Here is a 144,179-nt window from a genome sequence, read left to right as displayed (position 1 = left end):
GTAAGTCTAGAGAAAAGACCAAAAAGATTTTTTTATTATAGGTAGTGTAGTAACTCCCCCTTAGTTTTTCTTTGGGCCACGGTTCTTTTCCAAGGGTTTAGCTTGAACCAGATGTAGGTAGTTTTTTTGTTTATTTTGTTTTTAGTTTTTAGTTAGTATTGATGGGCTACAAGCTGAAATAGAAGGAGAAACCCTTGGCATTAATACACCTGAACACAGTCGACACTAGAGTGTAAAGCTTAGTCTCAGTGGTTGATTCTTGCTAAAGTGCCTTAAATTGTATGTTTGTCACTGACTTGAATACTCAAACAAGAGTGTTTTGATAATCCAATCTGGAGTGAGTCATGTGTCATGTGTGTGTGAGTTGTACTATATTCTATGCTTTACATTTGATAACTAGAACTTGCCCCGTGTGTTTGTAAAGTGAAATAGTAGCTTCATTCAGTCTTAGAAGTGATATAGGCATTTCTTTGTTAAGCCAGATATATAAAGTAGACCCACCTAATTGTAATACATCGCAGTCAATCCGGTTGAGCCTATAAGCCTGTTTCTTTGGCAACCACGTTGCGAACCTTACCCAATTGTTTGAATGGCCTATCTGTTTGAACCCCTGTACCTCCCATGAACACTTGAATGGTTTTGAATTATACAAAAGTTAAAGTGTGGGGTGGTGGTTTGGTTTTGAGTGGAACCAATGAAATAGAGGAAAGGTGCAGTTTTTTTTCTGGAAAAGTAAAAGAAGAAGCACCACATAAAAGAAAAAAAAAGAATGAATAAATGTAGTAGTTGATAAAGTGGTAGCTTGATACAACTACACCTAAAGGAATGGGATGTTATAAATAAAAATGTGGTGGAATATTTGGTTGACATAAGTGTGATCTTGAAAGTTAATGTGATTGTATCAAAAGTGCTTAGGGAGATTAGTCACTATACCCAAATATATCCTACCCGTCCCTGAAGCTACATTACAACCAAGTGAAGTACTAATTGATCTTAGACTGAATAGGCTTGATTAGTAGAGTAGTACACTACGAGCAAGCCTATGGTGCATCTCTGTGGCATGTGAATGTTCTTTTCGAGAGTGAGCGAATTTTGTCTATCTGAGTTCCTAATAGTTCTTAATATTAGTATTTGTGGAACTACTCTCTTGTGTGATGTGAGGGCATGTGATTCACGAAGGAAAGGTAAGTCTTGACCTCTGTATAGAGTGGTTTGAGTAAGTGTGAATATTGCACGGCACGTGAGATTCAACTTTTGAGGCAAAGATTGTTCATTACTAGGTGCAACTTTGGTGAATTATTCTTGGTGTGATTCGTTACGGGAAAAGCTTAGGGAAGGAACTTTGATAGAGTGTGGTGGATTGCTTGAGGACTAGCAATGATTTAAGTGTGGGGTGTTGATATTAGGCTATATAGACGATATTTACATCCTACATGTACCATGCTTTATTGTTGTTTTGAATGCTAAATGATAACAAAATGCTCTAATTGGTGTTCTTTTGCTTTGCAGGGACTAATCCAAGTTAGGAAGAACTATGGAGTATTTTGGAGTCAATAATGTGAAGAAAACGTCCAATCAAGAAGCACCCGAGAAGAACGAAGCAAAAAGTGGACTGGGTTGGAATCCACCGCGAACACGGTGGACCGCGGTGGCCAAAGACGCGAGGTAGAATGTTTGTCTCTCACCGCAGTCGCGGCCGCGGTAAACTGTGTAGTTTCCCAAAACTTTTGGGACCAAAGTGTACTTCGGGGAAAACTTATTCTGACCCCTTATAAACTCAAGAAGCTCGCCCAAGAAAGTATCAAGCTTGTTTTTAGACTACTTTGGAGGCAAGAACAAATGTGAGAAGAGCAACCAAACATTAGAGTTTTTTCTATCTTCTCTTTATTATTGCAATTACACATTATGAACAAGTTAGTAGTTTTATCTTACTTTGTTATGAGTAGCTAAACATTTGACATAGGGTTGATGGAACCAGTTGTTGGATGAGGTTTTGACTCAACTTTGTTATAACCGAGCCGGATTTATTATATGATTGTTCAAGTACATTTCGTATGGTGATTAATTGAATGGCCCCTTGATTAATTGTGTCTAATTGCCTTGTGATGCTTGAGAAAAAATACTAGGTTAGACTGTTGTTGAACAACTCACTTTTGGGTAATTAAAGAGATTCATTACTTGAACTTAAAAGTGGGGTTAGAGATAACGAAACTTTTGTGGGATAATTCAGAGCTGCACACATTATCAGCTAGAGTAGTTCGAGAGAATGCTCTAGTAAATTATCGTAGTTGATCGAGAGATAATTACGATAACCCATAGCTCATAATCCTCATAGAGTATTATGGCGATATTATAGCAAAAGAGTTAAGACTTAAACTAGCAATTGGGGAAATCAATGCCCTAGACCTTTTTACCATTGAATTATATTTGATTTAGCATATTGTTATTTTAATATAAATTGAAGTAGTTAAACAAAAACCCAATCTTTATTGATAAAAATTTTGCACCTGGAAATTGTTTGAGTTGATAATAGCATTGCCAAGAGTTGTAATAGATAGGTTAGTTCCCTGAGGATTCGACTCCGGACTTAAAATCAGATTATATTTACAACGACCGCTTTGTCTTTTAGAAGGCATAGTTGGGCGTGATCAGTTATACATTTCAGCCAAAACCCTTCCATTTTAACATTAACTCTAAACTCTTAAGAAGAGTTTCAGCAAGCTTCCATACATAACGTTAAGCTAATTCTCTTGAGAAAGAGTTTGAACAAAGATGATTTTCCAATAGCAACGTGTTTTGTCGCAATTAACGTGTGTTAGTGGGATTTTCAAGAGAATCGACTCAGGTATGTTAAGGTTATCCCTTATTTCTTTTGGCATGATCTAGACGATACAAACGAAACGAGCAAACATATAATTTTCATAAATGACTCTATTCATAAAAATACTAGAGATGCTTATGTTCTTGATTCCCCATGTGTCATATTATTCTATCATATGTTCATGGTTCTTAGAAAATACGTAAATTGATTTCATTATATTATTCAAAGGCATAATGGTCTTATGATACTCCAAGAGATTTTATTAACGTACTTTTCATGCATTGCAACCACCACCTGATCAGCTGGTATATGATGATGATGTTGCCCACAGCGGCTGAAATTTGATTTAAACGACATTATATATGCGTATATATGTAGGTATATATATGTATATGGAATATGGGAAAGGTTATGGCATTATATACGCACCACCACCTGATCAGCTGGTATACGATGATGATTTTGCCCACAGTGGCCAATATGATATGATAGGATACCCTCAGAGGCTGATAATGTTATGAAATATGTACCTATGCACGACATGACATTCATACGCATATGCATGATATTTTAATTGTTTCACGATTTACAAAGTTATTCAAACTTACAAGTGGAGTCATTTAGTCTATATTTCCTCTATGTCTGTTATGTACTTATTTATGTGCCTTACATACTCAGTACATTATTCGTACTAACATCTCTTTTGCCTGAGGACACTGTGTTTCATGCTCGCAGGTCCCGATAGATAGGTCGAGAGCCCTCCAAGTACGCTATCAACTCAGCGGAAGATGTTGGTGCGCTCCATTTGCTTTAGAGTTGCTTGTTTGGTTAGTATGAGTTAGATGTGTATTGTTGGTATGGCGGGACTCTGTCCCGACCTTTATGAAAATTATTTATTCTTAGAGGCTTGTAGACAGATGTCATGTACCTAAAAGATTGTATGGCCTTGTCGGCCTATGTTCAGTGTTCAAGTGGTTATTTTGATCTTAGAGGCCCATATGTCTTATTTATAAGTTGGCATTACCTATTGAATGCTAGCTATTTCACGGCAACCTCTTCGACTCGGTTATTTATGATAGTACGATATTCAAAGATACGTTATGTTGGTGCTCAGTTGAGTAAGGTACCGGGGGCCCGTCTCGACCCATCGGTTTGGGTCGTGACATGCTAGATCCCTCCTGCTGTTGTTTCTTTGGTCTTTCCTAGACTCCATCTGGACCAAGGTCAGACGTTGGGTAGGTCCGTTGAGATCATCCTCGTCGGCTCTTACCTCGGCACAGTAGGCATTGTGTATCTCGTCCCAAGTGGTTGGAGGGTATTTCATGAGTCGACTCAGCAATTTTTTGGTCGCCCGCGACCCACTTCTACTTAGCCTATTCTGGAAAGCGGCTACCGCCATTCCTTCAGATACATTTGGAAGGGTCATTCTTATGCGGTTGAACCAGGCAAGGAAGTCTCTGAGCCTTTCGCTAGGCGATTGCTTAATGGTGAATATGTCATTCACCCTCGCCTCTACTTTTTTGGCCCCGGCATGGGAGGTGAAGAACTTGTTAGTCATTTCCTCGAACATTTCTATAGAGCGCGCAGGTAATATGAGTACCAAGTCAGGGCTCCGCAGGTTAGGGTCTCTCCAAACTTCTTCAGCAATATGGATGATACTTGTTCTTTTGCGAGATCGTTGTCTTTCACTGCAGTGACATAGTGGGTCACATGATCCTCCAGGTCCGTCGTGGCATCGTATATTTTTAAGTACGGCGGCATTTTGAAGGTCTCTGGTATGGCGTGCAGTGCAGCCTCGTCGCTATATGGTTGCTCAACAAACCAACCGACGTCTCTTTTTGGCAATAGTTTTGGGAGAACCTGGTATTTTGTCTACCCTTTATTGGTGCTCTTTCATTTGGCTACGGAGCATTTTGTTCTCGTTCTCCATCTCCTCCATTTTCCTCAAAATACATGTGAAGGTGTTATTACCTGCATTACTAACATTGTGAGTAATACCTAGAGCTTTCAAAATGGGCTAGCCCAACCCATCTCAAGCCTCGTGGGCTTTTAAATTTTGTGGGCTAGGGCGTGCCGGCCCTCCATCTATATGGGCCTTAAAATAGCCAGCCCAGACCTAAGAGGGACGCAGGCTAGGGCGGGCCAGCCCTTCAATATTTCTCCAAATCTTTAGAAACTTTTTCGTGACATAATCTCTTAATCGTATGAATGACTTCTGTTTATTTAGAGTGTACAAGAATCTTGATAATTAACAAAGAATCTCGTAATTGAAATATAAATTCTCTAAAACTCTATCTCTTCTTTTTTTAACGTTACATAAATATTTTTTTAGTACTTTCCTTTCACTTTCCTTAGGTTCAGGAATTGCTTCAATAAGTTTATACGTTAAGGTTTTTTAATTTAGGTTTAACATTATTTGTTGATTTCATCATTATAGTCCATAAAAATTTTAAAATTCATGAAATTTACTAGTGTTGTCAATTTTCTTTAGTATTAAAACTTGATATTTTCTATCTGAAAAGCAATTTAATACTAATAATATATTAAAGTAACCAAACTGATCATTGGCCAGCTAAAGTAATATTTTCTTTTGAAAAAGAATTATTGGCCACTTAAAACTTTTCTAGTTCATTTTTAATTAAGCAAAAGAAAAACTAATCTTGTCATACTACATGCATATAAAAAGTATAAATTCTAATTGATATGGAAGGGTAAATGAGCAATCTAAGATTGGAAAATGGGGATTATAGTTAATATCTTTTAAGTTTTTACTTTTTTAAATATTTAAATTTGAATTTAATTAATTTTTGGCACACGGGCCGGCCCAGGCCCAGCCTCAAGGGCCAGCGGGCTGACTTGGGTCAGGCTTATAAGCCTCAGTTTTAAATGGGCTAAAAATTCCCAACCCAACCCTACCCAAGTAGTGGGCTTGCCTCACGAGCCAAGCCCATTTTGACAGCTCTAGTAATACTTGATGCGGGGGGAGCGTGTTGTTCGTCAGCTGTTGATGTGATACCATCTCTTGTTTCTTCCTTATTCGACCTCCGAGCGGGCTTGTTGAGGAAGCCGGTTAGTGTACTTGTCAACCACACCTCAAGTAGTTTTTTCACTACCGGTGGTGTTTCTTCTGTTGTGGGCGTAGAGGCACCCTTTCCATGCGAGGTCGTGACACTGTCGGGAGGTGGAGGCAAGCTATTTCGCCTGGGAGAGGTGTTTGGTGTTATGTCTTCACCCTCCACTTCATTTACTTCGTTAATGGTGTTGAGAAGATTGGCGGTGAGATCGGCTATTGCCTTTCTCTTTTCCTCTCCATTGCCTTGCATGTTAGATTTGTGCAAACAAGGAAATACGAGATTTTGCAATGTTTTGTGCGCCCTTTTTGTTTATAGATCTAGAAGAAACTAAAATTTTAACTATAAAATCACACAGATGGTACCAAATTATTTGACCAAAAAGTATTAAACTTTTTTGTTAAATTAAATAAATAAATAATAATGGGTAAATTCTAGTTAAGTATAATAAATTCTAGATCCAAGATTAATGGATATCAACAATATAAAAACTGCATTCAAGGCTATTAAATACCAAGGGGGTGTTTAATGATATTGTTATGAATGAATGAGGGGATAATGACAAGCAATAAGTATAATGAATGACATTAAATATAAATAGAAAAAATGATTCACCCAAATATTCAATGAGGTAGATGATTCTCTCTCTGACAATGATGTAAGGCAATTAAACGTGAGAACATAGAAAACTTTCTCGAATCTGATGTGAGAACGTTTTAGACAAACAACAAATCGAATCTTTTGTTAAGATAATGTTTGTAGTTTTTTGAGAGTCAACTTTTCTAGAGAGAGCTTATCATATAGAATATTACATACCCCTTTCCTTCTCTCTTTATTCCTATTTATATGTGACATATCCCTTACCTACTGAAAGTACAAGTGCAGAGAATATTTTGTAGAATATTCCTTCAGAATATCTTTTTGCTAAACTAGTTGTTTGCTCGACCTCGACCTTAGCTGCTCGGCTCGCCAATGTTACTTTTTAAGCATGACCTCGCCTAATTGACTCTTGATTGCCCTCTCTCAGGCGAGGTCCCCTTGATCAGATTTTGACCCATACAAATCTTTTCAGATATCCCAAACCATGAGATATTCTTGTTTATCCTACAATTGAATCAAATGACCCCTATAGGATATAACAATATATGTAGGAGTAGTGTGATTTTCCAGGCATGATTTCCTCTCACTGCATGTTAAGCGAGTCTTGATAATGTGCACGAGTAGTGTGAAAATGCCGGCCACTAGTACCTTACTATTACCGCTGAATTTGGTTATAGCAACACCGACGAATGCAATACAATCACAAGTAAGACCACTCACTTTTCATAGTTTCCTACCGCTATAATTTCAAACCATATGTGAGGAACAGAAGATGAAGAGAAGAGTGAGAATCAACTCAATCTAGTTGGGAAGCGGGCTGCGAGAAGAACGGGGTTAGAGGTTCCCCGCCGACTTTAATTTTCTAACCTAGCTAAGTCCACAACACAAATTTCTGATGCTACAAAAAGCCCTGTGATATAGGATCAGAAACACCTACATACGGAGGAGAAACCCTACCAGAGGAATCGAAGCTCACAAGTGGGTAAGGCCCTTACCTACATTCCTCCAGATATGCATGGTGATAAATTCGTAGTTACGATTGTTGAGGAGGACATTAAGGAATAACAGGAATATTGGGGTACTTCTCTTATAGGGTATGTTCTGGGTGATACTCCATATTTCAAATCCATGGAGAATAATATCGAAAATGTGTGGAATTTTATTGACGAACCCAAAATCCTATATTATGACGATGCCTATTACATATTCATGTTTGACTCTGTGAGTAATAGGGATCGAGTCCTGCAATCTGGTCCTTATAAATTCCATAAAAAGCCTTTTATCTTGAAGAATTGGTCGATTGATTTTGTGTTTGATCCTGAATGTCTAACTGTAATTCCATTATGGGTGAGATTTCCTAATTTACATGTTGGCTACTAGTCTACAGAAGCTTTGAGTAAGTTGGCTAGTGTGGTGGGTAGACCTATGTACATTAACCTGTTTACAACAGAGATGGATCGTATATCATATGCTAGAGTACTAGTAGAGACAGATATTTCTCACCCCCTGCTAAATGCTCATGTAATCCATACTCCAGCAGGGGTTATCCACTAGAGTATAGAGTATGATTATAAGCCAAAGTATTGTACTGATTGGGCTAAAGTTGGGCACACTACTGAGGAATGTAGATAGAGGAAGACCCAAGAGGAAATGATGGTTTTGTAGAGCAAACAAGGAAGAATAGAATAGGTAGGAAGAGGAGGAAGGTGGTGACTAAATGGATGGCAAAAGACCAGAGTAGCACTACCACTGATCCAACTACTTCTACAACAAAAGAAACTGTCACTGAAACACAGGGGACTAATGCTACTTTGGACGAGGAGGAATTCCCAGCTTTAGTAGCACCAATAAGGAAAGAAGGGTCAAAAAACCAAGGTAAAAGAATTGCTGACGGTGGGATGAATGATCAGACACAATAAGTTACAGCTAGCTGCTCCACTGGCCAGTTGGGAATTACCAATAGATTTGAGGTACTAACTCAAGGATATACATCAGCTTATATAGGGGAGGGTGGTACTATCCACCTCAAACCTCCATGATTAGAAGTACTTGGAACATAAGAGGGCTTAACATGCCCTTTAAACAGAAGGAGATGACTCTCTTTCTGAAGAAGTACAGAGTAGAAGTTACGGGAATAGCTGAGACAAGAGTAAAAGTAAATAAAGCTAGGAGGATCACACAAAAGATAGCAAAGGACTGGCAAGTCAAATACAACTATGATCATGCCTATAATGGTCGTATTTGGCTACTGTGGAAACCTCATATAAAGCTTCAAATATTAGAGGTTAATGCTCAGTTCATCCATTGCGAAGTGGAGGGCCCAAATTGTCAAAAAGGGTTGTTTCTCACTGTGATTTATGCAAGTAATGACTTTGGAACTATTGAATCGACTGCAATTTACTCCCTTAAAGAGCACAGGATGGTACTACATATGGTGTAACAAAAGAGATGATAATGCAAGAGTATATAGCAAGATTGACTTGGCATTTGGAAATTATAATTGGCTGATGAACTATGGCCATATTGAAGCAGAGTATCTGAATCCTGGAGTTTCAGACCATTCACCAAACTTGCTCAAATGCAACTGTATAGTACAACAACAGAACTTGCATCCTAGACCCTTCAAGCTATATCAAGCAGTATTACACCATCCAGATTTTGCAGGGATATTGAAAAAAGTGTGGGCACAGGATTATAAAGATATAGGGATGTCCAGAACATGGCAGAAACTTAAGAGGCTAAAAGAGGCACTAAGGGAGTTAAATACTTACATGACCTCTTATCAACAAAAGCTTAATCAAGCCAAGCAGGAATTGGAATTAGCACAATATAATATCTCCCTACAACCATTATGCCAGATCTATATAGAACAGGAGAAAGAAGCTTTAATAGAAGTGGAAAAGTGGAGCAATGTGGAGGAACAGGTTCTAAGGCAGAAATCACGAGCCACATGGATACAATATAGAGATGTTAATACAAAATACTTCCATGCTCAGTGGAAGATGCGCATTAGTGCTAATACAATTAATTCTATACACAATGATGCGGGAATCAAGATCATAGAACCAAAGTAGGTAGAAGACCAATTTCTCTCTTTCTTCAAGAAGCTGATGGGAGAGTCATCACACATTCTCCCCTGTCCAAATTCTGAGGTGATTAAGAAAGGGTCCTGCCTGACAAGACAACAACAACTGGAGATGATCAAGGAAGTCACAACAGAGGAAATATTTGATACTGTTAAAAGCATTCCAACTGACAAAGCACCGAGTGTTGATGGATTTCTAATTGAATTCTTCACACAACACTAGGAGGAGGTAAAAAGTAATGTGCTTGCTGATGTCTTCCAAACGGGAAATATGTACAAGGCCATCAATTGTACTACTATCACTCTGATTCCAAAGTCTCCAACCCCACCCAGATTAAGGACTATAGGCCTATAACATGCTACACAATCATGTACAAGATCATTACTAAAGTGCTCACTGGGAGACTTAAGAAAGTGATATGTCATCTGGTTGGAGGATCTCAATCAGCTTTCATTGAAGGTAGGGGTATCACTGGTAATATATTGTTCACTCATGAACTATTCAAAGGCTATAACAGGAAGGAGATTTCAGCAAGGTGTGTACTTAAGGTTGACCTTAGGAAGGCTTATAACACATTAGATTGGTATTTTGTGAAAAGACTTCTGATTGAACGGGGATTCCTACATAAGTTTATTGAGTGGATAATGGAATGTATAACAACTGTCACTTATTTTTTAACACTGATAGGAATAAGGCAAGGTGACCCTATGTCACCTTACTTGTTTGTGCTTGCTATGGAATATCTACAGAGGGAATTTGATCAGTTGTCTTTGAACAAGGAGTTTCACTTCCACCCTAGATGCAAAAGGTTGGGAGTAATCCATGTGTGTTTTGCTGATGATCTATTGATATTTTGTAGGGCAGACCTCCCTTCTGTTAGGTTGCTTCAATAGGCTATTATGAAATTTCAAAGGCCTCAAGATTACAGGCAAATGCAGACAAGAGCTCCATTTACCTTGCTGGCACTTCTGCAAATCTGAAGGAGGGCATCTTGCAAGAGTTGGGATATAATGAGGTCACATCGCCAATCAAATATCTGGGTGTGCCACTAGCATCAAGGAAGCTATCAATTAACCAATGCTAGATACTGGTAGAAAAGACCACTAAAGGATAAGTTGTTGGACATCAAAGCTACTATCATACTCAGGAAGATTGCAGCTCATAAAATCAGTGATCTTTGGTGTATAATCATACAGGGCACAAATATTTCTATTGCCAAAGAAGGTGTTGAAAATGATTGAAGCCACATACAAAATATTCCTATGGATAGGAAAAGAAAATAACTCTAGGAAAGCAATGGTGTCTTGGGAGAAGATATGCTTGTCACAAACAGCTGGAAGACTGAATGTTATAAACCTGTACAACTGGAATAAAGCAGTAGTGTTTGGGCTGTCACCAAGAAGAAGGATTGCCTTTGGATCAGGTGGATCCATGCTAATTACGTCAAGAACCAAACTATCGATACTATGTCTATACCCAAGAATGCAGCCTGGTAGTGAGGAAAATTCTTGAACTTAGGAAGCTTATCTTTGATCTACCTACCATGCAAGGAGACCTAACTTCAAGACTGATGAAATTGCAAAGTACAGATGGAAGATTCAGCACCAAGAAGCTATATAAGTTGTAGACCTCTCAGGTCCAAAAGGTGCACTGGAAGAGCCTAATCTTACAACCACATATACATCCCAGACACAAATTAAACTTATGGCTAGCTACACAGGGAATACTGCCTAGTGTTGAGAGGCTACAAAAAATTGGTATTCAAGTTCCTCAAGCTTGTGTATTCTGTGGCCTGGATGATGAACACTTTGAACACTTATTCTTTGGTTGTGACTACACGAAGAATATCTGGCAACGACTACTGAATTGGTTTGGTTGTCCAAGGCAAATAAGTACATGGCAGGAAGGCGTGAAATGGGTGACAACATGTGCTAGGAAAAAGCAATGATTTGGGACAATTGTCTCAGCTATCTTTGGGATGATGATATACCTTATATGGCGAGATAGGAACAAGATCAGATTTCAGAGTGGCAACTCGTCCCCTGATAGAATGTGTAGAGAAATTGCAAGTCATATACACATCAGAGGCAACACATATCTTAGCTGACAGAAGCATTTGGAGGCATTGAACTGGTTTCCTTAGACAAGTTTAGCTTCTTTATTCTGTCAAATGTAATATCTATTTGTCTATAATACAGATGGTATAGGCATTAGGATGTGTATAGGTTATAGTTGAAATCAAAATCTTGTATAGGTTATAGTTGAGCAATTAGTTGTCAAGCAGAGTAAAGGAACTGGTATTGAACTTTTTGGTTAAATAGAATGAAATTTTACCAACACATATATATACATGAATTACTTACTTTAGAAGGTTATTGTATATAAATAGTTTTAATACCCATTGCTAATGCATATATTTTTATTTTACATTCCCACATAACTTAATACAGGTATTATTTAAAACCTCCAACCAAATATTACATAGTTATACGTCAATTTTTTTTTGATGCGGACATTCAAATGTTAGCATTATTTTATGTGGATTTTATACTAGAGTTAATTTCTCCAATACAACAACCAAATGAGTACCTCATTTTATCACTTTAGGTACAGGATCAATTTAGGTAATAAATAAATAAGCAAGGACACAATGGAAAAGAAAAATAACATGACAATCCCACCACATCAAATTGATTATTATATGAACTGTTTTTTTCATTATTACATACCAATTCAATTAATAATACAATAACTTTAGCATTATTGGTACTTGAAGTTGAAGGTTTTGATGCTACAGAAGCTTTGGATTTTCTTTTTTTTACAGATAAAGATTATGTTTGAAACCGTTCATAAGATGCTTAATATCACCATTTTCTTCTGCCTCTCCCGCCAAAGTTTGCTGCAGAAATTTTAACAAAACAAGGTAATGAATAAATATTGAATTCAGAGGAAATCAGTAGCTAATGTGGATGCTTGAACTCTTTAACTTTTTACCTGAAGGCAAGAGACAGTATAGTGCACATCACTTTCTGAAATCTGGTGGTGTATAACAAACCTGATTCTGCAATAGGAAATGCTAACCATCAGCATGATCAAAAGGGAAAAGAAATGTCAACACTATTTACACAAAATCCTAAGTAGACACGTGCACATGTGTACGTCAATGTGCATACACACGTGCCACTATTACTTAAATATGCTTATATTTAATTTTTTAGGGGTGGCAACTTGAGTCCAAATCTATTTGACCCGCACATTTCAGCCCATTTAAAGTGGGGCTGGATTTTAACCTAAATTAATTCATGAGTAACTTTGCTAAAATAACTTTAATTTTTTTTTTTGCTTGATATGTTATATGACCATATTTGATAATTAAACAACTCATAAGAAAACAATACACAATAATTAAAGCTCGGTAAGAGTTGGTCGAGTTGGGCCATGACCCAGATTTTAGTTCAATTTGACCCAATCCATCCCAGCCCAAATTATATTTTGACCCGCCCAAATCAACTCGATCCGCCTATTTGGCACCCCTAAAAATTTCTCACTAGATGGTGAACTCGAAAATAGCTTAGCATGCATAAACAATCAAGGAAAAGAGTAGACATGTTTGGAGAGAGATATAAAGAATGAAATGGCAAGCACACCTCATTGGCCCTTCTGGTAGTACAAGTATACCATGTTGTTCCAAAATCTTACACAAATGTGTTCTACTGACCTTTGACCCTTTCAGTATATGACAATATACCTGATCACAAAAAAAGAATCTCATTATAATATTTCTGAAGGAGCTGAATTTATTTTGCATTGGCATTAATTGCATCAGGAGTTGATAAATCAACTTACAATGTTGGTCTCTACAGCAGCACTATCAACTTTAAGCCCTTTGATTTTGTTAAGTTCCTCTGAGAAGTAAATGGAATCATTAGACAGATGAATAAAAGTTTTTAAGTAAATATACCCTTACCAAATGGGAAGGGGATCGCCTTGATGTAACTGGTAAAGTTGTTGTCATGTGACCAGGAGTTCACACGTTTAAGCGTGGAAACAGTCTCTTGCAGAAATGAAGGGTAAGGCTGCGTACAATGAACCCTTGGGGTCCGACCCTTCCCCTTGCACATAGTGGGAGCGTAGTGCACCGGATTACCCTTTATACCTTACCAAATGGAGAAAACAATTACCTGCTAAAAGTTTAGCCTTTCTGTGGTCTCCTTCCAACTTAACAAGATTTTCTTGTAAAGCGACAGAAGCAGCAGCACAGAGTACACCAATCTGTCGCATTCCTCCACCTAGAGTCTTCCTCAGAATTTTTGCCTACAAAATGGAGGAAATATTGAGTTAGGTGACAAATCCTGCAGCAAAGAAAACTAACTTCTTCAATGATATACATAAGTATAAGCTACCCTGGCAATGAAGCTCTTTGAACCAACAATCACAGATCCCGCTGGAGCACCAAGACCTTTCGATAAGCATGCCTGCACATATTCTTGAATGAGCGAAAACGATATACACTAAAGGGCATAGAGCCCGGTGCACTAAGCTCCCGCTATGCGTGGGGTTCGGGGAAGGACCGGACCACAAGGGTCTATTGTACGCAGTCTTATCCTGCATTTCTGCAAGAGGCTGTTTCCACGGCTTGCACCTAAAATAACCATATACTATAATAACCAAAAATAACTATGTACAAGAGAGGGAATTTAGATCTTTGGACATCGTTTAACTTACCGAAACTGAATCAGCCGCTTGTACAAGCCTGTGAACGGGCACACCAAGTGCCTAAAAGACAGATACGTCCAGTCAATACCTCAATGAATATTACAACAAAAGCATAATACAGAAGTAAAGTGGTGATGCCTTTAAAGTAATATGGAAACTATACAGTTTAAATCATGTACAGATCCATTTGACTCAAGGTAGCAGTACTGACCAACTGCATACAAAAGGGTGTTACTTAACAAACAAGAAAAGATATACTTACAACTGATGCATTGAATATACGAGCGCCATCAATATGCAGCTTCAGACCATATTTCTTTGCTAGCTCTCCAACTTTGTCTGTATACTCTACAGTAAGGCATCTACCTCCCGATCTGCATTCATAGAATATAATTATCAGTTAAGAACATAGCACTATACGGGGAGCCTTGGCGTAATTGGTAAAGTTGCTTCAATATGATCAGAAGGTCACGGGTTCGAGCTGTGGAAACAGCCTCTTGCAGCAATGCAGGGTAAGGCTTCATTACAATAAACCCGTGTGGTCCATCACTTTCCTGGACCACATGCATAGCGGGAGCTTAGTGTACCGGACTGCCTTTTTTTTTGTAAGAACATGCACTATTAAAAGAGTCAATACTGAATAAAGCTATAGAAAAACATTAATGATTGTTGAGCAATTAGACGATATTGTAAGAACTATGAAGCAGAACCTAGTACTTTTGGGTCGAACCTTGTATATACGTGTGACAACTAAATATATATAAAGTTAGACATACATTTTAAAACTCATTTTCTCAACAAAGAAGCTACAAAGTTTAAATTTTGGATCTGTCATTGACTGTATATGGTCCAATAGTACAATAACATACCAAAGATACACTTCTAAGAAAAATCAGATCGCATAACCAAATAATGCACCAATTTAAAAGTTGTCACTGTGACAATTCTACTATGCATTTGCGAAACTAGAAATTTTGGAAAGGGTGTTCAAGGTTTAATACATATATTTATAAAAAGTAACTTTTGACCTACATATATTTATAATTTTCCGATGAAGGATGTTCAGTTGAACACCCTTAACTGTATATGGCTACGCCACTGTTACTACGAGAGTATATTATATACTTACCGTGCATGTGAATTCTCTAAGCAGATAAGCCTAGTGGTTGGATAAAGTATTTCAAAACTAGAATCTCGAATTGCAGCTTCAATCAGATGAAGATCCATTGTTCCATCTTCATTGTTCTTCACTGTCCTAGGATGAACACCTCCAATTGTAGAAATCCCTCCATTTTCATATACATGAATATGTGAATTATCACCAAGAATTACTTCACTCCCCCTAATTTGGCAATGAGTAAGCAAGCAAATAAGATTGCCCATTGTGCCTGAAGGAACAAATAGCCCTGCTTCTTTGCCCATGATTCTTGCCATCTCTGCTTCGAGGCGTTGGGCCGTTGGATCATAACCTAAGACATCATCATCTACTTCTGCATTGGCCATTGCGTTACGCATGGATTCAGTTGGTTTAGTAACTGTGTCTGATCGAAAATCCACAGTTCTTACCGCCATTTTCCCTGTACTGAAAAAAGGAAATACATCCGTATTAGAGCCAGGATTTTCACTAAGGAAAACTAAAATATAAGAAAATAACACAGTGTAAAAAGAACGTAGTCACAACACTGTACTTTAGACACTATTGCAAAAATAACCAGAATCCAGTAATCACCAATGCTATGCCATGCAAGTTTCTTCTCTATATATTGATAACATGGCATGCTAAGCTAATTGTGCCATGATGAAACAATTGTGTATTATATATATATATATATATATATATATATATATATATATATAACGTGTAATAATGTAAGTAATTATTTTTAAGTTAATTTCAATCACCCCTATGTGCATGCCTTAATTTAAAAGGGTGTTTTTATATGATAGTAGTGGCGAAATCATAAATTTCTCTAAGGGTTTTCAGACTTTAAAGAAGTAAATGTGTGACAAAGGGTGTTTAATATATGTTATATACATGTAAAATCTAATATTTTACTTATATACACAGTATAATTTTTCATAACTTTTCAACAAAAGGGTGGTCAATCCTATACTATAATTTTTTTTTTTTTCCTCTTTTCTGCTTCGAAGGAGAAGCTACTAATTTTTCGCAGAAAAATAGCTTCTGGACGCTACTATTCAAAATCACTTATTATTTTCAAAAACTTGATCAAAGATCTTAAAATCTCCAAAATAAGTACCTATTAAAACTTTTTAAAAAAATCACTTCCAGTTTTGCAAAAGTAATCATGAATTCAATCATATATTAGAACTTCCATCCCACCAATTAGAAATGGAGACATTTTATCTATTGCGTTTACACCTTTTTTCAGAACAATGACATTTTTTTAATCTGTATGTAAAGTGGGGGTTTAATTAGTACAAGTTACAATTATTTATAATTTTAAGTACAAAAAAATCTCAGATCACATGTTACAAACCGAATCTTAGTCATAACATATAGCATCTCCCTGTGCGATCTTTTCCTATATATAGAAATGGTTATATATAAAAATAGGCGAAAAGTATCGTATAAACTGGGACTCAGATACAAAACTGGGTGAAAATCATTTACATCCCCCAAGTTTACTCTAAAAATCAAACTCATCCTTCAATTTTGAACAATTGTCATTTTCATCCTTTCGTGTTACACAATATCTTTTTTACCCTTGACATTTTCAACTCTCCATATATGTAATACCTTTTTTTATATTATTTAGATATTTTTTAATGCAGGTATTTATTCATAAGTTAAAAATACTCTATCTTATTTATATAATTTAATCTAAGTTCACTAACATTATAAATAAAATAATTATATTATATATATATATATATATATATATATATATATATATATATGAATTTGTTACAAAATGTATTGCTACTTTATTATTATTATTATTATTATTATTATTATTATTTTAATATTATGTATATTAAAATGCATATAATGTATGTCAGTGTATGTGAGATTTTAAATTTCACTATTTTTATTATTATCTATGTGTATATAACTTTTTGAGTTTTAATTGTAATTACTAGTTTTTTTTCTAAATTATAATTAAAGTTCATGTAAAGTGTAAATAGATAATTTTAGCAAATTTATTAGAACATTTACCTCTATTTTACGCCCATTTTTTAGTAGATGCATCGTATAATTTATAAAATTTTCACTCTCTTTTATTCTCAATCATTTAAATAAATTGAGTTTTGATGTTATTAATAAAATTACTGGTACGAGTAAATAATTTTTTATTTTCTCATTTATTTCATTATTGAACATCATTAACTTATATGCTTGAATATTACTTCTCACTTTTTTTTATTTCAATTTTTTTTAATTTATCTATAGGTAAGTTGATAACATAAATTAAAATAAAAAAAATATTATTATATTAAAGAATAAAAACAAGAGATAAAAATTGTAGAGGGTAAAATAGACATGTTAAGAAGTCACCTTTGGTATGAGAATAGAATGATAAATTGTTCAAAGTTGAAGAATGAGCTTGATTTTTAAAGCAAACTTGGGGGATGTAAATGATTTTCACCCAATAATTAAATCCAAATTGAGTCTTGTCGCTCTTCTTTCTTTGTTCACGAGCAGGAAGCACACTAGTAGCATGCATTGCGTGATTTTAATTTTTTTTCTTTTTTTTTTTTTTTGCACTTGAGTGGGTGAATAGTTCACCAGAAAATAACTTCGATTTAGTTTTCTTGTGAAGAAAAAATTCTCAAGATATGTTGTACTTTTTCTACCCATTTTCAAATATTAGTTTTTACAAAATCTGAATTTATTTAATGGCACAGCTAGTCGTTCAAAAATCTAATTCATAAGGTAAGAAAGTCATTCATTTATTCCACCAAGAAATAATGTCCAGAAGTTTCACAGAAATTAAATTTTAAAAATAACTTCAACGGCTACAAATGCTCCAAGTTATGAACTTTGTTAGAAACCTATCAAAAGAATATTTTTGAGAAAACAATTGTCAAACCTAGTTAGTAATAGTTATTTTAATTAAATAATTAATTATGGAATAATTTTCTTTCTTAAAAGAAGAAAGAAATTAGGTGTAATCCAATAATTTGGGTAACATGGTGATTCCAAAAACATGTATAACGGTGAAGTCAAATAATTAGAATTGTGAAATGATTCTATTTTATCATGTATCGTACGACGGTGTTTTAATATAACACTTCTATTTCGCTCTTTTTCTTTGACTAAACACGGTGCAAATTTTTATTTTTAAAATTTTCTTTAAGATGGTGCAAAAGTTTGTCTAATTTTCATCTCTCTTTTTTTGTTTCCACTTCGTGTCAAGCATTCGCATTGGATTTTGATTAATTTGTATTTGTACCGTGTAAAATCCCGCTAAATTGGAAATTATTCTATATCAAGAATTTTTTAGTTTCTAACACTCAGACTTGAAACCTCTAACGGATGAATCTTATATATCCATCTCAACCCAACCATTGGTGAGATCTATTTATTTATTTATTTATTTATTTATTTATTTATTTATTTATTTTGTAAACTAGGGAACCCGCAGTCACTACCTTCAATTGTGCTCTGTGTAAACCTTCTCCGATGCAATAGCTCGCAAGCTACATCAGAGAGGTAAATCGCACTAAACAAGCCCCCTAGGACGAGCTCGACCAAGAAAGCATATAGGGGGTTTCAAAACCTGCAACCTCTCATTTGGGGGATCTCCTGCTCAAGGGGCATTTGCATCTATACCCGCTTTTTGGGTCTTGTTTTAATTTGTGCCCGCTTTACAAAAAATATTGCAAGCGTACCCACTTTTTCGCGTAACTTCAGCATACGGGGCTGAAGTAGCAAAGGCAATCACGCAAAACTTCAGCATTCTAGTAGACGGGCATGAAGTAGCAAGTGCGCTGAAGTTTTTGTTTGTAATTGCTGAACTTAAGCATAGTAGCTGAAGTTTTGTTCTCTATTTGCTGAAGTTTTTCTTTGTAATTGCTGAACTTAAGCATAGTAGCTGAAGTTTTGTTCTCTATTTGCTGAAGTTTTTGTTTGTAATTGCACTAAATAAGCTAAAGTTTTTTTGTCCTGGATTCATTAGTTTAGTCATTAAGCTTTTTCAAAAATTTCAGCAGAAGATGCTGAAGTTATTTAGTTCATTTATAAAAACTTCAACACTAAATAAACTGAAGTTGTTTTGTCTTCAGCAGAAGATGCTGAAGTTATTTAGTTCAGTAGTAAAAACTTCAGCACTAAAAGCTAAAGTTTTTTTGTTCTGGATTCATTAGTTTTGTCATAAAGCTTTCTCAAAAACTTCAGCAGAAGATGTTGAAGTTATTTGTTTATTTGTAAGAACTTCAGCACATACTTCAGCACTATATAAGCTGAAGTTTTTGAAAAAGCTTTCTAACATACTAGATAAATAATCAGATTGCCAACAGTATCTAAATCATAAATTTTGGAAACAATAAACGTGAAAAGAACAGAATTATCATTGTCTACTAACTTACGTATGTGGAAATATTTACAAATTATTGTCTACTAACTTACGTAATTATTTATAATTTATTTTTAAATAATCTGATAAACATATTTATGGCAATCATCCTGTGAACTGAAGTTTCATAACAGCACCAAGAAGAAAAAGAGGACTGAAGTTGTTTAAAAAGTGGGTACAAGTTAAAACTTTTTAAAAAAAAAAAGTAATTATAGGTTAAATGGGGACGATCTATTGCAATTTTTACCCTGCTCAACCAACTCGGCCGCCCTTGCCGATATTGGCAATATGTTATCTATTTGTTATTTATGAAGAGTTGGATTTGCTGGGTACATAGATCAAATTTTCAACAATGGTGTCCTAAATATGATTCCCCGTTCTTGTTAGAGGTTATTGTATATATATCCATGTGTAGTAGTGTTATTTTTCTTTTATCTTTAAAGTTGTCATGAGAAGGTGACTACTTAGGTGGATGTTATTATCTGAATTATTATTTGGGTGAGAACCTAATTGGTCATACTCAAGAATTCTGCTTATTATAAAAAGTGTTTTTAGTTAAAAGTATTTTCCAAAAGAGTATTTCGGAGTGTAGCAGTTTATGTTCCTCAAATTATTTGAAAATGCTTTTGTTAATATTAGAAACGTAATTTCTATTTGGCCAATCGTTCAGAAAAATGCTTTTAAGAATCAAAATAAGAAAAGAACATGATGTACAAAATAATTTTATAATAACTATTAACTAAAAAAATGGGTTTAATTACTATATTTTATTAGAGATTTTAGTTAAGCTTATTTAATAAATATATGTTTTGGTAAAGAAGGAGAAGCAAGAAACTTTTAATGGTTGATATCTCTTTTGAAATTAATAGAGGTAGTTTAATAAATAAAATTAGAGAGATAGTTTTGTCTTGAATAAACTAACTTTCTAGTACTACTTAAAACGAATTATTTTCTTTTGACTAAATACCTAAGTTTTTAAGATAAAACATTTTTGCCTCCCTAAAAGTTTAACTAAGTTTATAAGCTGGCCAAACTACCTTATAAGTGTTAGGACCGAAAAAAATCAGGTGTCATGCGGAAGCTAGTAACGCAAATCTTGAACGACGATAAATCAGATAACAAAAGAGAAATCTACCAAAAGAGACGCAAACATATAGCGTGGTTCAGTCAACTGACCTACATCCACGGGTGGAGATGAGCAATCCATATATAAAAAGAGAGTACAAAATATCGAGAGAACAACCTCACGAAAAGGTAAACACAAGTGACACACTAACATTTGTCCCGAAAAGTTCTCCCCCTAAACATGACTCTCAAACCCCATATGGCTACATTGTGAATGCTACTGAATGAGAAGGACGGATTTTCAATTTATAAAACTCCAAACTTTTTCCTACAAGAAAAGGGACTAGCTAAATCTGGAAGAATTATAATTTCCTTCTAGGAAAAGAAAAACTCAATTATGGTAAATATGTTGTCATTTCCTTCATGAGATAGGAAAACCAATTATGGTAAGAAAATCTGGACAAACACCTAACAATAAGTATTTTTTAAGCTTATTCGCATTTGAACCTGTTTAACCCAAAAAATAGTTTTTAAGGTCAAAGCAATAATTTTATATGACGGGCCACAAGCAACCGATTCAATCCGAAAGATATAAAATTTCGTTAATACAACATGATAGAGAAGTGGGAAATAAATTCAATGACAAATAATATAATAAAAATAAAGCAGAGAAGAAAGAATTCTTATTGAATGATCCTTGATAGGATAATGAGCCGAACAGAGCTTGAAGGGCCGAATTATGGCTAACTTGAGAGCAATATGCTATAAATTACAATGTATAGAATTGTAGAGAAGAAAATTAGATTCCCTTGATGGTGGTAAAAGTATGTCTATTTATGGGCTAAATCTAAGTAACTAGTCTCCTTGAATTATGGGTTCATTATGATCATTTACTCAATCCATCCATTACTTTTGGAAGACTTGTAACAGCTGTGTAAATACTGGAATTCCGTAACTGATGAGTTAATTCCGTAATTGATGAGTTAATTTCATAACTGATGAGTTAATTTCGTAATTGATGAGTCAATCCCGTGCCTGTTGAGTCAATCTCGTGCCTGTTGAGTCAATCTCGTGCTTGTTGAGTCAATCTCGTGCCTGTTGATTGCCTTGTTCTGATCGTTACAATCATTTATTGCATTTATTAATAATTGATTTGTAACTGATGGTGTAATAATGGTGAATCCCATATAATACGAGATTAATTGATTTCTTCCTCATTTGTAATTATGTGATATTCTCCCGCACCAGATCCGGGCTATTTCATGATGATCAATTCCGAGGCTAACAGGCACGGTACGAGTATGTTTGGTCTCGGGGGTGTTTCACATATTATCTTTACATGTCATTCTTCACTTTTCTTCAATTTTACTGACACGTGTCGCCATTTAATAGACCCACATGGCGAGTTTAATTTTTACTAATACAGATAGTCCCCCCACTTTCCGGTTACTCACTATGATGTGACCGGAAAATGGAAAATTTTATCCTTTTCATCCTTGCCTCTGCCTCATTAAAAACCTTACCAGAAAAACCCAATAGGGACAAAAACCGGACGAAATAAAAAGAGTGCAGAACTTAGATATTCAGATTATAAATCCGTCGCTTATCTTCCTTTCGTCGGTAATCGGTTGGTTTACCCCTGTTTTGTTTCGGGGTTTGAAGACAAATCTTTGCAAAGTTTGATATATATATATTTCGGCTTTATTTTCTGCCTATTTTAATGTTTGGGTTTTTGTTTCACCCTTTAACTTTGCATTAAAAATGCTTCAATGTTCCGTGACTTTTTTGAATAAGCACGAATTATAAAAGAGGGCCCTTTTATGAACGACACTTAATGAAGAAGACATCTCAACTTCATAATGGTGTAAATATACAAAAGAGAGATAGGAATTTTCACATGTTTTTCTTTAACAATGTTTTGAAGAAAGTTTTTACATTTAACTTTCATAACATTTCACATGTGTTTGTGTATCGTCTATAACTCATTTTGCAACTGTTTTTTCTTTTAACAGATTCAATATAAGCTTGCACTCATAACTGTTTTTCTTTTGCAACAGTTTTAAATATAAGGGTATGAATTTTTACCCATGACTATTTTTATTGATAACAGTTTTCAAATGAATACAAGGGTAATGTTTTTTCATCCGTAACTATTTTCAGTTACAACAGTTTTTGAGTAAGTACAAAGATGTGCATTTTTACCCGTAACTAATATTCTGCCTTTAATCTTTTTTGAAACATTCGTTTATATTTACGAATATGTTTTCAAAGGTTTTCGAGTCAGGCTTGTGTTTTTGGCTCGTGACTTTGCTTTTAACTTTCGATTTGTTGGGTAGACCTCAGGCTTGACTTGAATTTTGATTTTTCTAGTCTTCTTTGCCTTCCATATATATAGTCCCCAAGTGTTAGAGCTTTGAAGTATGAAATCTCGAGCATTTGATTATTCCTTCTACGTGGTCCATTTCCTGAAAAGGAAAACATATAGGACTCGGAGGTATATATTTAGATGATGACTGCTTAACCCTTTTATTTCATCAGAAGGGTTGTAACCTAGACCGGGAATAATATAGTATTCCTTGTGTCTTTCGGGTCTAATATCATCATTTGGCATTTTAGGGAATTTATCCGAATACAAGTTTTTCTTGGCACTTTAGAAAATTATTTGAGTGCTCATACTTAGTCTTTTAGACTTAAAATTTATATTTGGATACATTGTTACATGTGCGATGTCTTAATGTTGCACCTTTGGGTGTCTAACTTTTATATAAAAGAGGGCCCTTTTATATACTTTAAACGCTATGAAGAGGACGCCTCCTTTTCATTCAGGCGTAAAATAGGATCGATTGATCCGAGTAAACTTTTAGTCGGAGGGAATATTAATCCCGGTAGGATTTACAAGAGTATTGACCCCATTAAAATTTATGGGAATATTGATCCCGGTAAGACATTGAGTTTGAGGGAATATTGATCCCAAATAAATATATATCTTAGTAGATTTGTCCTGAAGAGACATTTAATCTGATTGAATTTTGAATCCAAATTGGAGTATATGAACATACTTCCAAGTAGAGAGGGAGGGACACATGTACGAAATAATATTGAGATTTTTATTTATATATACGGGATAATCGATCCGATTCATAATAGAATTAGCCATTAAGAAAGGCCTATATATTTAACTTGGATGGTCGTTGTTGGACCGAATATAAGTCATGTGTTTGTTTAAAGTGAACTTTATTCTGGTGGCATATTTGCATACATTTATCTTGACTTAGATATAAAACTCTCGTTTTTTATCGTGGGAATCTTGACTCTGATATGGAGTTCTCGATCCTTTTTGTATAGTATATGTATTTTTGAAGAACTCATTCAATACTGTTTGAAGTGTTTATGTTTGATATGAGCAAGACAACTAATTGAGTTGAGATGGTAATTAATGTCGGAATACTCTTAGGAATTCTATCTCCCAAGGCAATCAATTGCTTATATCACTTCTTATAATGTCAGGTCAAATTGACTAATCTTCAAGTATAAGTAATCTCCCTAGTGTTTGAGTTTTGAGGTATGAGAACTCAAACATTGGAATCATAATTTGACAGTCTGCAGTTTAATAGTCCCCAGTAGGATAGTTAGTTTCATATTGATGGACTTTCAAATAGTTCAGTTCCAACATAGGGACGGTACCGGAGCTCTTTTTATCAAATATTTGTTACTATGGACGGGAACTACGGTGGTTCCAAAATGTTTCCAAAACCGGAGTAATTTTCACTGCTTTCTTTATAAATTTCTCGCATCATATATTTTGTTTGTTTGACCCATGTGGTATTTTAGCTTTTGGAGCCTTGAATATTCTCAAATATAATTCTCCTCATTTTCATTCTAATTGATGATAGATCAGGGATTGCCTAAATAAGGGTTGGCTCGATCCCGAGACTGATTGATCCGGAAACGATATTTCTCAATAAGAGCCCGAGGTTGCTTTCGGAGTTAGTGATATCAACAGTAGATCCGAGACTAGCACATTCGGCTCATTTTTCTTGGACTGTATAGTTTTCTTGGATTTGATCAATCGTTAAATCAATATTTTTGCTCTGAGTCCCCAAGCTGATTTAAGCTCTGTAGCATATGCTTCATACTCGGCTTTGTTGTTAGTAATAAAATAACTTTTATGAATTATCTAACTACTTTCCCTGATAGGCAATAAGCATTGTCCCTAACTCGGGAAGTTTAGTACTTGTGGACCTAATTGTGTAGAAGGTCCAGATCCCGAGAATTATCCCAGAAATAACATGTGCTATTTTTTTTAGCTTCGGGTAATATGTTCGAGCTAAGATTAATCATGAAATCTGCTAAATTTGTGATTTTATAGTCGTACGTGGCTGATAAATAATATCACATTCACTTAGTTCGACTACTAATTTAGCTAGCCTTCCTGACAGTTCATGCTTATGCAAACTATTGTGTAATGAAAATATAGTGACTACGGGAATTGAATGACATTGAAATAAAGCCTTAGATTTAGGGCAACTACAATTAATGCCAACTTATCAACATGTAGATATGTAGTTTTCGTATCTAAGAGCATTTTATAATAGATAGGAGAATGTGTACCTTTATCTTCTTGAATTAAAATTGCATTTACCGAAACATCCAAGATAATTTGGTGTACCGACAATCATCTTTCTCCTCGGAATTTTGAAAGTAATGATGCGTTGTTGTTAGATAGTAAGTTCGAATGATTCGACTTTTCGGACTAAACCGATCTTTCAAAGTTCTGTAACTTTATCTTTTATTATTTGACTCTAGTTTCTTCTTTTGCTTAACCGAATTATACCGTGGGTCAATATTGAGCATATAAACATTTATCTCTGGTGGTACACATGTTATGTTAGCATGAAGGCAAGCAAAGCAATTTTTGTTAACATGTAAAAGATTAATCAACTTACCTTTATATTCGGTATCGAGTCTAGACCAATGTAACCCTTCATATTTGGGAAGTCAATGATAATTTCTAGTTCTTTAGCATTTGACCTCGTGGCTTCTGATGCCTTCGGTTCAATGATTACTTCCGAAAATATTTGTATAATTGTCCAAGGTTATTAATGAACCTTCCTTCCTCGTGGTCTATTCCATCCCGCAGCTATCTCTTCTTTTTCAGTTGTTAGGTGTGGTATCTTTGTAAGCAATCTCGTGGCTGTTTTACCCATGTTCCTCCTAATCTTCATTCTTCTGCTATGAAATTTTACAATTTAGCAAGGTAATTCCTTGCCTGTTCAGGTAGAGCCGGATCTTTTCCAGCCCATGAATAAAATCTTGTATCTCTTTGCTCGGACCTATTTTTTAGATTTTTGCATTTAGATTCGAATTACCCAAGAATCACATCCACTTGATTTCCGGACCTGTTTTTGACTTTCAGTTGAATGAACGTGTCTTCCTCTGTTCGAAGCTTTGAATTATATCGAATGTAAATTTTACTCCTCAGTTTCGGGAAGGTCCGACGTTATTCTTCTGACTCCTTCAATCATATCCGAAATCACCTCGGTTTGGTTTTCGAACCTGTTTTTGGACATGTCACACCTCCTTTTCCCGCCCCCGCGAAGGCGCAGGAGTTTTTTCCAATTAAAGGACAATCGAAACGAGATTTGTTTGTTTATTTCAGAGTCGCCACTTGGGAGATTTTAGGGTGTCCCAAGTCACCAATTTAATCCCGAATCGAGGAAAAGAATGACTCCATATTACAGTCTGCGCACCAGAAATCCGGATAAGGAATTCTGTTAACCTGGGAGAAGGTGTTAGGCATTCCCGAGTTCCGTGGTTCTAGCACGGTCGCTCAACTGTCATATTCGGCTTGATTATCTGATTTTATACAAATATGAACTTATGTGCAAATTTTAACTCTTGGCCACTTTTATTGTTATATTTCGCGAGAATTGCAACGTCGTGAAAACGTATCTCGAACCACGTTACATCAATGCACCCGTGGTTGTTGACATATCTCGACTCGGTTGAGATTTGGATTCGGGTCACATAAATGTGCACCCGAGTTAAGGAAAATAAATTATTAAAGGCGCGCCTAAAGCAACTAGCGTATTGTTATTCTGGGTAGAGCCATGGAGTTTTGCTAAACGGTCCATCCCGAAGTCTAAGCAATTTTAAAGCAAATGTTTACTGAGGGCCCCGCAATTTTGTATTTTTCTTTGGCGAGGCTCATCCCGTTCTTATTTTTTAAAGGAATTTGCAACGTCGTGGACATGCATCTCGGACCACGTTACAATCAATGTACCCGTGATTAGAGCCACATTTCGACTCCGTTGAGATTTGGATTTGGGTCACATAAATGTGCACCCGAGTTTAAGAAGGTAAGATTAATTAGATCGCGCCTAATGAGTCTAACGCGTTATTATTTTGGGGAAGGCCGTGAAATTCGTTAAACAGCCCATCCCGCAAACTAAGTATTTTAATATATACATTTAACGAGGGCCCCGCAGCTGGTGCGTTTTATTTGACGAGGCTCGTCTCATTTTTATTTTAAAATGATATCCTAAAGCGACTACATTCTTCTATTTTTGTCCGTCTCTAAAATGAAAGAGGGAAAAGGATCCTAATCCCATTACATACTTCAAATTGTTATAGTCGAACTCCAAACAAAAAGAAAATTTTTATGAAATTCCAAATGCAAGGGCACGTATGGGTCATCCGTTTGCCAAATCGTGGGCTGGGGTCCAATGCATATGGTATTATACGGGACTTGGGTTGTCCTTATTCCGATATGAGCCTAATTGCTTGTTTCTACGCCTATTCGTGAGTTTGCAAAGCTGAAAGATAAACTGATACTATTTCATTTAACAATTTGTTGTAAGTTTAAAATAGGCGATCTGTTGGCATGAAAGGACTTTAAGATCTAGTTTTAATCCTAATTCAAACCATTTGCATACTGAAATTAGACTGTCATGACAATTAGAAGTCCATTTACCTAATTCTAGTTTGACATGCATCTTTACAAACAAACTGAAGTAAGCAGGGTGCTTTTCAGCATCATATCCTTCTTTTAGCTAAGGACTTACATAGGGAGTTCATAAGCTAAATGACTGCATATATAAAAATGGTCCAATTATACAGCTCCTTGGCAGGAGTCTACATATCAGTGATACATAAAATGGCTTAAGTACAATCAATAAAGAAAACTAAATTCAGTTTATAACTTCAACTTCTCCATGTGTGTATTCATGCTTCAAATTTCAACTTCAAACATGGAATTACATCGACTTAGTATGTGTACCTGGATTCAGACAACAAGAACAAGAAGAAGAGGAAGAATATCAGCAGCAAGCAGCCAAGCAGCAATAATACAGCAGTAACAAACAGCAACAATGTAACCACTAGTTCACGAACAACCAACGGCAGTTTCAACAACGATAAACCCACAGGTGGTCGAGCACCAAACAACAATCCCAGAAACAGAGTAGTAAACCAGCAGAAAAACCCAGAATATTCAATGCAATAGCAACAGCAGTTCAATAATCACAACAACTCGGCGAATAACCAACAACCACTTCAATAGCAATAAGACCAGGATCAGTCAGCAGCATACAGAAGCCCAGAATACAGTAGTAATCCCGCAGAGAAATCAGAATACCCTAATGAAATAGTGACAGCCCAACTAGAATAACTGACTTGGCAAAGATAGCTTGACCACCTTAGTCTCTTATGCAGTTTCAGACAATATTTAGTTCACAGTTTTTTCTGAAATTTTCTTTCTGTTTTTCTTTCAATTTTTTCCAACCCTCTTGCTAAAAGAATGAGCTCATTTATAGGCCCCAAAAGACCTTCACAGGACTGCCCCGTATTACAGACTTCCTCCCCATACCCTTTAGTTTCACATGCCTAAGCATCTTCTTGATGCAAGTCATTTGGTTCCCCACTATAGCATGCTTGTCATATTGATTCATTCAAGAGTCATGGGTTCAATAAAGTATTCATTTTAAACTCCCATGCTTTTATGTTTTGTCCACACTAATACTAGATTAATAGTATTTTTGATTAACCAACTAACAGCCCATTAATACTAAGTTTGTCAGTCTTTGACACCAAAATTATCCAACAAAACCCCTGATCATTACTGCCCTGCCCCTACCCTTTCATTCTGTTGAATCTGCCAGTTATAACTAAGTGGAACCAAGTTCGAATCCCCCACAGCTAACAAACAATAACCTATAATTAGTTCATCATAACCTATTCAACCAAAGTCAGACAGTAAGAGTTAAGTTGATCCTAGTTGATTTTGCGACTAATTAGCGTACGACGACGTTACTCAGGTCGACTATACATACTATTATATGAACAATCAATCGACAAACAACATCGACTAAACAGGGCACCAAATTATTTCAATACTCGGTACATTTAACATGGAGTTTACGAAACTTAACTAGTCGACAACATCAGTCGAAGCGAATAGACATCTTATGACATACACTTAACACTGAAGAATAGAAAAGAAATCGACCAAATAAAAAGGGTCTTCGAAAATGGGGGGATTGACAGAAAAATAATAAAAAATCCAGAACAAATCTACGGACATACGAATAACACATAACAGAAGGAAAGAAAAGAAAATTACCTCGGAAGCTTACATCAAAGCTAACCAGGCCTGGATTTTAGGGTTCTTGAGCTCAGATTTGGGGTTCGAAGAGTTCTACCTATATTCGACCGGAACCAAAGGCATCTGGGGTACGAGGGAGGCCAGGGGGTGTTGTGGTGTAAGTTTGGAGTCAGTTGGGTCAGATTTTTGTTTGGCTCGAACCTTCGAATGATTATTCAAGATGTTCTAGGAAGATTCGAGCCAAACCAACACCATATCGGGGTTGAGGGTGGTCTTGTGTCTTAAGGGTGTTAGTCCGGTGGTCATCGGCGTTGTTGCCGCCGGGTTCACATGAAAGGGGAGTTATGGCGGCTTCTAGGGTTTGGGGTGTTTGGGATGGTCTCTGGGAGACGATGAAACCGGGGGGGTGTTTGGATAGGGGGCGGGGTAACAGGGTTGGGTTTTATATATGACTTAGGGGTTTAGATCCTGGCCGTTGGATCAAGTGAGATCGATAGCCAGGATCTATTCATTAAAGAGGGACGACGTCGTTTGGGTGTGATGGTGGGTGAGACCGGGTAGGGGAATGAACCGGGTTGGGTTAACGGATCTGGGGTGTGATCCTGGTCGTTGATCCATTTGAGATCAACGGCCCTGCTCAACTGGGGCAGAAACGGTGTCGTTTAGACACCTCTGAGGGGACGGACCATTTTAACTCATTGGGCCAGCTCGTTTGGGCCTATTTTTGTCTTAATTTCTTGGCCCAAACCGAGTATTCTCATTTTTTCCTTTTTCTTTTCTACTTTAATTGACAAAATTAAACAAAAACTCCTAAATAAATCAAAAAATAAAATTATACACATATTATTTTAACACCTATAATAATTAACCCAACAAATTAACATTAAATAAAATCACTCAATGACAAGAAACACACATGCATATATTTTTTGATTTTCTTTTTTTGGAGTAATTTCCGTGAAGCAAAAATCACGTGCTTACAGCTGCCCCTCTTTGCCCGAAGACACGAAGGATTTTCGTGCAAAGATAAAGTGAGCGATTTTTGCTCATTCGAGTACTCCGTGTGAGGCATTTTTTGAAAAAGATTTGACCGAACCTTTGCTTCAGAGGTTTCCTACATATCCCGGGCTAAACAGGAATCAGGTCAATGTAGTTCGGGAAGTTTTGGTAGCTGGGACTACCGTGGGACTGCAATGTTACTGTTGTTGTATGCTATTACCACTGCTTACCGATCTCTTTGTTACACCGTGCTTAAAAGAAAACCTTATTAATTGTGCTTAAAAAAACAAGAAGCTAGACTAGACTGCAACTTGTCCTTGTTGCCTTGCTTTCTTGTCGGCTTGTGTTTTCCTCCGATGCTTTTATTCCATGAATTTGGGGATGACACTGGCCTTTTGCTTTTCTGAATACCAGTTTTCATCACTTTGCTGGGGACACGGCTTTCTTTATCAAGCTTCTCGACGGTTCCTCAGGGATACGGCTTTCCTCATCAGATTTGTTATGTTGGGCATAATTTAATGTTCACAAGCCACTTCTTTCAAGACGCGTCTTTTCTTCCTTTTGACTCAGGCGCTTGAATTTATGTTGGGACCTCTTGTCGCAACCTTCTGCTTCCCGGTGCTGGGAATTTTTATTGTTTTCCTGCTGGGGACTCCTGTTGTAACCTTCTGCCTTCTGGTGGGTTACTGATTTCAAAATCTAAAGTATAAGACTAAAAAGTATTCCTCTCGTTATACAGGTGGGCGCCTAATTAAACTAAGACATGAAAATATTCCTCTCGTTACACAGGTGGGCGCTTATTTAAACTAAGACATGAAAATATTCCTCTCGTTATACAGGTGGGCGCCTATTTAAACTAAGACATGAAAATATTCCTCTTATTATACAGGTGGACGCCTATTTAAACTAAGACATGAAAATATTTCTCTTATTATACAGGTGGGCGCCTATTTAACTAAGACATGAAAATATTCCTCTCGTTATACAGGTGGGCGCCTATTTAAACTAAGACATGAAAATATTCCTCTCGTTATACAGGTGGGCGCCTATTTAAACTAAGACATGAAAATATTCCTCTCGTTATACAGGTGGGCGCCTATTTAAACTAAGACATGAAAATATTCCTCTCGTTATACAGGTGGGCGCCTATTTAAACTAAGACATGAAAATATTCCTCTCGTTATACAGGTGGGCGCCTATTTAAACTAAGACATGAAAATATTCCTCTCGTTATACAGGTGGGCGCCTATTTAAACTAAGACATGAAAATATTCCTCTCGTTATACAGGTGGGCGCCTATTTAAACTAAGACATGAAAATATTCCTCTCGTTATACAGGTGGGCGCCTATTTAAACTAAGACATGAAAATATTCCTCTCGTTATACAGGTGGGCGCCTATTTAAACTAAGACATGAAAATATTCCTCTCGTTATACAGGTGGGCGCCTATTTAAACTAAGACATGAAAATATTCCTCTCGTTATACAGGTGGGCGCCTATTTAAACTAAGACATAAAAATATTCCTCTCGTTATACAGGTGGGCGCCTATTTAAACTAAGGCATGAAAATATTCCTCTCGTTATACAGGTGGGAGCCTATTTAAACTAAGACATGAAAATATTTCTCTCGTTATACAGGTGGGCGCCTATTTAAACTAAGACATGAAAATATTCCTCTTGTTATACAGGTGGGCGCCTATTTAAACTAAGACATGAAAAATATTCCTCTTATTATACAGGTGAGCGCCTATTTAAACTAAGACATGAAAATATTTGAGTCTGTTTCCTCGTTCCTCCGAGAAAAACGGCAGGACAATTTCTTCCCCAGTTTTGGGGACCTTTCTTGCGTCGCATCCCTCTGCCATCATCAACCTTTGTTTTCCTGCAGCAGACAAAGAGTATTTTGTTAGTTTTAATCATGGTGAGTGATCGTGTCACTCATGCTGGGGTATGATTGTTCTTTTCCTTTTCCTTGCTTTTGCGCTTCCAAAACTGATTTGGGGGTAGAGTTGCTTGCCGAGGTGACATGCCTACTGGGGATGGTTTTCCATTTATCCCTTCCCTACTTTCTCGTTTCAGATCAAGCTATGGAAGTCTTTTTTAATCCCCAAAAACCACTCTCCGAAAAGTTTATTTCCTCCCAGAATTTGCAGTGGATTATTCTCCATGCTTGTGGTGTCAGACCACCTTGGTCCGTGATCCATCGACGTTTTGTGGGGGGGATATTCTTGGAACTTGGTCCATAAGTCCCTCAACCGTCGTTTTTTCCATTTTCCTTCACGTCACCCTTAATTTCCTACACAATTCGTCCTTTGGTTTTGCAACAAACGCCTTTTGTCTTATTGCCTCGGCTTTTCGCCTGTCCCATTCGTATTTTGCTTTTGTACCATTTTGGCCTCTATTGTAAACTCTGAAGAATCCTTTTCAAAACGAATTTCTATAAAGAAATGAAAAAGATAGAAAAGGAGAAAAATCTTTCTGAACCAATACTGGTGGGAAAAGAGAAAAGAAAAGAGCTTATCTGGATGTCATGACTGGTCCTGATGATCATGTCGTGCACCATGGATTCCCGACCCAGTCTATTTGTACCAATCAACCTGCCTGATGGCCCTACTTGCCAGGGATAAATAGGTGTCCATTTCTTTGCAAATGTGGACCCTTTTGCCAATCTGTCTAGTCGTCTTACAGTGCCCTTCGAGGGGTTTTCACTAATAAGACCCTCTCTTTTCTCTTAGCTCCCGGCGCCTTACGGTGCCTGTGAAGGTTTTCACCAATAAGACTCTCTCGTTTTATATCTCTCATCTTTCGTCGCCTTATGGTGCCTGCGAAGGTTTTCACCGATAAGACTCTCTCATTTCGCCCTTCAACGGGGAATCGGGGCGTTGCCGACATGACTCTCTCTTTCGGAGATTCTTTCTGGCTATCAGTTCATTCTCATTGATGCTCCCCTTCTTTGCTGGAGATCAGCATATTATCCTTGGCTTCATTGCCCTAACTTGACACTTCTCGGACATTGATCAGGAGGTCTTTTTTGGGCATTGATGTTTGTTTTGTGTGTCAAATATTTAATTTCACTCCGAAGGGTGAAGTGTTACAACTCTTGGAATCAAACCCTTTAGGATATTCAAAACATAATTCCTGCCCCAGTTTTCTTGCTTGGGGAATTTCAAATTTACACTATGTTGAGCTATGCGCATTACGCAAACTATGACCGAGCCGTGAGGCGCCTACGTATCCTCTTTGAGGAATCAGGTCAAACGTAGTTCCTAAGTCTCTTGTTTTTCTTGTGATTTTTATCTTTCTCTTTTTAATTTCTTCTCTTTCTTTTTTTTCATTTTTCTTCTTTTTCATATCTTTTCCCATTTAGTGATTCCAAAAGAGGGGTATGAAAGAATAACTTAAGGCTCAAAAGGGGGAAGCAAGGGTTAAAAGTGTTTGGATAGAAAAAAGAATTGTCTTCGTCATTTCATTATCCAATAAGTACCAAATACAAACAAACGAACCAATAACTATCATAATCGAAGAAATTACGCATAATATCTTTTGACCGCATCCGAATTGATAGCCATGTCGACACATCTTCCCTCGATATCTGTTAGGCACAAAGCACCGTTGGACAACACTCTGGTCACGATATAAGGCCCTTGCCAATTTGGGGCGAACTTGCCTTTTGCTTCGACCTGATGCGGGAGGATCCGTTTCAATACCTGCTGCCCTACTTCAAATTTTCTGGGGCATACCCTTTTATTGTACGCTCTTGCCATTCTTTTCTGATACAACTGGCCATGACATACTGCTGCCAATATTTTTTCATCTAGTAAGCTCAGCTGCTCTAAATGAGCTTTAACCCATTCATCATCATCAATCTCGGCTTCAGTGACAATTCGGAGGGACGGAATTTCGACCTCCGCTGGTATTACTGCCTCAGTTTCGTATACCAACAAATAAGGAGTTGCACCTATGGAAGTCCGGACCGTAGTGCGATAACCCAACAAGGCAAAGGGTAATTTCTCGTGCCATTGTTTGGATCCTTCCACCATCTTCCGCAGTATCTTCTTGATGTTCTTATTGGCTGCTTCGACCGCTCCATTCGCCTTGGGACGATATGGGGTGGAATTGCGGTGTGTAATCTTGAATTGTTGGCATACCTCTCTCATCAGGCTGCTGTTAAGATTTGCACCATTATCCGTGATGATCACTTTCGGGATCCCAAATCTGCAGATGATATGGGAATGAACAAAATCCACCACTGCCTTTTTAGTTACCGACTTGAAGGTTTTAGCCTCGACCCATTTGGTGAAGTAGTCGATGGTCACCAGAATGAACCTATGGTCGTTGGATGCTGCCGGCTCGATAGGCCCAATGACATTCATGCCCCATGCAACAAACGGCCAGGGTGCTGACATCGTATGTAACTCTATTGGCGGAGAATGAATCAGATCTCCATGTATCTGACACTGATGGCATTTTCTCACGAAAGTGATACAGTCATGTTCTATGGTGAGCCAATAATACCCTACTCGAAGGATCTTCTTTGCCAATACATATCCGCTCATATGTGGCCCGCAAACTCCAACATGTACCTCTGCCATAACCATCGTGGCTTGACCGGCGTCTATACATCTTAATAATCCCAAGTTCGGGGTTCTTCTGTACAACACTCCCCCGCTGAGGAAGAAACCATTCGACAAACGCCGAAGGGCTCTTTTTTGGTCTCCAGTGGCCTGTTCTGGATATATCCCCATTTTGAGGTACTCCTTTATATCGTAAAACCAAGGCTCGCCATCTACTTCCTCTTCTACCGCATTGCAATAAGCATGCTGATCACGAACCTGAATGTGCAACGGGTCAACATACATTTTGTCGGGGTGGTGTAACATTGATGCTAAGGTGGCCAATGCATCAGCAACCTCGTTATGGACTCTTGGGATATGTTTGAATTCCACTGATCGAAATCGCTTGCTCAGATCGTGCAAACATTGTCGATATGGTATGAGTTTCAAATCCCGTGTTTCCCATTCACCCTGAATCTGATGTACCAAGAGGTCCGAGTCTCCCAAGACCAAAACGTCTTGGATATCCATGTCCGCATCTAATCGCAGACCCAAAATGCAAGCTTCATACTCGGCCATATTATTGGTGCAATAGAAGCGTAGTTGAGCTGTAACAAGATAGTGACGTCCTATTTCAGAAATGAGTACTGCTCCTATTCCAACCCCTTTCGCGTTCGCGGTTCCATCGAAGAAAAGCTTCCAACCCGGTTCCTCGGGTAATTCCAGCTCACCTGTATGCATCACTTCTTCGTCGGGAAAATACGTTCTTAAAGGCTCGTATTTTTCATCAACGGGATTCTCTGCCAAATGGTCGGCCAGCGCTTGGGCTTTCATGGCCGTCCTTGTCACATAGACGATATCAAACTCGGTGAGCAAAATTTGCCATTTTGCTAACCTCCCTGTAGGCATAGGTTTCTGAAAAATGTACTTCAATGGGTCCAAATGGGATATGAGGTAAGTAGTATACGAGGACAGGTAGTGCTTCAACTTCTGAGCCACCCAAGTCAGGGCGCAGCATGTTTTCTCGAGTTGAGTGTACTTGACCTCATACACTGTAAACTTCTTGCTAAGATAATAAATGGCCTGCTCCTTCCTTCTTGTAACATCATGTTGCCCCAGTATACAACCAAATGAATTTTCCAGGACCGTTAGATAAAGAATTAAGGGCTTCCCTGGCTTAGGTAGAACCAACACGGGTGGATTGGACAGATACCCTTTGATTTGGTCGAAAGCCTCTTGACACTCCGTTGTCCAGTCTAACGCAACATCTTTTTTCAGCAGCCGAAATATGGGTTCACAAGTCGCTGTGAGTTGAGCGATGAACCTGCTGATGTAATTGAGTCTCCCCAACAGACTCATTACCTTTGTTTTGTTCTTTGGCGGTGGCAAATCTCGGATGGATTTGATCTTGGATGGGTCTAACTCAATACCCCGTCGACTGACGATGAATCCTAACAGCTTTCCTGATGGAACCCCGAATGCGCATTTGGCCGGGTTGAGCTTGATATCATACCTTCGGAGTCTTTGAAAAAATCTCCTTAGGTCTGCCACATGATCTCCCTGACGCCAAGACTTTATGATCACATCATCTACGTACACTTCAATTTCTTTGTGTATCATGTCATGAAACACAGTAGTCATTGCTCGCATGTATGTTGCCCCGGCATTCTTCAATCCGAACGGCATTACCCGGTAGCAGTAAGTTCCCCATGGCGTAATAAAAGCTGTCTTTTCCGCATCTTCTTTGTCCATTAGGATCTGGTGATATCCTGTATAGCAATCCAAAAAGGATCCGATCTCGCGCCCAGCGCAATTATCGATCAGGATATGGATGTTGGGCAATGGAAAATTGTCCTTAGGACTTGCTTTGTTGAGATTGCGGTAGTCAACGCACACCCTGATTTTCCCGTCCTTCTTCGGAATTGGTACCACATTGGCCAACCACTCGGGATATCGAGTGACCCGAATGACCTTCGCCTGCAGCTGCTTAATCACCTCTTCTTTGATCTTTACACTCATCTCTGTCTTAAATTTCCTTAGCTTTTGCTTGACCGGAGGGTATGCCGGGTCAGTGGGCAATTTGTGAACCACTAGATTGGTGCTTAAACCCGACATGTCATCATATGACCATGCAAAAACGTCTTTGAATTCCACGAGGGTTTTGATCAATTCCTCCCTGACGTTTTGCTCAATGTGGATGCTGATTTTGGTTTCTCTAACATTATCCGCATCCCCCAGATTCACAGCCTCTGTGTCATTTAGGTTAGGCTTGGGTTTCTCTTTAAATTGGCACTGTTCTCGGTTTATCTCTTCGAAGGATTCATCCTCGTCATATTCAGACTCGTTGTCACAAACAACCTCTTGTATCATTAAGTCGGAGTCGGATTGATTTATTAGACTAGGTCGAAGATCCGATATGCATGCCATGTCATTAGAACCAGTAAAAAGAGAACTGTTCAGAAAGAAAAAGAACAAAACAAAATTAAAATGAGACAAAAGAAAAGAACTTTATTAAACTTGCGGGATAACAGGGTTCACACTTTTACAAAACAAAAATAAAATTTGGATTACACTCTGGAATAATCCGAACAAGAAAAGCAAAAATCAAAGCCTACTACCAGGACTCCCCCCTGATAGGAAGAGGAGTAACCGTCCAATTGTTGGTTTTGGCCTCAGGCCCCACAAACTGTACGTCCGCTCCGCTGGAACTTTCTCCAACTTCTACCATATTGACATCAGCGAATAGCCTCTCGAAACTCTGATTCAGGTCCCCATCCATCCCAATCAATGGTCCGAGAATTTTTGAGACCGGTGACCCCTTGGCACTTGCTCTAACAAAAAATCTTGAGAGACGTGGCACATGTTTGGGAAGAAACCAGACTTTCTTCTTCATTTTCCGCGCTCGCTTTACCTCTGTCGCGGTCGGTTTGAACCCCAACCCGAAGGTTTCCAAATTCTTGGGCAGGGAGAAAGGTTGGACAATCCCTGAAGCTCAACCCCTAGGCCTTTTCCCGGCACAAACCCATTACCCAGCATCTCTGAGACCATCATGATTGTTGCAGAAGCTACCCTAGGGTGCTGAATGATCTCACCCTCAGAAATCTTGCTTGCCGACATCGCATCGAAAATCTGGTAGACCCAGGGACCCTTGTCATCGTTGGTCTCTCTGAAGGGCACAATGGCGCCACCCGTGGTACACGCAGTGTCCTCGCCGTGCAGTACGACCTCTTGTCTATCCCACTCAAACTTGACCAATTGGTGCAGGGTGGAAGGCACTACTTTAGCTGCGTGGATCCACGGTCGTCCCAACAGAAGGTTATAAGATACAGCGGCATCTAATACTTGGAACTCCATGGTGAAATGGACTGGACCGATGGTTAATTCAAGTACAATATCCCCCACGGTGGCTGTTCCATTTCCGTCAAATCCTCGGACGCAAATGTTATTCTTGTGGATTCTTCCGTGGTCGATCTTTAACTGGTTCAGGGTGGATAATGGACAAATATTGGCACTTGAGCCGTTATCCACCAATGCCCGAGTAACTGCCGAGTCTTCACATTTGACAGTTAGGTAGAGAGCTTTATTATGCTCTGTGCCTTCCATTGGCAGATCATCATCTGAGAATGTTACTCTGTTCACCTCGAAAATTTTGTTGGCAATCGTTTCCAGGTGATTTACAGAAATCTCGTTGGGCACATGGGCTTCATTTAGTATCTTCATCAGGGCCCGACGATGTTCATCAAAATGGATTAGTAATGATAGCAGCGAGATCTGGGTCGGTGTTTTCTTCAACTGTTCGACCACGGAATAATCCTGCATTTTCATCTTCCTCAAGAATTCCTCAGCTTCTTCTTCGGACACAGGTTTCTTGGTTGCAACTGGGTTGGGTCTTCTCAACTCCGCCGGAGCAAAAACCGTCCTGATCGAGTCAGCCCTTGCGCTTCACAACTATCTTCCTCCACTTGTTTTCCTTTGTACATCATTACTGCCTTCTCATATTTCCAAGGCACGGCCTTTATATCAATTATCGGCAGTTGGACTACAGGCTTTATGGTGACCAGTTCCATGTATACCCCTTTCAACACAACTGCGGGTGTGGGTGGAGTTCCTAATATTACCAACTTGGCTGGCTCGGGTTTCTTTGTTACGGTGGGTAGACCCTTTCCCAATAGCACTACTGGCTTGACGTCTTCCCCCTGCGACTGTACCCTTGGTCTTCCACCGGTCGATCCCTCTGTCGAAGCGGCTTGGATTGTCATCACTGTCTGTGATGGTCTCATTGGCTCTCCTCCCTCGTGTATCAACTCGATCATGTGAGTTTCGCGGTGTACTGGCAATGGGTTCTGGTTGATGTTGGCCGCCTCCGGCGCCTGGACCTCGATTTTGTTGGCATCAATAAGATCTTGTATTGCCTGCTTCAGCCTCCAACATTTTTCAGTATCATGCCCCAGCATTCCTGAGCAGTACTCACAGCTTATTGATCTGTCCACATTTTGGGGTGGGGGGTTTTGCTCTCTAGGTTCGACAGGACTCACCAAACCCAACCGTCTTAATTTGTGGAATACGGCGGTATAGGTCTCTCCCAACTCAGTAAAGGCTCTATGTTTCTGCAGCCTATCATTTCTAGCAGCTTGACTCCCTCGAAAGCCTGCCCCCGGAGGGTTCCTGTATGTTCTTGGTGGAGGATAGGCGTTTTGTTGTGGTGCATGTGTGTTCTAGGAAGCCGGCGCGCGCCATTGCGGGCGAACCGGAGGCTGAGTGTATGTTTGGGCTTGGTGTACGGAGAAGTGTGGTTCTTGAGGTGGATAGTAGTGTTGTGGTGGGCTGTACGGGTAGTTTGGCCTGTGGGGTCTGGGTTGGTTGTAGTATGGTTTGTCGGACCTGGCCCAACTGCTTGCCTTAATCGTGGCAATTTCTTCTTTCTTCCTCCTTCCCAGCGCACCTCTGGTGCTGCTCTGAATAGCCTGGGTCGTTGCCTTGAGTGCCGAGTAATTCAGGATCTTGTCAGACCTCAGACCCTCTTCTATCATGACCAAGCCAACAATTTTGTCCACACTAATACTAGATTAATAGTATTTTTGATTAACCAACTGAAAGCCCATTAATCCTAAGTTTGTTAGTCTTTGACACCAAAATTATCCAACAAAACCCCTGATCATTACTGCCCTGCCCCCACCCTTTCATTCTGTTGAATCTGCCAGTTATAACTAAGTGGAACCAAGTTCGAACCCCCCACAGCTAACAAACAATAACCTATAATTAGTTCACCATAACCTATTCAACCAAAGTCAGACAGTAAGAGTTAAGTTGATCCTAGTTGATTTAGCGATTAATTAGCGTACGACGACGTTACTCAGGTCGACTATACATACTATTATATGAACAATCAATCAACAAACAACATCGACTAAACAGGGCACCAAATTATTTCAATACGCGGGACATTTAACATGGAGTTTACGAAACTTAACTAGTCGACAACATCAGTCGAAGCGAATAGACATCTTATGACATACACTTAACACTGAAGAATAGAAAAGAAATCGACCAAATAAAAAGGGTCTTCGAAAATGGGGGGATTGACATAAAAATAATAAAAAATCCAGAACAAATCTACGGACATACGAATAACACATAACAGAAGGAAATAAAAGAAAATTACCTCGGAAGCTTACATCAAAGCTAACCAGGTCTGGCTTTTAGGGTTCTTGAGCTCAGATTTGGGGTTCGAAGAGTTCTACCTATATTCGACCGGAACCAAAGGCATCTGGGGTATGAGGGAGGCCAGGGGGTGTTGTGGTGTAAGTTTGGAGTCAGTTGGGTCAGATTTGTGTTTGGCTCGAACCTTCGAATGATTATTCGAGATGTTCTAGGAAGATTCGAGCCAAACCAACACCATATCGGGGTTGAGGGTGGTCTTGTGTCTTAAGGGTGTTAGTCCGGTGGTCATCGGCGTTGTTGCCGTCGGGTTCACATGAAAGGGGAGTTATGGCGGCTGCTAGGGTTTGGGGTGTTTGGGATGGTCTCTGGGAGACGATGAAACCGGGGGGTGTTTGGATAGGGGGCGGGGTAACAGGGTTGGGTTTTATATATGACTTAGGGGTTTAGATCCTGGCCATTGGATCAAGTGAGATCGATGGCCAGGATCTATTCATTAAAGAAGGACGACGTGTTTTGGGTGTGATGGTGGGTGAGACCGGGTAGGGGAATGGACCGGGTCAGGTTAACGGATCTGGGGGGTGTGATCCTGGTCGTTGATCCATTTGAGATCAACGGCCCTGCTCAACTGGGGCAGAAACGGTGTCGTTTGGACACCTCTGAGGGGACGGAACATTTTAACTCATTGGGCCAGCTCGTTTGGGCCTATTTTTGTTTTAATGTCTTGGCCCAAACCGAGTATTCTCATTTTTTCCTTTTTCTTTTCTACTTTAATTGACAAAATTAAACAAAAACTCCTAAATAAATCAAAAAATAAAATTATACACATATTATTTTAACACCTATAATAATTAACCCAACAAATTAACATTAAATAAAATCACTCAATGACAAGAAACACACATGCATATATTTTTTTATTTTTGTTTTTGGAGTAATTTCCGTGAAGCAAAAATCACGTGCTTACCGGACACTTATTAGTGTCGATTCGACTTACCGTGTCTTCTTCTGTTTAAATTCTGGTGCTGCAACGGTTATGCATATCATTCTCGTAGGATAGATAGGAATCCCCGGAGGTGTTCTATCCGCTCGTTCTGTTCCTTGATCTGTTTCTGTAAGGTTAGAACTAAATTTTGCAAATTAAAATTACCTGGTGTATCTGAACCTCCTATTCTGAAACCATTTCGTACTGATCCGTTATAATCAGTTCTGGTACAGATAGTTGTGGTACCAATATCTCGATGTACATTCTCTAATTTTCTCTGCTTGTTACTTACATATCATTATCATGGCTATTCTTCCCTTTTTATTTTGCATGGTACGCCATCTCCAACTTGGTTGTCTTCAACTGTGTTGATTGGTAAATTTCGGCCATGATGAAAGTTTAAACTGAAAACAAGCGAATATTAACAAAAATTGTTACAATCTTTGGATGAATAGCAAATTTGCTTGAGTTGCCGGTAACGGAACCAAACTGTTTAACCCAAAAAAATAGTTTTTAAGGTCAAAGCAATAATTTTATATGACGGGCCACAAGCAACCGATTCAATCCGAAAGATATAAAATTTCGTTAATACAACGTGATAGAGAAGTGGGAAATAAATTCAATGACAAATAATATAATAAAAATAAAGCAGAGAAGAAAGAATCCTTATTGAATGATCCTTGATAGGATAATGAGCCGAACAGAGCTTGAAGGGCCGAATTATGGCTAACTTGAGAGCAATATGCTATAAATTACAATGTATAGAATTGTAAAGAAGAAAATTAGATTCCTCTGATGGTGGTGGTAAAAGTATGTCTATTTATAGGGCTAAATCTAAGTAACTAGTCTCCTTGAATTATGGGTCTATTATGAGCATTTACTTAATCCATCCATTACTTTTGGAAGACTTGTAACAACTGTGTAAATGCTGGAATTCCCTAACTGATGAGTTATTTCCGTAATTGATGAGTTAATTTCATAACTGATGAGTTAATTTCGTAACTGATGAGTCAATCTCGTGCCTGTTAAGTCAATCTCGTGCATGTTGATTGCCTTGTTCTGACCGTTACAATCATTTATTGCATTTATTAATAATTGATTTGTAACTGATGGTGTAATAATGGTGAATCTCATATAATACGGGATTAATTGATTCCTTCCTCATTTGTAATTATGAGATATTCTCCCGCACCTGATTCGGGCTATTTCATGATGATCAGTTCCGAGGCTAACAGGCACAGTACGAGTATATTTGGTCCCGGGGGTGTTTCACATATTATCTTTACATGTCATTCTTCACTTTTCTTCAACTTTACTGACACGTGTCGCCATTTAATAGACCCACATGGCGAGTCTAATTTTTACTAATACAGAACCGGCAAAGTACAAATAAGCCAAAAATCATAAGTTGGTTACCCTTAACTTATGAATTTATAGTTTACTAATCTTAATGTACGCGTGTTGCACGCATGTCCCATTAATATAAATCAGTTTTCTAAAAATGACATAAATAATATTCAAAAGATGCATTTGTGTTATAAAAAAAAGAGTTAAATATTTGTAACTTCTGAAATGATAAATATTAATTATATTTAAGGGTTTGAGATATGTTGTAATGGTTCTTCATTCAGTTTGTTCTAGTACTTGCTTCTTGATAAAGAATATTATAAAAAGTATTATTTGATTGAAAGGTATAAAGGTCTTTCAATTTTACGTAAAATTCGTTTATGATAGTATACCAATAACTAAAAATTCTTTACCCGCATTTACTCATTTATGAAAGTTCTAAAACTTGTATCCGTATCTTGTTCATGCCTAACGAATCACATAGGAATTTTATTAAAAATAAATCTTGTTTTACCCATGTATAAGGTGGGTATTAAATATTTATAGATGGACTAATTAGATGAAAATTGAATTTAAAACTCTTGAGAATTGAGATATGCATTTTTCATAAGTTAATGTTTTCAAATTTGCTGCTAAAATCATGGTCGTCGATCCTATATTAGTGTTCAACCATATTAAATATATGCTTAGGCATATACTTCATGGACATTTTAATAACACCAACATTCATAATAAATACTACTACTAACTTCTAATAAATATTTGTTAAATATATGTGCAGTAAAAATATAATTTAATTAGTCTTTGTACGATCAAATATACTTGAATATTCTTTGTTCATTTATTTAAATGGTAGGTTTGTCCTTGTGTAAGACCTTTTTGCAATTTTTTGTACTAAATTATATCTAAGTTTAAAAATTCAAAGCCATTCATTACGCAAGAAAAGAAAATATATAGAAATATTATTTCCTCCAACTTCAACCTTTTTTGTAATAAGGAATCTTGAAATTGAATATCTGCAAACACATGGCTTCTAGCGAATTCAAACTAATATTTGTTAAATATGCCATATAAAATAATAAGTCAAGGTTAAATGGTCAAAAAAAACTAACCATGCAATTCCTCAAAATTTTAAATATTAGCAAAAGTAATACGAGAGGAAATATAATTATGTTGTATAGTTCAAATAAAGATATGAATTATATAAGATAAATCTTATTTGAATTTAAATTCCTTAACTTTTGTATTGGAAAAAACTGTATTTAAATATAAAGGTGACGTGTCGAATACGTGTCGAAACACATAGACTGGTCAAATGATCAAAGAGTTACAACTAGCCAAGAGGCACGAGTTGCAACAGATACGAGCAAATGGCAGAGGAAGAGGCACGGGCAGGAATACAAATAACTCAGCACTCATACCTATCTAAGTCATTTATGTCTGAGAATCAAAAGGAATGAATCTAACAATAGAAAAGAGTGCAGATACGGCATTTAATAGGCATTAAATGTGGAATACATTAGAGAATTTGTATTGAATATAATTATTATGTAACGTAGCATTCAATGTCTTTATTTACTCATAATAGCCTCATTATGATTTGGGCAAAACATATATCTCCAAGATATTTATAAAAGGGAGATATCTGATCAATTGTGAGCACACGAAATACTATTGGTATAAACTTTGGTTTACTTATTTTTCTGTTGATTACTCTCTTGCTACCTAAATTACTTCCTTTTATACACTCTTTTGATTATCAGTAACCCTGTTCTTCTAAATTCTAGCTTTGACTAAAATTTTATTTTTTGGTTAAACAAATTGGTTCCGTTACCACGAATCTGATAATCTATTTTCTTTTCGCTTAACTTTCCTTGTTGTATCAACTATATCGAACAACAATGACAACATTCAAGGAAACCAAGAAAACCAAATAAACCAACAACTTCAGAGAGTCTCTCAGGATAATAACGCACTGATTATTTCTCCACAAGGCTCTCCTCGGCGATCTCATGAAGGCACTCCTGAGGGATCTCATACTGATGGACAGGCTCAATTCGAAAATGTTGAAGCTATGGATGAGGCTTTGCAAAAACTTATTACCGCACAGGTCAATAAAGTCGTTCAGGCCTTGGTTAGCCAGTTACCTGCTGCACCACCCACACCTACTCTAAAAACAACACTCTGGAGAACCCTCGTTCCGAGTTTGTTAATTCAGGCAGCGGTAGAACCCCCAGTGAATCGCAGGATGGAGAACCAGGTAATTTAGTTAATTCAAATTTACAAAACTTAGTACTAACCTTGCAGAAACAGCTCAAGGAGCAAAGTGAGGCGCATAGAGCAGATACCCGGGGTGTCGCCCATAATCAAAGGGGTAGATATGGATAGATATTCACAACAACCCTGGAAGCCTAGTGCTGCTCCACTCCCAATTCCAAAAAAGTTCAAAATGCCTGATATTCCAAAATATGATGGAACAACAGACCCACGAGATCACGTGACTGCATTCACAACGGGTGTAAAAGGCAACGATTTGACTAAGCAGGAGATTGAATCAGTATTAGTCAAAAAATTGGTGAAACGCTCACCAAAGGAGCGCTAACATGGTATTCTCTTTTACCCGAAAATTCTATAAATTCTTTTGCTGAGCTTGCAAATTCTTTCATCAAAGCACACTTGGGAGCTCAAAAAGTAGAGAAAAGAATGGAGGATATTTTCAAAATCAAGCAAGGGGACTCAGAACTGCTTAGAGAATTCGTGGACAGATTTCAACGAGAAAGGATGACATTGCCGCGTGTATCTGACAACTGGGCAGCTATAGCTTTCACAAGTAATTTAAATGAAAAAAGCTCGGAAGCTACGAGGAGGCTCAAGGAAAGCCTTCGAGAATTCCCAGCTACAACGTGGAATGATGTTTATAACAGGTATAGCACGAAGCTGAGGATTGAGGAAGATATTGTTCCACGATTTCAAAAGGAAGAAAAGGTAAGTTCGAGACGTGTGGAGACCGAAAAAAAGATTCAAAAAAAATAGGTACGAGCCTTACATGGGACCAACGGGAAAGGATTCACGGTCAAAGCAGGATAATCAAAGGTACGATCACAGATTAAGAAATAGAGAATCAGGTTCTTCATCAAGATTCAGGAACGAGTGAAATAATTATAAGTCACGATATGATGATAGAAATTTAAAAGCGAGATTCGATGGTTATAACTTCAACGTCAGCACCTCCGAGCTCGTAGCCGTTTTGAGAAGCATGGGAGATAAGGTTCGATGGCCAAAGGAAATGAGATCGAACCCAAACAGGCGCAACCCTGACCATTGGTGCGAGTTTCATAATGATCACGGACATAAAACAGCAGATTGCAGATTTTTACAAAGTGAAGTTGATCATTTATTAAAACAGGGGTATCTTACTGAGTTGTTCAGTGAGAAAGGCAAGCAAGCTTACATGAAGAACAGGCAGGAGCCTCCAAAACCACCTTCTCCCAAAAGAACTGTCAACGTTATAAGTGGGGGTGAAGACGTCAATGGTATATCATATACTGCAGCTAACAAAATTTCCAAAGTAACAATTACCCAAGGGAAACGGGTGCGGCATGTTTTAGAGGAAGACAACATTACATTCAATGACGCAGATGCAGATGGTGTATTAACCCCTCATAACGACACATTGGTAATATCTTTAATTATACATGATACTAATGTGAAACGAGTTTTGATTGATCCAGGTAGTTCCGTGAACATTATTTTACTGAGAGTATTACGTGAGATGCAAGCTGAAGATAAATGATACCAAAGGCGCATACTCTATCTAGATTTGATAATTCTAGTGTCCTCACGAAAGGAGAGGTAACACTCACCACATTCGCTGAAGGAGTCGTTAAAGATACAAAGTTCCAGGTGGTAGATATGGAGATGGCTTACAACATGATTCTTGGGAGACCATGGATCCACGAAATGGATGTTGTTCCTTCAACCTTGCATCAAGTTATTAAATTTCCATCGCCATGGGGAATCTGTCAAATTCGTGGAGATCAACATATAGCCAGGGCTATCAACTTTGTTGCAGATACAAGCACGAGAAATGCAGGTAAATAGCAATCACATAAGGCAATTGAGGTCACCACAACACAAACCTCAACTGAACAAGGGCAAACAGATATAGATTCAAGGCCTGATACCATTCAAGAACCAGAAGAGAATGAAAATATCAAAACAACAATAGAGGAATTAGAGCCTGTCGTGTTATTTGCTCAATGGCCTGATAAAAAAAGTCTGTGTTTGGAGCCAATCTTAGCCAAGGTATGAGAGGTAAGTTAATTGAATTTTTGAAAACTAACGTGCATTGCTTTACTTGGTCCCATTCTGACATGACAGGAATACCACTGGAGGTGATGACTCATAAACTAAATGAAGATCCATCATACCCTCCTATCAAGCAAAAGAAAAGAAAGCAAGGAACTTTCAAGAATCAAGTAATTCAGGAAGAAGTCCAAAAATTGCTAAAAATTGGTTCCATTCGTGAGGTAAAATATCCTAACTGGTTAGCTAACACTGTTGCAGTTCCAAAGAAGAACGATAAGTGGCGGGTTTGTGTAGATTACACAGATCTTAATAAAGTCTTCCCTAAAGATTCTTTTTCACTACCACACATAGATCAATTGATTGATGCAACTGCAGGTCACGAACTATTAAGTGTTTTAGATGCATATTCAGGTTATAATTAGATTAAAATGGATCCGGGAGATGAAGAAAAAACTTCATTCATAACAGACAGGGGGACTTACTGTTATAAAGTAATGCCCTTTGGTCTAAAGAATGCAGGTGCAACGTATCAGAGGATAGTTACCAAAATATTTCAAGAACATTTAGGAAAGACTATGGAGGTATATATAGATGATATGCTTGTTAAAACTCAGTATTCAAAAGATCACATATCATACTTATCTGACACATTTTCAATTTTGCGCAAATTTAATATGAAGTTAACCCAAAAAATGTGCGTTTGGCGTTGCATCAGGCAAGTTTTTGGATTTTCTTGTTTCTAACCGTGGTATTGAAGTAAATCCTGCACAAATCAATGCCATTAAGGAAACCCCTGCTATACTTTCAAACAAGGAAGAAGTTCAAAGATTAACAGGGAGAATTGCAGCCTTGGGAAAATTCATTTCTAAATTATCAGAGAAGTGTTTTAAATTCTTCTCAACCCTTAAGAAGCAGTATCATTTTAAATGGAATAAGGAATGTCAATAGGCACTCAGGAATTTGAAAACGTATTTATCAAATCCACCTTTGCTGGCAAAACCAAAGGCTGGGGAAAGACTACTCATTTACCTTGTTGTTTCAGAAGTTGTGGTAAGTGTTGTTTTGGTCCGAGAAGAACAAGGTAAACAATCCTCTATCTATTATGTTAGTAAATCTTTGTTAGATGCGGATACGTGGTATCCTCAGTTAGAAAAACTTGCACTTGAATTAATCATGACATTTAGAAAGTTAAGACCTTACTTTCAGTGTCATCCTATCGATGTAGTAACTGCCGACCCTTTACGTAATATATTACATAAGCATGAGCTATCAGGTAGGTTAGCTAAGTGGGCAATAGAGTTAAGTGAATATGAAATCACATACCAACCTAGAACTGCTATAAAATCATAAGTGTTAGCTGATTTTGTGGCCGATTTTTGCTAAGAGATGCAATTAGAAGCAGAAAAAGAATTACAGGTATTCAATGGGGCTAACCCGGGAACTTGGACTTTATTCACTGATGGCTCATCTAATGTAAAAGGTGCAGGTTTAGGGATTATCTTGGTACCACCTACGGGTGAGACCATTCGACAAGCTATTAAATGTCACTCCATAACTAAAAATGAAACGGAGTATGAGACTATGATTGCAGGTCTAGAATTGGCACGAGAGCGTGGCATAAATCAAATTATAATTAAGAGTGATTCGCAACTCGTGGTTAATCAAATGTTGGGGACTTATACAGCTAGGGAAGCAATGATGCAACAATACTTAGAAAAGGTATGGGAATTGATAAAGCAATTTCAAACCTGGAAAGTTATACAAATACCAAGGGATGAAAATGTTGAAGCGGATTCCCTAGCTAATCTCACATCTGCAGTTGATGCGGCAAGCAATGCAAACGCCTCAGTTATACATTTGTTTCATTCAATTCTCGATCCTGATAAGAATGAGGTAAATTTTAATAATTTAACTTGGGATTGGAGGAACGAGATTGTTGCTTTTTTGCAGTATGGTACCGTCCCTGATGATAAGAAGAAAGCTCATGCGCTTCGAAAGAAGGCTGCTCGGTACTGCTTAAAGCAAGGCAATTTATATCGTAAAATGTTCGGTGGTCCCTTAGCAAGATGCCTCGGACCTTCGCAAACGGAGTATGTAATGAAAGAAATACACGAGGGACATTGCGGGAATCACGCAGGAGGAAGGTCATTGGTAAGAACCTTAATTAGGACAGGTTATTACTGGCCTAAAATGGAAGAAGAAGCAGAAAGTTTTGTGGCCAAATGTGATAAATGTCAAAGGTACGTTAACAATATGCATAGACCTGCGGAGTTATTACACCCGGTCATTGCCCCATGGCCATTTATGAAATGGGGAATGGATATCGTGGGTCCATTACCACAAGAAAAAAGACAGGTAAAGTTTATGCTCGTACTCATTGATTATTTTACTAAATGGGTGGAGGCAGGAGCATTTAAACATGTGCGAGAAAAGGAAGTCAAAGATTTTCTTTGGCGGAATATCATATGCCGATTCGGTGTACCAAAGGAGATCGTGTGTGATAATGGCCCTCAATTTATTGGAGCTCAAATCACAAAATTTTTTCAAAGTTGGCAAATTAAAAGGGTTACGTCAACACCTTATCATCCGGTTGGTAATGGGCAAGAAAAATCAACGAACAAGGTTATTATCAATAATTTAAAGAAATGATTAGAGGAATCAAAAGGTAACTGGCATGAAGTGTTACCTGGAGTTTTATGGGCATATCGCACAACTGCAAAAACAAGTATAGGAGAAACACCGTTTTCATTAGTTTATGGAGCTGAGGCTTTAATTCCAGTTGAGATAGGGGAACCAAGTACGCGGTTCACATAGGTGACACAAGAATCTAATGACGAGGAGATGCGGGTCAATCTAGATTTACTCGAGGGGAGGAGAGAAGCTGCATTAATAAGAATGGCAGCACAAAAGCAAGTCATAGAACGATATTACAACCAAAAATCACGTCTCAGATTCTTCAAAGTAGGGGACTTCGTGCTTAAAAAGGTTTTTCAATCCACAAAGGTAGCTAACGCGGGTAAATTAAGTCCAACATGGGAAGGACCATATAGAGTTCGTGATATTGCAGGCAAGGGAACATATGAGCTGGAGACAATGGATGGCAAGATACTACCTTCACAATGGAATACTGTTCATTTGAAGAGATACTATTTCTAAGGAATACCCACTGTTAGGTATCACTATTTCAAATTTAATTTTTGAATTGTTAAAATTTTACTAACGATTTTAGATGATAGGCAAAAAGCTAACCCGTACTAAATGATGAGTTACGACCTATAAGGCACACGGAATAACCTAAAATTATTGGCCTAGGGTTACAATTATTCTGATAAAAATTCATACGGGTTAAGCAGTCTTCATCTAAAATCGCACCTCCGAGTCCCGTATGTTTTTCCTTTTCAGGAAAAGGACCAAATGAGAGAATCTATTAAGTGCTCGAGGCTTCATACTTCAACACTCAAACACTTGGGGGACTACATAATATACACAGATATGTGTATAAAGAAGGCAAAGAAGATTAAGAAAAATCAAGCCTAAAAGAGTCAAGTGCAGAGTAAAAGTCACAAGGTCACGAGATGAAGCCATGAGCTAAGGCCAAAGAAAAACCTCACTATAGTTAGGTTAAAGGTTATGTACTAAAACGGGTTATAAGTAAAAACCCTATGTCTATTATTCTTCTTTTGAAAAAATCTGTTACAAGAAAAATAGTTAAGAGAAAGTTATAGATGTAATTCAAATACATGTAAAGTATTATTCAAAACTTGTCAAAGTTAATCAAAGAAACATGTGTGTTCCTATTTCTTTTATCGTATGACAACACCATTATGAAGTTGAGACGTCTTCTTCGTTAAATGTCGAAGTATAAAAGGGTCCTCTTTTATAAAACTCATGTTTAAATTAAAGTCATGAGGTTAACAGAAGCATTTTTGAAAAACAAAAATGCAAATTATTTTGTAAGTCCTTAAAAATAAAGGCAAGAATAAAGCAAATAGAAGTTTAAGATAATAGCATGAAAAACTTCTTAATATGTAAAAAATCTAAGACTAAGTTCGAACTTAGTCATAAAACTATGAAATTGTTTATACAGATTGCCCCATAAAAGACTTGGGGACTTGCATTTCTAAAATCAACCCTCAAATGAAGCTAAGGGTTTGATTACAATTTTCCAAAATAAAAACAAGAACAAAATCAATCAAATGATTAAAACTGGTTACTGAGAAGTTTGTGGAACTGAAGCAGGAACATCAATAGCAGCGGGCTCAATTTGGGCAGGTGCATCAACAGATGCGGTTTCAACTTGGCATGTAATAATAGGATCGATTGGGCTTGAAAGAGTTGGAATACCCGTATCAGCTTCAACATTCACGGGAGCTTCAACCACGGGAGAAGGGAAGTCCTGAGTTTGCTGAGCTTTTTCAATGGTTTCATTGATCTTAGCTAACTCCGACTCCAGATTGAAGTTTTCTTGGCCAGCTTCAATTAGGGTATCTCGACGTGAATTCAAAAATGCCCAACTTACCTCAACAACAGATTTTTCTTCAAGGGTCTCATAATCCTTTTCCCAATCAGCAATCTCATTCTTTAGCTTTCCATTTTCAGCCAAGGCGGAGTTGTAAGAAGCTTGAAGAGAGGCATGGGAGCTCTCTAAAGCACAAACCTTATCAGCCGAGACTCGAAGGTCTTCTTGTGCTTGAGTTAAGCTTTGCACGAGCTCCCCAGCGTAAACTTCTTTTTGACTCAAAAGAGCCTTCAACTCTCTGTTCTCTTCGCTGGCCTTAGATAGTTGCTCTGAGAAGGAAGATTCGAGACGTTCTTTGTCTTTTTTTGCTTGGCTTGAGGAAGCTTTTGCAACCGCTAACTCTGAAGTTAAAGCATGCACCTGTTGTTCTAGGGTACTCTTACCTTCTTGTAAATCTTCCATATCAATTTGTGCACTCTCAAATTGTTCCTTCCAATTGATCGCCTCCAACTGAGAATCACGTGCTACCTTCTCCAAGAGAGGGATTTTGTTCATCATTTCTGTGCCAATAAGATTGGCCTAAAAAAAGGGAAGGGAAATAAGAATATAAGAATCCCAAAGATAAAAAAAAATTACAAGGTAAAGAAGGGAGAGAAGGAAAGTACCTTCAAAATGGCATGCACGATATCATTCATTAGAGTCAGGGAACTATGGCTCTCCAGCTTTGCTTTTTCAATTGGACCGATTAAAGGTTCCAGCCATACATCTGCCTGACCTGACTTCCTCAAAAGGCTGCTATCAGCAGGAACTTCAATGGTTACCCTCCTCATAGCGGCACTTCTACTTGAAGAGCCCACTTCCGTATGGTGAACGATAGGAGGGGGAGTTGTCGAAGGAGGAGCGGTAGAGGAAGTGAAAACAGTAGAAGAAGGAACAGAAACAGTTGGGGCTGGTAAGGAAGGAATCACAGGCACGGGAGTTGAGAAAGAAGATAAGGGTATTTCATCTAAAACAAGCCCTAAACTTCCACTGCCAAAATCACTGAAGAAAAGTTGATCAATAGACTCATGAGTATCATGGGGAGTGACGTCATCGTAAGGAATTATTACTGGGGTTTCAACAGGTTCGGTAAGAGGAACAGAAAGACGAGGGAAAACTTCAGCTTCGTCATCAGAGACAATGTGTCTCCTAGCTCGTGGCCTCGTCACCAGGGAACCCCCATCTTCCTCTTCTTCAGAGTCTTCTTCTTCAACAGTTTTCCTTTTTGCAGAAGAAGAACCCAAGACTATTTCTCGGGCTCTTTCTAAAGAGATACGGGTTTCCGAAGGAGTACGGGTTCCCGAAGAGACACGAGAGGACGCAACTGCTTCAGCAGTAACTCCTCGAATAGCAAATCCTAATAAAAAGAAGGATGGAAGTTAGAACCATAAAGAAAAATATATATACATGCGTGAAAGATGAAATAAAAACTCTTACCATGAGTCTTTACTTTCCAACCGTAACGATTAAAAAGTGTTTTCCAAGACCTACCATCTATTGGTGCGGTCTTCAGCAATTTATCTACCCAACCACGGAAATTGGGAATATTCTCCACCACTCCCATGGTTGCTAAAAAAAAGCAAAAATTAGAGAAGTTGATAAACTTGAAGGAAAAAGGTACGAGACGGATAAAAGACTTACGTGCAAAATTCCACTTCTCAGGGAAGGGAACGTTATGCTCACCCACTAAACCAACAGTGGGGGCAGCAATAAATCGGGCGTACCAGCCACGGTCTTTGTCATCTTCAGGGCTCACTAACACCCTCTTACTCCTGGCCACTAGGGTAAAAACGCCATTACGAAAAAGTCTAGGGGAGTAAAGATGAATCAGGTGAGGAAAAGTAAAGGAAACGTCAGCCAAATTGGTTAAATGCCTCAAACAGGCAACAACCCTCCATATGATTGGGCCAATTTGACCCAAACAGACGTTAAAGAAACGGCAAAATTCAAGAATAACTGGGTCAATAGCTGGTTTGAACCCTAAAGTGAAAGGGTATGTATAAACAAAAGAGAACCCAGTCAAGTAAGAAATAATTCTCTGATTTGGATTAGGGATAATAATGGGAAAATCATTACTCCAATGGCAGTCTTTGCGAACTACAGGAGTCAAAACTTTTGTAATTTGAGTGGGGTAAGCGTCAGCACGATCTAAGGTTAAAACCTGGAGAGATTCCCTATCATGGTAAAAAGATAGTTTTGTAGGGACTATCTCCTCTACTAAAGGTTCACGTAATGGTTCAGAAGGTTCTTTATCGCTAGAAGAAGATCTATGAGAAAGGGAACCTCTGGTTTTGGAAGAAGGACCAGAACTAGGAGAAGGTATAGACGAACCACCACCGCGAGTAGACCCTAAGCTACAAAGTCTACCTCCCCTTCTATGTCTAATGGGGGCATTAAGGAAGGTATCAACAATGGGAACTCTCCTAGGGTTAGGATTTAGTGAAGACATGGCGAAGAAGAATAATGTGAGGAAGAAGTGAATTGAGATTTGAGGAATTAAGTGTTCAATAAGCTTTATGTGGTAAAAGACAAGGAAAGAAGTTATATTTATATTAATATGCCACCGCCAAAGGTAAAAGTGCAGTGATGGAAGGACCATAATAATGATAACTGGCACTTCGTGAATAGTGGAGCCGTAAAAAGCCTTGAAAAGGGCTGCAAAACTGCAGAACCAATGGAAAAAAGACACGTGTACGGAGCATTAAATGGAAGCGACAATTGAAGCGTCAATTTTGTCATAGCATTAATGGTGACAAAAATTCTCTTTTAATGAAATCCACTTCCCAAATATTCAACTGATGAATAAATGGAATGTGGGGGACTATCTATATTGGAAAAAATTGTATTTAAATATAAAGGTGACGTGTCGAATACGTGTCGAAACACGTAGACTAGTCAAATGATCAAAGAATTACAACTAGCCAAGAGGCACGAGTTGCAACAGATACGAGCAAATGGCATAGGAAGAGGCACGGGCAGGATACAAATAACCCAACACTCGTACCTATCTAAGTCATTTATGTCCGAGAATCAAAAGGAATGAATCTGACAATAGAAAAGAGTGCAGATACGACATTTAATAGGCATTAAATGTGGAATACGTTAGAGAATTTGTATTGAATATAATGATTATGTAACGTAGCATTCAATGTCTTTAATTACTCATAATAGCCTCATTATGATTTGAGCAAAACGTATATCTCCAAGATATCTATAAAAGGGAGATATCTGATCAATTGTGAGCACACGAAATACTATTGGTATAAACTTTGGTTTACTTGTTTTTCTTTTGATTATTCTCTTGCTACCTAAATTACTTCCTTTTATACACTCCTTTGATTATCAGTAACCCGTGTTCTTCTAAATTCTAACTTTGACTAAAATTTTATTTTTTGGTTAAACAATTTTAGGACTTGTTACTTAGTTTAAATAAGGAAAGATTTAATAACTAGAATCTTGGTCAATTTTAAAGTCTTAGCTAGATATTTGATAAATAATTAAATTATCATTTTGTCCAATAAAATATATATTTTAAGAATAAAAAAGGCGAGCAACTAAATATCTTAGTACTTTTAATATAGTATAGATGATAAGCATTTTCATTTGACCAAGTCTTTGACGATTTTATCGCTATTATCTTTTGTAACGAATTACTCTTCCTAAAACATACCTTTTAATTATGTCTCTATTCTATTTCCATCATTTGTCCTTTTTATGTAAAATAAATTTAATTATGCTTTTTATAAACAACTTTAAGGATATGCTAATCATTTTAATTGAGAAAGTTCTTATCATCACTTTTTAACCAAACACACGATCAACTTCAATATTTCTATTCAAACCGACTTATTGATAAATTTATCTATCAATCAATTATCATTTTCGACGAAATGAATATTTATTATCACTTGGGTAGAAACCTCGTCGAGTGATCAAGCCATCCTAAAACCAATCTCCAACTATTTCTTGAGTTTAAGTTCTGCGCATTGATAACATAAAATATTTACAATCATATCATATATTTTTTTAATAACTTAACAAAGTGATTATATTCAAATTTTCTTAATAAGCATTAATTAATAACTTAATAAAAATATTAATTAATTTATTATCACATATTAAACTACTTTAATTTGATATTATAAAAGAGTCTTACACTGTGTGGAAATGACATCACGTAGTTACTTTTAAGCATGTTGTATAAAATATATTCATAATTTACAAGATTAGCCAATTGCGCTCAAACTTCAAAAACGACGTCCTAGAGTTTAAACCTCAAAATTCAAACTTCAAGACATCGTGTCCTAAAGTTCGAAAATTATGTCCAAAAGCTCGAGAAAGGAAAACATTTTCCAAAACTCTTTTTCAACCTTCCACATCCCCACCACACCCCTCACCCCTCACCCCCACCCCCACCCCTACCCTCACCCCTCACCCCTACCCCCACCCCCACCCCTGCCCTCACCACCCACCCTCACCCCCACCCTAAATAAAAATATTATTAATAGTATTTTCTTTTCATGTTATAGATATTTTTTTGTCATTTCAACAAATGAGGAGAATACTAGAAAATATTTTTCGAAAAAAAAAAATCCATTCACCAACCAAACAAGGGAAAATAAGTGATCAAATCACTCACTTTCCATGAAAACATTTTCTAAAAAAATATTTTCCTTCATACCAAACACACCATAAGTCATGAATTTTCAAATTCAGGATACTTAGTCCTAAAGTCCTATAGTTTAAACCTCAAAATTCAAATTTTAGGACATCGTGTCCTAATGTTCGAAAACTATGTCCATAAATTTGAATCTTATGTCTTGGATTTTAAATTATAGCTCAAAATTCAGAAAATTTAGTCTTGAAATTCAAATTAGCAGCTCAAAATTCAGGACACTAAGTCCTGAATTTCCAAATTCAGGATACTTAGTCCTGAAGTTTGGATGAATTGGTTAATCTTTAAATACATTGTAAATTATGGATATATTTTAAATAGCGGGCTTAAGAGTGACTACTGCTGCACTTAGCCCTTACACTGTATATGCTACTTAATCCCTATTTCTCTAAGAGATAATTGGGACATGTTCATAAATGGCCTTGACAAGCGTGGGTCTTGAATTTTTGGACCGATTAAGCCATGGAATAGCCCAACCCATGGAACATACTACAGTCCCAGGTGGGGAATAGCCGACATCAAGGTTCATCTGCAGGTGGGAATAGCACAGTGTACTAAACTCCCGCTATGCGTGGAGTTCGGGAAAGGGCCGGACCACAAGGGTCTATTGTACGCAGTCTTACCCTGCATTTCCGCAAGAGGTTGTTTCCACGGCTCGACTCGTGACCTGCTAGTCACGTGGCAACAACTTTACCAGTTACTCCAGAGCTCCCATCGAAAAACCTCGCACAAGCCCAAAAAAATTATGAACTAGATATTCAGTTATACAAACTAATGGTTATTCAAAAAGATAAATACATAGGGAAAAAATAAAGATTTGGAAGGAGAAGAAGTTTGTCATTAGCATTGCAGCAGAATGTGATCCACATTTAGCTCTTATTAAATCAAGGACAAGTATTGAAACTTGTCCAACCACAACATATTAAAATATCCAAGTTTTTTATCACTAAAAGGACATGAAATGCAGATTAAAATATTGACTAAATTTTCAAATGAAACTGGCCTTCCATATAGCATTTGGAAGAGCTTCTAACATAACATGATAAAGGTTTTGATGCCACAGAAATTGGAATATCTTCTTAAAGACGGGGATATCGATCATGTCAGTAACCGGTCATAAACTGTTACTTGCCACCATTTTCTTCGGCCACTCCTGCCAAAGCTCGCTGCAGATATTTAACCAAACAGAAAAATGAAGAATATTTGGCTAATCATGAGTTAACGTCGATGCTTGAACTCAAAAACTTCTTACCTGAACGCACGACGCTGCATAGTGCACATCATTTTCTGAAATCTGGTGATGAATAACAAATCTGATTCTGCAATAGAAGTTCCCAACATTTTCTTAAGAGATGCTGAAAATCTCACAAGGGCTTGGTTTGTAAATTATAGGATCATGTTCCGAAAGTTACAATCAAGATACATTTATTTAACAAATGTATATAAAGTTTGAGTACTACAAAAAACTAGTCGAGTACCTAATGCTATTGGTATCATATAACCATCACAATTATACAAAAGATTGTCGTCAAGAGAGGAAAAGATAGAGGTGTCCACATGTATCAGCATATGTTGCAACTATTGGTGTAATAATCCAAGTGTTTGTACCTCTTGAACATGCATGCTATTAAATTTCTCACTAGTTGGTGAACTCCAAATGAGCTCATTAGCGCACACAAATAATCTAGGAAATAAAGTAGACGTGCTTGGGGAGAGCGCACCTCTGTGGCCCTTCTGGTAGTATAAGTAAACCATGTTGTTCCAAAGTCTTGCACATCTCTGTTTCGCTTATCTTTGACCCCTTCAGTATATCACAATATACCTGGTGATAGAAAAAGAATCTTAATGCGATCGTTGCTCCCAGGAGCTAAAAGAAAATTTTACATTGGCGATGTGATATGCGTCTGTCTGTTTTTGTGGATTACTAGAGAGGATAGATTCATTTCATAGAAAAGACATCACCAGCCAAGAGCCATTTCTTCCTTCTTGTCAATTTGATGTTAGCTTTATGTGTTGGGAGTGGTGAACAAAGCCCCACATGAAAAGTAGAAAAGAAAAATAAGCTACATATACGGAGTTGGATACTCTTAATGGAGTGAGGCCTTTTGGGGAAAACCGTGCGGGCTTGATCCAAAGAGGACAAGAAAAATAAGAGTGTATTTGGGTTGATTTAACGCAACAACTAGTATCAGAACCAATGGTTTGGCGAGAAGAGTATGGAGATGGCGAAGTGATGGCGTAGGGCCCGGCTTAGTGCCTTTGCCCGTCCATGGACGGGTTCACTACCTTTACCCATAGCTTTAAAGACGCATACACAACAACGGTGATGGGTCATGTGGAACTTAAGGGAGAAATTGTTGGGAGTGTGTGAACAAAGTCCCACATGGAAAGTAGAAAAGAAAAATAAGCTACTTATAAGGAGTTGGATACTCTTAATGGTGTGAGGCCTTTTGGGAAAAACTGTGCGGGCTTGACCCAACGCGGACAATATCACATCATGTTAAAAAGTATCTTTGGGCCGTTTTAGCCCAACGTTACGAAGGTTGTTTTCCAATTGCAAAATTGTGAATGGAATAGAATTATTGGCTAATGAAAAGTCTTGTATCACTGGATTCATCTATTTTTAGGGGGTTAAATCTGAACTCGATTGAACTACGAGCAGGGTGAGATAGTTGTCTTTAGGGGGTTAAGTCTGAACTCGATTGAACTACGAGCAGGGTGAGATAGTTGTCTTTGGGGAGAGGGGGTAGCCGGGTTAGCTTTTTGATCTATGTCAGGCTGCTATGACTGTGAGTGGACAAGAATAATTCATCGGACTAAAATCGTACATACTTCCAAAAGAAGTATCGGCTGTTAAAACTAAGCATCATTTTTTAAATTAAAAAAAAAAGTTAGGCATCATTTATGATGAGTCAACTTACAATGTTAGTCTCTACGGCAGCAATATCAACTTTCAGCCCTTTGATTTTGTTAAGTTCCTCTGAGAAACAAAGGGAATCATTAGACAAATGAATAAAGTTGGTTAAATAAACCTTATCGAATGGAGAAAATATTACCAGCCAAAATCTTAGCCTTTTTGTGATCTCCTTCCAGCTTAACAAGATTCTCTTGGAAAGCGATAAAAGCAGCAGCACAAAGGACACCAACCTGCCTCATTCCACCGCCTAGAGTCTTCCTGAGAATTTTCGCCTAGAAATCGAAGGAAACAACGAGCTATGCGACAGTTTCCTTTGGCAAGGGACAGATAAATTCTTTACGGAAAAGCATACCTACCTTGGCAATGAAGCTCTTTGAACCAACAACCACAGACCCGACTGGAGCACCAAGACCTTTTGATAAGCATACCTGCACAGACTCTTAAATGAGCAGAAATTCGGAAACGATACACTAACAAACTTGTCATATGTTACAGCCTTGAGGCATAGAATATCTCTTTTTTTCTCCTTTAGGATATCATGTTTATAAATAAAATGTTGCAGTCCCTTACTCAAAAAATGGAGCGGAAACCACAAGAGACAATGAAGAGAAAGGTCATCTAGATCTTTGGCTATAATATCACTTACCGAAACTGAATCAGCAGCCCGTACAAGTCTATGAACAGGCACTCCGAGTGCCTACAAGACGGATTAATCCGGTTAATCTCAATGACTATAAAAAAGAATGCTTACAGAAGGACAAATGTAGATGCCCTTAAAAGTAACTATGGACAACTCTACAGAAATAAAATACAGAACTTTTCTGTGTCAACTTCAATAACTGTCCTTGAGGAAACTTGTCCTACGTCTAATTGAAGAAATTAAGTTTCTCTCGGTTGTAAGCTCCACAAATCCATCAATGTAATCAGTTGATGTTCCAACCAAAATGGTACCCCAGGTCTTTAGAAAACACATTATATATCCTAGTTCAAAATTTAGCTCTTTCATAAATTCAAAAAGGTGCTACTTGTTTCCTATAGTATTAAACTAGATTAGGATATTCTTTACAGAAACTACTGAAAATTACTCTAATTTGAAGATCCATCTATCTGACTCCTTAATTATTGACTGACTCCAGAAAAAAGGTTGTCTGGTAACAAGAAGAAAATGGTGTACTCACAACTGATGCATTGAATATACGAGCTCCATCAATGTGAAGCTTCAGACCATACTTCTTTGCTAGCTCTCCGACTTTGTCTGTATACTCTGCAGAAAGGCATCGGCCTCCTGAGCTGCACTCATAGAATGTTGTTGGTTATGAACTTGCATTATAAAAGAGAATCAATACTCAAACTGACTAAAGCGACAAAAAAGGGTGACAATTAAGCAACTAAACTATCTTTTCGGATTTGATCCTCGGATATATGAAATCATTTTTTAAAACAAAAACTATGAAGCAGAGTGTACAAAAACCACTCCTTGGATTGAAGGTTGTGCTGTATTTTGCCACAACCTCTAAAGGACAACTAGGGAGCTTTTCATGAATCATGATTCACCTGAGTATGTGAGCTCGAGGAGCAAACTAAATTTTTGACTCCTATTACGCCATGAGGAATTACTGAATCATTTAGAAGTCACTCCAGTAACACAACAATCCCTTAGGTTATCCTATAAAGTCAATTTTGTTCAGGAATTCGTAAATACCAAGCTAAATTGTAAATTTCCTCAAGTGCATAGCTCTTGTCCACACCAGTTAGATTGACGATTTAAATACGAGAAAAGTCAGAGGATATATTCTACATTAAGGAAAGAGTTTAATTTAATTATAAGAAATATCTAAGAAACTTGAATACTGATTATTAACTCCTCCCTTCTTTTTATCGTATTCATGTTCTGATGGATAGCATGGAATGAACACAAGAGCAATAATAGTTGCAGTCAATGTCCCAGAGTTGAAGAAAGTAGTTCAGGATTTCTTTACAGTGCAGTATTTGGGGAAAGAGAGTACAGCAAATAACCCATAATTGTGTATGGCTTCAATGACCACATTCGGCATAAGGTGCAAGTAGAAAAGATTACTTGAGATGGTTTGGTCATGTCCTACGTCCCCTTCAGATGCACTGGTCCTTAGGCAGGTTTTAAAACCATGGCGAGTGAAAGTGTTAAAAAGGGATGACATAGACCTAAAATCATATGAAAGAAATTATCTCGAAAGACCTATAATCTCTTGAAATCCATGCAGACCTAGCGAAAAATAGGGCATAACATGAAGAAAAAGATCTATATAGGCGATACCAATTAGTTGAGATTTAAGTTTTAGCCATGTTAGTGTTTTAGTCTTGTAAGAGAATATATGCCACTAGAAAATATAGGGAACTTCTGATGCTAGAGAAACTAACTTTTTATAATATTGAAGTATTGGACTGAGGGGCTTAAACGAAGCGATACGAATATTGAGGATTCATATTTCCGACCCCTTCTTGTTGGGAGTGACGCATAGTTGTTGTTATATGGTCCAAAAATACAACAATACACACATACTACACGTCTAACAAAAACTAGCAAAAATCAGATAGCATAACCAGATAATGCACCAATATGAGGATCGCTGTACAAACAGTTATATGGTGAGAGAATATTCTTACTGTGCATGTGAATTCTCCAAGCAGATCAGCCTAGTGGTTGGGTAACATATCTCAAAGCTAGGATCTCGAATTGCAGCTTCAATTAGATCAAGATCCATTGTTCCATCTTCATTGTTCTTCACTGTCCTCGGATGAACACCTCCGAGAGTGGCAATGCCTCCATTTTCATAAATATGGATATGCGAATAATCACCAAGAATAATTTCACTGCCTCTAATTTGGCAATGAGTCAGCACACTGATAAGGTTGCCCATAGTGCCTGAAGGAACAAATAGCCCTGCTTCTTTGCCCATTATCCTTGCGATCTCGGCTTCAAGGCGTTGGGCAGTTGGATCATAACCCAATACATCGTCATCCACTTCAGCATTGGCCATCGCGTTCCGCATGGCTTCAGTTGGTTTAGTGACTGTGTCCGAGCGAAGATCCACGGTTCTCATCACCATTTTCCCTGAGCTAGAAAACAAAAATACATTTTTATGCCCCATATAAGTAACCAGCTCCATTCTTGAAGAATCCATCGTCTTGCTTTAGTTTGCACATGTACGAAAATAGAAATATAAATTTCAAACAACTCTTTCAGCAGCATACCATCACAACCCGACAAAAAATATTCTTACCTAGAATTTCAGGAAGCATCAGACCTATAGGCTATGTTGCACGGATTCTCCAAAAATGTAGCCGCACTCGTGTTGTAACCTCCAAAAATGCACTACTTCTGGAGGATCCGACACGCAACTGGAGACATTTTTGGAGAGTCCGAGCAACCCACCTATCTAAATTGGAGTGTATGCTAAACATAGAAGAAAAGGGAGAGTCACACCACTTATCTAACACATTAGCTAAAACCATCTAAAATTCAGCTAAACTGTAAATGCTCATACCATCTTTAATAATGTGGAATCACACCCCATGATATTCTTATATACACGAATATGGGACATTACTCCCTCCCTCCCTTCCAATTTTTGTGAACCTGTTTGACTGGGCACGGAGTTTAAGAAAAAATAAAGACTTTTGAAATTTGTGGTCCTAAACAAGTTAAAAAGGGGCCCAGAGTATTTGTGTGGTTATAAAAGCTTCTCATTAAGGGTAGAATTGTAAGTTTAAGCTAAATTGTTACCAAATTTAGAAAGGGGTCATTCTTTTTGGAACGGACCAAAAAGCAAATAGGTTCACATAATCTGTTTAGTATATATTAGTAAATATATTTAACACCCTCTATGATACCATGTGAAATCCAAATTTTTAAGGCCATTTGGGTATCAGGTAACAATTAATCCCTTTTGATGCCCTTATTTACCCGACACTACTTATTTTCAACTTCAGTACTTCTATCCAAACACGGTATTGCTTATTCAAAAGTTCAACTCCCATACTTAAAAGAAAGTGTTTTTCAGAATTTGATGGTTATAAGCTAAGGACTCAAATTGAAGGGAGCCTTGGAGCGACGATAAAGTTGTTTCCGTGTAACCTATAGGTCACGGGTTCGAGACGTGGAAGCAGCCACTAATGCTTGCATTAGGGTAGGTTGTCTACATCACACCACTTAGGGCGCGGTCCTTCCCGGGACCCTGCTTGAACGCGGGATGCCTTGTGCACGGGGCTACCCTTTGACTCAAATTCAGCTACTCCAAATGGAATAGAACATTATACAGTTTAAGAGAAACATAAATGATAAAAAGAATAGAGGTATGAAAAAAGCCATACTGTGTAAGCTTCTCCTTTTCTGTTCTTCAAATATATAGCAGAACAAAGTCACAAACACTGATCCAATACTCTCTCTGTCCTTGTTGATAAAAAATGCAACAAAAGAGACAATTCACTCAACTGCAAACCAAATTCCACCAGTTAATAAACAGAAAACAAAAAAAAATCATCAAATCCCTCAAAAAAAATATTAAATCAATATAAAAAGTAGCATTCCCCCCTTCAAGGAAAATCACACACAACCACACAAAAAAAGAAGAAAAAAAAAGAAAAGAAAAATCACTTGCCATCAGTAGGAAAAAGAACCCCAACACTTCCCAGCCCAAGAGATACTTTCCCAGCCACAAATTCAAGAATCAAGAGAAATAACACAAGTACACATATACAAATAATTATAAACAAAACCCAAGAATCAAAATTTGGAATTTATTTAAATATTTTTTCATAACAAACCAAACCCCACCACCCCATCAATCAGAAAAAGATGAAAAAATGTACAAACATACCAACTTTTGGACTTTATGTAGTGATACAAAATCAGCTAAACAAACAGAAGGAGTACTACATATCACATGAAGAATAGAATCATCACACACTTGTAACGTCTGAAAATGAGACAACATAAAAAGCACATTTAATTACATGCATGCATAATTTTTCACAAGTGGCTTAAAAGAAAAAAGGAAAGGAAAATATCAAGATTTTCTTACTAAAGAAAGATTCTTCAGGCAAAATTGGTGGTTTCTTTGTTTGACTTGCCTGAAATTGTAAACATGTGAATTTGGTTTTGGCTGTTCCACTTCTTTCGAATTTATAGTTGCTCCTTTGATTTTGTGTCTACACTTTTAAGGCAGTATTAAATTATTTGGGACTACTAAGGATATGCACAAATTTTCTTATTTATTATTACTCCCATTTTCTTTCATTTTTCCATTTTCAACCCACTTATATCCAGTACAATAGTGGTAATAATATTTATTATTACTCCCATTTGCCTTGTTTTTCTTTTACTTGTGCGACTAGCGTGTTTGGCCGAGTTATTTGGGCCAAAAGTACATTTTTTTTAAAGTTAAAGGTGTTTGATCGAACTTTTAATATTTATTAGTACTCCTATTTGCTTTGTTTTTTTGACTTGTGTGACTAGGTGTTTGGCCAAGTTTTTTTGGGCCAAGAATACTTTTTTCTCAAAGTTAAAGGTGTTAGGTCGAATTTTTAGAAGGACAAAAATACTTTTAAATAGGTACAAAAGTAGTTTTTGAGAAGCAAAAAAAAATAATTTTTTAAAAATTACTTTTAAAAAATTATGTATTAAGAGCAATAATTGAAAAATAGTCACAGATTCCAAAGTAATTGAAATTTAACCATTTTTCATGTAAAGATAAAATATGAACAAAAACACCCTTAAAAATTCAGAAATATTCCAGTACAATATATTGGAGTTCTAATTTTTTACATATAAGCTTCCAGCATAATATGCTGGAGTTCCAACATAATATACGAGAAGTTTATATACAGAATCTTCATAATTTCACATATTATGCTGGAACTTTCCGTATTTCAGCAAAATAATGGGCATTTTCAATGACTTTGCAAACGCTAGCTATTTTTTGATTACTAATCCAAAAATTAACTAGCCCGTGCTATTTTTATAATTTTTTTTAATACAGTAATCAAATAACTCCTAACAAATATGCTGAAACTTGCTACAAAATCGTGTCAAGTTGCATGTAAATAAGGAGAAAATAGAAATTAAGAAAAGAATTAATTTTTAAATTAAGGAAGGTGACAATCTTTATTACATGCAAAAAAGAGTATCAAACATAGTAAGACGAAAAAATTAAATTTAAATAGTGTATAAAGGCTCAATTAGATTGCCATGACTTTTTATTATCCTTAAATTTTGAAGTTGGATGACATTTTTTAAATATTAAAATAGCACATTTTTTGAGTGTGTAATAGATGGAAGAAGATATGATTTGAAACTTTAGTGGCTGCATTGTATGAGCTACATCTGAGCTGGAAGATAAAGAGCACGAAAAGTAGGTTCCAATGAATCTTGGAAAGATGAGTTTCATTTGGGCTCTTCATTCCATCTTTTGGGCCCACAACCATAAAGCATACTTTAAAAAATGTAAACATTGTACGGGGCGTCTTATTTGGTCGCCCCAATTTAACATATACCCATTTTTTAAAATCTTTTAACTTGTATCCACTTTTTAGATAACTTCAGCCCTCCTTCTCCTCCTTCATTTTCTTCTTCAAGTTACAAAACAAAATGGTAGTTATCTCCAGAAGCAACGCTGCTTTAGTTATACGCAATTTTTTTTAATTGAACAGTTCGGCGGTTGTACTTCTGCTCCAAATTTACAGCAAATTAGTCTTAGAAAAAAGTTTAAGTTACCAATAGGATGAGCTATAAAATTTTGGAGTTTTTGTATGTTTATTCGTGTTTGAGCTGAGAAGATGTACACTATTTTTCTTAAAAAATCACTGCTAATTGTAGTGCTTCAGCTCTAGAGCTGAAGTTTGTCAGTTACAAAATAAAAAGTTCAGCTCTAGAGCTGAAGTTCGCCAGTTACAAACAAAATCTTCAGCTCTAGAGCTGAAGTTCGCCAGTTAAAAAACAAAAAACTTCAGCTCTAGAGCTGAACTTCAGGCATGTCTACTAGAATGCTGAAGTTTTGCGTGATTGTCTTTGCTACTTTAGCCCCTTATGCTCAAGTTATGCGAAAAGGGGGTACGCTTGCAAAATTTTTTTGCAAAGCGGGCATAAGTTAAAACGTGACACAAAAAACGGGTATAGATGCAAATGCCCCTTAAAAAATGGGGTATTATAACTTTTAGCCCGCGCCAGAAATTATTTACATCTGATAGCCGAAAAAGTGTATAAAATTTGTTCTTATTTTTGTATAGAACATACATAATGTATATATATATCCAAAATATATATAAATTTTATATACATTTTCGGCTATTATTTTTACAGTGGCTATACAATGTCATTTTTCTTTAAAAAATCTAAAATTGAAGCAAATACCAGTCGAAGCGAAAATATTAGGTGATTTTTTTTCATTTGCCTATATTTTAGGGACATTATTTGATACATATATTGGTGAAAGATAACAAGTATTCTGCGAAATTAGTTGAGTTGTGCACAAGTCGATCCGAACACCACAATTATGATAAAAAGGGTTGTTCTGTGTACAAAGCATATCGCATTCATACAGGGTCTGAGGAAGAGTCGCACCCTAGGAGTCAGAGGCTGACCCAAGATTTGAAGGTCGCGGAATGCATTGTTTGATTCAACCAAAATCTGTTTGCATATATGATGTCCATTATTAATATATTACTATTTTTTTAAAGACATATACATGTATATATATGGAATTTTTACTGAACTTTATTGGTGCCAGTAACTTCTCTATTTCTTACATAGATTTGCTTTTGCAAGGGATATGATATTGACAGTCTATTTTAATATAAGCATTAGTGGTTGCTTTGACGGCTTGACGTCGTAGAGTGACGTACTGACGTGTTAGGTATATGTGTGAGGACTTTTCGTATCCACTAAAAATTGGTTTTTGCTCGAAAACTTTTCTTTTTCTTTTCAAAAAAGAAATTTTTTTCTGTTGGAATGGTAAATCCAGTCACAAACACTTGGCATAGGGGCTGCCGTTCATGTCTTTTTCATCAGATTCAATGAAGTGGGCAGATTTCGAGTCATTTCCAAATCATAATATTAAGTTTCAACAAGATAGTTCGAATCCAACTGGTATAACACAATGCAATTCGAGCTTTTGGAAAGGTAATACGTTTGACAACACAAATATAAAAATTTGCTTGTATCCATTTTCTTACACACATTTATCAATCAATGATGTGCATTCTAACTTGAATTTTGAACTGCTAAGATTAAATTGTTTGATTTTAAAATAAATATCGGGCGTTCTAATTTGAATTTTAAACTGTTAAGGTTAAATTGCTTGATTTGGAGTAAACATCCGGCGCTAGTAAGTATTTCTTTCGAGTCAGATATTTTGATTGAGTTTGCCATAGCATCATTCCATAAGTGAAGTCGAACTGTAATTTAGTTGAATGGCTTATAGTAGATCTAATCTAATTAAGAAATAGAGTATGATACATAATATGAGTAATTGGTTCAACAGAGGTTTAACTAAACGCGAAAAACATTTCAAAAACGTTTTAAATTTTCCATCTTAGTAGTTTCTCTCAAGTTTTTCCTAACTCTTTTAATTTATACAAATTTCAATGATTGAAGTTTTATATAAATTTCTAATTTTTAAATTTATATAATCTGAAATGAAATCTGAAATGGACCTAAATCAATTGTGACTGAAGACTACTTTCAAAGTTAAATTTTGTTCCGCATGCTCAAACTTCAAACAAAGGATATATGTCATGAAAGGATATACTTGATAACCTTCTAAAATATTATGTTAACGGAGTATAAAATAGTAGCATTTCAAAATGTTGGTTCTCCAACAAGCGGGTAAATTAAACCACAACGTTCAATTTGAAACGGATAGGTTTGTTAAAAATTAAATTCACAATTACACAAGCCTAAAAAGCAAGTATGAAGTACCCATAGAATGATACAGCAAATAAAAGACCTAAAGATTTAGTTTACTAGAAAAATTGGTATGCAGTTCATTATTTTGCAAAGAACGTAGGCAGCTCAACCACAGTTCAAATTAATACTTCCAAATTTTCATCCAACCATACAAGACATTCTTGAAATGAAGTACAACTTTGTTCCAAAAATGTACGAAAATGGGATTACAACACAACTAGCGAACCATCATTCACTTTCTTAGTGGCAAAACTAGAACATTACTAGTTTCCCGCATCACTTGCAACTACGGAATCTTCTATTTTAGTAACATCCTGTGCATCATCTGCAACTCTAGAATCTTCTGTTTTGGTAACATCCTGGTTACTCTCTCCTATATGTTGACCCTCCATAGGCACATTCTCACTTATGGCTTCAGCATCCATTGTAGAGTCGTCACCGATCACTTTCACCTGTTCCTCAACGTCCAGAGGAGTTGCATCATGAGTGGCAGAAGCAGATTTTTCCTCTGCATTGGAGCACTGGCCGGTCTCTGAAGATTCCACCGGCACGTCATCAGCTTCAATAGCAGATGACGATACATGAGCGGCAGAAACAGATTTTTCCTCTGCATTAGAACACTGGCCGGTCTCTGAAGCTTCCACAGGCACGTCATCAGCTTCAATAGCAGATGATGATACATGAGCGGCAGAAGCAGATTTTTCCTCTGCATTAGAACACTGGCCGGTCTCTGAAGATTCCACAGGCAACATCATCAGCTTCAATAGCAGATGATGATACAGGAGCGGCAGAAGCAGATTTTTCCTCTGCATTAGAACACTGGCCGGTCTCTGAAGATTCCACAGGCACATCATCAGCTTCAATAGCAGATGATGATACATGAGCGGCAGAAGCAGAAGTTTCCTCTGCATTGGAGCATTGGCCAGTACCTGAAGATTCCACACCAGCTTCAGTAGCAGCAGATGTGCTCTGCTTTTCTTCCATTTCTGCCTTGGCCAGCTCAAGAGCACGATTCTTTGCTGCAATTTCTTCCTGCATTTGAGCTTGTATTCTGTACTCATCCATGAGATGCTGCATCTTTTCCTTATCTGCTATGAGGTCACCGTACCTTTTCTGTAAAGTACGTTCAAGCTCCTTTTGTTTCTGAACTTCTTCCCACAGATTGTTGATCCTATGTGATGCTGCTAGCTGCTCTTGTTTTTGTAATGCTCGGAAGCATTCAAGTTCTGTCCCTGCTGTGTCCATTTGCTTAAACATAACCTCTATCTGTGACCAGAGTTTTCCAGCTCGCATCTGCTCATCCACAATGAATATTTGTTAGCTGGAATTTACAGCTTACATCTCAACTCAAAAAACCCAAAAAAAGGAGGTAGGATAGCCAAGAAAGATCCATGTAAGAACTAGAAACACGTCTGCTTGCAGATCAACCCTCCAGACAAATGAAGTTAATAAACAGAGAACTGTACAGGAAGTGGTAACTACATTCAGATTAAACAATTAAACCGCTAAATGTACCTGATATCCATTAGTAAGGACTTTGATCTTCTGCTCAAGCTTTGTTGCTTTCTTAGTATCATCATCCATTTTCTTCTTCACATTCTCAAACTCATTCTGTAAAGCAGCTAGCTTTTCCATGTTTCCAGCAACACTTGAGAGGCCATAAGCATTCCGGGTAGGAAAGTACATGATATCATTCAAAGTTGTTTTGTGTGCTTCGACAAATTCATCAAGAGATTCACCCTCATGTCCCATTGCCACACGAACAAACTGAGCCTCATCCTTGATAAATCCATCAGCCTGCGTGAGTGGAGTTAGTTATGTTGCAGTAGATGAAGATAAAATCACACAAACTCCAGAAAACATTACTGTTTGCACACGAAATTGGTAATGACAAGGGCACATCTAATAGCACAATGTAAAAATGGAAAAGGTGTCTATGACGAACAGACCTGATTTATTTACTTCCAAATATTATTTTAACAGTCAAATGCACATAGAAACACTGAATTTTGCAGAAAAAAAGCCATAATCAACATATTTCACACAAACACAAATGGCATCCAAGTGAGTACTTAATGATCCCCCAGAGTGGAACCATTAGCATTTTTTGGTGTCTTATCGAAAGACCCGAATGTCCAATTTCAGTTAGTCCTCATAACAATAAATACTAAAAACAAAACCGGGACACCATGTATGGTGTCATGGGTGTAGGAGTAGGGTTCATAAAGTTGAGCATGTAAGCTAGCTTGTGTTGAGTGGAGTCAAGAATAATATATATATATAGTACGTACATTTAAATATATATCTTGACATAGATAGTTGCACACGAAATTGGTAATGACAAGGGCACATCTAATAGCACAATGTAAAAATGGAAAAGGCGCCTATGACGAACAGACCTGATTTATTTACTTCCAAATATTATTTTAACAGTCAAATGCACATAGAAACACTGAATTTTGCAGAAAAAAAGCCATAATCAACATATTTCACACAAACACAAATGGCATCCAAGTGAGTACTTAATGATCCCCCAGAGTGGAACCATTAACAATTTTTGGCGTCTTATCGAAAGACCCGAATGTCCAATTTCAGTTAGTCCTCACAACAATAAATACTAAAAACAAAACCGGGACACCATGTATGGTGTCATGGGTGTAGGAGTAGGGTTCATAAAGTTGAGCATGTAAGCTAGCTTGTGTTGAGTGGAGTCAAGAATAATATATATATATAGTACGTACATTTAAATATATATCTTGACATAGATAGTTGCACACGAAATTGGTAATGACTCTTTTTCCCACAATCCTTACAGCCATAGTTTAGTGAAATTTTATCAGCAATTGTAGGAATGATTCCATATATCCATTACATAAAAAGGTTAGATGATATTGTAAAAGAACAGTTTCCAAATGCTTTATATTGAAATTTAGGCAACTCATTTTCTTTTCTAGTATTAATTTGACACTAACAACTCTGAAGTCTTACATGCATTTGAAGTAATCTGAAACTCTTTTGCTCAAAAATAAAAAGTTCACTTGGGATTTTGCATATCATTTTTAAATACCTTAATGCCGCAAAGCAGGTAAGACTGCTCCTGGGAAAATAAATTGACACAAGGGTAGAGCCAAACCATTTTTCTTTATGTAACATGAACATACCTCTTTCAGTTCATCTTCCTCAAAGTCCTCAATCGCAGGTTCAGCAAGCACTTTTCGCTTGACCCCCTTTTTCTTCTCCTTCTCTGCTTTTTCATCTAGAGGATACTTGCTATTATCATGTTCTAGCAAAGACAGAAGTTCCTTCCTAATCATTTCATCAGCCAACTCAATTAGTGTAGGAGGAACAAAGGAGCTCTTATCTTCATCAGCTCTCATTAAGGAACTTCTTATTAGTTCTAGTGAAGCAATGGGAGGTCTAGGGAGCTCTCTCTGCAGTACTTTTGACCTTTTCCGGAGTAAAGCTTGTTGCCTTGCTTCTTCTTCGGCCTTCTCCCTTGCAATCCTATCAGACATGTCTTCTTCAATCTTCTCTTCTGGTGGTTCTTCATTTTCTTCATGAGGTTGTTGGACGACTATCTGGTACTCATTTTTGGGCTGAGGAAGGCTTTTCAAACCAGAAAGCAATTCTTTCTTTGAATTGAATTGCCCAAGTTTAGCATTATTGTGCATATCCATTTCTTCATTAATGCGTAGCTCATCCCTCATAGGAGTTCCTTTCGGGGTCATGCCATAAGAATCCCTTGAAGGTGTCATGCCAATTCTAGGAGTAAGGCCAGTGGCTCCAGGAGTCGCTGAAGGAGTTAAGAGTGGGTTTGGTGTTTGAACTTCCCTTTTCTTAGGAGTGACACCAGAAAAATCTGAGGGGTGCAACATAGGATTATCCCCTCCAAGTAATGGTGTCTGAGACTGAGTCAATCTTCGTTGATTTTCTGCTTCCATCATAATGGCATCTTGCTTAGTTGAAGGGGTTCTTTGAGGTGTTCGCATAGGAGTCATTGCATGCTGTGGTGTCTGGGCATAATTTGCAAGAAGAGCACGTGTTGCAGCATTCCCTTCGGATAGTTCATCACCTCCTAGTAGATCACTGGCAATACCTATCTTTGCTATGGCCTCCAATTCATGATCTGGAATCTGTGGTGCAGGAAGATTGAGTTTCGACCTCTTCCTCACTGCTTCTGGATCATTAAGTTTATTTGCATGCAATATGGCTGTCGGGGCATCCTGCCTTTCTGCAATTTTATTCCTTGCAATATCCTGCTTTCTTAGACGAGCTTCCTTATCGACTCTCCTTTCACCTTCTAGTTCTTCAATGGTAGTTGGAAACTTAGGTTGCTCTACAGGACGGTCTTCCTCAGCAACATCATAGAAACCTGGAGGAGGCTTCTTTTCAAAGGGTATTTCAGCATTGTAATCAATTCCTCTCCTTTTTCTCTTCCTTTGACGGGCATCTATTCCAGCAGCCTTCAGTTCTCTCCTTTTCTGTAAGGAAGCAAGCCTTCGAGCCTCTTCAAGCTGCTTTTCTCTGGCTTTCCTTTTAGCCTTCTTACCTCTTGTGTTGGCCAACCGAGCCCGTGCTTCAGACAACATTTCTTTCTCATCCTCGTCCATATCAACAGGATCAGGACGAGCAGGCTTTGATTCTGGATTAGGATCAATCTCTCCAGGCTTCAATTTTCTTGGATCATCATTAGGGTCATAGTTTTCATCCTTAGCACATGCTGCATCGAGAAGCTTTTCATAGCGTTCAAGGCACTGGGATGGTGTACGACCAACAATTGGCGCAATAGTCCTCCACTGGGTAGGCATGAGCTTTGCAAGGTGAAGTAGTTTCTCATCTTCTTCTCTAGTCCACTCAGTCTGGAAAAAATAAAGAGCAGCGAGGATGTTAATAAGTTGTTAAACTCAGATATAAGTTCCTACTAACAGCCTGAGGTAAATCGGAAAATCCGTGTACTTTCCACTTTCTCAGTTCAGAAAATCATTTTATGCCGTTGATAAATGGAAAACCAGAAAAAATTTGAAAAAGCCCAGAAAGAAATTTCTATACAGAAACTGGTTTCAGAAATTGTATCCCGAGTAAACAAACCAAAAAGCAGACTCGGAGAAAGCCATAGCATGCTCACAAAGCAGAACTTTTCTCATTCACGATGGAATAGGAACAAAGGTAACAATTACCCACAAAGAAATAACAGTGACAGACATTACAAAGACAAATTGCATGGCGCATTAAACTAAGCAAGAACAAAGAGCCGAAACCAAGATACAATGAATACTATAAGGTACAAATAATCACATGACACAGAAAGAATGATCATACATAAATAAACAAGGACACAGAAAGGATGGTCACACCACTAACAACCATGCAAGAAAATTAAGTACAGCGGAATCCAATAACATATCTCAAAGAATCCCAACTCCAAACACCTAGAAACTATGAAGGGTATATTTGTTATGGTACTTGACGAAATCATTTACCAATTTGGTTTATCATAGACGGTGGAAAATGTATAATATTTTACTCCAATTTGGAAGAAAATAGCCTTTTTTAAAGAACGAGAAATACCAAAAGCAGCCTTGGAAGCTCGGGATAATGGGCCCGGCCATCTATCCTTCTTCACTTAAATACTAGACTATGGCGCAGAGCTCGAACCTATGACTAAGCCACAAGTCCCTCAACTTTTGCCGCTTGAACTAAACCCCGGGGGCAATTTGGGGGAAAATAACTTTGGCACGAAATAGCAAAAGTAATTTTCCTTTTCAGAGATATTTAACTCGCATTCATATCACTTGTTCGAATCAACACTTGGACATTGTTTGTCAAAATACTCAAAAAAACACTAATCACTGTCCCCATACCCCATCCTGCACATTGCACTATGAGCATATCTCACCTACATTTATATACCCTACCAAAAATTTATAAAAAATAATCCAAAATTAAACATTTCTCCAAAGAAAAATTACTACTCCCTCTATTTCAATTTATGTGAATCTATTTGTTTTTTTTAAAAAATTTAAGAATGAATGGGTAAAGTTACATAATTTCCACATTTAGAAAGAGGTCTTTTTTTTAAATGGACTAAAAAGGAAATAGGTTCATATAAATGAAAATAATTTTTTACAGAGAACTTTTTTCCAAAATCAAAGAACAAATATTAACAGCATATAATACAGAAACCAAAAAAAAAAAACGGGTGAAGGCCATGGTACGCTCACATAGCAGAACTTTTCTCATTCAAATGGAACCGGAAGAAAAGATAATAGTTATCCACAAAGATATAACAGTGCAAGAATTACAAAGCTAAATTGCATGGCGCATTAAACTTAGCAAGAACTAAGAACCAAAACCAAGATACAATGAATGCTTCGAAGGTGTTAAATAACCAAATGGCACCGAAAAATGGTCATATATAGATAAAAACAAGGGACACAGAAAGGATGGTCATATGTCACTAACAAACTACTGCGGATTCCAATTGCATATCTAAAAAACCCAACTTCAAACAACCAGAGACTACGAAGGGTATGTTTGTTATGGTTGACTCTTTTTTATGATCGAAAAATCCGTTTGGGGCCAATCCTTAGGACCAATCGCAACCTTCGACACTCGGGATAATGGGCCCGCCCCTCAACCTTAATTTGAATGGCACAAGGCTCGAACCTGTTACCTAAGAGGCTAATTCATAAGTCCCTCAACCTTTTCCACATGATATATTCCGACTTGGTTATCATGGATTGTGGAGAATGTTAAATACTTTACTCAAATTTGGAGGAAACAGACTAATAGCATATGTCATTTTTCCATCTCAGAAATCTTCAACATGTATGCCATATCACTTGTTCGAATCAACACCTAGACATTGTTTGTCAAAAATTAGTACTCAAAAAACCCTAATTATTATTATCCTCATACACTATCCTGCAGCTCTCACTATGAGCATATGTGTCAAGTACTTTTACACCCTACTAAACCTTGAAAAATGCTCCTGAAAATAATTTCCAAAGATAAAACATTTTCCACAAAAAAAAATATTACAACATCAACTACTACACCTCGGTCCTAAACAAGTCGAGGGCGGCTATATGAATCCTCACTAACCATGCCACTCCATTTAAACTTATCTCAGGCCAATATTATGAAAATATAAATAAAAAGTACTCATATTAGAAGTTCTACATATTTTATAAACATATACATCTATGGAGGGCTAAACCGCTACTGTAAAGCATTAAACCTACAGCAAAAAGTGCTAATGTCTAAAGCATATACTCAGCTAATATGTATCACCTAATAAAATTATGATTATAACAAATAAATAATTACATAAAACATTTTTCAAAGCTAGTGAACAAATATTAACAGCATATAATACGACAACAAGGTTAATCAATTTGAACATTATGGTTACAAGTTCGTTATCTTACTACATCCTGTTTGATTTACTAGGTTCAAAATCTATCATTTATACTTATTTATTGGATCTTTTAACATATATACTGGGATCCGCCCGTTCCGATCCTTGCCCACTAAACAGTTGCACCCCCGGATATGTGTGTTAGGAGAACCCCATGATCCTTCTGTGTGGAAGGGAAGGAAGAAGAAGGCGAACACAAATACTAAAAAGCGGTTCATGGGGACCCCGAAAAAAGGGGATAGAGAGCGCGGAACGGGCTTTCCAAGCATAAGACAATCCCTACCTATACATTCCATGGCAACAGACAAAAGGTAATTTTGTCGTTGTTCTTAACCCCAGGGCACATTTTCGTTCTCAATAATCTCCATGAAAAGACTACCATGATTTCCGAATGAACCGAGGGAGAGTCAGAGGCATGAAACAAGCTACTGGGGCAGATGAATCCATAAGTTCAACGCTACATCTGCCCATGCGTTAGGAGCATGTCACCTACATTTTTATAACCATGGTGTCCTGGCCAGCTTGCACGCACCTGACTAACTCGGCCTGACTAATTTCAGGGATACTATCGGCAACAAGTACCAGATAACTCTGTCCACCAAGGCTTGAACAAATGGGAAAAAATCACCTAGTTTTTTCGCCTCCGATGAGAATTGAACGTGAAACTTCGTGATTCTTAACCCACTTCATTGACCACTAGGTCACACCCTTAGCTGCCACGTCACCTACATCTATACCCTAACATCTCCATTTATACCCTACCAAACATTGAAAAATTACTAATAACAAAACAATTTTCACATAACATTTATCAAAACCAATGAACAAACAGTAACAACATATATATAACACAGAAACAAGGTTAATTAACCAATTTAAAAAAAAAAGAATAACTTGCCTTTTTAATGGAAGGATCGAGCCACTCATACCAGCGAGCTTTACACTGCTTTGCAGATTTACGAACGAGTAAAGAAGAAATACGAGCCCATTGATTTTTACCATATTTCATCACCGCCGCCTTTAGAATCTCGTCCTCCGTGTTCTTCCATACTCCTCCCTTTATCATAATCCTCATTTTTGCTGATTATTTCAGCCTCCCAAGGGAGACTCGGAGTAATCTAGGGTTTCGGAAGCTGCCTCAACATATAAGCTCGCGCCGAGTTTTTTGTGTTTGAATGTGCTAAAATCTATACGCCGGTGAGGATAGGGTTTTCCGATTTATGGCGTGGCGGCGTTTGTCGGTCTCCGACGAGAGGGATTTTTCGAACTTGCTTTAGTACTGAAGCTGATGAGATTGCACCATTATAATCTTCGAGGAATTCCAAATTCGACTTGAGCTGAGATTTGGATTGGAGTGTAGGTAGCTGGGGTCGGCTACTATGGGCCAATCACTCAAATGTTGGGTTCAAATATATGCATTTGTTTGCATAGACTGGCCATTTATGAGCAGGTTTAGATTTTAGCCTCTTTTTACGATGCGTAAACATAGGCATTTTTGTTTTAGAGAACTAGTCTTAGTGTACGCGCGTTGCACGTGTTACCCATGCATATTATCGAGTAAAATTTTGTAAAAAAATTACATATATTTTTTTAAAATTATGTTTGAGTTATTAACTAAAAATAAGCTTATAAAATTGATGAATAATGATCATATATAGCTAATTCAATAAAGGAAAAACGTTTTTTATAAAAGTCTGTTGTCATTCACCTTAAATTATGTCCCAATTTTATAATTTTGTTAGTTCAATTGCACAAGTTATTGTGCTTCCTTTTTAGTTTCATTAAAAGCACATAGGCCTTAAAGATTTAAGATATTTCTGAAATTTTCTTCAAAAGCTATTCTCAAGTTCTTTCAAAAGAGATACACATGGTATAGACTAATATTACGATTGTTTAAAGATTAGTCAAATAACATAAATTTAAAAACTGAGTCTTATAGTTTCTCATTTAATCTCCCTTCAAATGTTCAATGTTATCCATTTAGTGAGGTTTTAAAAGCTATTATTAAAGGATAAAGGCGAACGATATTTCGCTAACGACCTTCGTGCTTTTAATATAATATAGATATAGATATAGATTAAAGAAAAATTAAAACGCCTTAAGAAATGGCCAGATTGGCAAATGGCCCTTTAGTGAATTTTCGGGTTAAATTAGTTTTTACTTCTTAAAATCGATTTTAAGTGTCATATCCAAATGGGATTTTTACATACCTATATACTATTGGAAACTTGATTATTCTCCCTACTCAAGTTTCAATTTAATTACCTCTTATATATAAATTTACCAATTATATACACTTTAGGAATTAAATGAGTATCCATTTACAGTAGGAATCAATTATTTCTCATCATTATTCTCTCTCCCTCATGCTCTCTCTCTCTCTCTCTCCCTCTCTCATTAAAAGCCATTAAAAAGCTTTGAAACTTTGAATTCGAATTTGGGGTTTCAAAAAACATTATTTGTTTGAATTGGGTATTGTTGCAAACAGTTGGAATTCTCTCTACGTCTCTTTCTATTTTTCAATCCCTAATTCCAGTAATGTAAAGCAAAGGAAAAGAGAGAAGCAATTTCACCGTTGACGGCCATTAAAAAACTTTGAATTCAAATTTGGGTTTTCAAAAACTATTACTTGTTTGGATTGGATGTTGTTGCAAACAATTGTGAATATGATTTGGAGTTTATATCTCAATTTTGAGGGTGTTTTGGTGAATATTAGACTTGATTTTTGGCTAAATTTCATATTGAAACTCGTCGAAGTAGAAGAAGACACGACATACATTATACTTACGAAATAGTGGTAAAGTTGTAGTAAAATTGTAAAAAAATTATATTCTGTTGTTTATATATATATATATTTTTAGAAATACACAAAGCGTCTTTTTAAGTTGTCCTCAACGATCAACTGAACACCTCAACCAAATCATTTTTCATTTTAACGCTTCAAGTGGCTATTAAGTAGGTCAAGTAAACACCCGAGTACAACAGACCATATGCGTGAATTGCACTTGCCAATAACTGTCAAATGGACCAATCAAAAAATGACACGTGTAATTTTGCCATAAAAATTTGACACTATGTAATTAACAAAAATATACTCCCTCTGTTTCAATTTAGATGAGGTAGTTTAACTTGGCACGAAGTTTAAGAAAACAAAATAGACTTTTGAAACTTGTGGTCTTAAAAGCTTAAGGAGTAAAAATTTTGTGGGGCCATGATATTTGTGTGGTTATAAATGCTTCTCATTAAGGGTAAAATGGGATAAAACGAAGAGTTTAAAGTTGAATTATTTCTAAATTTAGAAGTGTGTCATTTATTTTGGAACATGCTAAAAGAAAAGTACCTCGTCTAATTTAAAACGGAAGGAGTATATTTAAAGAAACTTCTTTATCATCTCCTCTCTCATTTTATATAGCAGCCGCGGGCTCCTCCATTTCTGCCGCTGCATCGCCATCAATCGCCGCCTTCGGAGCAACAAATTCTTTTCGGAAAATGGCATGCCATTGGCGTCTGAATATGACGATAAAGAAGAGCAGAAGAAGAAACTCCATTTTTTTTATGAGAGAGAAAGTAAGAAGAACCAGATGGATTGAAAAATTTCCGGCAGCCTTCATTTTTTCCTTCGAAATTGCTTATTGTGTCTGATAATTGGATGGATATTTCTTTACTCTAGTATTCCAATTGAGTTCTTGAGTATTATGATTGGATTGAAAATTTGCTTGATATATATGTTCTCCTGACACAAGTATTGCATATTTCAATGTACTGGTCTTGATCATCCATGAAAGGTATGTTTTTTTTTATAAGTGCTAGTTTTATTCTTTGGTGCGCAGAGCGAAGACTGTTAATAAGAGGTCTACTGGTGTAAAGATTAGGAGCAGGTGAAAGAGAAGAATGGGTTTGGTATAAAAAATTTGTTGAATTGATGGGATGATATATTTGGTAATTTTGTTCTTTTGTAACAGAGGCAAGGGTGATTTAGGGTAGAGGAGGGTGTTGAAGAGGAGAGAATGGGAGGAGAAAGGGGTGTGAAAATTAAGTGTGGTCCATATTATTTTAGTAAAGAAAAAAAAACCTAATTTTAGGTTGGCAACTCGCGTCCCAAAGAGTGCATTTCATGCAGTGGGGGCTGACATGGTCGGGTGTTTAGTTAATTTTCTTTTGTGAATAAATAAAGTGTCTAGCTGGAAATGACCTCAATTGAGGTATTCAGTTGATCGTTGGGGACAACTTAAATGGGCGCTTTATGTATTTCGCCTTTAAATATTGTATGAAAGTTGAACAATATTATATAAAAATTATATTTAAGTTGTATGATATTGTAGTTGTATATAACTGGATAGAAATAATGTAAGAAAGTTGTAGATAAGTTGTATAATATTTAATTAGTTGTACGAATTTCGTTTTTACTATGTATAAATCAGATATAAAATATACAAAAGACATATTGTATAAAATTTGTATTTAAGTGGTGTGATATTGTAGTTGTATATAACTGGGTAAAAATAATATATAAAAGTTGTAGATAAATTGTAGATAAGTTGTATAAAATATAATTAGATGTATGAAATTTATTTTTACTATGTATAAATTAGATACAAAATATACAAAAGACATATTGTATAAAATTTATATTTAAGTAGTATGATTTTAGGTATTCTTCCAATAATGTATGAAAGTTGTAATTGTATATCAATTGATAGATGATCTGTAATGGCTAAAAGTAATGCGTCGTAACTTGACTCCGAGTTTATCACAATTTTGTCGACATTGAAATTAACATATCGACCACTAAAATCTCATCCATATGAACAAATAGAAAAAAATAGAAGTTGGCGGAATACATGTGACGTCTCAACCTCTCTAATATATTTCCTATTGATCTTTGAAGTCGATGCCATTAATTAAAGACAAAATAGGAATGGCATTACTTGGTGTGGGTCTAATCTTTTTCCAAGGTTATAACTTAAAGGAGAAGCAATTAGGCGTCGAAGAAGGAAAGAAAGAGGAACCAAAAAGATTTGTTGTGTGGGTGGAAGATCCGGAGAGAAAAGGGGAAAGAGGAGAGAAAAAAAGAAAAATGTATAGCTAAATCCCTTAATTGTAGGCACTAATAATGGACTGTGAGCCTTTTAAGGTGGAATGTATATATTTTGTAAACAAAACTTGTTTAGGTCGGATAATTAACTAAACATGGACATTTTTGGTAATAAAGTTTCCGATAATGTATATGTATGTAAAAATCTCTATCCAAATCGAATGATGGATCCACAAAAGAATATCGGGGTATTATCACTTTTAGTCCGCCCCATAAACCATTTACATTCAGTAGCTGTAAAAGTGTATAATTTTTGTATATAACATACATAATGTATATATATACAAAAAATATTAAAAAATATATATACATTTTTCCGACTACTATTTTGAGAGCGACTATGCAATGTCATTTTTCCAAAAATATCTCAGAAAAAACGAATAAGATAAAAGTTCGAGTGCTAAAGCATGTGTCAATTACTCGAGTCACAATTTAAGAAGTGCAACAATTAAAGCAGTAGGGATTTATTCACAAATGAAAATCTATAACTTCATAATACTTTTTTGATTGTGTTTCCGCTATACGCTATACAACTCGCATATATTTTTAGTTGCCTTAAATGAGACAATGATAGAATGAAATTTACAATTGTTGAAATAATTCTGTAAACTATTAACTTGGTGTTTTTTTTTATTCTTTCCTCTCATTCATCTAATCTTAATTTTAACTTGTTCTTAATATATACTCTATCGAACAATATCGACAAGAACCAAACTTTTAAATGATGTACATTGATTGTATAATTAAGGATAATGCACCAAAATTAGTGTTACTCATTTCATTTGTTGTTGCTAACATGAGAATTCAGATCTTTTCAATATTGTATTGAAGTTCGATATTTGTAGATAACAAGTGAGAATCCTAATAACAATAGTTTTCTCATTTGACATTTTAAAAATAAATATAAAAAATTTACCGAACTGAGATGATTGAAATATAAAAAGTTTAATTTTGGTTAAATACATAATAGAATAATTGAAATGCTAGCATGTAAAATTCTTGAAATAACCATCCGTCTGCAGAATCAAAGGCAAATTCCAGTATCCCTTGAGCCATGTGATGCATTTTGGAGATAAAGTTAAGAAGTCAGAAGTAAAGAAGAAGAAAGATGATGGACCTAAAATCCTCAAAACTAGTTCGTTCTTACAACTGCCGGTTGGTTCTCTTCAATGATGAGTACCAAATGTACATATTAGTAACTCCTATAGACAAAACAGACAAATTTCTGAAACAAATAGAATTACAAAATCTGACAGCTAACTCAAGGCAACTGTATCTCTTCGACAAGTGTAGAAGGTGGACTATCTGTAGTAAGATGCCATGATGTGAAGCACGACGGCTGTAAATCCAGTTACAAGCAATTCCTGCGCGTGCAAAAAATTCAATACCATAAGTAAAGAGGTTATAATCGTGTTATGGATGTATGCCTGCTTTTTATTGTTTTCCAAGTCGTGTAGAGTGGAGATACAGAAGACCTTATGTACCATCTGAACATATTAACATTATAACACTAGCACAAGTATAAAGAAGCGCGCACCAGAATACACAATGAAAGCATGTGCAAGAGGGCAAAACACAGAGGCGGACTCAGAATTTAAGCTCTATGGCTTCAACCTTTAATGTTCTTGCCATTGAACCCATTGTACTTTTAAAATTATGGGTTCAGACCTACTATATGTTGCAATTTAAGTGAATTTCTCCACATCAATTTAAGCTCCGCATTGAAGGTACTGGGTTCATGAACCTAGCAGCACAACTCTCCATCCGCCCCCGGCAAAACATATCCTTAGCCTTCTAGTCGGTGCAAGGTGACCAAATGAGTCATTTGCCAAAAAGACTAAATTAACAGAAAAAACAACAGAGAAGGTTTTGGTTTGGTAAGATGTTCACTAGGAATATGTTTTTGGTGCTTCTACAGGCTACAGTTGGACCTTAAGAAAGAATGGATGGCTAATGGAAAACATAAGTTATGGCGATCTGCGACTAAGTTCAAATCGACCTCTTCTTACCACATGGAGATTTGAGTACTGAGCTTTCTTATTTGACCTAGCCTGAATTCATTTAGACAAACTAATCCAAACCGAAAGCATTTTTTCTTTAGCTATTCATAGGATGAAGAAATGTCATTAACTATTCAGTGATTTTTCACTCATAACTGCAGCAAAAAGATGATTCTTAAGATAAATAAAACATCATCATCATATCTATCATATGCGAAGCCATTTGTTCGTGCAGCAATGGTACAGCTTACGGTGGAGGTAGATCTTCCCTTACCTGATTGTTGTACAGAAAGACAGGTATGAAACCATTAGCATACTCGATCAGGTTTAGCAGACCAGTATATCCCTGCAACGGATGAATGGCCCAATTGTAATAAAGGAATTTGATATAGACAGGAGATAAATATGTGATATATTCCAAGATGAGAGATGATTCAGAAAGCAAAAGGCAGGTTCTTTCAGAATGAGTTTTTGGATAGACTGACAATTTTTTGTACATGCACTTGTTATATTACCAACACTGCCATTTCTCATTCGTGAATCAGTTAATATCTGCTTAAGTGTTCAGAGATAAGCAAGACTTACAACTTGAGCAATCTTGGATACAGTGAAGAAGGTTTATCCCCAAAGCTATCACCGAAATGTTTATTCGTGATAACCTTTTTGTTTTACACTTCCTATTTCATCAAGTTAACAGTTAGTTTTCAAATACCATTTGAGCATTATTTGTCAAACTTCTGATAGCTACTTCTACTGCCTAGTAGTTTAGAAGATGCAAAGGATGGGAGCCAAAACTAGTGTGTGGAAGAAAAACTTGTCAATATTCAGAAGAAGCAAAATTGCTTGGAGTGGAAAACAAGTTCGACATCGAGGTGTCTGAAAAAAATGTGTTTATCTCCTAACACACAAAATCACCTATCGTTTCCCTTGTCGAAGGAAAAAATACCTAGTGTTTGAATTAGCAGAAAATAACAGATCTAGTAAGCGGAGCAAGAATTGAATAGCTCCTCGGCATTGGACAAACCACAAAGATTTGTATGCTTACCGAAATTTCTTAAAAGAAATAGCAAGAACAATGCCATTTGAATATTTCTGAGCGTTGATTAAACAAGAGTGGTCTGGAGCAACATAGAATCAAAATAACTTGGGAAAATAAGGGTGGATGCACAAGTAAGGCTTTCTTGTGACCACATGGTAAAAGATCATATGTACTAGGATAACTTGGAAATCCATTGTGTCAAAACAAATCAGGTCCTAATCCTGAACTTCTCCACAAGATACAACACCAATTAAGATGCTATTGATGACAACAAGAGAGTGTAAGGCAGGACAGAACATGGAGCTGAAATTTTGAACTTTCATCTTCATATACATGCTGAGGACGAACAATTGCTGTCGGAAGTTCATCTATAAACACCATAATTAATTGGACAGTCACTAAATATTACTCTGACAGAAAAACCTACCAAGGATGCAAGGGCTATACAACCAAAAACCAATGCAAGAGAACGAAGCAGCCTTTTCCCCATCCTCAACATCCGTCCTTCATCTTCGCCCTCCTCCTGAAGAAACCCAGTTAAAAAATGAATGCACTTGAAAGAAATACTAATCTTCACATTACTGAGGGACATGTTAGGAGGTTCACTGGCACTCATGCTAAGGGAAAGAGACAACAATGACTATTTTATGTATACTTAAAGTAAACTTGATAGAAGAAAAGTTTACTTACTGTAAAAGTGGGAGATGGAGGCTCAAATGCTTTTAATTTCTCAAATATTCTATATACAAAGACGAAGGCCAGAAACTGTAAAGGCTTCCACTCAGCATTCCGCTTTATAAAAACCCAAGCTATCTGCAAAAAAGTAATACATAAAACAACATAGTACCATTAAGAGCGTGAGGATCAATATTTCATTAAATCAAGGATGCAAACTGCATTTACGGAGAGTGGTGATAGTACTATTAAGCTCTCAATAGATTGTTATTTTCAAGTCAACCATATCTATTCTGGTATTTTGAAAAGAAAATACTTCCAATTTTAGTAATTTTCACATAATTTTCTGAATTCTCCAAATTACACTTCCAAACGAATCCACGATTTTACTCCAAACTTCTGTGAATTAGCATCCTGAAAATCCGACATGATAACCACATTGAGATGGAGGCATGAATATTCTACTAGTACTTACAAATACAGCTGAAATTGCCAAGTTGATTTTCATATCTTTGTCATCAGATTTGGTGAACCTGAAAGCATATCAATGATAAAGTTCAACAAAACAATAAGAATTATACCTAAAGAGGGTAAAATAAATCACATAATCTGCTGCATAAGATTTCGTACAGGTAAATATGAAGAAAGATGTTTCAAGGGACAAGGACCGGAAGGAGAAGAGAAACTTAGAACATACTGAAATGTTTGCATACTAATAGCTTTCGTTGAATCAGTAAGGCATTTAGCTATATGTGTGATAAAGATGCTAATGCCTTTACGTGTTAATATCACATCAGCCTACTAACTTCCCCAACTAACTTCAGCAAGTGGAATCTATACTCTTTGTTAAATCTTTAAAAATAAGTACCAATTACGTATAGTCACAAGCAAGAAGAGTATATCTAATTTCGGAGAGCTGTTATAATGAAGCATTATTGGCAAAATACCTACCGTGGACCCCATGGAACAATAGGCTGCTTATCAGCATATCGTATCTCTTTAGATACCTGAATTAAAATTGACAAACTTAAAACCGAAATCAGTATCTGTACCTAAACGAAGCTAAACAGCTAGAGTTTAGACAGATAAAACATCATAAATGCAAGTGTATATATAACCCTTGCAAATTCAGGGATAGAAGAGATAGCTAGTTTCACATAGTAAAAGGAGGGGAAAAGTTGTCACAATACAAAAGAAAAATGAAGAATTGACTATATGGATCTTAATCAAGCATGAATTCCCTGAAAAAAACTATTCACCCATTATATTACATAAACGGAGAAGACAAAAATAATACAAAACGAAAGAGTGACAAAATGTTGCCAGAACAACATACTACTACTAGTACTACTACTAAGATATCAGCTTACATTAAAATAAAAGAATACCTTAAACGAGCCAAATGTGACACCCTTCTTTCTTTTCGTTAACTGTGACATCATGATTGTGTCATAAGCCTTCTCCAACTGAAAACAACAATTTTGCAAAGCTTACTTGGAGTGTTCACTCCTAACAACAATCACACATGGGCAGAATGAAAGCAAGTACGACAGAGATTGCCGAGCATAAACTACCTGAGCAAGAGCTGCTTCATCACCCCTCCGCTCGGCATCCTTCCGTCTTCTTGCATATGCTGCCTTAACCATGTCAAATCCCTCAATAGGGCTTACACCCAGAACCTGTATAAGAACAGGTTAGCACAAAGGACCACAGATGCAAACAACTCACTAAGAGTTGAACTTCAAGAAGATATCTGGGTCCAAATGAGATAACTGCAAATTACCTCATAAGGATTTGAGTCGTCGCTGGAAGTAGAGCTTCCAGCAGCTGAAGCGGCAGCACAGACCATCCTTTTACCCAGTCGAGATTTTATGGAAAACCTGATGGATTCATGTCTGATTACACAGTCAATTGCTAAAGGACAACATGCAATCATAATCAACAACAACAAAAAATTCAGTGTAATTCTACAAGTGGGATCTAGAGAGGGTAGTGAGTACGCAACCTTACCCCTACCTTGTGCAGGTAGAGAGGTTGTTACCAATAGACCCTCGGCTCCAAGCAAGCATGCAAAATCACAACAGAATAGAGAAGAAATGCAATAGGTGTAAAAAACAGGGAAGTATTAGCAACAACAAGAAAGTAGTACAACCAAAATACAACCAACATCAAGTAGTAATCTATGTTGCTCGGACTCCCAAAAGTGTTGCCACACCCATGTCGGATCCTCCGAAAATACACTAAATTTGGAGGATCCGACACGTACCCAACAGCATTTTTGAAGAGTCCGAGTAATATAGGTAGTAATAGAATTCTAAGAATATGGAAATACAAAAAAGAATCGAAGGTTCAACTGTCTACTAGCCTTATACCCTAATCTCTCCCTCCGCACCTATCTATCAAGGGTCATGTCCTCGGTCCTCAGTAAGCTTAAGAGGCGTCATGCCCTGCCTAATCACCTTTCTCCACTACTTCTTCGGCTTACCTCTAACCCACTATCGTCAATCTCTCACACCTCCTCACTGGGGCATCATAATCAAGTAGTTAAAAGGCTGCACCTTTAATCTTCAACACTTCCCATTGCCATTTGCCAGTTTAAATCTCAGCGGAAGCAAAAACGCAATATCTGTTGACATGGCGTGTTCTTCAGCATATGAATAGTCTGTATCCATTCCTTTCTCAATTATGATAATATAAAAATTTCCACTTTCGTGAGTTCAACTGGGATACTAATAAAGAACCGTTTTTTATTAATCCTATTTCTTATCCTATCAAACTTTTTCGCAAAAGCCAACTGAAGCAACTAAAATACAAAAGAACAGATATGAATTGCTAATAATTCATTATTACAAACTACACATAACAACACAATGTGATTACAATTTACAACACCGAGTAAGGAAATAAAGGAGGATATATGATGGAATTTGAAAAAATTTCACTATTGAGTTTTTAAAAATTACCTGAGGAAAGAAAATGATAAATTTGAAGGTGGAACAGAACCATTTTTGGGTGGAGAAATTAGAGAAGTAGTATGGGGAAATTGAACAGAGTTTGATGATATTGTCAGCACCATTTTTGAGCTATTAGCTCTTTCTTTACTCCCTCGTTATCACAGAGGCCTAGGGTTTTCTGAGTTTTGTCAAAAACCTTAGCAGGAAGCTGTTGGTTTACCTGTTACGTTGTTGATCAGCCTGTATCTTTTTACAATAAATAAGAAATCTACGATCCGTTTCCATCAATGGGTTCGCGTGGCCTAATGGATAAGGCGCTCGCCTCCGGAGCGGGAGATTGTGGGTTCGAGTCCCACCGTGAACGGAACGAACGCCGAAATTTTATTATGGATATAAGTTGCTTCCTTTTTTGTTTTCCTTTCTCTTTGGTATTCTTTAGAATTTTTTTGGGTATTAACTACTAGCATATCAAAGATGGAGGCATTGGGAATACATGTAATCTAGATCCACCAAGGCGTGTGGTGGATGGACGAAATCCCTCCATAAGGAGCGGTTTCCCTTTTAATGGATCTTACATGACACAAATTTGAATTAATCGGGCTAGTAATTCTAATACTAAATGATTAAACAAATAAAGTAATTCTCGATATTCGAAAATATTTGACGTTTGAAATAAAGCACAAATAGAGAAGATTTACGACCAGTCAAATACTAAAGAAGCAAAATATATATACCTAAAGTCAATATATTAATTCTTTATGAAACACGGTGTAATTATTCATTAACCATATATTTAGTACACTACAAACAAAAAAGAGAATCGCTAATGGAATTTTTCAAGATATCAGCTAGACACATCAGGAAAATATTTTATTCGCATAATTTACTTAATTTAGATTAAAACAAACAAAAAAGTGAATCACAAATGGGATTTTGCAGTAAACTGAATGACAAACATTATTTGACAAGAATTGAACATGACATGATAAATGTTAATGATAATGATATTTTTTTTATTGGTTCTTCTGAGAAATCTTGAAGTGAAATCCATCTGGGAACCTTATAATTGGTGCTCGAATAATTGTGCCTCCTTTTACCATTGTCCATCTGCAAAGTTCATGTTCAACAAGACAAAACACTGTGAATTTATGTTGATCACTTCTTAGCACAATAAGAAATTAATATAAAAAGCCGTTTAAATTATATGCACTGACATTAAATAATATTCACAGTCAGATTATTTTCATAATATTATTACTAGTAAATCTCTATGATAAGTATTCATTGATAATCTAGTAAAAATGGTATGAATATATTATCATATGTTTTCTACATTGCTAGTGTAATTTTCTTTTTTACATTATTAGTGTATATAACTTAAATTTCATAAGTTAGTGTAAAAAGACCGGTGCATAAAACATCCCGCTATCACATAGGATCCGGGGAAGAGCCGCACTTCAAGAGAGTATGATGCAAGTAGCCTACTCTGATGCAAACATTGATTCCACGTCATAAGCCAGTATATATAACTTACATTCATAAGAAAAAATATGATTAAGTACCTATATTTAGTGACTAAGACATGTAGGAAAGTGGCTAAAAAGACCCTGCTGTATTCTGCACCAGCACATTGCTTCATTCCAGATCCAAATGGCATGAAATTCTTAGCTGCACAACTTGGCTGTATTTCCTTTGTTACAAAAATAGACAAATTTCATTAGGCAGTTAATTTAATTGACCAATTCATAATTTTGCTAGTAGCTAAATAACTACTACTTATATGTTTTTATTCCTTCTGGGGATGGTAATTTGAGCACAAACATATTTGACCCGTCCAATCCGCTCAAAGTTGGGCTGGTCATTGACCCGCCCATTTGTTGAACTCGGTTCATCTTAACCCAACTCATTTCAACCTATCTAAAGTTGGGATGATTTTTAGTCCAAATTGATTCATGAATAACTTTACTAAAATATCTTTAAAATAATTCTTTTTTTGTTTGGTATGTTATATATGACCATAAAAATAAAAATAAATCTTATTTGATAATTAAGCATTCATAAGAAAATAATACAAATTAATTACAGCTTGGTAAGAGTTGGACGGGTTGGGCTATGATCCAAATTTTAGCCCAATTTGATCCAGCCCAAATTACTTTTGGGCAAGTCAAATACACCATCCATTTATTAACTCAACCCATTTTAACCGTCCAAATTCAGCTCAACCCACCCATTTGACAACTCTAATACCTTCCAACGCCATGGATTGAATGAAAGTGGATCCTCAAATTGGTCTGAATTCAAGTGAAGAGCAGCAGTTGCAATCATAATTACCCAACCTGCTGGTATTGTATACCCTAAAATCACAAAGAAACAAAGAAGAAAATAAATCCATTTTCCAATTTTTGCTTCAACAAATGTGGTTTAGACTTTAATTTTTTTTTTCCATACCATTAACTGGAATATCCTTAAGGGTTCGACGGAATAGTCCAGGTGCAATATTTCCTAGCCTCAGGACTTCATTAATTACCTGTAGTTTATATACATATGATGGAAAAAAAAAAGATTAACCTTATTATAATTACCTGAATGTTGGTTTATGTCAAATTAAAGTAGTAGGAATCCTATCCTGTTACAGATTTAATTTATATCGACTGAGAACTCTATATAATCAATGTATATTATCCATGTATACCAGCTAGAAAAATAAACATTGAATCTAATTGCTGACTATTTGTGTAACAATCCCATAATGTAATGATAAATTTAATTTATAAACACAGTTTATCTTACTCTAAAGGTTACTTCTCTTACTTTTCAGGTTAACCATTTCACCCATTATGATCATATACCTGTAATTTCTTGATAGTATAAATTTTTTACCGTCAGTATATATAAGTTAAACACGTATTTTTATAAGAGTAGAAGAGACCTGAAGTGTAAAGGTCATGGATTTATAGTCATTCCAAGTGAGAGGATCATCCAAATTCTCTTTATTCTTCAAAATTGAGTCATGCTCAGCCTGGATTAAGTATAACATATGGTTAATTAATACGCTAATATATTATATATGAAGTAAATAATTAGACAAGATTATAAGATACTGACTATTAATTCCTCCAAGACATCAGTATGTTCAGCAAGCAACTTGAAACATAAAGCCAATGTAGTTGAAATGGAATCAGAGGTAACAAATAACAAACCAAACATCATCTGTACTATATAATCCTCTGTTAAAAATTTCTGAGAATCCATGTCTCTGAGTAGATGATCAACCAAGTCTTCTTCTTCGCGTTTTTCTGCTGATGAACTGAGCCTCTTTGTTAGAACATCTCTCATTGTTTCGCGCACTTTCTTATGAATCTGCATTAATGTTTGAGAAAATGACACCGCTCTCAAAATAATAGCCGAAAAATGTATTTTTTTGTATATATTTTTATGTATATATATACACACACATATATATTCTGTATGTTATATATACAAACTTTATATACTTTTTCGGTTACCGAATGTAAATAGTTTCTAGCGCGAGCCAAAAGTGAAAAGAACCCCCTTTTTTTTCTTTGTCAAATTTCAGAGTTGATATATATATATTCTGTATGTTATATAGACAAACTTTATATACATTTCGGTTACCGAATGTAAATAGTTTCTAGCGCGAGCTAAAAGTGAAAAGAACCCCCTTTTTTTTCTTTGTCAAATTTCAGAGTTGATATATATATATATCAGGTAGAAGGTTTGATATTGGATACCTGCAAACATTTATGATGAGAAGTTCCAGGAAGATTAATTGGGAAAGACATTAGTCCTTCAACCAAGTCCCTGAACATGTAACTAATATTGAATGGTGCATTATCAAGATCACCACTAAATATTTGCTTTGCAGCAAAATCAACTGTTTCCTGCCATTTATCAACCAAAAAAAAAATGTAAATAACAATATTTATGTAAAAATTTCAAAAAGCCAATAACTACTGTGTGTTTATCCTTTATTGCAGATAACAAACAATTAGTATTCTGTTAATAATGTACAACAATTTCAAAGTTTAAGTTTTATGTACTAACGTTTTATACAATGAGGTTACTTAAAAGTTAATTGCAGGTAATTCTATTTAGTGGGATTTTGGACATAAGAATTGTGAAATTTCGAAAAAAAGTAAAAAAGAAAAAATTCAAGTGAAAATGGTATTTGAATACTAGAGTTGTGTTTGGACGTGAAGACAATTTGGAGCTGCTTTTGAAGTGAAAATTTTGAAGGAGTTTTGGAGATTTTAAAATTCCAAAAATTTCGAAATTCTACTTCAACTGAAATTTAAAATTTTCATGGCCAAACATTGATTCAGAAAAAAAAAAAAAAGTTTCCGATAAAAGTGATTTTTTTATGGCCAAACGGGCCCTTAGTAAGAGTTTATCATTTTAAAAAGAAGGTAGTTAACATGCTATAACATGTTAAATTACACTGATAACGTTAAAAATTAATTATATCGTCAGTATATATAACTTAAACCTTAAAAAAATTAAGTAGAATATATATGCAAGTAGTGACTGGAATTTACTTACTTTAATGGCTGCACTTTTTACTTCAAGAGACTCATGATTTGACCAACTAGAAAGAGTAGATTTTATAAATTCTTCCATTTGAGGAAGTAATTTCTCCTTAATGGCCTCAACACCAAAATGATTTAGAGTCAAATGTCTAGTATATTTTCTTGAAGAATGAGTATTTTGTTCAAATACTTCAGCAAAAGTATCCAAAGACCAAGTCTCAACCAATTTTCCATCTTGCCTAAGAATAAAACTGTTGAATTCAGGATTTGCACTTATAATCACAGGCCTCCCTGCCACATTTGTTTTAAATATCTGTCCATATCTGAAATTTGTAGAAATGAATCATGTTGATGTTATGAACAAATTTTATTACAATATAAGTTCAAATATTATATGAAAAATCATGTCTGAAATTAATCAAATAATAATTAACTTCTATACATAACAATGTCAAGGAATATAACCACGAAAAGTTAAATCAGATAACCTATTATAACAGGTTAAATTACGCTATCTAAAATAGAGGAGAACAAATGCAATGGAAGCCATCCAATAGTAATTCTAGGGAGCATGATATACTAGTCTTCACCACCAGTGGCGGATCTAATAATGGGGTCGTTAGTTCCTATGTTGCTCGAACTCTTTAAAAATGTTGCTGGGTGCATATCGGATCCTCCAAAAATAATGCATTTCAAGAGGATCTAACAGGGACGCGACAATATTTATGGATAGTCTGACAATCTATCTGGTGAGGTCCATTATATATATATATATATATATATATATATATATATATATTTTAATTTAAAGTTCTTTATATATGTGTGTGGAACATAAGTATAAATGAAATTATGAATACACTTCATAACACAATCTTTCAATTCAGAACTAACAACATCTAAAGAATTAACCGAAATAGCCGCCACACCTAAGCTTTTAAAATAAAAATAGCCGGTGGATATATAATATATGCATAATTTATGTATTATATGTATATAATTATGTATATTCAATGTATAACCTATGGATATGATTAGAAAAAATAAACAAAGGCGGCTATTTATGTAAAGATTTTACCTTTTAATTCTATTTTTCAAGAATGGAGGAAGGTCCAAGGAGTGACTAGGAAGGATCAACTGAAGAGTTTCTCCAATAAGAGGGAAACCCATAGAACCTGGAGGAAGAACTCCATTGCATTTTGGATTTCTCCATCTATAAATCCATTGAGTAACATAAATAGTAAGCAATGTTACCACAAAATACCCAACTCCCAAAACATTTATCTTTCTTATTTCTTCTAGAAATGTGGTGACCAAAGTCGTCATGACCGTAAAATTCTACTGTAGTGGACTTGAATCTATTTAAAGAACAAGAAACACAAGAGATAGAAATGAAATTTACTATCTAAACAATCTTGTATATTGCAATATATAGGCCATGGGGTGCTCTAGAGTTACTTCTTAACAGCATCTAAAGAGAAGTTTTATTGGCGATTACTCCATAGATTTAATAAAATAATTGTTGTTATTTTGACTAGAAGGGGAAAAAACAGTTTGGAGCATTTAGACAGGCAGAAAACGACATTTACCCGGATCAAACTTGTTTTTTTAATTTTATTTTAGTTTTACTCTTCTAATAATCTTGTTCCTTAGTTCATATACTCTGGAAAATTAGTTTGTCATCATACATGTTTTGAAAGGCTCTATATCACTATTGGAGGCGGATCAAGATTTTAAATTCCATAATTTTATATTTAAGTTTTATTATTGAATTCGTTACATATTTAAATTATGGATTCATAATTTAATATTTGCTCTAATTTTGGTAAATCCTTTTACATATATTTACTTTGTATAAAAAATAATCGGCTATTTGGAAAAGGCTCCATCCGCTTCGACATTCACTAGCCAAGCATTGTTACAAGGTTAGGCATAAGATCATTAAACATAGAAGAAAAAAAAGAGTAAATAGTTTAAAGGTGTAAGGGTGTGGATGAGAAAAAAAAACTAGAAAAATGGTGAATAGGAAGGAAAACCTTCGAGCAACGGTAAAATTGTCTCCGTGTGATCTATAGGTCATGACAGTTCGAACTGTGGAATCAGCTACTTGATGCTTGCATTAAGGTAGGGTATCTACATCACACTTCTAGGGGTACAGTCTTTCTCCGGACACTGCGTGAAAACGGGATACTTCGTGCACGGGCATTCCATCAGGGAGTGGATAAGAAACAGTGAAAATTGGTATTTTTACGACTTGGGAGCTAGCCTTTCTGGTACAACTTATACTAATAGTCATTGATTCACCGACTCGAATTATTACATGTCTACACTTTGAATCAAAATAATAGAATTATTACACACAGCCTATAGCCGTTTCTTTTTGGTAATTAAAGATGCCATTTTTATTATCAAATGAAAGAATTACAGCTCAAGAGAAAACAGAACTGCTTAAAGATTGGATATGCATCCCCAACCTTAGTGAAAAACAAGCTAACTACATCTATATTGCACGGAATTTCCAAAATGTTGCCACACCCGTGTCGGATCTTACAAAAATACACTACTTTTTAAGGATCGGACACACACCCGGTGACATTTTCGGAGAGTCCGGACAACATAGATCTACACTATACTAAGCTCAACTTCCACACTCAGATCAAAACTCATCATATTCTACCAGAACTAGCCAACTGTTAAGGGATAATAGTTCAGCGCTCCAAGTCTTGTAGCTAATCTGGACTTACATACATCCACAAAACAGCTCCTGGATGATCAGTTTAGTGATCTCTCATGTTACTTCCAGCATTCTTAAATTCAATATACCAGAAAACCAAGTATTTCTAATAGTATTACCACAGCAAGTTCCTATGCAAATTCAGCTTTTGCAATTTTATGACAATTTATACTTGACTGAAAGAGATGTACCCCTCGTTCTCTCTAACCAGTAATTGCATTTTCTTTTCGTAAATCGTGAGAAATGAGTATAATTGTGTAAGTGCAGAATACACATTTCCACACCTGAGTTTAATCTGGAATTTTCCAGCAGATGAATAAGAAGGGAATAAGATTACACAAACAACCATCAGCCACATAAATACTTTTGTAGTGTCCATGACAGGTTGCCTTGGAAAGTAGAGTTGCAGAGTGACAAAAAGTAAACATGAAACAATCTGGAAATCAAAGTGATGCTGAAGTAAAAGGGTCACCAGGTTCTCAAATTTTACAAACAGAGTTAATTAGGAAAGCAGCATTTTAAATACGTACTGGTTAGGATTGATAGAATTGGTGTGAATGATTCAATAAAAGAGACTCTTGTATGGAAAACTTGAGACTACAGAAGCTGTAGACAAAACAACCTCTTCTTCCTCCCTAATGAAGATATTAGTTGAGCTCAAAAGTTAATTACCACCTTGTTACAATCCGGGAGCATATCCTTCTACAATGATATGAAATGTTCAATTTTCCCCCCTTTAACAGAAGTATTAGGGAACAAAAGTTGAACAACTAAGCTGAAAATCTGAATTTGAAAATTGACGAGGAGGATGTGCATAAGTACGTTAAGTCAAAGAAAAACAACCCCTCGCTTGATTTTGACACGCAAGCGCCCCACCCTGCTAATACAATAACATGCTGTTTTATTTCCACTCTTTTGGATTTGACAACATAACATCTACTAGTGAAACTTGGGAAAAAAGAAGAAGCTAAACATTGATGGTAGTTTGTTTTGCGAGGTATATTGGTCTAAAACAGATTGTATAATCACACGATGACTGACATTCATTTTGTTAGTGAAACTCACAATGAATGCTAACTAGCTTTTTCTATGGATCCAGTCTACTTCATGATCAAAAAGACTAGAGAACTAACTGGAGAAAGACCAAAGCTTGAATAGACCTGTGACTAATTAAACTATGATAGTTCAAAAATAATCTGTTGGTGAGTTGTTAAGTCAGCAGAAGCAACAACCTTGAAACCATCCCGTGGAACAGAAGATGCTGGAGAAGGTTGCCAAGAAAGTTGATTTCCTTGCCAATCAGTTATAATTCCACCAGCACCTTCCACTATAGGAACTAACCCAAGAAGACCATGGGGCTCAACAGCACAATCAACGACGACTTGCAACATACCAGCAGCCAATTCAGAGTAAGCAATACAGTTGCCGTTGAAAAAAGTTTCTCCAATCTTGTACGCGAGCCTATTGTAGGCATATTTGGCATCTTCATTGTAACCAGGATCATTAATATCAGTGTATGCTTGTTCGAGGTGCTCACATGCTCGTGTCCTAACAAGATCTCCGTTCCTAGTAGTCTTGCCCCTCCTCCCAATGGTTTTGATCGTGCAACAGGATTATTGATGCATCCAATGACGGGTTTGCCATTGTGAACAACAGCTATCGACGTGCCAAAAGTAGGCAAGAGTCCATCCACTACTCCATTAACCGGATCCAAAACCCAAACAAACTCGGGAATTGTTGGTCCACTGCAATTGTTCCATCCAGTTTGTTTCCCATACACAGCATGATCGGGTAAGTCTTTTAAGATAAGTGAGATCATAGCCTTCTCTGCTTCAGCCGCGATGCTCGTCTTAGCATTGGAGACGTTGAAGACATTGCCCCGAGCCAAATAATGCTTCAGGATGATTACTCCTGCAGCATCAACAGTCTTGTTGGCAATGTCAGCAAGACAATCGAGTTCAGTGTCACTAAGGGGAAAGGTTTCTTCCTTCCTTGACGTTACAGAATCACTTGAACCTGCTAACATGTTGCTTTTTTATCTACCCGAGAATAGACATAAATATATTAGGCTCATTGATTAAACGGAATCAAAACGTCCGTCAAATTAGGGCTTGAGACGTGATCCGTAGTACAAAACAGAGGAAAAAAAGTAGAATTAGCACAGTTCACAATACGTACCAATGCAGCAAAAAGTATCGATTGGATCACCGGCGGCCGGAGGGAATTGAAGATCGCCGGCAAAGAGAAAACTATGTGACTATGTATTGAATGCTTGTATAGCTGGCGCCTTTTATATATTGGCAGAGGAACGGAGTAGTCGGCGAAATCTGCAGATAGACCAAAGGGAGGGAGAGTGAGAAGTAGGGGGGAAAAAGGAGAAAATATTACTAGCAGTACTATGTAAAGGCTAAAATATGCAACCTCTTGGGCAACTATATGGAAAGTAAAATATATACTATTTACTAAATATGTTTTTGAATTCCAAAAATATTTTGACTTATTTAATACATAGAAATCGGACCCTGTATGAATGCAGAGTGCTTTGTACATCGGGTGGTCTTTAAATTTTTTTAAATAATTATAAATTCATTATATTCGGCTTAATTTGCCTTCACCTTATTAATTATATAGGTTACTTGCTATCTCCTACTAGCATATGTATAGAGTAATATTGTCCACCAAGAATTAAACTAAATAATCCACATTATTGTTCATTTGAGAAATAAGATGTTAGAGTTCTCGAATTATGAAAAACAATTTAAAAAGAAGAATCAAGAAATACATGAGATTATACTCAAATAAGTTTATTAATAAAATCTTAGTTTGGTTGGAAACTTATTCATTCCATAAATTTAACTTTATGTAGGGAAGTCCTTTATAAATAGCAGAAATGACACCATATAGCGACTTTAAAGGACTGCGATTTAGAAATTAATCAATGCGCTCTAAGTTTCAGTTTTTCAGGACAAAAATATTCTGAGTTGTCGTGAAGTTAAGATAATTAAAAATTTCAGGATAAAATAAGTACTTGCTAAACTCTAAATAGCATCGCTGAGAATAACTATATGTGCACCCCTATATTGTAGCAAATTTTATCTTTTTTCTTTTTCACATGGGCAAGAAGAAAAAATGTAGTTTGAATTAAAAAAATTCACCGTAGTTTGAACCAGTGACCTAAATTAAATCTCTGGCAGGGCATCTTTTGGGATGAAATTCAAAATCAAAAGTAATCGAAATTTAGTCACTTTTCATGTAAAGATAAATCTGAATGAAAATATTGTTCAAAATTCGGAAATTATTCCATCACAATATACTGGAGTTCGTATTTTTACATGTGAACTTTCAGCATAATATACTGGAGTTCCAGCATAATATGCTGGAAGTTCATACACAGGTGCACCAATCTCTAGTAGATTATGCTAGAACTTTCCGTGTTACAGTAAAATAGTGCTTATTTTTCAATAACTTTACAAATGCTGGCTATTTTTTAATTACTAGTCCGAAAACTGACTAGCCCGTGCTATTTTCACTGTATCTTCTATTTTGTAAAAATAGCACGGTATAGCTAGTTTTTGGACTGGTCATTCAAAAAATAGCCAACGTTTACGAAGTCAATGAAAAATAGCCACTAGTTTGCTGCAATAGAGACCGGTCCAGCATAATATACTGGAGTTCGGTGCACCTGTATATGAACTCCAGCATATTATGCTGGATCAGTATACTTTGCTGATTCCAGTATAATATACTGGAGACTGGAGCACCGGTGCTCCAAACTCTAGTATATTATACTGGACAATTATACTTGCTGGAACTCCAGTATATTATGTTGTAGTTGTAGTGTACTTATGCTTGAACTCTATCATATTATGTTGGAGTTCCAACATACTTATGCTGGAACTCCAGTATAATATACTGACGTATTTTCCGGGTTTTGAACAGTGTTTTCGCTCAAATTTATCTTTACATAAAAAGTGGCTAAATTTCGATTACTTTTGAAACTGAACTATTTTTGAACGATCAGTTGTAAATGTGGCTATTTGTGAATTTCTCCCTCTATTTTTGTACAAAGAGAAAAGCGGCTTCTCGTGTTCTTATTTTCTTTTTTGTTTCCTTTTCGCTGCAATTTCCTTAATACTTTTTGGGCACGTTTGAGACGGTTTACAACTCCAACTTTCCAAAAAGACAGCCAAAGGGAGACGACAGAAAAGACCATTAACACAACACATAATTACATTATAAAATAAAAATTCTAAAACCCTTTGAACTTTGAAAAAAAAACCCAGTACATAGATCCCCTTTCCATTTCTCTTTGAAAACAGAAAGAAAGAAAGATTCATTTTTATCATGAAAATCACTGTTTTACGATTAGGGGTTCTTTTATTTTTGATTTTTATGTTATGTGATTGTTTTATTGGAGCTTCATGTAAATCTGAAGAAGCATATGTGACCCTTTTGTATGGAGATGAATTCTTGCTTGGGGTTAGGGTTCTTGGAAAATCAATTAGAGATACTGGATCCACTAAAGATATGGTTGTTTTGGTCTCTGATGGTGTTTCTCAATATGCTAAGGAGCTCCTCTTGGTATGTATATGATGTACTTTGTTTGAATTCACCTTTCTTTTTTTTACCCTTTTATGTGCTTGCTTATTGAGAAAATAACTCAGTATTTTGCTAGTACTATAACAGCAAGGATTTAAGTTATATATATTGACACAGCTAAGTGTAAATTTTAACTGTGATAGCACCTTAGTTACCATTTTTACCTGATTACTAATTAATGTTTATCAAGAGATTTAACTGATTGTATAGATAGTTTTTACATTGTCTGTATTTTTTGGTGTATTTGGAATGAGAGGAATCGGAGATGTTTTGATGGAATAGCAACTCCAAACCACTTCCTTAAGGCTAAATGTCTTTTACTTTTGTACAGTTGGAGTACCTTAACACCTGTAAACTCCACTGACAATTTTTTGGACTTTGTTAGCTCTTTAACATTAGTATAGGACTCTTTGTACTGGAGCTAACAAATCTTTTGTATCTATATTTCTGCATCTTCTTGATGCCATTTATAATATCTCTTTATCAAAAAAAAAAAGATTAATTTTTACATTGTGGTGTATATAACTTAAATTCCAGCGGCATATACCCCTTGTTCCCTGACCTTGTTGGGGTCGACAATATGAATGATCTCAATCTGCTTCATTTGGAGCCGTTTCGGATACTCAAATTATAAGAATAACTCAATGCAGAACTAAAGTTACTTCCTTTGGGTAGTTTCTTGAAAGCTTGAGCTGGGAAATGTAAAGTTAGTTGGTATTGTTTTGTGACCAATAAATTCAATTTTCATGTGCTTGCTTATTAAGAATAACTAAGTTTCCTCTCTAAGAGGAGGCTCAATGGTTGAGCCATAAGAGAAAGCTTGCTGTTTCTGGGTTATAATCCCCTGTACAATACTTCACGGGCCCATCTACCTAGCTTTGGTGTGTGAGTTTACCCGTCACTTGCATTTTCGGGCTGTACAGGATTGCCTTGTGGATTAGTGAAGGTGTACGAATGCTGACTCGAAAGCATAAATTACTGGAAAAAGAAACTCAATATTCACATCCTCATGGGTATTTCTTAAAAGTGTGAATTGGTGAATATAAAGTTAATCGCTTTATCGGTGATGTAGAGCCAATACGTGAGTGAATACTAAAATCATTCTCAAAAATCTATGTTGTGTGCTGGCTCAATCATTAGAAGTAGTAAATTGGGTCTATCTTGAAGATATATTCTGATGTGACATACAAATTCAATTACTATTTTTTCTATTTTGCAGCTAAATTACTTTCCAGTCAGTAAAAGCAAATTGTTAAAAATGATGCCTATGAATTGTGATTTAGTTTGCCTGGATGAAGTCCTATAACAGTCTTATTGTAGCTGTTATGAGCTTGCATTAACAGGTCCTGATCATAGTTATTCTAGTTCTTTAGCATTTAAGAATAAATGTAATCGTCAAAATTTTTGTTTTTTGCTAAGCTATTTCTATGTGGTACTTAACTTTCCTATTAAAACGGTTGTTTCGTGTTTGGTTTCTTTCTTGCAGGCAGATGGTTGGATTGTGGAGAAAATTAGTTTACTGGCAAACCCAAACCAAGTGAGGCCGAAGAGGTTTTGGGGCGTCTACACAAAGCTAAAAGTATTCAACATGACCAGTTACAAGAAAGGTAATTCGATGCATCAAAACTTCAACCTAAATGCTTAAGGGAGAAAGGGATGTAAAGTAGAACCTTGAACTTCGTATGTGTTTCTCAAGTTGGCTTGGTGAAGTTTGTCATCTTCTTGATGATCTCCACCACTTTATGTCTTGTTATATTATGGAGTGGTACAAGTGGTCTTATTTATTTTGGTTTTACTTTTTGCAAGTTTTATTCCTTTATTTCTGATGTCATTTCTTCAACCTGTTTAACTGATATAGCTGCTATTAGACCGACTATAACCTAGTATGCATATAATTGTACTAAGAGTAAAAAATTTAGGTGAATATATATTTGATTCTAAAAAGAAAGAGAAACAGGTTGCGCTTTCATAAATCCTTATTTTAGATGAGAGGTAGCTCGAGCAATTAAATCCACCAGGTTAAGGCTTTGGGCTTGGTACAACTAAGTCATCTCTTTTATACAAGTTAAAGGGAAAAAGGGGTGATGGGTGTGGGGAAGATAGGGAAGTCTAGCTTGTTTCATTACTTGAATATTTTAAAGAGATATCTCATTACTATATATATTCTTTTATGTTATGCAAAATGCATATGGTTTACTGATTGTAGGCCTTAATCTTGCTATTTCTCCCTTGTTTTGGCAGTGGTGTATCTTGACGCTGATACCATTGTTGTTAAAAGCATTGAAGATCTGTTTAAATGTGGGAAATTCTGTGCAAATTTAAAACATTCTGAGAGACTGAATTCTGGAGTCATGGTGATTGAGCCATCAGAAAAGGTTTTTAATGATATGATGAGCAAGGTGACCACTTTGCCTTCTTACACCGGAGGTATGGTTTAGCTGTGTGCTGTTTCGGTTTTAAGGTTATATGCTGTCTTTGCATCTTTGTATGGAAAGATTTCGATTATCTTTTATCATCTAATAATTTCAGTGACATATTTTTATAATTCGTTACACGGAAATTTTTCTTTGGTTTTTGTTTTGACGCTGAATGTTGATTCTCTTGGTGCATTCTGTTGATAACAGGTGATCAAGGTTTTCTCAACTCCTACTATGTTGGGTTTGCTAATGCTCATGTTTACGAGCCAAATTTGCCTTCAGATGTCTTAAATTCTAGAAAGGTTCCTGAAATGGAGAGACTTTCTACTCTTTACAATGCAGATGTTGGACTCTACATGCTTGCTAACAAGGTATTTCTTAGGTTCAAGAGACTGCCTTTCTTTGAGTGTGGTTTTAGTTGGTTTGGTTGTGGTGTGTGTAGGCCTTTTGATCAAAATCTGGTCAAAATACACTTGTTAGGAACTCTTGAAGGAAGGATTAATTTGTTAGATACAGAAAAAGAAGAAAAAGTTGACTTTCATGGAATTGTAATATTCCGCAGAAGTATTGCAACATTGCCGATCTTAGCGGAAACTTCAGTTTTTGAATAAACATTTTTTCTGTGGCCTTTGTTGTATCTTTTTCTCACTGGTGTCCAGGCCATCTTGCACGTGCCTCGACTATTCCACTAGGTATATGCTAACTCCCACCAACATAGGTAACCGGGTATGTTATGGTCTATGGGCTTTGTCAAAGACAAATCCAGGATTTAAAGTTTATGGGTCGTACAATAATAATTGGGTTAATATACAATAATAATTTGGTGTACAGTCAGATATTTATAGATATTTAATATATATATACACATATATATATATGGTCCCCCGAGCAAAAGCTACTGGGTTTACGTGAACCCATATGCGACACTATAGATCCCCCCCGGGCTTTGTTGTCTTCTACAAGCAATTTATCTTGAAGCAGCTATGTTATGGATGTTGAAGTCCAATTTGTCTCAAGCTATTCAAAGATGATTAAGGGATCATGTACTTGGCATATCATGCGTATTAGTAATCAACAATTTGTGCAATCTGATTGATTCGTATCACCATATTTTATGTGTAGAATAATCTTTCTATGGAAAGAGAAATTTTGGAGAAAGCGGCAAAAACCATTTAGGAAAAAGTGTTGCTAAATGTGCATAGTAGTATTAATGGAAGGTAATCAATGAATATATCTTGGATGGCCGAAGATTATCCAGGAAAAGCCTAGTGGTAAGTACCCTCCACGTCTAGCCATAAAGTTGGGGATTTGAGTCCCCGATGGAGCAAAGTGGGAAACAATCATTTTTTGACTCCTGGTTTCTTTGGGGAGAGTGGACTCCTTGGTTTTCTCTTCTCGCGGATTTTTTTTTTGGGGGGGGGGGGGATTTTTACCATATCCCAGAAGAAAAAGAAAGAAAGAATGTCTTGGATAGCGCGAAGCTACTTCCTGCTAAAATAAAATGAGAAGGTTTTATCTTAGATGAACATAGCCAACTGTTTGCAGTAGGTTTTTTGGAAGAAACTCTTTTTACTGCAAATGCTTGAAAGTTTTAAGCAACACAAGTGCATTAATGTTGCCTCCTTCCTTCTTCTGACCTTTAATTTTTAATTAATCTATCTACAGTGGATGGTGGATGAAAAAGAACTCCGAGTAATTCATTACACACTTGGCCCGCTTAAACCGTGGGATTGGTGGACTTCTTGGCTATTAAAACCTGTTGATGTGTGGCAGGTATTCTTCTTCTTGTTGCAAATGCACTTTGCATTCTCCAAATATGGTTGTCTTTTTCCTGCATTTGCTGTATATTACTTTGATGGTTCGAGAAGGTTTTTCCTGAACCAGATTGTGTGACTTTCTTATGTTCGCCTGTCATAAGGCCTTCTTTGGTGTCTTCGTGGAGCCATTTTTTCCATCTTGGAGATGAGGACTTTTAAACTTGCTTATACCAGATTGTGTGACTTTCTTATGTTTTCCCATGCTGCAGAATGTTAGGGTACAACTTCAAGAATCTCTACCGGGAACTGGAGGGGGCAAAAATTCCAGCGATGAACTTCTTGTCAAATTTCTTTATTTGCTTCCGTTGCTTGTAATAGCATTTTGTTACTATCGGTCCTTTTTACAGGTTAGTATTTTTAAAAAGAGTTATTACTTAAAATACTAGTCAAATATTTGGATATAATTCTAAAGGATTGCTTCCGCAGTCACAATCACTATGGCATCATATCCGACAACTGTACTACAAGGTCAGAGGAGGTGTCCTAGCTTACGCCTCTGTTCCACCAGCTGCCATCAGCTCCAACCAGCCGGTACCTCTTCTTCTTCCTGTCAGTTGTTGAGTCGTCAAACATCCTGATTAAGTTCTGCTCCTTACTTTTCACTAGTCTCTATGGGATTGGAAAAATATAAATTGCTATCCTACAATGCAGGGTGGCCTTAAATTATTACTTTCATCGTTGACATCTTTTGGCTGCACAATTGTTGACCAGATTTCTATCATATTATTTACTCACCTTTTGATAACCTTATGTTGCTTTTCTTACATAATCTTAAAATGATAAACAGTCCCAAATGGTATGCAGGTGAAGGTGCCTGCTTTTCTGGGTGCGATATCTGTCTGTTGCTGTTTTGCTGCTGCGCTGGTGTCCCTTGGCCTTCCACTTCTAATCATTCCACGCCAAGTAATGCCATGGACCGGTCTCCTCTTAATGTATGAGTGGACATTTACACTTTTCTTCCTCTTGTTTGGAAGTTATTTGCACTTAGTGTATCAGTGGGGAAGGGTTGCGGCAAATCAATCTGGACAATTTCTGGCTCATCCTGTATCTTTGGACTATGAACCTGGAAAAGGTTGGTTCACTTAATCAGATCATTGAATTTTATTTTACAATTTTATCGGTGCATTGCTTCATTGTTGTTGGCTTTTTGTTGCTTTATAGGTCATCAGCGGCAGCAATCATGTTGTGACATTGCAGCGTGGTACTATGGGTTAGGGATGGCATTTCTTGCCATTGCAGCCCCTGCATTGCCTGGCATTTTTGGAGTCACTTCTTTATTTTTGAGGTACTTTCAACAGGATTTCTGCATTTTAGTCAATTTTGTGTCATTTGGTTCTTGTCTAATAATAATTGTATGTCTTTAGGCTGCATTTGAATGACGTGATTTTGCTTGTTGTTTACTTGCCTTGTGGGTTTGGTTTCAATAAAAAGCTCGAATCTTTTAATTATGCGTACATGTGAAGTTATAAGCTTGATATGAATCTAGAACATATGACGTGCTGAAGTTTATTATGACTTGATTATCTTCATGGACATCTCATCACATCTTTAACTCATTTGTGATTTTGAAGGAAAAGATACATTGAGATGATCCTTATGAGTTAAAGTCCATTAGGTGAGAAGACACTAAGTAAATTAAGGCTTTTAATGTGAAGCAGAATTTCAAATAGGTCGTTATAAAGGCTAATAAGCCTAAAAGATGCTTTAGCAATCGTTAGCGTTAGACTACATAGAGCCCGTTTGGCTTAGCTGATTTTAGAGTAGCTGATAAGCATTAGGTGCTGAAAAGCACTTTTAAGTGCTGAAGCTGATTTAAAAAATAAGCAGTTACGTATTTGGATAAAAGTGCTGCAATTAATAATAAGCAGTTGAAGAATTGGGTATACGAAGAGTTTTGTTTTAAAAAGAAGTATTTTAGGGATAGAATAGTAAATATTTTGGTCAAACCTAAAGTGCTTATAAGCAGAAATTTGATAAGTTGGAGGAGACCAACTTATGATTTTTGGCTTATAAGCACTTAACTTATAAGCACTTTTAATTTTACCAAACGCGTAGATAAGCCAAAAAGTGCTTATAAGCCAGTTTGACCAGCTTATAAGCTTAGCCAAACACCCTCATAGTCTAATAATGTCAAAGCTTCAACAACATAGCTCGGATGTTATGTAAGCCGTATTTTATGACCATGTAGCATTGTGTTTTTAGGTCCATTCTTAAATTCCTTGATTTATTCCCCATTAGCTGATTAAACTACAGTTAAACCTCTCTATAACAAACTCATTTGTTCCGATATTTTTAGGCTGCTATAGTGGAGTGTTGTTATAGAGTACATATAGTTCCAGAAAAAATTGGCTTTTACAGTGAATGTCTGTTATATAAGGATACTGTTATAGAGAGGTCTGACTGGCCTTCTAACTTTTCGGTGCATATTTTCTCTTATAGTTTCATCATTCAAGGTCGATTTTCTTGTTAATTCAGTTTGTTGTCTGCCTTTACGAAAACCTCTTCTTGTATTAGGCACTAGAAAATCTTTAACGCGATGGATTGTCAAATAATACCTGTATATGGTTTTTTTACGCAGGTTAGGTTTGATGGTGGTAGGTGGTCTTATTTTGGCATCCTTCATGACATATGCTTCCGAGCATCTATCGATTAGATCATTCGTTAGAGGCTATGAAGAAAGGAACACACCAAAGAATAGGAGTGTATGTTTGTTATGCTGATCGATTCAATTTTTTAGTTTCAGCTAACTGCAGGCAAACCATCTTCTTCATCTCATTTGTAACTTGTTTTGACATATTCTTCCCAGTGAGATTATGTGTAGAAAATATGCTGGGAATTTTTTGGTTTCTAATATACTTATTTTAGAAGGTTGAGGTGTAATTCTTTTGTATGGTTAAAAGTCTATGTTGTCTGTATATGCTTCTTAAATTTTAATTGATTATAATATACTATCTCATGCATTATTGATGCTTATTTAAAAGAGGAAAGGGACTCTCTCATGCATTATTGCTAGTTTACTTTCCCAGAAAATAAAATTAATCAAGATTCTTGTGAATACCATCTGGTACAGTGGGCTATAAGAGTTGTGGCATTGATGTGGATTAGGAATATTCATCAATTTTTGTAAAAATAGCATGGGTTAGCCAGTTTTCGGACTGGTAATTAAAAAATAGTCCGCGTTTGCAAAGTCATTAAAAAATAACTATTATTTTGTTGAAACACATAAAGTTCCAACGTAATATGATGTATTATGGAGCTTCTGTTTCTAGCATATTATGTAAGAACTCCAACACACGGAAAGTTCCAGCACAATATGCTGGATTATGGAGCTCATGCGTATAAACTTCCAGCATATTAAGTTGGAACTACAACACATTATGAAATTCAGCATATTATGCTGGAATTTCATATGTAAAAAATTCGAACTCCAACATGTTATGCTGGTATTTTTTTGGATTTTAAGGATAATTTTGTTTAGATATTAAATTTTGATTACTTTTGAAATTGTGACTATTTTTTTATTACCGGTTGTCAAGTTGGCTACTTCTGATTTCCCCCCTCAATTTTCAATTGTTTGCGGCCTGAGTATGGATTTACTAACTGCCTACCGTTTGAGTACGAAATATATGTGTTTGTAAAATCTGAAGTTTTGCTGAATGTGTGCATTTTATATAAGCAAGTTCTTAATTATGCATTGTGGAAAACCTTTTTGTACGGTAAATAAAAGGATTTGTATACGATGCTTATCGATGAAGGATGTCATGTGGCGATTAATAATAAATGAATTGTTATGTAGGAATTATTTACTTTAAGGGTATTTTTTTTTCTCTTTCAATAGTTTAATCATTTTATTGTTAATAAATGTATTTTTATTTCACATTATTTGTCGTATATAGTACTTAATATGGGTATTATTTACTTTTAGTCAACCAAACGTTGCAGTACCTGTGCGAAGACTATTTTTCTTACACAGCCAAGTTTGATTGTTTATTCGAACTAAACACTACCATTTTGTTCCGATTTTAGGCTATGATTATATAAATTATTCATTCTATCAGACAACATCAAAGAAACCTCACACCTGCCAGGCTTCCACTAGATTTTTTTTTGCCATTGTTGGTTTTGCACAAGTTATTTACAACTATGGAACTAAGTGCATAACTGCACAAATAGTCGACCGAATTTATTATTTGCTTTTTTTAGCTAATACGTATAGTTTATACATGATCAAATAATAATACGTAAATTATTGCGTCTTAATTTCAGAATAAGAATATGTGATTTCGTATCCTTTGAAATAGTTTGTTTTCGAAAAGTGAATTACTTTATATTTGCTTTTGGTCTAAAACCAGTAAAAGTGACTTTCAGTTGACTAGAAATTTTAAGATGAGGAGGAGCAGCAGTTTTATGCTTTGCGCGTACGTACTAGAAGTTCGACGGAAGCATGCAGCTGGAAATTACTAATCGTGCTTTCAGTTTATTTTTCTCGTTTTCAAACAATATTTTAGTTTAACTCAAATTTATTTTTCTAATATCAATGTGAACCTTTTTTATACAACTAATTATATACTATACAATTTATTTAGAACTTTCACACATTGTTTTTATCTTGTTATATACAACTACAATATCATACCACTTAAATACAATTTTTATACAATATGTCTTTTGTATATTTTGTATATGATTTATACATAGTAAAAACAAACTTCATACAATTAATTATATATTATACAACTTATCTACAACTTTCATACATTATTTCTATCCAGTTATATATAACTACAATATCATACCATGTAAATACAATTTTTATACAATATGTCTTTTGTATATTTTGTGTCTGATTTAAACATAGTAAAAATAAATTTCATACAACTAATTATATATTATATAACTTATCTACAATTTTCATAAATTATTTCTACTTAGTTCTATACAACTACAATATTATACAACATAAATATAATTTTTATACAATATTGTTCAACTTTCATACAATAGTTAAATAAAAAATATATATATAAACAATAGAATACAATTTTTTTTACAATTTCGTAAGTATAATATATGTCATGTCTTCTTCTTTTTCTTCTTCGTTGTCGTCGAGTTTCAATATGAAATTCAGCCAAAATCAAGTCTAATCTTCACCAAAACACCCTCAAAATTGAGATATAAACTCCAAACCATATTCCTAATTGTTTGTAACAACATCAAATCCAAACAAATAATGGTTTTTGAAAACCCAAATTCGAATTTAAAGCTTCAAAGCTTTTTAATGGCTGTCAATGGTGGAATTGCTGCTCTCTTTTCTTTTGCTTTACATTACTGAAATTAGGGATTGAGAGATAGAGAGAGACATAGAGAATATATATATATATATATATATATATATATATATATATATATATATATATATATATATATATATATATATATATATATATATATATATATATATATATGAGAGAGAGAGAGAGAGAGAGAGAGAGAGAGAGAGAGAGAGAGAGAGAGAGAGAGAGAGAGAGAGAGAGAGAGAGAGAGAGCTAACAATGAGGGAGAGAGAATAAGGATGTGAAATAATTGATTCCTAATATAAAGAGATACTCATTTAATTCCTAAAGTGTATATAATTGGTAAATTTGTATATAGGATGTAATTAAATTGAAACTTGAGTAGGGAGGATAATAAAGTTTCCAATAGTGTATAGGTATGTAAAAATTTCATTATAAAATTCTAAATCTGTTCACCAACTATTACCAATAATCCGATACCAATAAGTCGATACACCATTTTTGCTGTTCGTTTAACAGTTACCGTTCGAATTTGAACAACCCTAATTCGAATTATAAAATCAGTAACTAATACTTGCATTAGGGTGAACTGTCTTTATTAAATCTCATTGGGGTGCGATCGTTTCCGGACCCAAGAGAAAATATGTTCCGTTTAATTTAATGGATAAGAAAAGCTTATTAAACAAGTGAACCTACGACAAGTGGATATATTCAATCAATCACTTTTAAAAAGGACAACAAAGACAGATAAAACTGCCTCTTTTGTCTTTTGCATCAAGAGACTGAAGTCTTACTCTAATAGCAGAAGCTGAGTCTCAAGCAACATAGGAATGCATATCCATATAATAATTGAGGCTTAGAAATGCATCATATTCCATTATATGTCACCTTCCATTTCTTTTTATTTTCTTTTTCTTCTTGTACTTATGTCTTTTTCTTTTTGTCCTTATAATAATTAGTTTGGTAAATTAAAGAACCATTATCTCTTGGATTAACAACATAAATAATTAAAAGCGTTATCAACACAAGAATTTAAAACTCCAAATAAGGGATTCCCTTATATCTTGTAATGCCTTTATTTCTATGCCATTTAACCTACTTTAATGTTTAAATGTTCGGGCTTTAACTCTTCTATCTTGTGGTATGGTATGATTAAATAAGGTTTCATGGGTGTGTCGGACAAAGGTGAGCCTTAGAGCAACAATAAAGTTATCTGCATCTGACCTATAGGTCACGATTTCGAGTCATGGAAGCAGTCATTAATGTTTGCATTAGGGTAAATTGTCTACATCAGGGGGGAGCTAGCCCATCAGCTGCGGGTTCGGCCGAACCCAGTAGCTTTGATACAAACCACGTATTTATCTTATGAAATTCATTGAAAATGTACTAATTATTAATGTAGAATCCAATAACTTAAAAAGTTTAGAACTCCAAACGCATAACCTTCAAATCCTGGCTCTGCCTCGAATCTACATTACATCCCTTGAGATGCGGCCCTTCCTCGGACAAATGGCAATTTAGAGATTTTTGAAGTTTTACTTGGAAAAGAATTTAACTTATGTAAACTGCTAGCATAACGAATTTTACATTAATAGTGTAATTTAATAACTTACTATAATAAGTTGTATGACTTAACTATTAAGTGAATAAATTTTACTTATTATAAATAATTATTTACAAATATTTTTTAGGTGACATAATAATAATTATGCACAAATCTATACTCTACTTATGTTTGAATACATTGAATCTTTAACACTTGAATAAGTATATTCCAATCTCATGTTTTGAGGTCCTTTTCACTTGTTGCAAAAGGAAACATCTACAATCACACATTTTTTATGACGAAACACTTGATATTCAATTATTCGTTTTATGGCATCAACGTATAACCGCTATTTTGTGCCATGTGCATAAGAAGACAAAGCTTGATTAGAGTCTAAGCAATTATAAAATGAAATTATATGCGCAAATGGATAAGAAACCATAGTATAAACATTTCTGATTAATTTATAGTTACTAGTAATATTTCTCTTTCAAGAGTGTCATTCACTACCCAGTACATAAAGTATCCTGCGTTCACTGCAGCGTTCGAAAAAAGGCCGTACCTTTAGGAGTATGATCAGAGGCGGATTCAAGATTTATATTTTGTGGGTTCAATTTTTAAGATATTAGCATTGAACCCATTATATTTTTAAAGTTATGGGTTCATATCTACTATTTTTATAATTTTAAGGAATTTTTACATATAAATTTTTGTTCCGCGTGGAAAGTTATGGGTTCAATCGAACCCGTAGTCAACCTTGTACATCCGCCTCTGGGTATGACGTAGACAACTTATCTTAATGTAAGTATTAGTGGTTCTTTCTACGGCTCAAATCGTTACTTATAAGTTACACAAAAATAACTTTATCGTTGATCTATGGCTCGTGTACTCACTTCTTGTCATGGCCATGTGTCTTTACTCTTTCAAATGGACGGCTTGTAGGGCTTCAAAAAGCATATTATATAAATACTCTGAGGTTATACTTGACAAGATACACTACTCTCACGGATTCCTTGAATCTCCATTATTGATGGGCAATCAAGAACCTTTTTTTAAATATAATATAATATAATATACTTAAAGTATTTAAGGGTGGGTAAAAATTACGAGGACTCAGGTTAAGGTAATTTTCTTATATATTCAAGTTTTGTGAATAGAGTTATCTGGTATCTGTTGTTGGTAGGAAATGACAGGTATCTTGGTGGAATAAATCGAAGTGCGTGCAAGCTAAGTCAGACACTACGATTATAAAATATAAAATAATACACATATTTTTTTAGTAAGCTAAAGGGAATAAAACCTAGGAAATGAGTTGTGTAGCATGGAGTGCGAAAATTGAGTCAACTTACATAATTGGCATTTGGTGGCATGTGTCACAATATTACTAAAAATAGCAAATGGTAGAAATTTATGAAGATTATATGGCGAAATACTATGGGCTATATTGAAAATCAGTGGTCTTGGAATTGCCAATTGAAAATAAATAATTGCCTTAAATGAAACCGAAGGTGTCCTTTTTGTTAAAATTTTATATCTTTTGTGCAACAAAATCACCATAATAAGAAATTATGTTAAAACTGATTTTACGAGAATGATTATCTAGTAAAATCAATATGTTGTGATCACAAAAAGACATCGAACTTTATTAAAACCATAAACTAGAAGATGTTAGAATTCTATCACCACTTCATCTAAAGGTTAAATTGTTAGACACTATACATTTTTAGTTATTCACCTAAATTATATTTTTAACATGCCTTTTCATGTAAAAGCTTGAGTCTTTTATATTTTTTAAATATGTGAAAATTCTTTTAATACTATGTATAATTGAGATTTGAACTCAAAACTTCTGCATATTTATATTAAGGTGTGATCACTTCATTTAAAAACTCAAAATGGTATTGGGTCGGACCATCCATTTTATTGTGTTTTCAGTGGTCGGGACTCCATGTTATATTTTCCATATTTCAAATATTCACTCATGAAAAAATAAGATTGTTATCTCCTTATATAATTTTGAATAAATAGTCACTTCATGAGCTAACTATTGGATTAGAGTGGCGCAAATTTCTGTTTTCATAATCAAATATGAGGGAGAGCATTAAATTTTTGGAAAGAGCATCACGATATTTCATATTTGGGTTCAGTGGTTGTTGAGATGGATTTAGGATTGAAATTTTATCGATTCGAGTTTGAGATTTTATCACAACTCACTTGATTTATTAAATTCAAAATTAATTATGTGTACTTATTTAATTAGATTCTTAATGTACGTAGCTATTGAATTTTGGATGAGCCTATCACTTAAACCTCTCCATTTGCGCCTATGTGGTTGAGATTTCAAGCTTATCAAATTGCAATTATTGTCTGCTCATATGACAGGCAAATAGCGATGCCTTGTTAAGCTCATGAGAGAAAGAAACGTATAAAATTCAAGATTTCATGACTATATATTCATTCTTCCCACATTTTACACATTTGTTGGGGAAGTGGGAGGTGTTCATTTTCTTAAGGAGCACAAAGAATATACCAACTTTATTGTTTGGTTTACTTGTTTGAAATGAGACTTGATATTAGGGGTATCCTTTGGTTAATACGGTATGTCATTTAGATATTTTGATTCGGTATTTTTAGTATTCGATTTTTAATATGCAATATTAATACAATACCTAATTAAATTCGATACGATTCGGCTTTTCTCCTTTCACTTACGATGTATTCGTTCCGGTAACTTCGACTTATTCGACTTGAATATTAACTTGTGCATAGACTGTAATATTTTTAATTAAAGTACTCACAAATACAAATATGAAAACATTCTAAGTTTACGTGTACTGGTGATAAAATCTTTGTCCAAAACAAGCAAGTAATTAATAACTCGTAGAGAGAGAAAAGGCACATAAAAGAATAAATTTGTTCGTTGAGAATATCTTTTTTACTTACTTAAAGTTAATTGTTGAATTTAGAGAATACAACAAGAACTAATCCAACCGATACAACATCAATACACGAGTAAGAAACACCCTAAAATTATAAAAATATGATATTAGTAATTAAACTGCTTGACAACCTGAAGAGTAAGGGTCAGAACCTTTATTCAAATTTATAAATTGTTATATTCAAATTACAAATGTAGGCAAAATTATACTTATGTTCCGATGATAAAATTTAAAAAAAAAACAGAGAAGGAAATGGAACTGGCTTTGCGATATTTTCAAGTCCTAATTGAGCAAACACGATCCATGGTATTAAATATTAGCACAGCCAATAGTTTTTCTTCTTTATTTCTTAAAAAAAAATAGTAAAAGATATGTTAGAACAAAACCAAGTTGTCAATCAAGAACTAAAAAGGGAGCGTAAGGATAGAATTATAAAAAATCCCAAGATTCCTTAAGACCATTTTCATCAGTTTAATAGTAACAGAAACATATGTCCGATCCATCAATTATAATTAATTAATATAAAGGCCTCCGCTGGAGGAGTTGGGTCAGGGGACTAACAAAGAGCAAAGTTTTAATGTCACTACATAAAGGGAATTAAGTTTTATATGTCCACATGATTTTTTTTTATATTATCAGTATAGTTTAATCAATTATAACAAGTTTTTATTTTATATTTTAAGTTACTATATTAAACTCGATATGAAAAGTTTTATATAGTTAGCAAGTTAATTTTACGTGACGGTAGATAAATTTATAAACTGTCAATACACGGTGTATTCAACTCATTTTGAGTGGATGTTATCATTTTTAACCTCTTCCTTTTCATATATTACCACAAAGTAATAGCCGTCCTATAGTACCTCAGTTTGCAAGTGTGGGATTATCATTTGCCTTTCAAAAGTTAGCATTATTCCTTTAGGTGCCCTCCATTTTGTTGTTATCCAACTTATAAACAACACCTATCTTGTCTAATTGTACTAGAGAGTATCTTTGCCATTTGTAATCATATCTACTCCCTTGAGCCGAGGGAAACAACTTTTCTATTCTCACAAGGTAGGGATAAAGTCTTCATACACACAATCTTTCTCGGACTTTACTTTTAAGATTATACTGAATATGTTGTTGGCAATCTTATCTACTCCACGAGTTCTCTAATTTTAATATGTTCATTTTATCATTTTCTTCTTCATTTCGAAGGACAATTATTGTAATTAAGGTTAAATTTGGACATCGATATCAAAACTTCCAATAGTTATGTGCAATAAAGGCAAATTCAAGATTTGAATATTATGCGTTCAAGTTCGAGGCGCTACCTAATTCGTTTAAATTACTATATTTCAAGTTAATTTTTTAACATATATGTAAAGTCCGAGTCAAGTTATCTTTAAGATGAAGAAGATGCCCGAAGAATGGAGGTGGAGTACGATGACTCGCTTGTAGAAGAACAAGAGTAATATCCAATCTGTAATAACTATAGAGGTATCAAGCTGCTGAGTCATACTATGAAAGTTTGAGAGAAGGTGGTGGAAGTTAGGGTGAGGAGGAGTGTGTCTATTTTCGAGAATAAGTTTGGATTCATGCCAGGACGATCGACTACGGAAGCCATTCATCTGCTGAGGATATTGGTAGAACAATATAGGGAGAGAAAGAAAGACTTACACATGTGTTTATAGACATAGAAAAAACGTACGATAAAGTCTCGGGGAAGGTTCTGTGGAGATGTTTGAAACTAGCGGCGTTCCAGTAGCATACACTAGGGTAATCAAGGACATGTATGATGGCGCTAATACTCGGGTGAGGAAAATGTGAGATGACTCGGATCATTTTTCAGTAGTGATGGGGTTGCACCAGGGATGCCCTTAGCTCGTTCCTATTTACTGTAGCGTTGGATGTGCTGGCACGACACATTTAAAGGGAGGCTCCATGGTACATGTTATTTGCCGATGACATAGTACTGATTGATGAGACGAGAGTCGAGGTTAACGCGAGGCTGGAGGTTTGGAGACAGTCCCTAGATTCTAAAGGTTTCAAGTTGAGCAGGACCAAAACAGAATAGTTGGAGTATAAATTCAGTGACAAGACTCATGAGCGGACGTGGATGTGAAGCTTGATACTCAAGTCATCCCGAGGAGCAATAGTTTCAAGTATCTTGGGTCTAGAATCCAAGGTAGCGGGGAGATTGATGATGAGGTCTCCCACCCTATTGGTGCGGGGTGGATGAAATGGAGGCTCGCATCTGGTATTTTATGTGATAAGAAGGTGCCACCAAGACTTAAGGGTAAGTTCTACAGACTGGTGGCTAGACCTACTATGTTGTATGGGGCTGACTGTTGGCCACCTAACGACTCCCATGTTCAGAGGATGAAAGTAGCAGAAATGAGGATGCTGAGATGGATGTGTGGGCATACAAGGAGAGATAAGATTAGGAACGAAGTTATTTGGGACAAAGTGGGAGTGGCCTCAGTGGAGGACAAGATGCGGGAGTTGAGGCTGAGATGGTTCGGGCACGTGCACAGGAGGAGTACGGATGCTCCTATTATGATGTATGGGAGGTTGGCCGTGGCGGGGCTGAGAAGGGGTAGAGGTAGGCCTAAAAAGTATTGAGGAGATGTGATTAGGCAGGACATGGTGCTACTTTAGCTCATAGAGGAAATGACCTAGGATAGAAGGGTGTGGAGGTCGAGGATTAGGGTAGTAGACTAGTAGATAGTCGAGAGTTCCCCGTTCTTTTTTAGTAGTATTAGTAGATCTTTTTTTTCATATTCTTTGACTTCTAGTATTTGCTTATTGTCTCATTCGCTCTGTGTATCGTATTTTTCAGTTTGTTACTAGTTGATGCTACTTTCTCTTTTTTTACTTGTTATTGTTGTTGTTGTTGCTTTTGTTATCTTTCCCCCCACCCCCTTTTCCTTATCATCCTTTCTCTCCCTATTCTTTCTTTCTTCTTCCTCTTTCTTCTTCGTCTTCTTTCCTTCTTTCTCTTTTCATCTTTTCTTGAGTCAAGGGTCCATGGGAAATAACTTTTCTATCTCGAGAGGTAGGGATAAGGTTTGCGTATATACCAACCTCCCCAAACTTCACTTATGAGATTATATCGGGTATATTGTTATTGTTGTAGTATGTAAAGTCCGAGTCAAAATATTGGATTCAGATGACACTATCACTCTACATCTGCCGATGATGTGCAACCCCTACACTAACTTTTACAATGCAAAATAGTTTTTATTTGTCTTGATTTGTAGATGGGTCTCCCTCACACACACAAACACTTTATGAATATTTTACTAATTAGAGAAAATTCAAAAAATTATATCTAACCAAAAGTTGGTTTAACTATATTAATTAGCTGCTGATTGAATGTCTTGCCTCAATCTCTATCACGACTGTGCTAATATAGGTATTCTTTTAATTATTTTACTTGAAGTGCGTATTCAAGGATATATATTATGATATAATATTAGCATTATTTAGTGGACGAACGTCATAGTTCTCATATTAATTAAGAGGAGAATTAGTTCCTTAACTCATAAAATAAGAAAATAATTCACACGTACACCAACAATCAAGAATGTAGTCAATATATCGAGCTACGTCAAACGGGAAAGGTATTTACTGCAAAAAATTTTAATAGGCAATAATAATTATTTAATAATGTAGAAACTGAGGAGTGTTTGACTCAAAAGATATTGAAACTTTTTTGAACAAATTAATTAAAGATGAATGAGTAAATCTTAGTCAGACATAATAAATTCCAGATCAAAGAACTAACAGTATGGATCATACGTAGGATGAAGAGAATGTAAATGATCTTATTGAGATTTAAAGTTGTCCTCCCATCAATCGATGAGGAGATTGCTTTAAATATTTTTCTAGAGATTCGTTCCTCTCTCTCAAGAATAATAGAAGAGAGCAATTTTGGTTTTCTTCGAGAGATAGGCGGAGCAGCCCCCTTTTTGAAAGCCTTCCCTTGCTATATATAGTCATGGCACCCTTGCCTTTTGTTTGGCTCGACGTCCTCTTGCCTCCAATGGGTCTTAGTCGTGATTTTAGGCGCCGTTCTTGCCGACTCGTCGGATGCCGCGAAAGGGACATGAAGCGGGTTATACTATCTTTCACTGCTCGGTCACTTAGGCGGGACATTTGTCAGCTCCGTCGTGATGGTCAGATTTTGACCAATACAGTTAGTCCCTCCATCTATCGGGGTCGTCCTTCGTCGGGCTCGGTAGACGGATCATGATTGTTGCGAATTCGAGAAAAATCTGACTTTCGACTCTTTGTTCCTTAGTTACATTTCTTGGGTTTCTGGCGGAGTGGAGGCGTTCTTTCGATTCCCATAGACTGTTGCGGCAATTTCGGAACCGAAACGTCGCTTGGTATTAAAGAGTTGTTTCGTGACTGCCATCATTATTACACACGTTCCTGTGGGACTAAAATGTTTCGTGCCCTATCAAACTCGATTAGCGACTTTTAGGTTTCGTGCTCAGGGGATTTATGTCTCTTATAAATAGGAGGAGCTTATCATTCGATTAACACACTTCTGTGCCATTTATTTGGGAGAACCCTGCAGATATACTTTCTTTCCGATACTCCAACTTCCTGTTTGCCCCCTTGTTCACTGAAAATTCTCATCCCTTCTTTTTGTTATTTCTTTGGCTTATTTTCTGATAAAAATGGCTGGTGATTCTTCTCGTGACAATCTCCCTGTCGCTAGTCCGGTGCCGTAAAGTGTTGCTCAGGTCACCGGAGGGGCAGATGCGGTGGAGGATGAGGAGGCCCCATCAGTGATTAAGATCCTGCCTCGCACTAGGAGAGAGCCGACTGACTTAATACTCCCGCCGGGGTCGAACCAGAACCTGTTCACTCCGTTAAGATGGAGAGGGATATTACAGAGTTGAAAGAAAGGTAGGGAATCCCTGGTTACGTTGATATGCGGCCAGCAGTGGGGAAAGACATAGTTCATTTCGACCACCCCGGGTACTGTGTGTTCTACGCCTACCCCTTCATTGTAGGGTACACACTTCCTCTTCCTCTGTTTATGGTGGATTTTTGCCATTTTTACAAAGTGTGCCCCGCCCAACTTTCGCCGTATTTGTACAAGTTATTCCTTATGCTTCTCAAGTACGGGGAACTCGCCGGTCACGAGGTCACTTTGGACCATATGCTCAACATCTTTGCTCCTCAACTTATTCGCGGTTCGATGATTCACATGCGTCCTCGGGGGTCGAGGAGTTTGGTGGTGAAGATGGACGACATGACCAACCGTCGTTTATATGAGAATTACTTTTATATGCGGACTGAGCACATTGTGGCGGACCCAACGGGATTTCCTGAGAAGTGGAACTTTGCGCGTAAGTTTGTATTCTTAGTCAGTGAAATGCTCGACCGTTTTCTGTTGGTACTAAACTTTATCACGTCTTTGAAGCTGAGAGATTGCCCCCTCCGCCTGTCGAAGGTATCCATGAATGGGTGGGTACCATACTTCCCCATATAGTGGGGATTCGTACATGGTCGACCTTTCATAAAAGGTTCGAACGCAAGCCCCTTATAGGTGAGATGACGTCTCTGTCTACTATTCTCTCTTTTTGCTTAGCTTCTTATGTGTCGTTTGTCGAGGTCAGGGAGAGTACGGAGAGCAAGGGCCCCTCCATTAGCTTTTCGTTAGCCGGCTGCATCCGCTCACCCTATCGTGGTACCCATTGCCCGACCTTCATCGAGGTCTGCTTCAGTTGAGTCTGCGACCTTGGTTACTCCTGCGAGGGCCGCTTCTAGGACGAGGTCCCGACCGATATCGTTCGCCCAACGGGTGAATCACCGTCTACTAGGGAAGATGAGGGGTCATCGAAGAGACAGAGAGTGGAGTTTGAGACTGCACCCCCAATAGTAATTCATCTAGACAATTCTCCCCCAACGGGCTCTGGAGAGGGTGTTGTCGTGGCTCCCCCCGTAGGGACGGAACATACCGTCGGAATTGTCGGTATCTATGATCGATAATCAGAAATTCCCTCCATTGCCTTGGCTCAATCAAAAATCCCAACTATTGTTGGTGACCAACAACCTATCATGGTGGAGAATCAGACTTCTAGGGCCGCCGTTATGATTTCGGACATACACTCATCTTGTGCAGTGGGTCGTGCTTCCTCTTCAGCAGCAGAAAGAGGAAAATGCATGGTGGTCGACGATTACGAATCTGAGTTGGACCTGGACCCCGTTGATGTCAGGATGTTTGAAGAGGGCCTTACTCATTCGGTGGTTCATGCGGGGAGCTTGGCCCATATTCTTCAGATCCCTTCTGGTGTCAATCTCTTGGGGGAAGGGGAGGATCTGGTGTTATAGTTCAGCCTGCTATGCTCCGAAGCCGAAAATGAGGCCCTTCGATCTGTTCCTAATGTTGATTTGATGGACGAGGTGACTGTTATGGGCTTAAGGGTACGTTGCATTTTACTTCCGTTCTCTTCCTTCGCGCTTCTCGAAAATACTAGCCTAAACCCGACTTTACATTTTTCAGACGTATATGGTAGAAGTGGAAAGCATTCACAGGGCCAACATCTAGGCCAAGATTTTCTTGAAGATGTTGGAGAAGTATCGTCGATACCGCAACAGGTGTCGCGAGATGCATGAGCGGCTGAGGACAAACCCCAGTAATCGGGCTCTTGGTGAGGAGTTGGAGAAAAGGGACCAGGAGTTGATGCAAACTATCCGCAGAGAGAGTGCGCTCGAGGAACAACATCGAATTAAGGACGAAGAGCTCGAGTTGGGTAAGGGAGTCACCGCTGAATGTGAGCATCTGTAGGGTAAGTTGAGGTCGATGCAGTCGGAGATGGATCAGAACTTGATCAAGGTCGAGGCGATGATCGTGGAGTGGATGAGAAATTGACCGCTCTAGAGAACAAAGTCGCTAGGTTGGAGAGCATCGAGAGTGCCTGATCAGAGGCTTCGGCGAAGGCGGCGGCCCTGGAGAACACCATCCGCGTCCTCTAATCCGAACATGAGTCAGAGAGAGCGACAACTACCCTCATGGAGGCAAGACTCGAGGAGCGCATCAGCGAGATCAATCAAGAAACATCGGTTCTGGGAGATCGGATCGCAACACTAGAGGCAAAAAATGAGCAATTATTAGCTCAGGTTGAGTCTTCCTCCACTGTCGTTCCCCGCCATATGCATGAGCTCTGGGTCTATGCCGAAGCCCAGCGGGATATATATAAGAGTTTGTGGGAGGCGGGTACTGTAAAAGAGGCTGCCTATGAAGAAGCGCGAGTGAAAGCGCGGGAGGCTCGCATCAATTGTGGGTATGATACGGCGACGCCAAAAGCTAATGGGGGTGTGGATGATGGCAATGGAGAGCTTCTTGGAGATGGTGATGGTGGTGGCGGTGATGACGCCGAATGAAGAATGTAGTTCTTGCCTGTTCTTACTTTCAGTTGTTTGTCGTTTGTTGTTGTTTCTTCCCCCTCCCTCTTTTTTTTTAAATTCTTCTTCCTTCTTCCCCCATTTTTTTTATCGTTAGCTTGGGCCATATGTAAGCGGCGATAGTCTGCATAATGACTTTGCATAAAGGAGAGTCTTTTCTTCGTTATTTGCCTTGTACTTACCTTTATTCCATCACTTCATGGCTTTTGAAGTGAGATGAATGCCTGTATGGCAAGTCCCTGTCATTCTTTCTAATGGCTTTTGGACTTAGAAGCGTTTCGACCTAATAAAAATAGTGCCTCATCATTGTTTGATCGAGGTCGAAATTTTCTCTTATTGGAGGAGGCCGTTGGCCTTAAAGGGTGTTATTTCGAACGTATCAAAATAGTAACCCGTCGTCGTTCGATCGAGGTCGAACTTTTCTTCTTTTGGCGAAGGCCCCTGGCCTTAGAGGGTGTTATTTCGAACTTGTCAAAATATTAACCCGTCATCGATCGATCAAGGTCGAACTTTTCTTCTTTTTTTTAGCGAAGGCCCTTGGCCTTAAAGGGTGTTATTTTAAACTTATCGAAATAGTAACCCGTCATCGTTCGATCGAGGTCGAACTCTTTTTTTTTGGTGAAGGCCCTTGGCCTTAAAGGGAGCTATTTTGAACTTATCAAAATAGTAACCCGTCGTCGTTCGATCGAGGTCGAACTTTTCTTCTTTTTGGCGAAGGCCCTTGGCCTTAAAGGGTGTTATTTCGAATGTATCGAAATAGTAACCTGTCATCGTTCGATCGAGGTCGAACTCTTCTTCTTTTTGGCAAAGGTCCTTGGCCTTAAAGGGTGTTATTTCAAACTTTTCGAAATAGTAACCCGTCATCGTTCAATCGAGGTCAAACTCTTCTTCTTTTTGGCGAAGGCCCTTGGCCTTAAAGGGTGTTATTTCAAACTTATCGAAATAGTAACCCATCGATAGAGGTCAAACTCTTCTTCTTTTTGGCGAAGGCCCTTGGCCTTTAAGGGTGTTATTTTGAACTTATCAAAATAGTAACCTGTCGTCATCGATCGAGGTCGAACTCTTATTCTTTTTGGCGAAGGACCTTGGCCTTAAAGGGTGTCATTTCGAACTTATCGAAATAGTAACCCGTCGTCATTCGATCGAGGTAGAACTCTTCCTCTTTTTGGAGAAGTCCCTTGACCTTAAATGGTGCTATTTCGAACTTATCGAAATAGTAACTCGTCATCGTTCGATCGAGGTCGAACTATTCTTCTTTTTGGCGAAGGCCCTTGGCTCTAAAGGGTGTTATTTTGAACTTATTGAAATAGTAACTCGTCATCGTTCAGTTAAGGTCGAACTCTTCTTCTTTTTGACGAAGGCCCTTGGCCTTAAAGGGTGTTATTTCAAACTTATCGAAATAGTAATCCATCGTCGTTCGATCGAGGTTGAACTCTTCTTCTTTTTGGCGAAGGCCCTTGGCCTTATAGGGTGTTATTTTGTACTTATCGAAATAGTAACCCGTCGTCGTTCGATTGAGGCCGAACTCTTCTTCTTTTTGGCGAAGGCCCTTGGCCTTGAAGGGTTTTATGTCAAACTTATCAAAATAGTAACCCATTATCGTTCGATCAAGGTCGAACTCTTCTTCTTTTTGGCGAAGGCCCTTGGCTTTAAAGGGTGTAATCTGGAACTTATCAAAATAGTAACCTGTCGTTGTTCAATCGAGGTCGAACTCTTCTACTTTTTAACGAAGTCCCTAGGCCTTAAAGGGTGTTATTTCAAACTTATCGAAATAGTAATCCGTCTTCGTTCGATCGAGGTCGAACTCTTCTTCTTTTTGGCGAAGGACCTTGGACTTATAGGGTGTTATTTTGAACTTATCAAAATAGTAACCCGTCGTCGTTCGATCGAGGCCGAACTCTTCTTCTTTTTGGCGAAGGCCCTTGGCCTTGAAGGGTGTTATTTCGAACTTATCGAAATAGTAACCCGTCATCGTTCGATCGAGGTCGAACTCTTCTTCTTTTTGGCGAAGGCCCTTGGCCTTAAAGGGTGTAATTTCGAACTTATCAAAATAGTAACCCATCGTCGTTCGATCGAGGTCGAACTATTCTACTTTTTAGCGAAGGCCCTTGGCCTTAAAAGGTGCTATTTCGAACTTATCGAAATAGTAAATCGTCATTGTTCGATCGAGGTCGAACTCTTCTTCTTTTTGGCGAAGGCCCTTGGCCTTAAAGAGTGTTATTTCAAACTTATCAAAATAGTAGCCCATCGTCGTTCGATCGAGGTCAAACTCTTCTTCTTTTTTGCGAAGGACCTTGGCCTTGAAGGGTGTTATTTCGAACTTATCGAAATAGTAACCCGTTGTCGTTCGATCGAGGTCGAACTCTTCTTCTTTTTGGTGAAGGACCTTGGCCTTGAAGGGTGTTATTTCGAACTTATCGAAATAGTAACTCATCGTCGTTCGATCGAGGTCGAACTCCTCTTCTTTTTGGCGAAGGCCCTTGGTCTTAAATGGTGTTATTTCGAACATATCAAAATAGTAACCAGTCGTCGTTCGATCAAGGTCGAACTCTTCTTCTTTTTGGCGAAGGCTCTTGACCTTAAAGAGTGTTATTTCGAACTTATCGAAATAGTGACCCGTCGTCGTTCGATCGATGTCGAACTCTTCTTCTTTTTGGCGAAGGCCCTTGGCCTTGAAGGGTATTATTTTGAACTTATCGAAATAGTAACCCGTCGTCGTTCGATCAAGGTCGAACTCTTTTTCTAGCGAAGTCCTTTGGCCTTAAAGGGTGTTGTGGACACGTGATTTTTGCCCTATATGAATTACTCTAGGTCGAACTCTTCTTCTTTTTGACGAAGGCCCTTGGTTTTAAAGGGTGTTATTTCGAACTTATCGAATTAGAAACCCGTCGTCATTCGATCGAGGTCGAACCCTTCTTCTTTTTGGCAAAGGACCTTGGCCTTGAAGGGTGTTACTTCGAACTTATCGAAATAGTAACCCATCGTCGTTCGATTGAGGTCGAATTCTTCTTCTTTTTGGCGAAGGCCCTTCCTTGGCCTTAAAGGGTGTTATTTCGAACTTATCGAAATAGTAACCCATTGTCGTTCGATCGAGGTCGAACTCTTCTTCTTTTTGGCGAAGGTCCTTAGCCTTAAAGGGTGTTATTTCGAACTTATCGAATTCTATCAAGGTCGAACTCTTCTTCTTTTTGGCGAAGGCCCTTGTCCTTAAAGGGTGTTATTTCGAACCTATCGAAATAGTAACCTGTCGTCGTTTGATCGAGGTCGAACTCTTCTTCTTTTTGGCGAAGGCCCTTGGCCTTAAAGGGTGTTATTTCGAACTTATCGAAATAGTATCCCGTCGTCCTTCGATCGAGGTCAGACACTTTTTCTTTTTGGCGAAGGCCCTTGGCCTTAAAGGGTGTTATTTCAAACTTATCAAAATAGTAACCCATCGTCAGTCCCAGGTTTTGGAGAGCCAAATATCTTCTGGGATAGTCCCAATCTGTTTGGCATTGCTCGCAACGGAGGGTACGATGTCAGAGAATGTGAAGCGTTGCTGTTTCGCTTAGGTTCTCTCTACACAAAAATTGTAGTTTCCTTGTTTGGATCTTGTCTTTCGGCTCGGAGGTATTGTCGGTGGGAGGTATCACAGTTGTTTTGCAGTAGTTTTTCGTCCTTTAATTGAAGTGTTTTTTTTTCTTCGCTTGCGTGGCCGTTATGTTCCTACTTAAGTAGAGACTAGGATGCGAGTTAGAATGAAACTTTCCTTGCCCTCATCCGGTGGTCCGATGGGGGAGAATTGATTGGTAATGTCGTTCGCCTTGTTTGGCGTATCGGTAGTTGATGGGGTGAAGGTTTCTAAGCTTGATTGTTTTACTCGGCTCTCCTCCCCCTACTTCGCTGCTCATTCATCTCGCGTGGGTTGGATTTTCTCTTCGCGCTCCTTTTGGTGAGCAATTGTATTTCTTGTCTTTGATCTGGGAGAAACTAGGAAATTTCACTAAGAAATCCCCACAGACGGCGTCAAATTGTTTGACTCAAAAGATATTGAAATCTTTTTGAACAAATCAATAAAAAATGAAGAGGTAAATCTTAGTCAGACATATTAAATTCCAGATCAAAGAACTAACAGTATGGATCATACGTAGGATGAAGAGAATGTAAATGATCTTATTGAGATTTAAAGTTGTCTCTCCCATCAATCGATGAGGAGATTGCTTTACATATTTTTCTAGATATTCATTCCTCTCTCTCAAGAATAATAGCAGAGAGCTATTTTGGTTTTCTTCGAGAGATAGGCGGAGCAGCCTCCTTTTTGAAAGCCTTCCCTTGCTATATATAGTCATGGCACCCTTGCCCTTTTTTTGGCTCGACGTCCTCTTGTCTCCAATGGGTCTTAGTCGTGATTTTAGGCGCCGTTCTTGCCGACTCGTCGGATGCCGCGAAAGGGCCATGAAGCGGGTTATACTATTTTCACTGGTCGATCACTTAGGCGGGACGTTGGTCAGCTCGATCGTGATGATCAGATTTTGACCAATACAAGGAGTAAACTGACCCTGAATCTTGCTTAAGTATGGAATTTGGGAATAGACTTTTTCTACCAACAACAGTAGCAAGCAAATCCCATGGTGCAAGTATAAACCTAGAAATAGAGGAAGTCCAAAATTCCGAAATTACTAATTTTTAATTAAAGGAAGTCCACTTTCTTGCCGTTAACATACAATCTATATCTGAGAAAAAAAGGATATTCTTTAATTTAAAGGAAGTCTACTTTCTTGCCAATAACATATAAAACTATACATAAGATGAAAAGATGACCTAACTGCTTACACTCTGAAGTCATTAAACCAATTGATTGTATAGAAAATAAACTTGGTGTTCATACCCTTAAATTTCTTTATTTAATATTTACAACAACAATATTTGTAAACGCAATGAAATCACATAACTCATGTATGATGAGGGTAGTGTGTATGTATATTTTTATCTCTATCCAGTAGTGATTTAAGTGTAATTAATTTATAGGGTAAGTGAACACATTATCTCTCCGCTAAACTAGATGTTTTATGTACATATTTTTTAAAATTGATCTAATATTATATGCTTTGTTTAGGTAGATACTACCCTCCCAGACTCCACTTATGAGATTATACTGGGTCTGTTGTTATTGTTGATGGTCTAATATTATATGCTGACACTCATGCTCCAAAAATGTTAAATGTGCACTTGGTTGAATGATGACTTATTTATCTAGAGAAATAGGGATCAATTCTCACTTAGAATTTTTTTTCCTCCTCTCTTTAATGGTATACCAATATTATAGAAATCTTAGATTCGCCTCTACCTCTTCCTATTAAAAGTGAAGATATTATTTCCGATAGACCCTTAACTCAAGAAAAGCATAATCGCAACAGTATTAACAGAATTATAATAGCGAAAAAGCCATAACAAAAAAATAGAAACAACAAAAAGACAGTAAGAAATCGAAATGAAAAATATCCGAATAATAGAAGTATATTTCATGATATAAAATGAATAGGGAGTACTTAGAATTTAAGGTCGATGAAAATTGAACTAACTTTTAAAATGATTCCACCAAGACATGCAGTACGCCTCGTGTCTTGTCCTTGTCGCGAGTCATGCCTCAACTATTTTTAATAAATATTCAATAAGCAGATTTGAAATACAAAAAAATACAGAAAATAAATTAAACTTTATAACATTCAAAATATTAAATTACACACGTCGATTCAGCAATAATAGTATGTATAAAATTAATATCTTAAATTAAAAATTTATTAATTTAAAAATAACATATTATATAAGTTGTTAGAAAATACTTAAAGAAAATATAAAGTAAAACAATTTAAGGTAAAGTCCACATCTAAGCGAGTTCCAATTTCTTTAATAAAAATGTTATATAAAACTATACTCGGAGAGTGAGACCAACTCAAATTACAACACTTAGTAGTCAACTAGTCATAGATTATAATAAATCAAGTAATTAATTTAAACTGTTACTATCAATTAAATATTTAAATTATACACAAATAAAAATGTACAAAAAAGGACTAACCATCCTATTGAATTAACTCTCTCTCTCTATTTCTCTACCCTTCAAGTAAAACCTACCTACGAATATTCGGTATTTTACTCTTATAAATATAACCTCTTCTGTTCAACAAAACCCCCAAAAAATCATAACAAACCTTGAGATATGAGCCAAGCCTTGAAAATCGACTTCCAAATTTGCGAAGAAATCGGCCGTGGTAGATTCGGTACCGTCTACCGATGCTTTTCTCCGGTCACTGGTCATTCCTTCGCCTGTAAATCTATTGAAAAATCCCTTCTCCTCGATTCCACCGACCGTGAGTGCCTCGACAAGGAGCCCAAGATTCTTCAGCTCCTTTCCGGTAGCCCAAACATTCTCAAAATCCACAAAATCTACGAAGATGAAAACTTCCTTCACATGGTAACCGACCTCTGTCCAAACAATGATCTTTACGACCGGGTTTCAACCGGGCCGTTATCCGAACCGGCCGCTGCTAATATTCTGTTCCAATTAATTTCCGCGATTAATCACTGTCACAAAATGGGGGTGGCCCACCGCGATATTAAGCCGGATAATATCCTTTTTGATTCTCAGGACAGGTTGAAATTGGCTGATTTTGGATCTGCGGAGTGGTTTGTTGGGTGTGAGGAGGGGTTGATGAGTGGGGTGGTGGGTACCCCGTATTACGTGGCGCCGGAGATTTTAATGGGGAAAGAATATAATGAGAAAGTGGATGTGTGGAGCGCCGGTGTTATTTTGTATATTATGCTTTCTGGAGTTCCTCCTTTTTACGGCGAAACTCCGACCGAGACATTTCAGGCTGTTCTAAGGGCAAATTTGAGATTTCCCACTAGGAATTTCAGGTCGGTTTCACCTGAAGCTAAGGATTTGCTGAGGAAAATGATCTGTAAGGATGTTTCTAGAAGGTTTTCAGCTGAACAAGTTCTGAGTATGTATTTTTTGCCCTTTTTTAGGCTTTCATTTTAGTTTGACTTTTGAATGGGAGCCTTGACTTCATGCGACTGGAAGATTACGGGTTCAAGTCATAAAAATAGTCTGATCCTCGAGCTCCGGCCCTTTTGTGATGGGGAGCTTAGTACCCGTATTTTAGTGGGCGTATGGACATAAAAATTATAAAATTTCGGAAAAAAGTAAAAAATTCAAGTGAAAATGATATTTGAAAGTTAAGAGTTGTAATTTTAGGTTATTTTTGAATTTTTGTGAGTGATTTGAATTAAATTTTTTAAAAAATAACCGTTTTCTAAATTTTCGAAAAATTCAAATGAAAATTGAAGATTCATGGTTAAGCGCTCATTTAAAATAAGTTTTTTTTTTAAAAAAAAATGTGAAATTTTTTGTATGGTCCCTTGGTTTGACTTTTGATCAATTGGAGCTGAGTTTGATCTTATTTTTATTAAATGCAGGACACCAATGGGTAATTAATGGAGGAGAAACAAGATCAATGGCTGATTAACTACTAGCAGTGCAAATCTGTTAAGCTTCTGCTGTATATATTATGAGGAAAATAAAAAGAAAGAAAGATTTGCGGCTATATATGTAAAAATTCCATGCTTTCCCCACCTTTATATGTTTTTGGAATATCAAAGGTTGAGGGAAGTATTTGTGCTTTTATCCTTCATTTTTGTTTAGAGAAGCACCATGTAATAAAGTTTGCTCTGCTTTTATAATGCTATGGATCTTTAAGGAAAATTTCTGCTTATATTTGTGTTTGAAATTATACTTACAAAGCACCATCCTTTCCTCTTCATTGACCTGGATCTTTGTGTAATTTTATTTTTACCTTTTTTTAATAATATACTCCCTCCGTTCCAATTTAATTGATTTTAATAATATGTGTTTCTTGACAGGGGCGGAGGTAGTGTGGTAGCTATGAGTTTGGTCGAACCCAGTAACTTTTGTTTAAACTCTGTATTTATATTGAAAAAATTATTAAATATTTAAAAATATTTAATGATTAGAACACATAACCTTAAAATCCTGGTTCCGCCTCTATTTCTTGACATTAGATAAAGGAAAAGGGATCCCTTTTAATTTTCTAGAAAGACATATTATTAGGATATACTTTTGTGTCTAGATTCACGAAGAATGGAGAAGTAAAAGGACTTGGAAAGGTACGGTAGAGTGTACTGTCCATCAATCAAGGAATGGGACCATATTGCTTTTGTTATAGCTTTGTAGAGTGGGAGTGGAATCTACAAAAGATAGCATATGCCTATGCTTTTGAGTTTTTAAGCCTTAGATCACGCACAAATTGCTATACTTTCTTTCACTCGTTAGTCCATAAGATCCGTTTGGCCATAGATTTTGCAAATATATTTGGAGTTTTCGTGGCAAATACATATTTGGGCATAGATTTTATCTATATTTTGATAAATTTTCAAAACTCAAAACCAAAATCCAAAAACCAAAGCTGGCTTTGGCCCAAAATATAACTATTACATTTTTTAAAAATTATCTCAAACTTTTGTATTTTATAAAAGAGCGTACCATTTATTATTTTGTAACAATGTTGCTTCGTGTTCTCGGTCATCTGATAGTGTATTATGTAGTTTATTATAAAAATAATAATTTTGTATTAAATTTATTTATGTTCAGGATTATAGTTTGCGATGATATAATAAATGTTATTGATAAAAGTATTATTGGGTATTTGTGATAATTTTTAGAACTTATGGATATAAGTCATATTTCATGTTTTTTAAAAAAAAAGAGTGTAATATGTTTTGAAAATTTAGGTCCAAACACATTTTCATCTTCAAACCAAATTTCACCCAGATCAAATTTTTCAAAATAAATTTGGAAATCCACGGTCAAACACAAGCATAGTGTGCATGTTGTCTGTTTACATTTAGATGAATTTCTACAATAATACGGTCAAGATTCAATTAACTTTGTAGTAGTATTCAAAATTCAACTTACAAAATCAAGAACTTATGATGGTATTTTCTTTTTCTTTTCTTTTTTTCAAAAAAGATCTAATTGAACTGAATCTTCACGGAAAAATATATTACTACTCAAAGGCGGATTTAGAATTTTAATTTTGTGGATTCCTGCAATGATCTCAACTTAATATACAATTATAATAGGCCAATGAACTTGGTTCCAAATTTAATAATTTTCTTAATACAAATATATAGTCTAGGCAAAAATTATTGATTCACATGAATCCATAATCTTTGCATTAGATCCGCCCTTGCTACTACTTTTGTTATTCAATTCTTAAACATGACGGTTTATCTTGAAAATGGTATTAATAATTATATTTGATTTTGTGGTTTTAAAAATATGTAATTTATTTCAATACTAGTTGTTAAACAATAGATGTTAAGTGTAAGTAAAGAGAATAAGATATGCAAACCAATGTTGATGAAGAACCGGGGTCTCGAACTCGATGGAATCAGGGACCTCGGGTCCGATAATAGATAAATGAAGAACAATAAATGAAGAATAATGAATGAAAAATAATAAAGCTGAAAGACAGTATTGAGCGTGAGAAAAGCAAAAAATGTTCTATTGTATTCAATATTCATGTGTGTTACAAAATGACAAGGGTGGAGGGAGAAATTCCAACATAGTACATGTCTAATAATGACGAGGAAATACTATTGATACAGCTGTATAATGGCCTAATACGGATTTGTACTATTCTTACATATATGGTCAGCTCTAGCCACATGTCCTTGGGAGCTTTCCCGCTTTTTCATGACGATCATTGATTTTATATTGCCTCAGGTAGGCCGCGATGAGCCTTCGACATGCTTTCTCGAGGTATGCATTTCGGGGTCCAACTTCAGTTTTTACTCCGAGCCCCTCGAGATTGGGCTTGACATGCCATAGAGGCCTTGATATCGGCCCCCGGTATCGACCGCACACAAGGACCTTAAACATTATGTGGCTGTGAAACATTTGCACAGTTCATACAAAGGACAGGTCCCTAAAACCTCACATCTTCTGTTGGTTCTGTGCAAAACTACCCAAACAGAACCACGAATAAGGAAAGCACACAAAAAGAAAAACCCAAAAAAAAGAAAAAAGAGAAGAACTGAAAGAAAGAGCAAAAGAATAAGAAAGAAAAGCAGAAAGTGACAAAAGGAACAGAATCTGACAGGTAGAATTAAATAAACAATGGAGGGGGTTCATTGTACTACTAATGAAATGAGTTGATAACCACAAAAACCGCCTTAGACTTTAACACATACACACTATAACTATACATATAAAATTGAAAAATGTATATATATATATATATATATAAAAATACAATGGGTACACTCTATGCATTGGCTTAAAGTATTAAATACGCTTCTGATAAATTGTGTATAAAAGACGAGCAATCTGAGGGTCTAGACAGTAAAAGATACAGAGGGAATTCTAGAATCTAGAGAGAGATCTGGCAAATAAAATAAGGAGAGGAAGACAGGGACCAGAACCAGCAGTTGAACTCATGTGGTCTCATCTAAAACAAAAAGGACAAAAGACGGAGAAACCGAGAAATGGTCAAAAGAGCCACATACTACAATACATCTGTGAGCCGACGTATCACGTTCAGCCATGTGAATAGGGACTGGTTTGATAAATATCGGTATAGCGAGAATTTTATATTTCGTTCCGGCGATAATAAAATTGACAACAGAAGAAGATTCATGAAAAATTTAGAATCTGTTTGAAAAGCCACTTTGTAATAATTTATGTAATTACTAGGATAGTAATTACACAGCTTAATAATTACATAGTTGTATAATTACGATAACCTGTTTGTTTGTCATAGTGTAATTACAATGTAATTATAAGTTGACTGTTTGGTTGCACAAGTGTAATTACACAATTAGATTAAATTTTAAATTAAGCAATTATCAAAACTTAAAAGCTAATATAATAAATATATGCCTATAAATTTATATAAGTATAAATGATATTATATTTGGTATTTAAGATGTATATTTTTTCGTGAATATACATTAATTAGTAATCATATGTTTATAACTAATATTGTAAAAATAATTTATATATATTTTTAAATTAATAAAATTTAGTTTAGATACTTACAACAATTAAAAATATAAGTTTTGTAAGAACATCATGGAATTTATGTCTGATAAAATATTTATAAATGTAATGCCATAACATTATTCAAATGTTTGACAAAACTAATCTATCAATTCTAACTAAAAAATGAAAAACATGCAATGTGAGCCAGTACTACTGAAACAGGTAAATTGGAACCATAAATAAACACATTTTCAAAATTCAAAAAAAAAATAAAATCGTTTAACATATGTCAAATTCCAACATAATAATAGTAAGTTTCATTGCAACTTAAGATTAGGAAACATGATAAGTTTATAACCACATTCAATAATGAAATTTTACTTTAATTGCATCACTCATTGTATGTCAAGTTTGTTAATGACTCATTATTTTTAATAATAGGAGGTGTAGTTTCAAAAAATAGAATAATAAAATAAATAAAAAATAAAATATAAGCAATTACATGGATTCACAAGAAGTAAAGATAGAGGAATAAAAGTAAGGGTGTTAAACGGGTGGGTCGGGCCGGGTTGGGTTGAGATTTTTTGGGCCCGTATGGGTTATGATCCGGGCCGGTTACAAGTTGGGTCTTACCTGGTTTAACGGGTTCGGGTTCATCCGGATAAAAATTGAACCCTAAGGGTTACAGGTTGAGGGGGCCGGGCCGGGCCGGGTTTAGTGTATTTCTTTTTTTTTTTTGTATTTTGTATAACTATTGTAAGTTATATTAATACAAAGTATTAACATAAAGAATACAAGGAATATGGGAAAAAATTGCACTTATAAATTGCGAGTGCTACATTTATTTCAAAATTACAAAATTAAAGTTTGCATTTAAAAAGTAAATTAACAAAAAAATAGTAAAACTAACTTTTCATGCATAATAAATTAATAATACTTCATATTAATCTAACAAACTAAAACATTAAGCATAAATACGTCTAATAATTTTAAAATAACACAAATTGTCTTAAAATCTTAAATACGAATTTCTGGAGGACGCTCAAGACAATACTTTATATGCCTCCTTAAACTGCCTGTGCCAGACCCTGAACGAAGATTTAAGACTTGACCACAGTTCTTGCACTTTACTTTCTCACCTTCTTAATTTTCTTCTACCACCTCAAAGTGTTGCCAAACATATGAGCGCACTCTAGAAGTACGAGGCATGATTTAACTTGAATTGAGATTGAGAAATGAGAATTGAGAGATGAGGAAGAGGAGGGGGTATATTTATAGTTTTAGAGAAGGTTAATTTTGTAAATTAAAAAAAAGTTAAATTTTAAAGAAAAAGAGGCTATTAATGCAATTAAGGGTGTTGAGCAACGAATCCCTGCCAGGGGTGGCCGTTGCCAACGGTTAGTGGGTCCCGCAGATTTCAAAAAATTAAAAAAAAAAAAGATTTAGCCGTTGTACCGGTCCAATCCGGTTAAACTGGTACACGGTACTGTTCACGTGGACCGAGTTTGACCGGTCCGGTTAACCGTTAAAAAAAATAAACGGACCAACCCCCTTTACCCCCCTACCCAGCCCCACCCGGCCTCTATGTACCAGGCCGGTCCGATTTTTTCCGGTCTGGGCCGATCCGGTTACGGGTCAACCTGGCCCGTTAGACACCCTTAAATAAAAGAAAATAATGTACAAAGAAAAATATTTTTAAAAATTTCAAAAAAAATTAAAAAGTAAAAATAAAATTAAAAATAATAGAAATAAAAAGTTATTAAAATAAACTAAAATAAAAATAAAAAGGAAAGAAACTAAAAGACAACCTTGTAATTATACAGTATAATTACCATCAATTCTTACCTCCCTCTTAAGAATTGGAGAGTGTAATTACACCCAATTTCATGTTGACCAAGTAATTACTTGGCCAAACAAATATGTCAAATTGTGTAATTACACCCAATACATCCAAATCCATTACCAAAGTGACTTTCGAAACAGGCTCTTAGAGAATGGTCATTTAGGAAGACTTGGATCATAATAAGTATTTGAGTTTATATTAATGGGTTTGCATAATTATTGGCTAGTTTTGGAGCGTTGAGCATCGATTCGAATTGTTGAAGGGCTCGGAAGCCGGTTATGAAACTTCGGAGCAAGGTAAATCTCTTTTCTAATACTGGTCAGCCAAAAGGCATCACGAATAACTCATAATGGCCATGACGGATCCTGAAAACTGTCTTAAGAATGTCCGAGTCCCTAATCTTCAGCTGGTGATACGAAGACATTTTCCCTTTATTACTATGTTTCTGTTTCAGTCATTCCAATTCTCTCTGTGTTAAGTAACAAATTGTTTGTCTGGGTTTCTAGTTTTTTTGCATAAAACCTTTTGCTTAATATTTTGAGAAAAATATATTTAGAATCAGTTTTTAAAAATTTGATCAAATACTAATTAATACTTAAAAATGCTTTTCAAATTAATTAGCGAATAAATTGCTTCACACCAAACATACTTTCTAAAATACATGATATCAAGGGTGACACATTTGGGATGAAATTGGCGATGAAGATTTAACTGTGCTACAAATGTCCCAAATTGTGCTTCACAAATCATCCATCATAGACGTAGAAGATGATTATATTTCTCCTGAACAGTCAGTTCGACAGAAAATACCAGGAAAATATGCCAAATCTCCATATTTGCCACTTTTTGATTCGGGGGCATCAGGATCGGCACACAAGCTCATTTTTGATATCAAGCATCCTTTCACGATCAAAATTGATGATTTTGATCCATTGTCGCCATTGGCTAAAGAGTTTTGCGCGTTTGTTGATAATGAGATGGATACGAGGCGAATGTATCTTCACTTTCTTTAATCTTTCATGTTCTGATTTTATACTTGTCAATGAAGGTAGTTCTGATTACTTTTTATTTTTTGTGATTTGAAGTGCCAAAAATATATACACCGATAAAATAAATAAGCTTGCGAAAGCTTTTACTTTTGGCTCGTGTCGTGTGACCATGAAGGATTGGTTCCACTCACTTGCTTATTGTGGTCGACCTTTGATTGACACGGTATTTAATAATTTTCTGTTCTAATGCCTTTTTTTATTTGTTGCATATCTTTATTGTTTGAGACCCCCATAGTGCATACATAGCTTTGTATAATCACAGTATAAGATTGTATAACCTTGTATAAATATGTATACCTCTCTATAATAGTGTATAAATTTCTATATTTAAAAAATCTTGTAGTGATGGTTTTTTTGTTTTATTTCTTGTCTCAGCACTTGGATGTCCTTTTTTATTATTTGAGGAGAGGGGAAAATATGGGCCGAGTGTTGCCATGCGGTTTACTACAACCGACTTTTAACAAAATCAACTCCCTGTATAAAGATTTTAAAGTGAATCAAGATCCTTCAGTGATTCCTGAAGGGCATGAGATAAAAGAGTACATTAAAGGATATTATTAAGATGCAAATGTACCGTTGCACACTGTTGACCGCGTCTTATTCCCTATCTATGTGAAGCGCGGAAGAACAAAATTGGGCCATTGGGTTTTGGGGTTGTTTACGTTCATAGATAGGTGTATCCACATCTATGACTCTAACCGTGGAGCTATTAATGATAGACTTGCTTTGGATGCTGCATTACCTTATACTATTATGATACCTTACTTCTTGAAGAGTTCTGATTTTTATGTCGAGAAGAAGGGTATTGATTGGAACAATGGTGCATATACCGATAAATCCCATTATGATGCTTTGCAGATTAATCTGGTTAATAATATGCCCTAACATATCAAATGGTAGGTTAATCTCAATTGTTTTACTATTTTACTATTAGTGTACCAATTTGAATCTGATTTGTTTCTTTTTAATTACAGTGATTGTGGTGCTTTTGTTGTTGGATTTGCTGAGTATTTCATCCTTGGTGAGGAAATTCAAAAAGATAATTTTGACATTGAGACACTTCGCACCAGGTGGGGATCTTTGTTGTGGGATTATGGAAGGAAAAAATAACAGTCCGGTGCAATTAGTGGTGATGAAATCCTAGAGAGACTTTTCAGGAAGAGGAAGAGGGGACGACCGAGAAAATAGTTCTGTTTTTTCCATTTTACTGTAATTTTTCTATATATCAGGAGTTGTTGCCTAGTTTTGTCTAAGTACTATTCTGCTACTTGTGAGATAACCTTAAAGAATATTATAGATGTTTTTATTTTTGTGTAATTTGTGGTAGTCATTATACATTGTGGCTGTGAATGAATTACATTTTAATGAATATTTCTGTTGCTTTTGTCCTTTAACAAAGTCTGTATTTTCATTATGGTTGCAGTTTTGTTAATATAGCATGGTTTATACATATGTATACAATAATATACATTGTTATACAAATTTATATAAACTTATACTCTCATTTATACATATGTATACATATAATACTATTGATTGTTTGTAGTTATATTTTGTATTTGTACAATCTATCAATATATTTAGTACCATTAAAAACAACAAGACACTATTATTGGATAATCAAAACATGTATAATGAAACATCTCAATTGCTTGTGAAACTTAACTACTCAACATTTGTAACTCTATTGTTTGTGAAACTTAACTACTCAACATGACAACAAATGTAATAGGAAGTGTTATGTTTCTAACTATTTATTTTTGTCGATTCCTACATGTTTTTCTATTGTGACCACCTTGTCCACACACAGAACATGAAAACGTCCTCTTAGACTCTTTCTCTGAAGCAGGTTTGAGTCTTTCCTTTCTTTGCCTCCCTGCATTCCTTCTCCCTTTAGGTGGTATGACCACATCTTCCAGCACCTCTGTTGGGATTACCCATAAACTCTCATTTGGCATCGGATTCACTAGAAATTCATAAGTTCTAAGGAATTTATCCTTATTGTAGTAAAAAGAGCAATACTGGCCAGGTTTCAGCTGCTGGTTCTTCAAAACCGTCCAAGCATGAGGACATGGAAGTTCATCCATTTGAAATTTTCCGCAACTGCATGTTCCCTCTTCTAGGCACACTATGTTTCGCTTTACCCCTTCAAACACAACATATAACTACTCCATAGCAGGCCTCACCTACAAAAGTTTTTTTTTAAAAAAAGTTAAAGAACATTATACATTATTATATAGAGTTATACATCCTTATACAAGCAGTAAAATGCAAGTCAGCAACGACAAGCATCATTATATTTGATTTATTTTACCGTCATTTGCTCCGATGCAATCAGATTTTTCCGGAGGAGTTTGTTGTACTTTTCGTCAAGCTCTGTAGATGTCTCCATTGCACTTTTTCTGTTTTTGTTGTTCCACTGTTGTAGCAAATTTGTCATGTACTACAGCAACCGCATTACTGGTAACTCTCTAGCATCCTTGTTTGCTGCATTAATTGACTCTACAATATTGGAAGTCATTACCATCGACCTTTTCACTTTGGAATATGCCCTAGACCACCTTTCCTAACCAATTTCGAACAAGTAAAGCTGCACCCTTGGATCAATTTTGCACATCTCTGTCATATGGTACTCAAACTTCTCTATCGTGTAAGCTCTAGCCAAAGCAAAAAAAGTTATCCTTCAATTGTTTGTGATGTTTCTTGAATGTGCGCTTCTGGGTACACGATTTTTGTGGCATTGAAGATATTTTCGTTTCTATCTGAAACTATACACATCCCTTCCCTAACATCAAAAGTATCCTTTACCTGGACAAAGAACCACTCCCAATATTTGTTATTCTCTGAATCTACAATTGCATATGCAAGTGGAAGGATTTTTTCTTTTTATACAAAATAGATATTAGGATTCAGACAATTATACAAATCCTATACACAGTTATACACAATTATACAACCTTATACAAACTGCAAATTTTATAAAAACAGCAGCTGTGAAATCCTATACACTTTTATACATGAAACCACAACATTATACAAACTGCAGAAACAAGGTAGATACAGTCAACTCACCAGCTCCATCCTGTGTGCAAGCAGTCAATATGGTACCCTTATATGTTGCTTTAAGGAAACTTCCGTCAACAACCATTATCGGTCTGCAATGCTCCCAGCCCTTGATAGATGCATATAGCGAAACATATGCATAAAGAAAGCATCCATCTTCTGATTTGTGCAACTTTGTAACCGTTCCTGGATTTGTATGCTCCAACATATAAAAATACTTTGACAACTCCTTATATGAATCACTCGAACTCCCTCTTATCATTGTCATTGCTATCCCTTTAGCTCTCCATGCTTTCATGTAGCTCACTTCAATCCCGTGTTGCTTTTGTATGTCCTCTATTATATTATTTGCAGTGTAAACTTTTTTTGGATTAACATACTTGTCCTTGACTATACTAGCAATTACACGCGAAGTAGCTTGACGTTGTGTTAAGTATCTTTTACCATAGCCGCATGTGTGATTATTATTATAACTTCTCACTTTGAATATGTTTGCCTTGAAAACGACAGAAGATTTGAAACTCCAAGCACAATTGTCATCCACACACATAAGGTGATACCTAAGATTAAAGATCATTCAACTTCTAAATACACCTGTATACAAAAACATAACTAGATATATACTAATTTTAATACATTATATACAAATATATACTACTTTATACATATATATATATATAACAGAATATACAATTATTGACATACCTTGTTGCGCTTGATCTCTTCACCTTGAATTGGAACCTCTCCCGTACAACCAAGTTCTTCATCACATTCATAACTGTCTCTTTATCTTTATAAACTTGATCCCCCTCAACAAAATCGTTCAACATATTATCTATTATACCCATGTTTTCACTAAGTTTCGTGTTTTCAATCAATTTGATATCAGGCATAATCTCAGTGCTATCAATTGTGGATACATCATTAGACTTGGAACTTGTAGCAACCAAACAACTGGAACTTGTAGCAACCAAACGATTATCATAAATCTCTTTCACTGTCACAAACAAGGGGTATTCAGTGAAATTCAAGTTTTTCTTCTTTAATTCGGTATACACCTTAACACTTGTATCGTTGTAAATCAGGATTGGTGGAAAACCATCATTTGGGAGAAAGTTAATCTCTATTGTGTTTCATTCACTATCGATCCTAATCTGTTCCGAAATAGCTGCAACTAAATTGTTGTAGCTGAATGTCGACTGGATTATTACACAATCGCTAACGAAATTGATAAACTTGTTTTCTTCCCATTCACCACTATGAAGAACGTAAAGTGGAAAAAGCTCCATCGAACAAAAAGTTGAAATCAAAATTGCAACAAAAATGAAAATTGCGCTGATTTGCAGCAAAACAAATTCACTTTTCTTGTTTGATTTGCTGTTAATTCGAGATGAAGAAGAATTTCTAGGGTTTTTGGAGCTGCATTAATCGCAAGATCTCGTTTTTTGTGGATTTGGGGAAGAAGAATAGAAAGAATGAGAGAAAATCCCGCTGAAAGATACAAAATCCCACTTCTGACTCCCAAAAAACGGAAATAACGCCCTTTTTTCGGATATGGGCCTCTTATTTTTGGGCTACTCAATTGTAAATTGAAATATGGGCTATAAAGTTGAAAAGGAGGCAGTCCAGTTGCTGTAATATGGAATTTTCCCCTGAAATTCAGGTATTTTAATATTGACATGTTTGACATGGATGAGAAAATCAGGTGGCAATATTTAATTGGATATTTATTATACCTCAGCTTTAACGGGTTATATTTTTTGCACTGATTTCAACTTTTATGTTAAAGTGGAACATAAGAAATAGAGTTGAAGGACCAAAATAAAATATATAAAATAGAGTTAAAAGGCCAAAATGGAACAAAATAAAAATAGAGTGTCAAAATAAAAAATGATGCCAAATTGGATGGGCTGTATACGTATTTGGCCAAAAAATTATGTAACTCAAAATTTATGTCGTAAGAAACACAGACAACAATGAGACGTGAGTTCCTATACTGCTTTTATTATTGTTTTAAGTTCCAGAAGTCATTCGTTTGACTAAAACGATAAGCAAGTCTTGCTATTATATTAAATAGTAAGATTAAATTTGAAAACAACTAGTAAGAGATATTTTATTAATATAGAAGTAAATTCAATTAGCCAAACTACATTTATTTGAGATATGCGGGAGGTAGCATTAGGGGTAAATCTAGAGGATCGATTACGATTTCACGTGAATCTATTAACTTTAATTCAGACTCTCTCTCTATATATATATTAAAAAGTTTATTAAATATTTATAAATATTAGAATGTAAAAATAATTAATACCATAATATTAATTTAAAATCGTTTTTTAGAACCCATAAACATCACATTCTAATATGATCCGTAGCATTTGGAAAAACGTAAAAGCAAAGGTGAGAAGTGGGCAAGCCGACCAAGCATGTGCTTTCAACTTTTGCTTTAATTAATTAATATAAGTATGTACAGAGCATATTCACATATCCTCCTTATTATTGCAAAAATTAAGGTAAAGGAGCAATATATTATATGTTATAAAGTTTGCTTCTTTAATAATATGAATGTTTCAGAAAGTTTTGTTTATATTTCTGTCAGGAATCACAGTAAGAATGCACCATCTCTTCTTTCAATTTTAGTGGATAGTGTGGTTTGAAATTGAGCATCTGGATTGTGTCTTTATGCTATGCTGATATGAATCTTAAAATGTTTGACTATTTAACAAAAGCATCTGATTTAGTTCTGTATTCCTCTGCTTTTTTGAAACATGTTAATATTACTATTAGCATATGCTTAGTGACCTGGATGAAGAAAGGAAAAGCAATAGAACTTAGAATAGTCGTCAACTAAAAATAATCAGCGGATATATATAATACATATATAATTTATATGTAACATGTGTATAATCATGCATAATTATTGTATAATTTATTTATATTTACTAGAAAAATAAACAGAGAATCCTATGGGCTATTTATGTAAAGACCCCCTTTTTTTAGGGTTTAAAATTAATCGGCACAAATTTTACATCAAACTATATTAATTATCTTCCTCAATTAACCGCCTCACCTCTACATTTAGCTTTGTTTTCGTCAAATGTTGGTTATTTGACTCGATCAAATTATCGCGTCATTTTAATATATTTCATGATTTATATTAATCATAACAATAATCAGCAGATCGTACATCAAACCAGTTTAATCGACAATGATGCATTGAAATGGTAAGGTATTTGCAAAAAACCAAAAGATTGACGTTGTCAAAAGTATTACTATTTCATTTGAAGCATAAATCTTGATTTACATTGGGAGTCATCAAGATAGCATTTTTTTTTTCTAATTTGTTTTCACTACTCTGCAATTTAAAACAAACAGCATAAGATTACATGGAATTCTAGGTGCAGTATTTTGTTGAACATTCATCCAAGCAGCTTCCCATTAGCTTCCCATCTGCCAAGAGTTTGTTAAATAGATATAAATTAGGTTATATTAGTCGGAACAAATATAATACAAATAAAAAATAGGAATTAGCTACAAAATATCTAAAAAAAATAGTTTGGTGCACAAAGTATCCCGCATTCACGCATGTTCCGGGGAAGGACCACACCCCAAGTGATATGATGTAGACGGTCTACCCTAATGCAAACATTAATTAATGACTGCTTCTACGACTCGAAGTCGAGACTTATATGTCGCACGAAGATAACTTTACTGTTGCTCGAATATTTTCCTTATCATCAATGATCTGTCACTAAATAATTCGTACATAATAAATTTTTTAATAATCCGTCATTATGTAGGACTAGCGACGAGCATTTATTGTTTGGCGACATAGGTTGTTCATCACTAATTCCTTATTTCTTGTAGTATATATATAATAAAAAAACTTAGGAAAGAATTATACCTTTTTTACATTTGGAGCAACGATGAGTTGAACAAGCAAGTTGACAATTAAGTTCTTTAGTAGAAACGGGAGGCAGACAATGCTTCATACAATGCCTATAGCAGAGATCGAAAATACATGAAGTTCGACATTTTTTTTGGCAAGATATTTTCACCTCACCAATAGTTTCAGCATTTGCTATAAAAATTATTGTGAGAAAAACAACTCCTAAAACCTTAAAATTCATGATTTGTAATATAATGCACTTTTTCTGTTTGATTGAGAAAAATATATGTATTTGTTAAAACTTTGAACTTAATTAGATTGTTAGATGAAAGCAGAGTGACGGTATTTATAGCCATAATCTTTTTGTTGAATTTAATATAAGTTTACAATAATCCCGTAAAGGAAATTAGATACACCTAAAAAAGTAAATACAGTATAATCTGTAATTTGTATCTTTTTGATGAATTTAAGATACGTTAATATACAATCTGATAATGGAAATCAGATTACACCCAATAAATAAATACATTTGTAAAAAATATCTTAACAATCATGCATTATGCAATTCTGACCTCCAGCTGACTTCATTCTTCAAATCTTATTCTAAGCCAAAAATTGTCGGAGCATAACCGACGCGGAGACGGATTTAAAATTGGATTCATAGTAAAATATTTATAAATATTAATAAACGAAATGTATTGTCTTAATAATAATAATAATAATAATCATAATAATAATAATAATAATAATAATAACAATAATGTAATGGAGGAGAATCACCAAAACCTGTCAAATGTGGGAAAGACTTTTTGACATTAATGCCGTTGAAAACTCTATGGAAAAACTTAGCTTTCATAGATTTTGTCTTTATTTTTTCAATTTTTTTTTTTTTGAAAACATTGTTTCTTTATAAATATGATCATGTTTTGGGAAGGAAAAAATCAAATATTTCCACGTTTTCAAAAACTGATTTAGGTTTTTGGGTGGAAATTTTTCTTCCACTCACAAAACTTCAACTTTTCTTCAAATAAAATGCATGTCCAAACACAACTTCAACTTTCAAAAATTAGTTTTCAAAACAACTTCAAAAATTAATTTTTTTTTTAAGTTTCAATCAATGCTATGTCCAACACTAACTTACAAATGTATATCAAATAAATAATTTTGAATTTTGAATTTTTGATATAAATTATCGACGAGCTTATCACAGTCGAAATCTTTGACGACCTAGTCGTTAGAAACTATACTAATCAATTACTCTCTTTGTCATAATTTATGTGACACTTTCTATTTTTTGAGATCTTTTTAATTTTGTCAGTCTATTTAAGATTACAATCATTAAATTTTCGATATAATTTATATATTTAGAAATTACGTAAAAAGTATTATGAGCAACAATATTTAACAACTCAAAAATATTTCAAACATATACTAAAAATGTTACACTATCAAAGAACAATTCATTTGACACTCAATATACGAATACCTTCTGTAACGACCCGTCTTGTCGTTTTGAGAATATGAGTCCTGATCCCCCATTTATTGCTCCCTCTATTTTATTTTGTAGTTACTTGACTCACCGGGGTGCTTGGTGTCGAGTTCGGGAGAATGTTTGAGTGAAACGGGATACATATATAGTCCCTAAGTTTGAAGTTTAAGTTGTAAGAGTTGATCGTAGGTTGACTTGTGTGAATATGACTCCGGAACGAAGTTCCATCGATTCCAATAGCTTCGTATAGTGATTTTGGTCTTAGGGGTGCATCCACATGTTGATTTGGAGGTCTGTAGGTCATTTCAGCGTTAATTGGCGAAAGTGGAAAAATTGAAAGATTTTTGAAAAGTTTGACCTGAAGTGAACTTTTTGATATCGGGGTCGTATCCCGATTCCGAAAGTTGGAGTAGGTCCATAATGATAATTGTATGTGCAAAATTTGAGGTCAATCGGACATGATTTGATAGATTTCGGCATCGAATGTGGAAGTTAGAAGTTAGAAGTTTATAAGTTCATGAAGCTTGAATTGGGGTACGATCCATGGATTTAGCATTGTTTGATGTGATTTGAAGGTTCAACTAAGTTCATACGATGTTTTAGGAATTGTTGGTAGGTTTGGTTGAGGTCTCGGGGGTCTCGGGTGAATTTCGGATGGTTAACGGATTGGAATTTAGAATTGGCAGATGGCTGAAGCTACAGATTTCTAGTGTCTGGTTTCCTTCTACATGTTAGCGAAGATGCTCCAGCGTTCGCGTAGAGGAGTTTAAGTGTTGCTGGAAATTTTGTGATGGGTCATCACTTGTTTTTAAACGAAATTTTCGTGTTCTAAGGCCTTGAAAACCTCATTTAGAGTCACCTCGATTTGCTTACGCAGTCCGGACGCATAGCCGGAAAGCTTAAATATGAAATTCTGTGAATAATAATAAGTTTT

General features: G+C 36.1%; 9 protein-coding genes and 1 non-coding gene across 17 annotated transcripts; 3 read left to right on the top strand and 7 right to left on the bottom strand.

Annotated features, from left to right (window-relative positions):
* Window positions 1–10,681: 10,681 nt before the first annotated feature.
* On the bottom strand, window positions 10,682–15,869 carry LOC107820397 (low-specificity L-threonine aldolase 1-like). The gene is made up of 10 exons (XM_016646679.2): window positions 15,424–15,869; window positions 14,557–14,668; window positions 14,304–14,354; window positions 13,982–14,053; window positions 13,760–13,892; window positions 13,425–13,483; window positions 13,226–13,326; window positions 12,573–12,639; window positions 12,423–12,477; window positions 10,682–11,067 (listed from the first exon to the last, which is right to left on the bottom strand). The coding sequence occupies exons 1-10, from the start codon at window positions 15,864–15,866 to the stop codon at window positions 10,682–10,684; spliced, it is 1,479 nt and encodes a 492-aa protein (XP_016502165.2). The 5' UTR covers window positions 15,867–15,869.
* A 41,471-nt stretch (window positions 15,870–57,340) lies between these two features.
* LOC107779228 (low-specificity L-threonine aldolase 1) lies at window positions 57,341–64,693 on the bottom strand. Of its 7 annotated transcripts, none has more exons than XM_016599601.2 (11): window positions 64,502–64,693; window positions 63,792–63,911; window positions 62,085–62,537; window positions 60,620–60,731; window positions 60,088–60,138; window positions 59,798–59,869; window positions 59,581–59,713; window positions 59,446–59,504; window positions 58,246–58,346; window positions 57,777–57,843; window positions 57,341–57,690 (listed from the first exon to the last, which is right to left on the bottom strand). In XM_016599601.2, exons 3-11 carry the CDS (start codon window positions 62,525–62,527, stop codon window positions 57,649–57,651), a joined length of 1,080 nt encoding a protein of 359 aa, XP_016455087.1. In that variant the 5' UTR covers window positions 62,528–62,537; window positions 63,792–63,911; window positions 64,502–64,693; the 3' UTR covers window positions 57,341–57,648. The 7 variants fall into 7 exon arrangements, with proteins under 7 accessions (XP_016455087.1, XP_075089618.1, XP_016455091.1 ...); XM_075233517.1 differs by having other exon boundaries at window positions 64,551–64,689; XM_016599605.2 differs by having other exon boundaries at window positions 62,085–62,532; window positions 64,502–64,639.
* Window positions 64,694–68,481: 3,788 nt separating this feature from the next.
* Window positions 68,482–79,261, bottom strand: LOC107779232 (cell division cycle 5-like protein). Its single transcript, XM_075233521.1, has 5 exons — window positions 76,701–79,261; window positions 71,544–73,241; window positions 69,898–70,179; window positions 69,172–69,675; window positions 68,482–69,140 (listed from the first exon to the last, which is right to left on the bottom strand). Exons 1-5 carry the CDS (start codon window positions 76,875–76,877, stop codon window positions 68,646–68,648), a joined length of 3,156 nt encoding a protein of 1,051 aa, XP_075089622.1. The 5' UTR covers window positions 76,878–79,261; the 3' UTR covers window positions 68,482–68,645.
* A 2,729-nt stretch (window positions 79,262–81,990) lies between these two features.
* Window positions 81,991–87,770, bottom strand: LOC107779229 (protein CHLOROPLAST J-LIKE DOMAIN 1, chloroplastic). Of its 2 annotated transcripts, none has more exons than XM_016599606.2 (10): window positions 87,575–87,770; window positions 86,395–86,506; window positions 86,186–86,290; window positions 86,000–86,077; window positions 85,563–85,618; window positions 85,087–85,144; window positions 84,627–84,749; window positions 84,364–84,459; window positions 83,172–83,243; window positions 81,991–82,261 (listed from the first exon to the last, which is right to left on the bottom strand). In XM_016599606.2, exons 1-10 carry the CDS (start codon window positions 87,685–87,687, stop codon window positions 82,199–82,201), a joined length of 876 nt encoding a protein of 291 aa, XP_016455092.2. In that variant the 5' UTR covers window positions 87,688–87,770; the 3' UTR covers window positions 81,991–82,198. The 2 variants fall into 2 exon arrangements, with proteins under 2 accessions (XP_016455092.2, XP_016455093.2); XM_016599607.2 differs by having other exon boundaries at window positions 86,395–86,491.
* An 86-nt stretch (window positions 87,771–87,856) lies between these two features.
* Window positions 87,857–87,929, top strand: TRNAR-CCG (transfer RNA arginine (anticodon CCG)). The gene has a single exon. It is a non-coding gene; the product is annotated as a tRNA-Arg (tRNA).
* A 428-nt stretch (window positions 87,930–88,357) lies between these two features.
* LOC107779234 (cucurbitadienol 11-hydroxylase-like) lies at window positions 88,358–93,498 on the bottom strand. The gene is made up of 9 exons (XM_016599611.2): window positions 93,191–93,498; window positions 92,126–92,435; window positions 91,318–91,467; window positions 90,671–90,925; window positions 90,495–90,584; window positions 90,014–90,092; window positions 89,813–89,919; window positions 89,128–89,255; window positions 88,358–88,672 (listed from the first exon to the last, which is right to left on the bottom strand). The coding sequence occupies exons 1-9, from the start codon at window positions 93,436–93,438 to the stop codon at window positions 88,579–88,581; spliced, it is 1,461 nt and encodes a 486-aa protein (XP_016455097.1). The 5' UTR covers window positions 93,439–93,498; the 3' UTR covers window positions 88,358–88,578.
* Window positions 93,499–96,021: 2,523 nt separating this feature from the next.
* On the bottom strand, window positions 96,022–96,872 carry LOC107779235 (bifunctional phosphatase IMPL2, chloroplastic-like). Its single transcript, XM_016599612.1, has 2 exons — window positions 96,400–96,872; window positions 96,022–96,307 (listed from the first exon to the last, which is right to left on the bottom strand). Exons 1-2 carry the CDS (start codon window positions 96,870–96,872, stop codon window positions 96,022–96,024), a joined length of 759 nt encoding a protein of 252 aa, XP_016455098.1.
* Window positions 96,873–99,050: 2,178 nt separating this feature from the next.
* On the top strand, window positions 99,051–106,666 carry LOC107779230 (inositol phosphorylceramide glucuronosyltransferase 1). Its single transcript, XM_016599608.2, has 10 exons — window positions 99,051–99,427; window positions 100,932–101,052; window positions 101,687–101,872; window positions 102,070–102,233; window positions 103,528–103,635; window positions 103,889–104,026; window positions 104,106–104,210; window positions 104,484–104,751; window positions 104,841–104,964; window positions 106,258–106,666. The coding sequence occupies exons 1-10, from the start codon at window positions 99,191–99,193 to the stop codon at window positions 106,397–106,399; spliced, it is 1,593 nt and encodes a 530-aa protein (XP_016455094.2). The 5' UTR covers window positions 99,051–99,190; the 3' UTR covers window positions 106,400–106,666.
* Window positions 106,667–127,067: 20,401 nt separating this feature from the next.
* On the top strand, window positions 127,068–128,374 carry LOC107779231 (phosphoenolpyruvate carboxylase kinase 1-like; the record flags this gene model as incomplete). The annotated part of the gene is given in 2 exon segments (NM_001325276.1): window positions 127,068–127,851; window positions 128,327–128,374. Coding segments are annotated over 2 exon segments (832 nt in total), but the record flags the coding sequence as incomplete, so codon positions are not given.
* An 8,184-nt stretch (window positions 128,375–136,558) lies between these two features.
* LOC107779236 (uncharacterized) lies at window positions 136,559–136,891 on the bottom strand. The gene has a single exon (XM_016599613.2). The coding sequence runs from the start codon at window positions 136,889–136,891 to the stop codon at window positions 136,559–136,561; it is 333 nt and encodes a 110-aa protein (XP_016455099.1).
* Between the last annotated feature and the right edge of the window lie 7,288 nt (window positions 136,892–144,179).

The sequence above is a fragment of the Nicotiana tabacum genome, chromosome 16 (genome assembly GCF_000715075.1).
Source record: "Nicotiana tabacum cultivar K326 chromosome 16, ASM71507v2, whole genome shotgun sequence".
Classification (NCBI taxonomy): Eukaryota; Viridiplantae; Streptophyta; class Magnoliopsida; order Solanales; family Solanaceae; genus Nicotiana; species Nicotiana tabacum.
Note: the sequence above shows the minus strand (reverse complement) of the source record. Positions and strands in the feature narration are given on the sequence as shown.

Coding starts and splice junctions, on each gene's coding strand:
- LOC107820397 (XM_016646679.2), bottom strand. CDS start 15,866: ATGGCGGTAAGAACTGTGGATTTTCGATCAGACACAGTTACTAAACCA. Junction 14,355..14,556: donor GTATATTCAATGCATCAGTT/GTAAGTATATCT, acceptor TCTGTCTTTTAG/GCACTTGGTGTGCCCGTTCA. Junction 13,893..13,981: donor CAAAGAGCTTCATTGCCAGG/GTAGCTTATACT, acceptor TCCATTTTGTAG/GCAAAAATTCTGAGGAAGAC.
- LOC107779228 (XM_016599601.2), bottom strand. CDS start 62,527: ATGGTGATGAGAACCGTGGATCTTCGCTCGGACACAGTCACTAAACCA. Junction 60,732..62,084: donor TTGGAGAATTCACATGCACA/GTAAGAATATTC, acceptor CTATGAGTGCAG/CTCAGGAGGCCGATGCCTTT. Junction 59,714..59,797: donor CAAAGAGCTTCATTGCCAAG/GTAGGTATGCTT, acceptor TTCGATTTCTAG/GCGAAAATTCTCAGGAAGAC.
- LOC107779232 (XM_075233521.1), bottom strand. CDS start 76,877: ATGAGGATTATGATAAAGGGAGGAGTATGGAAGAACACGGAGGACGAG. Junction 73,242..76,700: donor TCGATCCTTCCATTAAAAAG/GCAAGTTATTCT, acceptor TATTTTTTCCAG/ACTGAGTGGACTAGAGAAGA. Junction 70,180..71,543: donor AGGAAGATGAACTGAAAGAG/GTATGTTCATGT, acceptor CCACTCACGCAG/GCTGATGGATTTATCAAGGA.
- LOC107779229 (XM_016599606.2), bottom strand. CDS start 87,687: ATGGTGCTGACAATATCATCAAACTCTGTTCAATTTCCCCATACTACT. Junction 85,619..85,999: donor TCACATTTGGCTCGTTTAAG/GTATTCTTTTAT, acceptor ATTTTAATTCAG/GTATCTAAAGAGATACGATA. Junction 82,262..83,171: donor TCTTTCTGTACAACAATCAG/GTAAGGGAAGAT, acceptor TTGCACGCGCAG/GAATTGCTTGTAACTGGATT.
- LOC107779234 (XM_016599611.2), bottom strand. CDS start 93,438: ATGACGACTTTGGTCACCACATTTCTAGAAGAAATAAGAAAGATAAAT. Junction 90,585..90,670: donor ATGTCTTGGAGGAATTAATA/GTCAGTATCTTA, acceptor TACTTAATCCAG/GCTGAGCATGACTCAATTTT. Junction 90,093..90,494: donor CCATGACCTTTACACTTCAG/GTCTCTTCTACT, acceptor TATAAACTACAG/GTAATTAATGAAGTCCTGAG.
- LOC107779235 (XM_016599612.1), bottom strand. CDS start 96,872: ATGTTAGCAGGTTCAAGTGATTCTGTAACGTCAAGGAAGGAAGAAACC. Junction 96,308..96,399: donor CTACTAGGAACGGAGATCTT/GTTAGGACACGA, acceptor TGCCTACAATAG/GCTCGCGTACAAGATTGGAG.
- LOC107779230 (XM_016599608.2), top strand. CDS start 99,191: ATGAAAATCACTGTTTTACGATTAGGGGTTCTTTTATTTTTGATTTTT. Junction 102,234..103,527: donor TCTACATGCTTGCTAACAAG/GTATTTCTTAGG, acceptor ATCTATCTACAG/TGGATGGTGGATGAAAAAGA. Junction 103,636..103,888: donor AACCTGTTGATGTGTGGCAG/GTATTCTTCTTC, acceptor CCCATGCTGCAG/AATGTTAGGGTACAACTTCA.
- LOC107779236 (XM_016599613.2), bottom strand. CDS start 136,891: ATGGATGAACTTCCATGTCCTCATGCTTGGACGGTTTTGAAGAACCAG.